This window comes from Acinonyx jubatus, chromosome B3, assembly GCF_027475565.1.
Source record: "Acinonyx jubatus isolate Ajub_Pintada_27869175 chromosome B3, VMU_Ajub_asm_v1.0, whole genome shotgun sequence".
NCBI lineage: Eukaryota > Metazoa > Chordata > Mammalia > Carnivora > Felidae > Acinonyx > Acinonyx jubatus.
In genome coordinates, this window is record NC_069386.1 from 136,436,965 (window position 1) to 136,579,975 (window position 143,011).

Below are 143,011 nucleotides of genomic sequence, written 5' to 3' on the forward strand. Positions count from 1 at the left end.
TATTTATTTATTTATTTATTTATTTATTTATTTATTTAGAGAGGGAGAGAGAGAATCCCAAGCAGACTCCGCACTGTCAGCACAGACCCCAGTGTGGGGTTCGATCTCACAAACTGTGTGAGATCATGACATAAGCCGACACCAAGAATCGGACGCTTAACCGACTGAGCCACCCAGGTGCCACCTCTTTTAACATATAGCCACTAATGTAAATCAAATGATCAAAGATGAGCACCTGAGCTAAATTAAAATCGGTCAGAATAGTGGCAGTCTCAGACCTCAGCCTTTCTTTTCACTGTTAACGCACGAAGCAGACGATGTTCAAAAGGGTTCCGCTGCCCCACTGCTGAGCACACTTACCTTGCTCTCGCTCGGGAAGCCTTATCAGAATGCAGTTAGGTGCCAATGGCATGATTATGCAGCAAACCAATACAATGAATCAATTAGTTAATTAATTTTTAAAAGTTCCAATAAAACTTTCATTACAAAATCAGGTGATGGGCTGGATTTGGCCCACAGGGCAGCAATACAAGTTTAGAATGCAAATTTAACCATTTCCAGGCTTTGCCAGGTTCTTACAGGGAGCGAGTTGTTGGCAATGCACCTGGCTAATGATCTGGGCACCTGTGTGCTCTGACCGCGTTGAGAACATCTGAGAACAGTAACTCACCTAGAAAGTCCATTTCACTGATATGCATTTGAATCATTCATTCACTCAACAAATATCTACTGAACTTATACTAGGAGCTGGAGGAACAGCTGTTTTCATAGTTTAAAAGAAAATCCCAGGGGGGCGAAATGATCCCCATCATTAATATAACTCAAACATGAGATGAGCACCGTGTTGTAGTGGACCCAATTGTTTCCCAGCCGATCGCATTGAGAAAAGAACTGCATCCTTGGGAAATTAAAATCCCAAAGCAGGGTGCCTCGGTGGCTCAGTCTGTTGAGCATCTGAGACTCTTAATTTTGGCTCAGGTCACGACCTCGCTGTTCTGGAGTTCGAGCCCAGGATCCAGCTCCACACCGACAGTGTAGAATCAGCCTGAGATTCTCTCTGTCTCTCTCTGTCCCTCCCCTGCTCTCACTCACTCTCTCTCAAAATAAATAAATACACTTCAAAAAATAAGAAATAAAATCCCAAGGGGTGTCCACGTTTTTATTAATTTGCTAAATTGGCCATCATTTCAGTCAGCTGCTTAGCCTCTTTGGGAGCCCATGACGCCCTTGCTGGGAAAGAGGCAGGGGGCAGGGGGGGTGGCTGGGAGCCTAACGATGTCTCAGGGTCATCAGAGATACGCTCATTCCAATTCTGCTGCTTTTTGTCATCGGTTTTGTTTTTAGTCCATGGTTAGATTTGCTGCTCTTTGCTATCAGATTTGCTATTATTTATTATTAGAGATTTTCTGTTTCCAATTTCGGCTGCTTTTATTAAAAGGAGAAGGAAGGAAAGAAAGAAGAAGGAAGAAAGGGGGGAAATAGGAAAATAACAGCTCTCACAAAAGACCAGCTGGTCGGGCCTTGTAGGGTGGTCTCTGGAAATGCCAGGGATTTGTATCTATTTGTCCTCAAGAGAGGTGGCGAGAAGGTCAATCTTGTCAAGCGGTCCAGGCTGGTCACCAGACACCACGGTGAGGCGTTGGCTCAGCCTCCAGTGCCCTCCACTCAGCCCTTTCGTCCTTGGGTTGACTCAGGAGGCTCCTTGTCTCCCCAGAATTCGTTTGTGCGCTGGACGCGTCAGATGAGTTCCTGAAAGAGCGGGTGATGAACCTTCCTGAGAGCATCGTGGCGGGGACCCACTACAGCCAGGACCGCTTCCTCCGGTCTCTGGGCAGCTACCGCAACATCAATACAGAAGACGAGACCGTCTTCAACTACTTTGATGAAATTGAGATCCACCCGATCCACATCGGTATGACGTGGGCTCCAGACGAACGGGAACGCAGAGAACCACCACCAAGGGTCAGGACCCCTGGGCAACCCCGGTGCCTGTCTCTCATGGGGCCGTGGGAGGACAGGGGAGCATCGCTATGTCCCTGGGCCGGGAAGTCACAGGATAAACAGGGCCATCCTCCTGGGGAGTCTTACGCTCGCGGATTTGGTCAGGAGAGGGAGGTGTTATATGAAAACATAGGGATATATTATGAAATTGAATACCGAATCGGCACTTTTTAAAACTAAAAAACATTTTTGTAATGTTTTTATTTATTTATTTACTTTGAGAGAGAGAGAGAGAGAGAGAGAGCGAGCTTGCGCATGTGTGAGCAGGGAAGTAGAGAGGGAGGGAGAGAATCCCAAGCATGCTCTGTGCTCTCACCGCAGGTGCCTCGGTTAGTTAAGCATCTGACTCTTGGTTTCGGCTCAGGTCAAGATCTCACAGTCCAAGAGTCCGAGCCCTGTGTCGGGCTCTGTGCTCACAGTGGGGAGCCTCCTTGGGATTCTCTCTTTCCCTCTCTCTCTCTGCCCACTCCCCTCCTTCACACGGCACACACTCTGTCTCTCTCTCTCAAAATAAATAAACAAACATTTAAAGGACACTTCAAAGGTATGTGTATTTGCTGCCAGCTGCTCTGGGCCATCCTCTTCCTTGGGGCAGCGTTTTGTCCCCATAGCACCGCAGGCATGCCGTTAACTAGGGCCTGCCATCCACCTCGTCATCATCATCATCATCATCATCATCATCGTTTCTGGCTCCAAATCCCTGCTGTCATAGGTGTTTCCACTGCCCTTGGCTTGCTGAACCCCTGACCTTCCTGTCTGGTTGCCTGGATGTTGACATTTCTTCTGCCCCTGGGTTTGGTGAGAAACCCCTAGCCTGGCGGAAGCTTGGTGGCCAGGCTGACCGCGTGGGTCAGTCTCCCAGGGCCTCTCTTCACCCCCAGGAGCCCGATGGGACAGCACATGGACCCTGCTGTACAGGGCGGTATAGAGCTAAGGAACGATGTCAGCATGAGACAGGAGAGCTGATTATCAGGTCTGGCTCTGCTTCCGTTTACTCACCTGTGAAATAGAAAGCTGATCCGTGGCTCATAGAGTTGTTACACACAGACAGATAAGAGACAGGAAGTGCCCGGTGTGCCCGAAAGTTCACCAAGCGGCCACTAATTTTGTTATTACCACCAGTACGAAGGCAAAAAATAATGTGCTGTGAAGCCATGAAAAGAGAACACAGTTTATAAAGCTGCAAAATCTGTTCTGCACCCGCGGAAGTGATGGGGTTTTGTCCTCACCTGGATGTGTCTGTATATACTGGACACACGTTTTACATGTAAAAGCCCAGGGTTTGAACCTACTGATGTGGAAAAGAGTTTACCCCGTTTGGTTGGAGAACCAGGAAGGAACAGTGGGCACGTTTCAAAAACCTAAACAGTGATTGTCATCTTTTCAGTAAAGCTCGAAAAGTTATTTACAGAAAACTCTGGGGCGGGGGATGGGGGGAGAAATGTTGAGAAAGACAGAAACGAGTGGGAGGAATGGACGAGCGGGTCACTGCGTTCCTGTGTCATTCTGTGCCCACACATTTGGCCTGGTCCCCACCCTGACCCGCAGGAGATGACGTCAAAGCAAAGGGAGGAATGGATCTTAGGGATGGGTGTGGGGGAGGGTGTCAAGGTCAGGAATGCAGACCGGCCTCAGAAGGATCCAGAAGGGGGCCGACACCTGCGTTCTCTCTCTGCACCTCTGGACTCCTCTTCTCCCTTGGAGTCTCTTTCTCTCTGGCTCTTTGGACCAGAATGTCTCCTCCCTCGCCCCCCGGGGTGAGCTGCGGCTGCCCCACAGCCTGGGAGTTTCCGCATTACACTGGGAGCTAGACTTTCCGGCCTAGTTTCACAGCTCTAGAAGGGCAAATCCAAGGTCCTGGTTTGGGCAGGTTCCCCCCCCCCCCCCCGAAGTTCCCCTGGTCCAGGGTCAGGGCAGAAGTACTGCTTTGGGCAGCACTGGTCTCCAAAAGTCAGCCTCTTCAAAAGTGTTTCAGGGGCGCCTGGGTGGCTCCGTGGGTTAAGCATCCGACTGGATTTGGGCTCAGGTCATGATCTCACAGTTTCTGAGTTGGAGCCCCACATCAGGCTTGTGCTGATAGTGTGGAGCCTGCTTGGGATTTTCTCTCTCTCTCCCTCTCTCTCTGCCCCCCCCACCCCAAAATAAGCATTTTTTTTTAAGTGTTTCAGAGCACTTTCAAGTGCATCAAGTTGCACTTACTCTTTTCGAGAAATCTGGGAGAAATACTCTTTTTAAAAATGTTTACTTATTTTTGAGGGGGGGAGGGGCAAAGAGAGGGGGCCAAAGGACTGAAGCAGGGCTTCAGGGCCGCAGGGCTCGAACTCACGGACCCTGAGATCAGAACCCGAGCCGTAAGCGGACACTTAACCGACTGAGCCTCCCAGGCGCCCGGGGGAGAAACACTTCTAAATGTCAGAGCTCAGGCCACTTGTGGAATATATGAGTTTGGTTTTGTTTTGGTTTTGATTTTTGTTTGTTGGGGGGGGCGGGGCTTGCTTCCACCAACTGATACATCGGCCCCGCTCTTCCCCTGCTCCCGTGCCGCACAGGGCGGCGCCTCTAGTCTGGGTCAAGGTCATACTGCGTGAACGGAGAGGGGGGCGCAGCAGTGGTCGTGCCTGGGGCCAGGGTGAGCGGAAGGTCCTCAGCCCTAGGAAGGCCTGCGGGCGCTCAGGCCCAGAATCGTCCGCCGCACACCCCCCTACGCAGGTACCTTCCAGGCAAACCCAAGAGACGGGTATAGAACTGACTATTCGGGGACTTTGTGGAGAAACTCATCTTTTACCAAAAGCTGCTGCGGCTGCCTTTTTTTTTTTTTCCTTTTTTTTCTTTCCGGTCTTGAGATTAACAGTAGTCAGACATTCTGGACTTTGGGCTTCTCCCTATTCGGGTGGGCTAACTGAAATGGTTCGTTTTTCTTATGAATTGAAAACTGTATCCCAGAATCCTCGATTCTCCGAAGCACAACACACAGGGAACGCGGAGAAGCCTGCCCGGCTGCCGGCAAGCGCGCGGCTGCCTTCCGGGGGGACCCCACGGCGTCCCGGTCTCTGCCCGGAGGCTTCCGGGGAACCCTTTCTGGAGAAGCCCGGTCCTCCCCCTCCCCCCCCCCGCCCCAAACTCGGGGCGGTCGGGCCCTCCCCCCCCACCTCCCCCCCGCCCCCCGCCCCCCCCCCCGCCTCCCCCCCCCCCCCCCCAGCGTGGCTCCCGGACACCACGCCGACACTTACCAGTGAGACGGGACATCCCGGCCGCTGCCGGCCCCGGGGCGGAAAAGCCCGGCGCGGTCCTCCAGGTCGGCCGCCATCGCACGCTTGGGGCAACAAGGAATTTTCCCGAATACCGTCTCGGAACGTGTGGCGGGCGGGCCCCGGAACGGAAGTGGGTGCCGACCTTCCTCTCTCCTGGTGTCTCCAGATGTCGGAAAACTCGAGGACCCGCAGAACAGACTTGCCGTCAAGCAGCTCGTCAAAGAGATCGGGGAGCCTCGAAATTACGGCCTGACGGACGAAGAAAAGGCGGCAGAGGAGCGGAAGGCCGCGGACGAGCGGCTGGCCCGGGAGGCTCGGGAGGAAGCGGAACGTGAGCGCCGGGAGGCGGCGGAGACGGCAGAGAAGATGGCACGCTGGGAGGAGTGGGTGAGTGTGGCTGAGTGTGGCTGAGTGCGTGAGCGTGCGAGCGGGTGCGCGAGGGAGAGTGTGCGTGTGTGTGAATGAGTGTGAGTGCGTGTGTGGGGGGTGTGAGGGTGAGTGTGCGCGCGCGAGTGTGTAAGGGCAAGTGTGTGCGTGTGAATGTGTGCGAGGGTGAGGGTGTGCGTGAGTGTGTGAGGGAGTGTGAGAGTGAGTGTGAGTGGTGGTGTGAGCGCGTGTGTGTGAGCAAGTATGTGTGTAAGCGAGTGTGTGACTGAGTGTTAGCGAGTGTGTGTGTGTGAGCGAGTATATGTGCGAGTGAGTGTGTGTGCGTGTGTGCGTCTGGGGGTGGAGGCGGCAAGCCATTTAGGCCAGCTCCATCTCCAGTCCTGCGCACAGAGCATTGTCCTGGAAATACACCCTCTGCTGTTGGTTTTTTTGGTTTTTGTGTGTTTTGTCTTATGACCATTTAAACGGTTTTTTCTAACGTTGATTTATCTCGGAGAGACAGAGAGAGACAGAGGGCGAGTGGGGCGGGGACCGAGAGAGAGAGAGAGAGAGACGGGGGAGGACACAGAAGGCGAAACGGCCTGCGGGGTCTCAGCTGTCAGCACGGAGCGCGGCGCGGGGCTCGAACCCCCGACCCGAGACTCGCTCATGACCTGAGCCGAAGTCGGACGCTAACCCGCCTGAGCCGATTTTTAGAAGGTGCCCGGGGTCTTCCGCTTGGTGTAAATAATACCGGTAATAAAAACCAGCCGTCGCCAGGAGTAGTGATGATACGCAGCCCTGACAACGTGTAACACTGTGCCACGCGCGCGCCAGCCTTGGGATGACATTGGACTCTGCGCCGTTTGGCCACGTGACCCGGGCGGTCGGCCTCCTCCACCCTCCCGACTCCCCAGGTCACCGAGGCCTCCCTGTTCGGCCTCCTGAAACCGCGCTCAGATCCGTCCACCGCTCCTCACTCGCTCACATACCCTCACACCCTCGCCCTCACACACACCCTCACACTCACACACACCCCCACTCACACTCCCTCTCACACTCACATACACCCTCACACGCATTCACGTACACACGCGCACACTTGCCCTCACGCTCACGTGCGCACTCACCGTCACATTCACACACTCACGCACACACACCTTCACACTCACGCACACTCGCACTCCTCACACACTCACCCTCACACACTGACGCACACACTTGCCCTTACACGCTCACGCGCACACACTCTCACACGCACACTCACACCCTCACGCGACCCTCACATTCACACTGACGCACACTTGCCCTTACACACTCACGTGCACACACTCACCGTCATCCACACACGCGCGCTCTCACACTCCCTCACACACACGCGCACACGCTCGCACACTCTGCTCGGACACATCTGCTATGCCCCGATGTGTTTAAACAACGCATCGTCTGACTTCAGCTTGAGGTTCGGGAGTTCGAGCCCCGAAACCGGCTTGCTGCTGCCAGCCTGTCCGCGCAGAGCCTGCTTCGGATCCTCCGCCCCCCTCTCTCTGCCCCTCCCCCAAATAAATAAATATTAAAACAACGAACAACGCATCGTCTGAGTAAATAACTTCCTCGCTTGCTTTGAGTCTTTCCTAAAAGTCGTCTTTCCCGGACACCATAGTTGAAGTGTCAACCCCCCGGGGCGCCTGGGCGGCTCAGTCGTTAAGCGTCCGACCTGGGCTCAGCTCGTGATCTCATGGCTCGTGAGTTTGAGCCCCGCGTGGTCGGGCTCTGTGCCCACGGCTCGGAGCCGGGGACCTGCTTCGGATTCTGTGTCTCCCTCTCCCTCTGCCTCTCCCCGACTTGTGCTGTCTCTCTCTCTCTCTCTTTCAAAAATAAATACACATTAAAAAAAGCAAAATAAAATTTCAACCCTGCCACTCCCCGCAACATGTCATCTCCCCTCTTACACTTTTGTTTTTAAAGACTTTATTTTTCAGTAACCTCTACCCCTATGTGGGGCTCGAACTCACAACCCCGAGATCAAGAGTCTCACGCTCCACTGACTGCCTTCCCTTTAATACTTTTTAGTTTCCTTCTCTGCACGTATTCTAATGGACTATATGTTTTACACGTTTATCTTGTTTATTGTCTTCTCCCTGCGTCGAATTTAAATTACGTGAGGACGAGGATTTTGGTCTATGTTGTTCGCTACTCTATTTCCATAGCAGACGCTCAACAAATATTTGTGGAAGGAAGGGGCCGTGGGAGGAAGGATGTCCTTATGGACACGTGTTTGGATGCCTGGTTACCTCCTTGGCTTGAATGCCTGAATTTTGGTAGGTGAGACTATACCTGGTCCAATTGTTGACACTTATTTCTAAACTACCTTCCAGCAAGGGTAAAGCAGGGCACACGTTGTCTACCAGCCTGCTTTCTCAATTTTGCTCACAAAGTCTCAACCTGATAAACAAAACCCCCGTCTCCCGGCTCTCACGTCCATTTCTGTGATCAGAGCTTTACCAGCTTTTCCGAGGCAGCTGGCATCGGTGTCTCGTAAGTTGCGTGTCTTCTCTGCCCACGTTGGGGCCGTGTGTCCCTTTCTGAGTGTTTTGCAACCACAGCTGGCGAGAAGGCAGTGTGATGGAAGCAGGAACGGCCTCGGGAGACAACGGTGTGTGTCCCGAGCTGTGTGCTGCGAGAGCCCAGATTCCCTCCTTCTCCCGGTACGTGTGTGACTCTGCACCAGCCACTCTGTGCCTCAGTCTCTCCATCTGTAAGACGGGGGTGATGACAGTGCCGGCTTCATACAGCCACGGGGGTGACGAAAGAGTCCGTTTATGTAGAAGAACACGACCAATGCCTGGCAAATTCCATGCATCTCACGATAGCCTACCTTTTTTTTTTTTTTTTAGGTTTATTTGTTTTGAGAGAGATGCGTGTGTATGTGTGAGTGTGCATGCGTGAGCCAGGGAAGGGCAGAGGGGAGGAGACAAGAGACGCCCAAGCAGGCTCCACACAGAGCCTGACTCAGGGCTCGATCCCACGGACTGTGAGATCGTGACCTGAGCCGAAATCAAGAGTTGGATGCTTAACTGACTGAGCCCCCCAGGCTCCCCCCATGGTAGCCTAGCTTTTTATGCTACGTTGCAAATAGTTTGTCTCATCATTTATCTTTTGACAGCATGTATGGTGTTTCTTCTGGACATAAGGAAGTTTTATGTTTGCATGTAGTCAAATCCATCAATCTTTTTCCCGTGTTGGTTTCTGGATTTGCTGTCTTGCTGGGAAAGACTCTTTTTGAACAAATAATATCAGTTACGACTCTTTATCTTGCAAGTGACAGAAAAGCAAACTGAAAATGGCTTAGAAACTAAAAAAAAAAAAAAACAAAAAAAAAACTTATGGAAAAAAAAGAAATAAAAAAACTTAGGGGTTTCCCTAACAGAAAAGTCCAGGGGTAGGGCTGGCTTCAGGCAAGGCTTGATAGAGCTGCTCAGATGATGTCACCAGGGACCTGGGGTCCTTGTCTCTGCTCTGCCTTCCACATTGCTGATGTGTTTATCCTTAATTAAGGTTCATAACCAGCAGGCGGGCTGGACTGATGGGCTTAAGTCCCACTGAAACCACCAGGCTAAGACGGGACATTTCTCAAAGGAAACCTGGAATTTCTATTCCCAAGAGAGGGGGGAACTGTATGGTGAGCGAGGAATAACGGGTGTCCACCAGACGAGCACCTTCTAGACTTTCTATTAGCATTCCTGTGATTCTTTCCTTCGTTCCTTCCTTCCTACCCTCCCACGCTTATCTAGGCATCTAGGAATTACCTTGACTTAAGGATCCAGTTTATTATTTTCTAGATTACTAAGCAGTTGTTGTAACACCATTTACATCTTTTCTCTGCTGTTTGAAATGGCATCTTTATCATAACGTGGTGAACACTTACAGCAATATCTATCTTGTTCTAAAGTACTCCAGGACGAGTTGGGTGGAAATGCTCTCCCCTTTCTGTTTACCCCAACCCCCCAATGTTCTGTTTGTAGAATAAACGACTAGAGGAAGTGAAAAGAGAAGAAAGAGAATTATTAGAGGCCCAGTCGATTCCCCTGAGAAACTATTTAATGACCCACGTGATGCCAACACTTATGCAGGGTCTGAATGAATGTTGTAAGGTCCGACCGGATGATCCTGTTGATTTTCTGGTAAGAGACTTTTTTTATAAGCTTTTTAAAAATGTTTATTATTTTTTTTATTTTTTAAAATGTCAGCACGGAGCCCGGTTTGGGGCTCGAACCCACAAACTGTGAGATCGTGACCTGAGCCAAAGTCGGACACTTAACTGACTAAACCACCCAGGCGCCCTTTTCTTTATCTATTTTTGAGAGAGCGAGAGAGAGCAAGGGAGGGACAGAGAGGGGATGGGGAGAGAATCCCAAGCAGACCCCTCCCTGTCAGCACAGAGCCCGACATGGAGCTCGATCTCACAAACTGTGAGATCATGATCTGAGCTAAAACCAAGAGTCAGACACTTAACTGACTGAGCCACCCAGGAGCCCCTATAGTAAGATTTTATTACTCATTTGAGAGTAAAGATTTAGGTACTTTTATTTTTATTTAATTTTTATTATTATTTTTAATGTTTTATTCATTTTTGAGAGAGAGAGAGAGACAGAGAGAGAGAGACGGAGTGCGAGCGGGGGAAGGGCAGAGAGAGAGGGAGACACAGAATCCGAAGCAGGCTCCAGGCTCTGAGCTGTCAGCACAGAGCCCGATGCGGGGCTCGAACTCATGAACCGTGAATCATGACCCGAGCCGAAGTCAATGCTTAACTGACTGAGCCACCCAGGCGCCCCTTTGTACGTTTATTTTTAAACTGTAATCATTAGTAGCAATGTCTTCTAAATTGTTGACTTGTCTTTTTTTCTTTCTTTCAATTATAGGCAGAGTATCTCTTCAAGAACAATCCTGAAATACAGTGAAACTTTACAGATCGCATATGATATACCTTTATGGAGTTAGAGTTTAACATTGTAATTTGAAAAATTTGCTTTAAAAAAAAAATGCGTTTCCAGTTTTTGGAAAGTTCCTTGTCTTCCCCACAAGCAAATACTTTATTATGTAGAAGCATTATAAAAAGCTGTATGGCAATGAGTGACATCATTAAAGAACTTTATTTGAAAGGTAATGATAAAGTATGCATAGCTCATGGGACAAATACTGATTTTATATTGTATTCATAGTCAAGGTATTCTGCACACTGGGATATACGGTAATTTTTAGCATGAAGAAAATCAGACTATTATTTGAACACATAGGCTAATGACTTTACACAATTTGCTATGGCCCGGATGCCAATGGTGTCAGAAAGAAATGAAAATGGTTTATGCTTTGTTGACTCACACTTTGTCAGATGTGATTTGTTTCCACTGGGTTAATTTTTGAGTTCGGGGTCAGTATCCTAGGCAATGAGTCAGAGAGAGAATGATAAACCTCTTGGTAGAAAAATTCCCGTAACAGAATGAATAATCCTAATATTTGTGGTAATTAAAAGCTGCCGAATATTTTCAACAAACTTTACAATGCAGGTATAGGCAATCAAGCCCTATGGTCTTTTCCAGCTTGAAAAGCCCTGTAATTTCCAGAATGACACGGAATGAGAAAATTAAACTAATCAACTAGGTTTATTTTAATGGAGTATATTTCGTCTCTTTAAATAACGTAATCTGGGGGCGCCTGGGTGGCTCAGTCGGTTGAGCATCTGACTTCAGCTCAGGTCATGATCTCACGGTTCGTGGTTTGAGTCCTTCCTGCATTTGGTTCCATGCTGTCAACACAGAGCCCGCTTCAGATCTTCTGCCCCCCCTTCTCTCTCTGCTCCTCCCCCGTTCATTCTCTTCCTCTCTCCCTCTCTCTCTCTCTCTCACTCGCTCTCTCTGAAAAGAAATAAACTGAAATAGATCTACATATATAATGTAGTCTGAATATAACTGCACTTTTTTTTATTGAGGTAAAATACACACTACATAAAATATACCATCGTGGCCACTTAAAAGTGTACAGTTCGGGGGCGTCTGAGCGGCTCAGTTGGTTAAGCGTCCCGACTCTTGATTTCGGCTCGGGTCGGGATCTCTCGGTCGTGAGATCAAGCCCCGCCTCAGGCTTTGCGCTGAGAGTGCCGCGCCTGCTTGGGATTCTCTCCCTCTGCCTCTCCCCACCCCTCTCAAAGATAAATAAACTTTAAAGCATACAGTTCAGTGGCACTAAGCACATTCACTATGAAAGGGAGGTGTGTGCAAAACGACCTCCAAAGCCCAAAGGGCCAGTAAGACGGAAGAAAAAGGCTGACAAATCGAGTTTGATAAGAAATGGCTTATTAAGGGCACTTGCCAGACTCCAGCTCCAGCAGGTCCAGGGGTTCCCCAAGGATGAACGGGCGTTGGCAAAAAAGTGAAAAAAAAATAAATAAATAAAAACGGACACAGACCATAGCAGTACGTGGAACTGGCCGCCTTATTGTGGCAAACGTGGCATGATGTTTGTTCGCAATTTCCTTGTAGCGTGCGTCATCTGTTTTCTGGCATTACCTGGTTCTAAAAATGTTCCGTGTAATCACCCTTTACAGAATAACATGGTTATTTTTTCACAACGTTCCCTCCTGCCCATTGCGGATTGATTAATTTCTTACATTATTTTCATGATGTATCTACGTTTATCTATCATCTATGAAGCATTTGCTCTGCTGCTTTCATGAAAGGTCATCTATCTCTCAACCCCTCAGGCGGAACAGTTACAGGGACATGACCTCTTAGTTGTTTCCCCGAACCATTTGTGGTTTGAGGAACAAGTGTTTGCCTCGGTCCGAGGTGCCAGGAGGGGGCCCAGAGGGCCTTAGGAACCCACGCCTTATACAGTCTCAGAGAGACAATGCATCTAGGAACTAATGAACCATTCTGTACTTTAGCCGACTAGGTTCAGTCATCATCTGGAATGCCTCCGGGGGGCCAGGTGGGCCTAGGGGTTGGGGTAACTTGTGCCCATAGATACGCTCCTTAGTTACCGGAGTGGGGCTTTCAAATCCATTCGTTCCTTCCTTGGCTGGGAAATGTATGAGGCTATCTCCTTCCTCTGGGTAGAGGAGTCTTTATAGGGGGTGGCAAGGGCTAAATGTAGGGCCGCACGATCTCCTTGCGGAACCTTCTTTCTCTCCCCAATGGTTCTTTTCCCAGGGGGCCTGTCGAGGGCAATCTCCCAACAGACGATTCCCCAGGTACTTTTATTAAGGCCAAATTACATAAAAGCGGGAGTACAAGAAGCTTCGCTGTCGCTGGGCCGCCCGCCTGTATAGCCCTAGGGGCTGGGAGTCCACCCAGTGGGAGAATGGTTAAAAATAAGTGTGTGTAATACTTATTTTGGGGACAGATCAAGAACGGTTACGCCCCGAGGGTGCATTTAAGGGTGTGGTTGAACAAAAGGAGAGAATGTCAGGGGAGGGCTGTGCCCGTGAAAGCTTTGGGTCACCGAGCTGTCATCAGGGCACATTTGCCCCAGATGGGGTTAGTCTGTTCCAGCCGATGTTGGATACTCGTCACCACTACCTGGCCTCAGAACCTTTCCATCGCCCCAAATGGAACTCCTGTACCCCGTACTAGCCCTTCAACCCAGCTCCTGGCGGCCACCAACCTGCTTTCTGTCTCTCTGGATTGGTTTCTTCTGGATAGTTTATGTAAACGGAATCATACAGCGTGTGGCCTTTTGTGTCTTCTCTCACTGGCATGTGTTCAAAGCTCACGTTGTGGCACGGGTTCCTTTTTGTGGCTGAATACTATTCCCGCGTACGGACACGCCATCGGTCTAATCGTTCATTCGCTGATGGACAATTTGGGTTGTCTCCACCTTTCAGGTAATTGTGAATAGTGCTGCTGTGAACATTTGTGTACAAGTTCTTGCCTGAACAACCGTTGTCAGTTTTGGTGGGGGGCTTGCTCCCTTCGTACTTGGGTTGACTGTCTTTTTGCCATTGAATTGTAAGAGTCCTCTCTATATTCTGGATGTAAGACCCTTATCAGATAGAGGATTTGCAAATATTTCCTCTATTCTGTGGCTGGTGTTTTCTTTCTTTAAAAAAATTTTTTTAATGTTTTTATTTATTTTTGAGACAGAGAGAGACAGAGCATGAGCAGGGGAGGGGCAGAGCGAGAGGGAGACACAGAATCTGAAGCAGGCTCCAGGCTCTGAGCTGTCAGCACAGAGCCCAACGCGGGGCTCGAACTCAGACTGTGAGATCATGACCTGAGCTGAAGTCAGATGCTCAACCGACTGAGCCACCCAAGTGCCCCTGTGGCTCTCATCACTCTCTTGATGGTGCCCTTTCATGCCAAAAAAGCTCGCCATTTTGATGACATCCAATTTACCTACATTTTTCTTTTGCTTCACTGCACTATTTTTGACCCTTATACTTCAAGTTGCAAGTCATGAGCCCTCGTGACAGTTACCTTAATCCTAGAGCCTTAATCATAGTCACCTTTTCGTGCCTTCCCACGATGGTTACATTTCGGGACCTTGCTTCTTAGTTCGCTGAGAAAACCCCAGCAATCAAAAGGGCTGTTCTCTTCTCCCTACTGCAAACTGGCTGTTTCGCTTCTGTGCTCCCATCCGAGACCAACTCCTGACTCCCTGGGTGCATCCCTGCTCATGTCATCAGATTCTGTTCCTAGAGTGGTCTCTTCTCTCCCACAGCCTGACTTTCCCCTCCTTTCTGGATCATCACTCTTAGCTTTGAACATAATGTACTAGCTCCCATGCTTCCAAACAAAACAGGACAGGGGTACTGTTTGTGAGTTCGAACCCCGCGTTGGGCTCTGTGCCGACAGCGTGGAGCCTGCTTGGGATTCTCTCTCTCCCTCTCTCTCTCTGCCCCTTCCCCACTCATGTGCATACACACGCATGCTCTCTCTCTCTCTAATAAATAAATAAGCATTAAAAAAACCTACACAGGACAAAAGCTGATTAAAATGCAAAAGCCTTCCTAGACTTTGGTGTCCCCCTCCAGCCAGGGTCCCAAGATCCTGCTCCCCTTTAGGTCAAGGTTACAGTGACCTCCACATTTCTAAATCCCTTGGCCAGATCTGGGTCCTCATCTTACTTGACCTCTGCGAGCATCTTATCATTTCCTCCCTGAAACCCCCTCTTCCTTCCACCCGAGTGTCTAAAGCGGGGCCAGTCCAATTCCTATCGCTCTCCCCCCTCCTCCCCACCACTGCTCCCCGCCCCCTGCCCACCATCTCAGGGACCCTCAATTCCATCCTTCCAAAGCTTGGTGTCACCTGCAACTCTTATCTACAGTCAGTTCACCAGCGCATCCTATGGGCCCGGCTTCTGCCACATGTTCCAAGTCCCCTGCTCCTCACCCCTCCGACGCGACTGTCCTGCCCCAGACGCCTCTATCTCCCACCTGGTGGGCTGCTGTCACCCATGACCGGGCTGCTACTTCCTGTGACTGCTCTCCACATACCGGCAGGGGGATCCTGTTCAAACAGAAGTCCGATCCGCTCCGAGCCCTCCGGGGCCTTGCAATCCCACATTGGGCGGGGGGGAGGCGAAGTCCTGACCTTGCCTAGGAGGCCCGACACAGCCTGACCCCTCGTGCCCTCACTGCCCCCTCACTTCACTCTTCACTGCCAAGTATGGTCTGCTGTGGGGCCGTCGCCTGGAATCCTCGGCCCACACATCTCCCTGTGGCTCACTGTGCTTCGTCCTTGGCTTGGATCCAATATCCTGTCCCCAGAGGGGCCTCCACGGCCCGTCCTGTCCACAGGGCCCCACTCCGTTCTTGTTCTCTGCTTATGTTGACGTTCTGTGTGTTTCTTGTCTCTCTCCCCCACTAAAATGTAAGCTCCACAGACGTGGGGGTTTCGGTTTTTTCCTGGGTCTTCAGAGATGAAGTACATAGCTTCATGGTAGACGTGTAATAAATAGGAGTGAATGAGAGCTATGCAGCTGAAATTTTGTTACAGCTATTGTGATTTTTTTACATATAACCGATTCCAGTCTCCAGTCCTTTGCAGAAGTCCATAATATACATTTCCACGTGGCTGTGATGGGTTACTCAAGTAACTCTGGGGGTCACTACGAGGCTTCACTAATGGCACTGATTTTGGTGAATTCCCCATGGAGTCCAGCCCTCAGCCATGCCCTCAGGATAGGTAGGACCCTGAGACGCTGACTTACCTTAAGTCTCCTAGGAGACAAGAGAGGTCAGGGTACCGACTTACTTACAACGGGACGCCATAGTTGTTTTCTTTTAAAAAAAATTCTTTTTTAACGTTTTCTTATTATTGAGAGACAGAGCATGAGCAGGGGAAGGGCAGAGAGAGGAGGAGACACAGAATCCGAAGCAGGCTCCGGGCTCTGAGCTGTCAGCACAGAGCCCGGCACGGGGCTCGAACTCATGAACTGGGAGATCACGACCTGAGCCAAAGTCGGACGCTTAACTGACTGAGCCACCCAGGCGCCCCACGGCAGGACACCATAGTTGTTGGGTGGGAAGGTGCTCACACCCGTTTCGCCAAGGCATTCTCTTCCTGGAGGCAGATTTTCTGAGTAGCCAGACGGTCACAACTGCTTGGTGAACGCAAAACCAGGACGAGGCATTGGCCTCAGCTAGTGTGGTCTGTCCACCCCCGCCAGACCTGTCACGTGTTCTGGTTCTTCCTGACAAGGTGTACTTGCCTAGACTTTTGGATGGGCGGTGAATTTTTACCTCTGTGATTCTCCTTGACACATTCGCACTTCAGGGATATTAATATATTCATCCTTTCAGGTCTAAGGTTGGGAGGCGCTCTAAGGTGACTTCTCATTTTTCTGTCACTTTATAATTAAAGTCTCTGTCACTTTATAATGAAGGCGATTTTCCCTAAAATCTGAGCAGGCCAGCTCGTCACTGCTAAGCATCCTCTCTCTATAACTGTAATTTGGATAGACATATACACCTGTAGTTTGGATAGACATATTTCCATATTACTTAAAAGAGCTGGTGCCATTTACAATAAAATGCCCAGGTACAATCTAAAAAAGATGTGTAAAACCTCTACACTGAAAATTATAAAACACTGCTGATGGTATTTAAAAGTGAAATAAATGGAGGGATAAACTATGTCAATGGCTTGTAAAGCTCAATATTGTTAATATTTCAACTCTTCCCCCAGTAATGATCTAGAGAGTCAATGCAATCCTAATCAAATTCCCAGTGTTTTTTTTTTTTGTTTTTTTTTTTGTTTGTTTCATGGGAATTGACCATCTGATTCTGAAAAGTATTTGGTAATGCAGGGGACCTAGAATCATCAGAGCAGTCTTTTTTTTTTAAATTTTTTAATGTTTATTTATTTCTGAGACAGAGAGAGACTGAGCATGAGTGAGGGAGGGGCAGAGGGAGAGAGAGAGGGAGAGAGAATCCCAAGCAGGCTCCATACTGTCAGCACAGACCCCAACATGACAGGGGCCAAAATCAAGAGTCGGGTGCTTACCTGCTCAACCCGCCGAGCCACCCAGGTGCCCCCAGAGCAGGCTTAAAGAATGACAAGGAACCTGAAGGACTTCACTCTCCAGATATCAAGGCTTATTATAAAACTACAGTAATTAAGATCAATGGAACAGGAAATATGGTCTTTCCTATAAATGGGGCAGGTCATTTTAGAGGGTCATACGTTTAAAAAAATCAACCAAAAAACCAAAAAAAGCCCCCAAACCCAAAAAAACTCAAACCCTTGACCTCTAACTCACACTATATGCAATATTATTTTAGGATGCCTTGTGGACCTAAACAGGAAAGTCAAAGCAATAAAGCTTCTACAATAGAATAAAACATAAGAGGAGTTCTTCATAACCCAGGGGTGGGTGAAGATTTCTCAAGGTAATATTAAAAGAGTAAAAAGGGGGTGCCTGGGTGGCTCAGTTGGTTAAACATCCGACTTCGGCTCAGGTCAGGATCTCACAGTTTGTGAGTTTGAGCCCCGCATCGGGCTCTGTGCTGACAGCTCGGAGCCTGGAGCCTGTTTCGGATTCTGTCTCATTCTCTTTCTGCCCCCCCCCCCCCCCACTTGTGCTCTGTCTCTCAAAAATAAATAAAACTGTAAAAAAAAAAAAGAGTAAAAAGTCATGCTTCAGAATTAGGAAGATACTTGCAATGGATATACATTGATACCCACTGAAGATATAGAACAGAGGACTTGTACTCAGAATATATTAAAAATTCCTTCCAAGTCAATAAAACTGACAGCCCAGTGTATTTATTTATTGACAATCCAATTTAAAAATAGAAGAGGGGCGCCTGGGTGGCTCAGTTGGTTAAGCCACCACGTCTTGGTTTTGGCTCAGGTCATGATCTCGCTGTTCGTGGGTTCGAGCCCTGCCTCGGGCTCCACACTGGCAGTGCGGAGCCTGCTTGGGATCTCTCTCTCCTTCTCTCTCTCTGCCCCTCCCCTACTCACTTTCTGTCTCTCTCACTCTGATTAAATTAATTTTAATTCAAATTAAAAATAAAATAAAAACAGGCAGGAGACTTGAGAAACCACTTCATAAAGAGGATATGTGAGTGGACAATTAGCATATTAACAAGTGCTCAAAGCCATTACTCATTACTCATCAGAGAAATACAAATGAAAACCGCAGGGGGATTCCACCCCAATGCCGCCAGATGGCTGAAATCAAGTGGACTGTTTCCATCAAGGGTCGAGGGGGGATGTGGAGCCTCTGAAACACTCACATACTGCTGGTGGGAGTACAGACTGATGCTATCCCGGTGAAAACCTTTGCGAGCACTTACTAAAGCGGAGTATGGGGACACACATGACCCAGCAATTCCATTCTTGGGTATATACCCAAGAAGGATGAGTACTTACATCTACAAAAAGGCACATACCAGACATACCAGAATGTTCAAGCAACGTTACTCATAAAAGCCCCAAACTGGAAAAAACAAAAACAAACAAACAAACCCCAAATGTCCGTCAATAGGAGAAAGATCTATGGTGATATTTACAATAGGAGAAAGATATTGTGATAGCAGAGAATACCACACAGCAATGAAAAAGAATGAATGGTCAGTCTGACAAAGTCTCACAGACATAATGTTGCATGAAAGAAGTTATAAACGAGGGGGAAGACTCTGTGATTCCATATGTGGGAAGCTGAAAAGTAAATATAACTGGTCCATGGCGAGAGAGGTTAAAATAGTGGTTATCTGGCAACGGTGGTGGTAATGATAGAGGGTTATTCGCTGGGAGGGAGTCTGCCGGGGCACGGAACATTTTCTGTATCTTGATTTAAGTGATAGTTACATGGGAGCGTACACAGGATAAAAATTCATACAGCTTGGGGCGTCTGGGTGGCTCAGTCGGTTGAGCATCGGAGTCTTGATTTCGGCTCGGGTTCGTGATCTCACGTTTCGCGAGATCGAGCCTTGTGTCAGGCTCCGCGCTGACAGTGCAGAGCCTGCTTGGGATTCTCTCTCTCTCTCTCTCTCTCTCTCTCTCTCTCTGCCCCTCCCCCACTGGTGCTCTCTCTGTCTCTCTCTCAAAATAAATAAACTTAAAAAAAATTCATACGGGTCAATAGGGAGTCTTACAGAGAGGGAAACCATAAAAGGCTTTGTACTGGTACAGATTACCGTATAATCGGACTTTAATAATCTTTTAAAAAGGAACCGGTGCTCTACCTTGAAAAAATACTGAAGTGGGGGCCTGGGTGGCTCAGTCGGTTAAGCGTCTAACTTCAGCTCATGTCATGATCTCACGGTTTGTGAGTTCAAACCCCGTGTTGGGCTCTGTGCTGACAGCTCAGAACCTGGAGCCTGCTTCGGATTCTGTGTCCCCCTCTCTTTCTGCTCCTCCCCCACCCACTCATGCTGTCTCTCAAAAATAAATAAATGTTAAAAAAAAATTTTTTTTTTAAAGTGAAGTATAGCATGTGTCCTTAAAAGCTAAAAACAAAATGAAACAACTCCTTAAAATGCAGACCTGTTCATCGTTATGAAATTCCTTACAGCCCCTTCAGGAAAAAAAATACTATTTGAATTCCCAGTAAGGAATTTAGTCTTTTATATTTAAAAACATTTTTTTTAATGTTTATTTATTTCTGAGAGAGAGAGAGACAGAGAGAGAGAGAGAGGCAGAGTGTGAGTGGGGGAGGGGCAGAGAGAGAAGGAGACACAGAACCTGAAGCAGGCCCCAGGCTCTGAGCGGTCAGCACAGAGCCCGATGCGGGGCTCGAACCCATGAACCATGAGATCATGACCTGAGCTGAAGTTGGACGCTTAACAAACTGAGCCACCCAGGCACCTTTTATATTGAAAAAATATAGTCTTTTATATTGAAAAATATTTTATATTTTATATAAATAAAATAGTCTTTTATATTGAAAAAATAGAAATGAATCAAAATGCCATTCAAATTATTTAGAGTGTTTTTGGGTGTGGCACAATATTAGGTGTTATACAAAATGAGTTTAGTTGAGAGGGAAGGCAGGCTCTGAGATGGCTCCCAATGATCTCTGCCTGTTAGTATTCGTGCTTTTGTGTAATCTCCTCTGACTGTGGGTGCAACCTGTGACTTGCTTCTATCCAACGGAATACATCGAATCATAGGCTCCACAAGACTGCGCATGAGATCACGCTAGCAGAATTTGCCTTCTGGGCTTACGTGCTTTGATAAAGCAAGCCGCTCCATCGGACCGACGCACCTGGCTGAGAACTGAGAGGGCCCTTCGCAAACAGCCAGCAAGACACCGACACCTTCAATCCAACAGCTTCCAAGACCTGAATCTCCCCAACAGACGTGCGTGGGAGTAAATCCCTCCGCAGTCGAGCCTTCAGATGAGACCCCGGGCCCACCGTGAATGTAAGTCTTCTTAGAGATGCCGAATCAGAGGACCCAGCTAAGCCATCTCCAGACTCCTGACCCACAGAAACTGTTCAATAATAAATGTGTGTTTTCCGTAGTTTAAAATGTGTGGCAAACTGTCACACGGCACTAAAGAACTAGTATCACTGAACAGGTATCATTACGTTCTAGGTGTTAGCGAGCAGGGATGATCATTGTTATGGATTGAATGAATGTCCTCAGATTCGTATGTTGAAGCACTAACCCCGTCCATGTGACTGTATTTGGAGATGAGGCCTCTAAGGAAGTAACTAGGACTAGGGTTAAATGGGACCACCCCATAAGGATGGGGCCATGATCCAACAGGACTAATCTCATTTTTTTTTAAGTTTATTTCTATTTATTTATTTTGAGACAGACACGGTGTGAGCCGGGGAGGGGCAGACAGAGAGAATCCCAAGCAGACTCTGTGCTGCCAGCACAGAGCCCCACGTAGGGCTCGAACCCACAAAACCTCAAGATTGTGACCTGAGCCGAAAACCAACAGTCGGGAGCTTAACTGACTGTGCCACCCAGGCACCCACGGGCCCAGTCTCCTTAGAAGAGACACCAGGGCCTTGCTCTCTGTCTCTCCTTCCCCTCCCTCACACCACCTCTCTCTCTCCCCTCCTCCCTGCCTGGTGAGGACCCAGTGAGAAAGCTGCTATCTACAAGGCAGGAAGAGTGTCTTCAAAACCTGGCCACGCTGGCACCTTCATCTTGGACTTCCCAGCCTCCAGCACTGTGAGAAATAAATTTCTATCGTTTAAGCCACCAATTCCGTGGTACTTTGTTACGGCAGCTCATGCTAATTACCCACTGTTTTTGTTTGTTTTAGCCAGATTAATTACATAAGTGAAAATAACTGAATGGAAATATTGGGCAAATCTGAGTTGTCTTTAAAGAATCAGAAATGATTCTTTTTTTTTTTTTAATTTTTTTTTTCAACGTTTTTAATTTATTTTTGGGACAGAGAGAGACAGAGCATGAACGGGCGAGGGGCAGAGAGAGAGGGAGACACAGAATCGGAAACAGGCTCCAGGCTCCGAGCCATCAGCCCAGAGCCCGACGCGGGGCTCGAACTCACGGACCGCGAGATCGTGACCTGGCTGAAGTCGGACGCTTAACCGACTGCACCACCCAGGCGCCCCTCTTTTTTTTTTTTTTTTTTTTAATGTCTATTTGAGAGAAAGAGAGCGAGCAGAGGAGAGGCAGAGAGAGGGAGACAGAGGATCCGAAGCAGGCTCCATGCTGACAGCAGAGAGCCTGATTGTGGGGCTTGAACTCACGAACTGTGAGATCATGACCTGAGCCAAAGACAGATGCTTAACCGACTGAGCCACCCAGGTGCCCCCAGGAAGAATCTGATTCTTAAGTTCCAATATTCACCAGGCACTGTTTTAATGCTTTGGGCTTAGGGCAGTTTGAACAACACAGGGCTGCTATCTTCATGGAGCTTAGATTTTAGTGAGGATGACAGAATACATAATAATAAAGAAATTAGATGGGGCGCCTGGGTGGCTGAGTCAGTTAAGCGTCCGACTTAGGCTCAGGTCATGATCTCAGGGTTCGTGGGTTCGAGCCCCGCATCGCGCTCTGTGCTGAGAGCTCAGAGCCTGGAGCCTGCTTCGGATTCTGTGTCTCCCTCTCTCTCTGCCCCTCCCCACTCGCACTCTGTCTCCCTCTGTCTCAAAAATAAATAAACGTTAAAAAAATAAAAAAAAATAAAGAAATTAGCAAGGAAGTGCCAGTTATGCAAGAAGGATGATAATGCAAGGAAGCAGTTTAGACGAGGTGGTCCGGGAAGGCGTCCAGGAGGCAGTGACACTGGGCTTTGACAGGCTGAGCACAAGCCAGCTGCGGGAAGGGCCAGGGCGGCAGTGCAGAGGGGACAAGCATGGAGGCTCTGAGGCAGCAAGGCGCTGAGCATGTTTAAGGAAAGAATAGAGGCCGGTAGGGTTGAGGCACAGTGAGGAAAGGGGTGGGGCCTGAGATGAGGTTAGAGGGAAAAATTGAGAGCCAGATCACGAAAGGCCTTGTAAGCCACTTTGGCTTGACTTTCCATTTTGTTTTGTTTTTTTAAATTTTATTGGGGGGGGAGGGGGGGAGAGAGAGAGAGAGAGAGAGAGAGAGAGCGAGTGGGGGAGAGGTCGAAAGAGAAGGAGAGAGAATCTCAGGCAGGCTCAGCACTGTCAGCACGGAGCCCACGAACCAGAACATCAGGACTCAATCTGAAATCAAGAGTCAGATGCTTAACCGACTGGGCCATCCAGGCGCCCCTTGACTTTGTAAGTCAAGTTTGGTTTTATTCTAAGAGCAATGGGAAGCCATTAAACTGGGTTTCCTGTGGGGGCGTCATAAAAGCTGAGTTATGCTTTCAAAGCCCAGCTGCCGTCTGGAGAACGACCGGAAGGAAAGCACTGCCACAACCATCCAAGCCAGATGAGACAGTGGCGGACGGGACGGAGCAGGGGGTGATTTCTGATGGATTCGATGGATAGGAGTTGATGATGGGTTGGCGATTTTGCTTCAGTGTGGAAGACCATCGTGCTGCTGACCAAAGGCAGGGGCTCCAGGAGGCACAGGTCTGGAGCCAGTTATAATCAACATGCTACTGTGGTTCTTCCTTTCATGCAAACGGTGGGGGACATGGTCTCTAAAACATAAACTAATAGGGGCACCTGGGTGACCCACTCCTGCTTTCAGCTCAGGTCATGATCTCAGGATTTGTGGGTTCGAGCCCCATTTCGGGCTCTGCGCTGAGAGCGGGGAGCCTACTTGGGACTCTGTCTCCCCCTCTCTCTGCCCCAACCCCGCTCACTTGGGAGGGCACGCTCTCTCTCTCTCTCTCTCAAAATAAACAAACATTTAGAAAACACATAAACTAGGGGGCGTCTGGGTGGCTCAGTCGGTTAAGCGTCCGACTTCGGCTCAGGCCGTGATCTTGCAGTTTGTGAGTTTGAGCCCTGCATCGGACTCTGTGCTGACAGCTCGGAGCCTGGAGCCTGCTTCTTTGGATTCTGTGTCTCCCTCTTTCTGCCCCTTCCCTGCTTGTGCTCTCTCTCTGTCTCTCAAAAATGAATGAATGAATGAATGAATGAATAAATAAATAAATAAATAAAACCACATAAACTAATCAACACCTACAGGAAATTTTAAAAGAAAAGAATTTAAAGAAAATACAGCTCAAGTGTACAATACTCATTAGATGAAAGTGTTTATGTTACTACTTTTACTTTAGTGACTCAGAAATCTGGTTACTCTTGGTTAAAAAAATTTAAAACTTATGCACCATTAGTAGCCAAATGAATCATTGTAGTTTGTTAATGGGATAAAAAACCTCCATATCAACATAGCATCTCCAATTGCCACCTCCTAAATGACACTGAAAAAAAAATCTAGCTAGTTTCAATAGGTCAAGAGGCTCTGCTCTCAAAAACATTTTTGTGCATTTTTTTTAGGTTTCCTTATTTATTATTATGAGACAGAGCGAGAGAGAGAGAGAATGCAGGAGGGGCAGAGAGAGGGAGCGAGAGAGAGAATCCCAAGCAAGCTCTGCACCCGATGCGGGGCTCGAACTTATGAACCATGAGATCATGATCTGGGCTGAAATCAAGAGCCGGCCGCTTAACCCAATGAGCCACCTAGGCACCCCCGCCTCCCATTTCTGTGCATTTCTTAAACTGGAATGTACTGTGGACCTAGGAGAACCAGAAGACGTCTTCCCCCATCTGAGTAGCCAGTAGAAACAGGCACTGTGGTAGGGCGAGGGCCGCAGCCATGGGGTGGCAGCTGGAGGACCCACCGGGCAGGGCTCGGAGGACAAGGCAAAGACGAACAGCAGGGTTACCGCCTCCGCCAGCACACTGGAGACTGGTTCTATCGGACTGTCCCCTCTGCTTGGCTCAAGTTATGTCCTTAAGTGGGTCCTAAACACGGGGGATATGGGAGCACCTAGCTCATCACACACGTGTGAACTTTCGGGTGGATTAGACTGTAGTTACTGGGTGTGTGTAAGGCGCTTCCTAACATGCTGAGCTGAAACAGAACTCCGAGATCCAATTCTTGCTTTCAGAGTTTAAAATCTTTATCTCCAGCCCTGGCTTCTCTCCTCAGCTCCTGAGACGTGTTTTCGATCGCCTGGTAGACATTTCTAAAGGTCCCACCGGCGTTTCAAAAAACTCCTACCAAAGTACTCTCGTGACATTGTGCAGTCTCCCAATCCTCCTCCTGTTTCTCCCTCCGTTCTGTCACCTTCCCTAGAACCTTTGAAATCATGTGTCTTCTTCCCCTCCCTCACCTTTCACATTCAGGATTAACTACATCTCCTGAATCTCTCTGAAATCAGTCCCTTCTTTACCTTTTTTTTTTTTAAAAAAACTTATCTTGAGAGAGAGAGATAGAGTGAGCAGGGGAGGGGCAGAGAGAGGAACACACAAAGAATCCCAAGCATGCTCTGCACTGTCAGCACAGAGCCCGACGCGGGGCTAGAACTCACGAACCAGGAGATCATGACCTGAGCTGAAACCAAGAGTTGGATGCTAACTGACTGAGCCACCCAGGTGCCCCTAACCTTTTTTCTTAAAAGTTTACTTATTTATTTTGAGAGAGAGAGAGAGAGAGAGAGAGAGACACGGGGGGGGGGGGGGGGGCGGAGGGGCAGAGAGAGAGGGAGTCCCAGAATCCGAACCAGGCTCCAGGCTCCGAGTTGTCAGCAACAGAGCCCGATGCGGGGCTCGAACTCACCAAGTGTGAGATCATGACCTGAGCCAAAGTCGGACAGTTAACCGACTGAGCCACCCAGGCGCCCATGGATCTCAAATTTTCAAGCTTTCAAGGACGGGTGTGCTACTGGGCCCTCAACCCAAACCACCTTGATGACAAGAGGGTAAGGGAGTAAGTAAGAATTGAGAATCAAGTTCAAGTCCGTCTCCCAATCAGCCCTGTTCAATAGAAATGAGGGCCACGTATAGAATTTAAAATGTCCTGGTAGCCACATTTTAAAAACAAACAGATGAAATTCATTTTAAACGATTTTTTTTATATATCCAAAGTACTATTTCAGTATGTAATGAATATAGTAAGTATCAGTTAGGTATCTCATTATTTTGTTCCCACTAGGACCCCTGAAATCTGTATTTTGCACTTAGAGAACATCTTAAATGAGCTAGCCTCATTCCAGGGCTCAAAAGTCACAGGTGACAAACGACTATAGTGTCGGAGATTGCAGGTTTAGGTCCTGGGCTTCTCCCATTGAGCCTTTAGTCCTAGATGGTTCTTCCTGCTAGACAGATGTCCTGTGAAAACAGGGAAGTCCTTTGCCAAATTTCCCCAGGTTCCAGGAGTCCACTACTAATCTACTTAAATAATTTAGAACTTCATCCTCCCCGTATTTATTTCCTTCCCGACCCTCCATAAGCCTTCGGTGGGACACTTTTGATAGCATTCTAATTCGAAGAGGGAAGGAGTATCAGATCGGCTTCAGGCACTTCTCTTTCAACCGTTGCTCCGGGGGAGGAGGGAGGGGTACGCTGCCGGGTCCCACCCCCAGGGACAGATCAGGGCCGCACAACACAGTCCTTGCTAAAATCCCAACGGTTACTGCCAGCGATCTTTCCACTTAAGTGCAGCAGCTTTATCAGTAAGTTCCAGGGCACCACTTGTTTGTAACGATGAGCTCCTGCTCCAGAACTCGCCGTCATCACAGTCCTGCCCCGCAAATGGATTCATTCCACAAAGACTTCTTGAGCGCCTGCGTGCACACACTCTAGTGGCCAGGGGAGCCGAAAAGCTCGCCTAGGGGGACCCCGGTCTAGTAGGGGAGGGGAGTGTCCCAACAACCAGCCCGTGCCAAGCACCCCTCCGGCGCCAACACACGCAGCAATCGCCACAAGCCTCGGGGGCAGATCTTACTGTCGCCTGGCAGAACAGTACGAAGAGGCCGAGCAACTTGCGGCCACCCAAGGCACCGACCCGAGCGGCCCCGTCCTGAGCCCCGCGCGCTCGGGCGGCCCACGGCACACCCGTGGGCGCCTCGGTCCCCGCCAAGCGCCGCTCGAGGGGAAGCGCGGCCGCCGCGACCTCGGGCGGCGAGAACGGCGGCACCTCACAATGCGCTGGAAGCGGAGCCTCGCGCTCGGGCCCTTCCTCAGTCGTCGGGGCCGCGTCCGCGTCGTGCCCTCCGGCGTCCTCGCTCGAGGAACGGCCCGCGGCCGGGAGCCTCCCGCACCGCTCCCACCAGACCCCCGACCCTCGCCGCGGAAGCGCGACGGCCCCGGAGCGGAAATTGCCGGCCCGCCGGCCGCCTCACGAACTACAGTTCCCGTGAGGCTGCGCGGGGCCGGGCGGCCTCGGCGCAGGCGCGCGCACGGCGTGCGTGGCGGCGTCAGCAGTTCTAGAACGTTGCTGTGGTAGCGCTCGGGCGCCATGTTAGGACGAAGGGGAAGGAGGAGAAGCGCTTAAAGCGGCGGGAGTGGTGCGGGAGTGGGGTTGGACCCAGGGCTGAGGCAGGCCCCCCCCTCCCTCCCGCCTCAGTGGATCATGCCCAGGGCGGCAGCGGCGGCGGTTGCGGGGGGGAAGTGACTGGGCGGTGCCGGCGCAGGAGACGATGCCGTTGTGAGTGATTTGTATTCTGTTTTCTCTAGCACGCCGGCGGGGCCTTGGGGGCGTCGGGGGGGAGGGGGAGGGGGTGGCGCGAGAGCCGGGCCCTCGGCCCGGGGAGGGGGGCGGGAGGCAGGCGGGAACGGGGCTCTTCCTGTTTCCTCACCCGCTCGCCGCCGCACTTCCCCTAGTGCTCGGTTCCCGCTTCCCCCCACCCCTTCCTGGCTCCGCGGCCGTCGGGCCGGGGGCCTTCCCCTTCCGGAACGGCCGGGGGAACCCGAAGCTTACTGCGCCCGCTTCTCCGCCCCGTCCGAAAAAAGGAAAAGAGAAACAAAACAAAACAAAACAAAAAAGCCAATGCCTGGCGGCGGGGAAGGAAGGCCCTGCTGGTCGCGGGGTCGGCACACGGGGTTCAGGTTCGCTCTCGGCGTCTCCCAGGCTCGTTTCGATGCTCTCTTCCTGGTCTGCCTCCGCCGCGTCCCTCTCTTCCTCCCGTTTCCAGGATGCCCAAATCGTGCGCCAGAGTTAACCCACTTTCAAGTCCCAGCTTGCACGAGCACTAGCTAAAAGCGCAGTTTCGAGCGTCGAGCCTTGCTTGCTCTGTGTTTGGACCTTCCCCCCCTCCCCCCCCCCCGCCCCCAGGCTTTCCCCCACTCGGCGAAGGGGCACTCGCCTGGGTGTGTGTCCTCCGCAGCGCGTTTTGTTAGGTGTTGCTCTGTTTTGTTTTGATAGGGCAGTCGGATTCATTCTGCTTGCCTTCTCCCTCCCGTCTCTAGTGGTGCTTTAAATTTTTCTCATTGTGGACTTAAAGCCAGTCCATCCCCGCCTTTCTGGTCTCTCGAGGGCTGCGTCTTCTCCCTTGCTTCCCTTGTCGGGCGTTTTAAAAAGTTTCTATTTTCTTTCTTTCAAAGAATGAGATGTAATCTGCGAGCTCATTGTTGGGATCGGAAGTCGCTTACAGTTGTTTTGTTTTGTTTTGTTTGTTTTTCCATTCTGCGTATATACAGCAGTGTCGAGGCCTAAATAGTGAGACTGCATTTCTTCCATTTATGAAGGTTCAAGTGTGAGAGTGCTCCTCTGAGACTAGACTGAATTTTCTTCTTTGTGGTCCCCAAATGAAGCATGTAATTGACACTGAAGTTTTACTTAAATGCAAAATAAAGGTCTTCTGATTTCTAGACACCTAATACAGCACCATAGGTTTATTGTATTTTATTTTTTTTTTTAAGTAAAGACCATTTCTTTTTCGCAAACATCACTGATTACAGTTTTACAAGTTTATAGGTCTGTGTACTTGTGTGCGTGTGTGTCTCTCTACAGCCGAGGCCCTAACTTTGACACAGGCTTTAAGGCGTCTATTGCTTTTTATACAGTATTTTTAAAAAGAATTTCATGCTCCTTCTCACCCGCTCCTGTCATTTTTAAAGGACCTGTCAACATTTCTGTAATGAGAATATTTGCTAGTTTTAATTAAATATGCAGACCTAAAATCTTAGAATCTGCAAGATCCCTGTTAATTGATTCATTCATCCTTTTAATGAAATGGTGGAAAGAGGCACTAGGAGCACTGATTTTTGTGGTATTTTCCAGATCGGCAATTAAATGTTTTTCGTGATGCCATGTGACTTCTTTGTGTTAGCTCACGTCTTATTGCTGTGCTTGAAAAGCAACTTTATGATAATCATGGCAGTGTTACAAATTGGTCAGTGATAGGAAGTGTATGCCTTGAAAGGTTTTAATTAGAAATAACATAGTTGTGTCTTTCTCTTTAGAAAATAAAAATACTTTTACACCTACTTTTTCCCAGCATTCTTTGAGGAAGGGAGGTGTACGTTTTCTTTAAAGACCTCAGCAAAAATGTTTTTGGAAGTAAGTTCAAATGTATAAAATGGAAGACAGAGTTAAGGCAGCAGATTCATACATGGATGATTAGCTTTCCAGTGTGTTTTTTGAAATGCTAACAATATGGCCAGCTTTTCATTAGCTGTCCCTTTCATTTTTAACCGTAAGCGTAGTATACATTTAAGTAAACAACAGAAAGACCAGACTGCTTAGTTAAATACGCCTTTTTCCACATTGATTGGCTTTCTTTGTTTTTCATGTTCTGGTGTCACACTGTCTTTCATTTCATTTCTTTGAAGCTGTGAATTGTGATTTCAGACTAGATCTTGTTTGATTTCCACTTGCAGTTTAGGGATGCCTGTCCTGTTAAATTTGGGTGGGTGGGAGTGTGTATAGACCTTACGTGAGTTGTCAGAATGGGTTAAATCAAAGAGTATTGAAGTTCGTTATAAAGCATTGTGAACAAGTGTTCCTGTTTTGTCTAAAAAGCATGTGTAATAGCATGTGTAACTTTGAAAGGCTGGTCCAATTTAAGAGTCATGGTGATGGGGCACCTGGGTGGCTGAGTCGGTTAAGCGTCTGACTTCGGCTCAGGTCATGATCTCATGGTTCCTGGATGTTAGGGCTCTGGTCTGACAGAGCAGAGCTTGCTTGGGATTCTTCTCTCTCTGCCCCTCCGCTGCTTGAGTGCACTTGTTCGCGCTCTCTCTCTCTCTCTCAAAACAAATAAATTAAAAAAAAAAAAGCCATGGTGATGAAGCTTCCAGAAATTTTGGTAATCTTAGGATCCATCAATACAGTGTTTCTCTGGTAGGTATTGTTGACATTTATGGCCAGATAATTCTTTGGAGGGGTCTGTCTTGTGTGTTGTAAGGTGTCTGGTTGCGTATTTATTTATTTTTAAATGTTTTTATTCATTTTTGAGAGAGAGAGAATGTGAGTGGGGGAGGAGCAGGGAGAGGGAGACACAGAATCTCCCAGGCTCTGAGCTGTCAGCACAGAGCCCTACACGGGGCTCAAAATCACGAACTGTGAAATCATGACCTGAGCTGAAGTCGGACGCTCAACCGACTGAACCACCCAGGCGCCCCCCAATTTTTTTTTTTTTACAATAAATTTTTGAGAGACAGAGCCACAAGCGGGGGATGGGCAGAGAGAGAAGGAGTCGAAGAATCTGAAGCAGGCTCCAGGCTCTGAGCTGTCAGCACAGAGCCCTTCGCGGGGCTCAAACTGATGAACCATGAGATCATGACTTGAGCCGAAATAGGACGCTCAACTGACTGAACCACCCAGGCGCCCCTGTTGTAAGGTGTTTAACAGCATCCCTGGCTTCAACCTGCTGGATTTCGGGAGCCCCACCCCCCATCTCTCCAGTAGTGACAACCGAAAATGTCTCTAGATGTTGCATATGTACCCTGGCAAGGTTCTTCCATTGCATTAATAGAATATAATGCCCTTCTGGAAACTATATTTTGATTTCTGCCCTACCCTGTGATGGGCAGATCATTATTTGCATGAGCTCAGTTCTGGCTGTCACACTTACAATAAAAAGATTTTGAGGAGAGTAACCATTGTCAGTGGCCTAGCATTCATAAAACATTTAGAGAATGTTGTTGAAGTTACTGGAGGAGATATTTAACAAGATTTGGGGGAGACCATAGCTTTTCTCCCACCTATTGGGGGCTGTCAAAAAGTTTCATGAAGTTCTAACGGATAGATCGGGGGCCGCCTGGTGGATGGTAGTACCAGTGATTCTCACAGTGGGAGCTGGGGGAAGGGGTGTCTCTGAGATCCTTTCAGGGAGTACATAAGATTCAAATTATTTTCATAATAGTGCTGGAATGTTATGTGTCTTACTCTATTGACATTTGCACTGACGGTGCGAAAGCTCTAGGGGGGAATGTTGTTCGTGCCTTAGGAAAAATCAAGGCAGAGAGAGGCACCGTATTGTACTAGGAGTTCTTACATTTCTTCATCACACACGTACATTTCAAAATTTCTTGATGAAACGCTAAAACATGTTCATTTTAATCTTGACTCAAGTTTATGTCTTATATATGCCGTGGTAACAGAGGAAGTACACATGTATACTAAAAAGTTGCACACGTATGATTGATTTGTGAACTGCACTAGTGTTTTTCCTCACAGAGCTCTTTTATCTGAAAAAACAGATGATGAACCATGGGTTTTGACGTTTAACTTGACCGTGAAGTGATCCTGTCTCTTTAAGGAAAACAGCTGACAGCTTTGGTGGCCAAATGATGAATTTGAACTTTGTGACAAAAGCTAGAATTTTGGAAATCTTGTTTGTGTCATCGTGAGCTTGACAGTTTCCCCCAAATTAAAAAAAATGTTTCTGACTAGATTGGTGGTGATATTAACGATAGTTTTTTTAATTTTGTGTAATAATGTGTCGACGTTTGGAAGATCTGCAGAATTTTGTTGTAATAAAATTGTACATTGGTAAAAAGTTCATTCAAAGGACAGGGTAGACCAATGGATTTTTTTTTGTTAAGATTTTATTTTTAAGTAATCTCTACACCCATCAGAGCGCTCGAACTCACAACCCTGAGATCAAGAGTGGCACACTGCACGGACCGAGCCAGCCAGGCACCCCTAGACTCATGGATTTTAATACATTAGAGTACAGGTGGTTTATTGATAATAGTTTGAGCTTTCATACCGTAATCTTTCATAAGTTACCACTTGTGGGGTTTTGGTGTAGTATCGAAGAATGTCCACAATTATTTAAAAAAGCTGTTAAAATACTCTCCTCCAGTGAGGATGGTGTGATGCCAGGTTTTCTTCATAGGTGTGTTACCAGAACAACCTATCAAAGGGATTAAATGAAGAAGCAGATAGGGGAATCCAGCTATCTTTGATTGGGCCAGAATTAAAGAGTCTTGCAAAAATATAAAATAGTGGGATTGTCTCACTAAATGTTTTGTTTTGGAGAACAGTTTTAAACAATTATGTTAATGTGTAATAGGTTTCTTGCTACTTAAATAAACATTAAAAAACATATCCCAGTTATAATTCCAGTGCAGTAAATATTGGCAGACATAATCCATATAAGCGAAAGTTCTTTGGGGTCCTCAGTAAATCTTAAGACTTATAAAAGAAGTCTGTAACCAGAAAGTTTGAGAACTTACAAATTGCTGCTGTACAGCAACAGCTAATAGCTTCTCGTCTGCTGTTTCCAATGGCGGTGCCATTGTAGCATCTCTGGGTGGCTTTTGGGCAGTCTGGAGGGATGGACACAGTGGTTTAAAGACTTTTTTGTTGTCCTGGGAAACAATGCATAGATAACCTTTAGGGAAGATAACTTAAAAAAAATTTTTTTTTAATGTTTATTTTTGAGAGACCGAGAGAGTGTGAGTGGGGGTGGGGCAGAGAGAGAGGGAGACACACAATCTGAAGCAGGCTCCAGGATCCGAGCTGTCAGCACAGAGCCCGATGCAGGGTTCCGGCCCGTGAACCATGAGATTATGACCTGAGCTGAAGTTGGACACTTAACCGGCTGAGCCACCCAGGCACCCCTAGGGAAGATAACTTCTAACTTGGAGAGATTTTGGTTTTCAGATTTTAGGATTTAGAGATTTTTCTAATGAATTGCTTGCTGCCGAATAAATGTTGACTGTGGTTTTGAAATGTGGTATTTTACCTTAGGCCTGTTTTCAATTCATGGTTTTTGATGGGGAAGTTAGGAGATAAGGTGTGAGAATTGAGTAAATCAGTTCCTCTTCCCTGATCATTCCCACCTCCAGAGGTGAAAGTCTTCTGGCCAGAATGAAGCCATTTGGATTCCTAGCTATTTCCCATTTTGATGGGGTGGCAGGCATGTTTTTTATTCTGTATGTTCATTGTTCTGATTATTCGGTAGCTTTTAAATAATTGCACATTCTCAGTTTATGATTCACAGAACAGCAACGTTACAGGAGGTATTAATTCCCTATAAATAAATTGAGGCTTGAAGTAGTTACTTACCCAGGGTCTTAAGGGTGCTTACATTGTAAATTGGGACTTAATTCAGCTTTGGGTTCCGTGTTCTGTTCTCATTCTGGTACTATACCATCTCCTCAGAAACTGTTTGATCAGCTCAGTTGGGATCTATTCAGATGTCTTAAGTAGAGTTAATTTTCAAGATCATATTTCTTGCGTGTAGAATATTTGAACCTCAAATTTTTTTTACTGCCGACATGTATTTATTGTATTTGTGTATTATACATAAACTGTAATATACTACAGAACCTAAGATCTTAGTATCAATTTTTAGTGTTATTTATTTAAAGCTACATACAGCTTTACCACTCTCCAGGCTCCTATTTTGTGACGACTGCCTTCTGTGGAAAGTGTTACTTATTTTTTTTTGTTTGTTTATTTTTGAGACACACAGAGCATGAGCAGGGGAGGGACAGAGAGAGAGAAGGAGACACAGAATCTGAAGAAGGCTCAAGGCTCTGAGCTGTCAGCCCAGAGCCTGACACAGGGCTCGAACCCATGAACTGTGAGATCTTAACTTGCCCGAATTGGGATGCTTAGCTGACTTTCTAGGTGTTACTTTTTAATCCTTGAATTGTAGGTCTTCAGAATTATATAACATTCTCAATTGTGGAAATTTAAGGATTTGGGAAAGGAAAAAGTGTAGGGATTTTGCTAGGTAGCTTTATTTTCTTCCTCTTCTGTCACAGAATTATCTTTCAAATTTATATTCCATCTATACTTTGTCCAGAAATCAGCTCTGGCATTTTATGATGGCTTTTACAGTTTATGGGTTAAGAATAGTATTCCTGTCATTTTGGTCATCAAAAACATTTTGTATTTCCTGCAGTTAATGTTTTATGCTATGACTAGACACATACACACACACACACACACACACACACACACACACACTTCTATGTATAAGTACCTATGTGTGTTATAATACTGTTATAATACTATATATAATATAGTATGTACTATAAAACTATGATTATATATGTGAACATATATGTATATATATGTTTAAGTTTATTTATTTTGAGAGAGAGAGAATCCCAAGCAGGCCCTGTGCTGTTGGCATAGAGCACAGTGCAGGGCTCCATCCCTCCAACCGGGAGACCATGACCTGAGCTGAGATCAAGAGTCAGAAGTGTAACCAACTGAGCCACACAGGCGCCCCAACAGTATATTTTTGACTATTCTTTTCTAATACATCTTTATACTTTTTCAAATTCTGTTATATTTACATTGTCTTCATTTTCAAGTTGTACTTGGAAAACTGATGCATGAGTACTGTGGTCTGGCTATTTAAAAAAAACATTTTTTTTTTTAATATTTATTTTTGAGAGAGAGAGAGAGAGACAGGAGATGGAATGTGAGCATGGGAGGGGCAGAGAGAGGGGGAGACAGAATCTGAAGCAGGCTCCAGGCTCTGAGCTGTCAGCACAGAGCCCGACGTAGGGCTCAAACTCAAAAACTGTGAGATCGTGACCTGAGCCAAACTTGGATGCTCAACCGACTGAGCCATGCAGGTGCCCCAGGTCTGGCTATTTTTTTTTTTTACTTCTCCTAGTCTGTTGGGAGAGGGGGCAAGAAGGCAGTAAGAAGGCAGTTGGAGGTGCCCTTAGGAAGGAAGAATAACTTGGCTATTATAATTGAGTAACAAGTACCTCCATAATCAGCCTTGCATTTCCAAAGTTTGCCTTTGGGATTCATCATAATTTAGTCCCTTGAGCATGAACTTACTGGACCCTGTACTTACTAAATATTGGCTGATTCACTTGGAATACATATTTTAAGAACATAACAAGTAGTTCTAGATATGTTTGGTACCGCTTAACAAAGAACACATGGCAGATAAATTAGTGATTCTTAGTGTAATTTCTTAGTGATCAAGTACATTGTCTTGTCTGTATGCTTGACTAAGCTACTACTAAAATCAAAACATTCAGTGTTAGGGGCGCCTGGGTGGCTTAGTCGGTTAAGCATCCGATTTTGACTCAGATCATGATCTCATGGTTCATGAGTTGGAGCCCCGCGTCGGGCTCTGGGCTGACAGCTCAGAGCCTGGAGCCTGCTTCGGATTTTGTGTCTCTGCCTCTCCCATGCTCTCTCTTTCTCTCCGTCTCTCTCTCTAAAAAAAAAAAAAAAATTAAATTAAATTAAATTAAAAAAAATTAAAGCATTCCACATTAGACTTCTTGTGAAAGTAATTGTAATATTTCTGCTAAGGATTAATATTGAGTGCACAGTGAGACATTTTAGAAAGATCCCTTATTCCTTTTCTGTCTGGTGTCCTTTTCTTCCTGTGTAATCCGGATGGGCACATTTTGTTATGTTTAAGGCTAAAGCCTCTTTACAGCAAATCACACTGTGGTGAAATGTTACGTTGAGTAAGTTTTCGTGATTTACCGATTGCTTCCAAAAAAGACTATTAAACAAGTTAAGCTTTTGATTTTAGCTCAAATAACTAAAACTAGGAAGAAATGCTAAAGTGTTTTCTTTTGGCTAGTAGCTTTGGATTTGGAGGCAGTTGACTTTGTTGGTACCATACGCCACAACATATTCCACATGCTCAGTATGAGGAAGCAGGGATTCATCAGTAGTATGAGCTTTGTTTAAATTGGGATGCAGTCATTACACATTAACCATTTGGGAAAACACCATTGGTGACTTGTCCTTTCCTTTTCTGTGTTCGTCATCTGCCTAGACTGCCTCCCCCCACCCCATCAAAGTCATTCAGAGTGCACACACCTCCTTAATGATTTTCTTTGGCATAGCTTCGATTCTTTGTTTCTGTAGTATTTATTTTAAGCTTTTACTTTGCACTTGTTTTTTAAGGATCCCAGACCAAATTTGAGATTGTCACCCAGAGCAGAGACAATTTTTATATTCCTGATTTTAGTGTTGTATTTCATAACATATTTAGGAATTCAGTAAATTCAGCCTAATAAATACTATGCTTTCTGGCAAAATTAAGGTAAATGAGAAAAAGAAGCTTTTAGAAAAACTGGATTGATACAAAGTTTTATAAACTTGAACGCTTTAGCAGTTTTCTGGAGCAAGAAAATGGAGCATGATTTTCTTTGTATTTACTATTTCTAATCACAGTATTGCACTGAAAAATCCATTTTTTAAAATGTTATTTATTTTTGAGAGAGAGATGAAGCGCAGTGGGAGAGGGGCAGCGAGAGAGGGAGACACAGATTCCAAAGCAGGCTCCAGGCTCCAGGCTCCGAGCTGTCAGCACAGAGCCGGATGTAGGGTTGTGAACCATTGAACCCCGAGATCATGACTGGAACCAAAGTCCGACTAACTGACTGAGGCACCCACATGCCCTATGAAAAATCCGTTTTTTGAAACTTTGTTTATTTCACTTTAAAATAATGTGCTTTGATTAGCATAAACTGATTTTAAAAATCTAATCAAAATGCTAATTATTGTTTTCAATTAAACATTTGCGTGGTGTTCCTTGCTGCCAGGGAAAAATTTTAGGGGATGATTTTGGCCTTCTTACTATCACTAACTTAATTTTATGGTGAATAGTAGAATTAGATGATTTTGCCTTTTGTAGGACATCATTAAATTTGTTTTTAAAAATAATTTCACAGTGCTGAAACCTTTAGAAAGTGCAAAGTGAAATTCTATCTTAGTTCTTTTTGGTGTGTTTTTATGCGTTTATAGACATAATAAATTTTTCAATATATAAAACTGTGTTTTGTGAAAGGTGTATAAAGACAACTCAGCATAAAGGTTACAATTATAGTTAAATGCCTGGGTTCTTATCCTGGCCCAGTGAATTTAGGTAAGCCGGTGTATTTGTTTGTTTCTTCTTTCCTTTCTTTTATGTTTATGTATCTTGAGAGAGAGAGAGAGAGAGAGAGAGACCGACCGTGAGCAGGGAAGGGGCAGAGAGAGGGAGAGAGAGAATCCCAAGCAAGCTCATTGTCAGTGCTGAGCCCAACTGTCACACGAATTGAATCGTTGAGGTCAGGACCTGAGCCAAAATCAAGAGTCTTGACACTTAACCAACTAAGCCACCTGGGCGCCCCTACTTTCTTCCTCTGTAATATGGAGACAGATACAGTAGAGTTGCTAGGAACAATTGGGAATATTGTAAAGTGCTTGACCCGCTACCTGGAATATATTGAGGTTTCAATAAATCCTATTATCATAATTATATTCCACAGTTTATTTCACCTGATATAGTGTGACCATTTTTGCATGCTACTACGTGTAATAATCACCTTTTTCTTTTTATATGGCATTGTATTACATTGTAAGAATGTAGTGCAATTAATCAGTCTTATATTATGTTAATAGATATTTAGGTGGTTTCCAGTTAGTGCATTGTATACAGTGCTCCACCGAACAGCCTTGGATATCTTTTTGTATTATTCCTATGAGGAAGGTCAAATTCCGGAAGCTGTGGGGTCAAGGAGGTATTTAGATACCAAGCATTCCCCCCCCTCCATAGGGTATAACCCTGGGATAGACACTGTTCATTTCAAGTTTATTGTTGCTGTACAGGAGTTTGGACCCATATTTGGCCTGTCTTATAATCCATTGTACCCCTATCCTAAAGTGGGTGGAAATTTGGATTTTTATGTTCTATTTCATATACTAAAACTGTGTTGTGAGTTAAAGAGAACGTGTCTCACAATTTCAGGGCCTTTTCTTTGAGTCTTGTGTCCTGGTATCCCTAGTATTGCTAAAGGTGAAGTTGCTGGATACAAACTTTTTTTTATTTTTTTATTTATTTTTATTTATTATTATTATTTTTTAATGTTTATTTATTTTTGAGACAGAGAGAGACAGAGCATGAACGGGGGAGGGCCAGAGAGAGAGGGAGACACAGAATCCGAAGCAGGCTCCAGGCTCCGAGCTGTCAGCACAGAGCCCGATGCGGGGCTTGAACTCACGGACCGCGAGATCATGACCTGAGCCAAAGTCGGGCGCTTAACCGACTGAGCCACCCAGGCGCCCCTGGATACAAACTTTTAAAGTTGATACATGCATCTTTTATTTTAATGAACATTGCCATATTGCTTTTTAAGATGATGTTCACTTCCTCTGTGATTGTGAGGAGTGCTCATTTTCTTACAACATTACCAATATTGTAGGTTTGTAATAAGTCTTTCATTTTTACCAGATGTATATCGTTGTTTTTCTGCAGTCTGACAGAAAAATGTTTGTCCTGATTTACTTGCCTGATTTGCAGTGAAACTTTTTAGTTGATTTAAAAAAAAAAAACTCTTTATGCATTATGACTCCGCATAGGTTGCATGTATTTTCCTCACTTAATTGTTTTAACTTTATGATACATTTTTGTTATATAAAAGCTAGAATATTTTTACGTAGGTAAATCTTTTTGTGTATTTTTGAGTTTTGTGTATCTTAAGCATGGCTCTGAAAATAGTGTTCTTAATTTTTTTAACTTTGAAGTATCTCTAATTTTTCAATATTTTGAAATAATGGCATCTGAAATATACATTTTACAATGAGTAACCGAACCCATTTGAATATTCCATACTTTCCTCACTGACTTGAAATGGTTATTCGTATGATTTGTACAAAGATTGATGAGACTTCGGATATATGGGCACAAAACAAGTTAACAAATCATACTATACTATATACTTACACTATTTGAGTTAGCTTTACAATCATGTACCCTAGTGGTTGTTGATATTTCAGTGTGTACTGATTAAGTCAGATGTCTAAACTTTAGAAATAAATATATAGCTGAAATAAGCAACCTATAGTCCTATGCTAGTTTCACAAAAATGTTGATTTTTTTTTCTAAGTACCTAAATATTCTAATTAGAACCCTGTCTTGGATAGCCTAGCATTGGGAAAGGATGGACTTTGGAGTATTGGTTTAAAACTTCCTATGCTTGGAAACCGTTCTTTAGTGTTGTAGGTGTGTTATAGTTTTTAAATTTCTAGTTTGCCATCCAATGTAGAGAAGAGCGGTCCAGCTTACTGGTAATGTAACTAGTGGCAGAAGTGAAACGAGTGATCTGTAACTAGTAGCTGTGAAATCAGCCCTGCTTTTTATTTCTGTTTATCAGATTGCTTCTGAGTTGAGAGCAGACTTTGTAGACAGAGTTTTGGATTCTATTGTCTGAAGTCCTAGAGGTTTTTAAGGAAGCTGTGTTTTAGGAAGATATGCTTGGTAATAGTGTGGATGGTGGACTGGCATGGCAAGGGAGAAAGGGGCAGGACAAGGTGCCAAGAGTCAGAACGAGAATAGTTGGAGTGGAATTGTTACACAGAATGTTAGAACAAAACAAAGTCAAAAGGAAAGGTGGGCGTGTGTCCTGTGTAAGCTTTGCCTTGATGAAAAGATTTTAACTATTGTAAAGGAAATATCCCATGTCCTAAGGGAGAAAAAAATTGTGAACATTCCTACCGCTGTGCTCCCCCACACCCTCAGTGTGCCGCTCTGGTGCTCACCAAAACAAGCGGGGTAGGGGAAGTAATGTTTTGTTGTCTTTTGTGATTTTGAGAGGGGTCAAAATTTGTAAATGTACTGTAAGTACATATACAAGTATGAATTTATACCTTGCTCCGATCCAGAAAGAATTAAGACGGAATGCTTTAGTTACATGTGAAAAACCAGCAAGATGTTTGCATTAAAGATTGGGTGAAAAGCGGGGTGCCTGGGGTCATGATCTCATGGTTCGTGAGTTCGAGCTCCATGTTCGGCTCTGAGAGCTTGGAGCCTCCTTCAGATTCTGTGTCTCCCTCTCTCTGCCCCTCCCCTGCTTGGGCTGTCTCTGTCTCTCAAAAATAAATAAACATTAAAAAAAAAAAAAAGATTGGGTAAAAAGGCAAAGTAAGGATAGAGATCTAAAACAGCAAGAAATTAGGATAGACTTCTTACAAACGGTGATACTTGGCTCATTGTAGAGAACTTGCTGAATGGCCACCAGTTTCATTCAGAATTCAGAGTGTCCTAAAGGTAAAGACAAATCACGTTCCTGAGATGAAAATAAACTGCTCTTTAGGAAAAGCATAAGTGTTCTTGATAGTAACAACCTGAAAGAAATATTAATGAATCACAAATACTGTGGCTCTGTATCTAATGTGGTTTTTTTCCTCTTTGTTTTCATAATTGTAGAATTTTTATTTTTTAAATTTTATTTAGTTTGAGAGCGAGAGCACGCACGCGCTCAGGCATATGCAGGGGAGGGGCAGAGAGAGGAGAGAGAGGATCCCCCAAAGTAGGCTCCACCTGTTGGTGCAGACCTGATGTGGGGCTCCATCCTGTGAACTGTGAGATCATGACCTGAACCCAAATCAAGAGTCGGATGCTTAACTGACTGAGTTGCGCCCCTAGAATTTTATTTTTAAAATAGAATAATGTCTGAAGAAAATTAAGTACTGGCAAAAATGTCTCTAGAAAGTGATAGATAATGGGCAGATGTCTAATGTGTTCGAGAATGGGAGGAAGAGCTTTGTGTTCTGGGGATTGGTAGCTGTCCGGTGAATTGTTCCAGGAGAGTGTGTATTTTTGTTTTGTTAGAAACAGAACAGCAAATAAAGGATCCTTTAAATTGTTTTATCAGTCTACTCGATTTCTAATTTAAAATTGAATGGCAAACTCGACTTTCTCCATTTACAGTACAGTCATGGCTAATGTTTCTGCTTGGGACATTTTGGACATTCAAAGCATATGGCAGCCTGGAACTCCCTAGTCTAGCTACTTAAGCTAAGATTAAGTCATTTTTATTGGAGGCACAGGTGTCTTGTAACTTTCATAACATATATTTCTTCTTTTCCTTTTATTTGGTTGTGATTTATTTTTATTTACGTGTTCTTGAATTAGTATTATGTTCTATATGTATACATGTATAGATATATACGTTTTTTCCTTAATTAGATGGGATAAATAAATGTGATTTTATTTTAGATGATGCGACTATATTTTGAATAGAGTAAATAAAAAGTTATAATTTGCATCTGATATGTTTCCCTATCAAAATGTTAATGTGGAAACTAATACAGAAATCAACATTTTTTTTCAAATTAGGGTGAGCAAACTTGATGTGAATTTAGAAATAGGAGACTATATCCTAATGTTCTGTTGATATTGTTGATGTAGACAGGGCCTTTCCAAGCATTGTTTTTTTGTATGAGAATGAAAAACCTTAATATTGAGAAAGAAAAACATGGGAAAGATAAGTGAGCCTTAACCTCACAGAGAATGGGTACTCATAGTTTGTTGATGATCCCAAACTCAGCTGGTAATGGATTTCACCCCTTCAGACAGGAATGAATGCAAGAAACCTATTACTTGCTCAAAACAAAAAACAATACAATAGAGGCTTATTACCTGAAGTTGTGAAAACATGAATTCAGTTCAGACTTGACGCGAAATCTCTCCTTACTTGAATCAAGTCTAGCTAAAATGAACTTTATACTTATTTTCATTTCTGGCTCTACTCGTCGTAATCTTTTTTTTTTTTTTAATTTCTATTTTTATTTTATTTTTTTAGTTTACATCCAAGTGAGTTAGCATATAGTGCAATAATGATTTCAGGAGTAGATTCCAGTGATTCATCCTCTATGTATAACACCCAGTGCTCATCCCTACAAGTGTCTTCCTTAATGCCCCTTGTGCATTTAGCCCATCCCCCCACCTACAACCCCTCCAGCAACCCTGTTTGTTTTCTATATTTAAGAGTCTCTTATGTTTTGTCCCCTCCCTGTTTTTGTATTATTTTTACTTCCCTTCTAAAATCGTTTATAAAAGTATTTTTGATCCTGGGGTCGTCATGAAGGGTGCTAGTTTGCTTGGAGAAACTCCTAGGAAGCAAGAAAAATATGAGAGTGAATATATATAATCTCTTTGGGATATGTGGTTAAGTGTGCTGTTTTTTCATTTAATATGTAATTTACCGGAAATCAGAGTAGTGTGTGAAGGAGAATTCTCAAATGGTTACACAGTTTTGAGGGCTACCTTTTTGTTGTCAGTTTTGTGGAATCTGATGATAACAATTTGTTTATTGACAAAAACATGCACTAACCAGGACATGATGAATGCATTTATTGGGTTAATTTTGTATATTTTAATCATATGAGATGCTACATAAATTTGGAAAATAGAACATTAATGTAAGGTATTAGTGCTTGGTACTCAGGTGAATCCCCAGCTCTGTGAGTTAACATGGCTTTTGCATAGGTCTGCAGTTTAGGTTACAGGAGTAGGAAGAAGGATCTGACGTGAATTAATTGCTCTAACAGGTATTATATCTGACATACTTACGTAGTAAATGTTACTATAAAACCTGAGTTAAAATTGAGACAGTGCATAACTGGACCAGGAAACATTGACTAGATGATACACAGACCAATGGCTAACTTAGAAACAATCAGGATGGCTGTCCTGGCATCCTTAGGTCTGTGTTGGTATCAGAAGACAAAGTATAGAACACAGCCCAGCGTTCACAGTATAAACCAGATCCCAGTGGACAAGTATTAAACGCATAACGGAGCTTCCTGCATGGGACTCTTGCATTTGGCATGTTGCTGCTTAAGTATAGTACTTCAGTTTTTCTTTTTTGAACTTCAATTTTTTTTTGAATTTCAATTTAAAAAATACATATTTAGAACTTGGAAAGAAAAGGAGAGGTGTGTATGTGTGTAAAACGAACACTTAATTTTTTAGTGAACAGAGTTGGGAAAAATAATTGATCCAGATGTTATGTTCTTTCCTTAGGCCTTTCCTCATTTTGTATGTTATTCGATTTTTTTCCCCCTAAGGTTTATTTATTTATTTTGAAAGTGAGCGAGCTCTTACATGCAAGCCGGGGAGGGGCAGAGAGAGTGGGAGAGAGGGAATCCCAAGCAGGCTCCTTACTGCCAGCGCGGAGCCTGATGGAGGGGTCGGGGGAGGGCCCAAACCCACGAACTGTGAGATCATGACCTGAGCCGAAGTCGGACACTTAGCGGTCTGAAGTCAGCACTTAACTGACTGAGGCACCCAGGCGCCCTGGACTTGTTCGTTTTTAAATAATAATTGTGTTACTTACCTTTAGAGCTGTTGTCCATTGACTTAGAATTATTTTAACAAAAAGAATAAAAAACCACTGGTTTCATTGAAAAATTACTGGAGTCGAATTAATTTCTGAAAGCATTTCAAGCATGCCATGCCTTTTTTTTTTAAAACCAGTTATATTAAGATCCTACTGATTGTAAAAATTGGGAATTCCTCTTAAAATGGAAACAACTTTTAGACTAGCATCCCTGTGGCAGTGTGAACCTCTTATCACAGATGTGTGAGGTTTAGTGTGAATATAGTGCCTCCCACTCCACAAGTTATGTTTGTTATTTGCCCTGTATTTTCTGAATTTTCTTCATTGTGAGTCAGGTACTAAGTTCTGTTTGTGGGGAGTCTCTTGTATTGGTTCAATGGTGCTTTTGTAGCTTGTTAATCGTTGCTTTAGAAATAACTATATAACAGATTTTGGCTCCTTTTCCCGAAGTAAAATTTTTTTCAGAAATTCGCTATATTCCAGATTGTATTTTCTCTACCAGTATGTTTGATCTGGATTTTTCCAGCTTATTTAGATACTTAGGTAGTGGCAAAGTTAAACTCTTTGGAGTGGGAAGAGAAATAAAGTTTTCTTTTTGCTCGCTGGCTTTTGGTTGGTTACTTTCTGTGGTGAGATGTCTTTGAGAGGAAGCTTTTCGCGTGGGCAGGGAACCATCTATGTTTAGCAGTGCGCTTCACGAAAGCAAGCGGTTCTAGTCCAGCGATTTGTTTCAAATTGTAGAACTTCTTTGGCGGTAATTGTGTCCAATTTTGTTCGCAGTCCAGTTACAACGCAGGGATCACCGCAAACGCAGCCGCCGCAGAGGCACTATGGCATCACGTCTCCTATCAGCTTAGCAGCCCCCAAGGAGACTGACTGCCTCCTTACGCAGAAACTCATCGACACTCTGAAGCCCTTTGGGGTGTTCGAAGAGGAAGAGGAACTGCAGCGCAGGTGAACGCACCGCCCGCGTGTGTTTCTTTTCGTGTCTAATTCTTTATTACCGTAATAAACTAGTTTTGAGGCCCCAACCTACTCAGAAAGCCAGAATTCTCCCCTGAAATTTATCTTTTTCAGACAGCAGCAATACTTAGCAAAACCTTTTTTTCTACATAGAATTTTATTCCCTTAATTTTGAATTTTGATGCTTTTGGGTTATTACAGTACAGATTTGTCAGAAGGGGAGTGGCTGACTCAGCTGAAGGAACGTCTTGGCCAGTGTGACGTTGCCTGCCTGCATGTCGTTCCCCACCGTGTGCTTACTTTCTGGAACTTAAAAACTGGTTACAGTCTGGGGAGCCGCCTATTGAGCACCGATTCTCATTTGAGCTAGGAATGAAACAACTTGATACTTGATTGATATTTGCTCTTTTCAACAGGATTTTAATTTTGGGCAAATTAAATAACCTGGTAAAAGAGTGGATACGAGAAATCAGTGAAAGCAAGGTAAGGTGACGTATTCGTATGTGAAATAATTTGCCAGCTGAACACAGCGGTAGTCTTAAGTAACCCCGTTCTTCCTAGAATGGACTTAGTCTTCACTGCAGACTTTGTTTTAGACCATGGGTTTGATATTTTGTTTCTAGTTATTTTGAAAGCTGGGAAAACAACTGAATTCAGTGACTTATAAGTACTGTCTGGTTGCCATATTTAAAACCGAAACTCAGTAATTACTTATGCCTCACAGAAATAATAGCTGTTTCCCTGAAGAGGTGCTTTAAAAATGTATATTAAGTATTTGAGAATCTTGTTACCTTTTAAGCAATCCTACAGCAACGAACAGTTTTTAGGTTTCCGGATAGTATACTCTCAAACTGAGTATGTTTAGTTTTTTATAACATTCTCTGAGTTCCTAAAACTTCATTATGAAAAACCATATATATATATATATATACATATATATATATATATATATATATATATATATATATATATATATATATATGGTTGTTGTATCCATGATGGGGCTTCTGGTAAAGGAAATAAATATATTCTCAGAGTTGTGTGGGGAATTCATTTGACCCATTTTTACAAGTTGCATAGGGGTGCCTGGCTGGCTTAGTCAGTGAAGTGTGTGACTCTTGATCTCAGGGTTGTGAGTCTGAGCCCCACATTGGGGGTAAAGATTATTAAAAAAAAAATTGCATAGATAGTGGTAATTTTCCCAGGGCAGTACAAAATGCATACTTCATGTATAACAACTGAAAAATTGATGGAAAGAGAACCAAGGGTAAAGAAAACCTGAGAGAGATGTTAACATAGAAGAAAGTCTTGGTTTTAGTCAAGTTTATAATATCGTTTTCTTGAAACCACGTGTATATATTTCAAGTAACTGATTAAAACGTCAGCACTGGGAGTATTGTAAATAGGAGATTCCGTGTAGTACATGTTTCTCATTGATAGAATTCCTGATACGAATGAGATTTTTTTTTTTCATCAAAAAACTTTTTTTAAAATATTTACTTTTGAGAGAGGGAGACAGAGCGTGAGCAGGGGAGGGGCAGAGAGAGGGAGAGAGACACAGAATTGGAAGCAGGCTCCAGGCTCCGAGCTGTCAGCACAGAGCCCGATGAGGGGCTCAAACTCACAAACCGTGAATTCGTGACCTGAGCCGAAGGCGGACGCTTAACCGACTGAGCCACCCAGGTGACACCCCACGAAGGAGATTTTTAAAAGGAAGTTCTTTTTGAGCTGAGCAGAAGATGTCCAAACTTAAGTATTTTTTCCTCCTTTATCGAACTTCGTGTTTCCTTAACCTTCTGAGGGAAATAGCTATGTTTTAATGGCATTGTCTTAGATGTTTAAAACCGCAGCCAAGTAGACAAAGCCAGGACTTAGATTTATTTGATGTGAAAAATGCATATTGCTTCATTGATAGTTTTGTTTCATCTACTTCCTCAAGTGCCTCCTCGTAAGTTTCTTTAACCAGTAATTCTTGATAGAGCTCTTCCTGCTGGTTTTTCTGAGGGTAGAAATTTTGTTTGGATTAATGAAATTAACGCTCATTCCTGTTCAAATTTATTGGTGTCCTTTTCTGTATAGCTTAACTGCAAGTATTAAGTTGGTTAGAGAATGGGACTGAGGTTAGGCTTCATAAATTTTGATCTTTTGTGTTTGCCTTTCGTAGAGAGAATTTCTTCCTCAGTTTTAAGACTTGATATAGGATTTCTTGATGTTGACACTGTTGGTATTTTTGGATCAGATAGTTCTTTTTTAAGGTTGCTATCTATCCCTGGCCCCATTTTTACTAGATACACTGCCCCTGTCCTCCCTCCCCCCCATCTCTCCAAATTATGACCCAAAATATTTCCAGATGTTGCCATATGTTCCTTGAGGAGCAGAATCATCCCTGGTTGAGAAACAGTGATTTAATATATAGTTCCAAATCATTTTTAGTCTTTTGGGAGGGGGGGAATTATATAAAATTTTAATTTTACTTCAGTTGTCTTGTTTGCCGTCTATATCCTAAGACGTAAAAAAAAAAAAAAAAAAAAAAAAAGAGACTTGCAACTTAAAATACTTTTCTGTGCCCCGAATTAAGGAATCTTCATTCTTCATTTCTGGGTAACAATTATTATTTTTTAAATTATTATTATTTTTAATGTTTATTTATTTTTGAGAGAGACAGAGACAGAATGAGAGTGGGTTGGGGCAGAGAGAGGGGGAGGCACAGAATCTGAAGCAGGCTCCAGGCTCCGAGCTGTTAGCACAGAGCCCAACGCGGGGCTCGAACTCACAAGCTGTGAGACCATGACCTGAGCTGAAGTCGGATGCTCACCCAACTGAGCCACCCAGGCGCCCCATGGGTAACGATGATTGAAATAGCTATAAACATGTTAATGTCTAAATGTGTACTAATACAGTAGCCACTAGCCACGTGTGGATATTTCAGTTTAAATGAAGTAGAATTAAATATTCAGTTCCTCAGCCAAGCTAGCTGTGTTTTCAGGTGCTTAATAGTGAAGTGAAGCTGATGGCTACTATATTGGACAGTTCTTTAGAGCTTGCTCGTCCAGAAGATTCGTGTTTTACTAGGAAGTCAGTGTTCTCAGGTAGCTTCTTCCTAACTCCCTTTGTAGACCTATTTCAGCAGCATCTTACTGGGTTAATTTAAATAACCAGGCCATCTTTGCATGTGAGGTTTTTAGTTTTCAAAATATAGGAAGACAAAAAAATGTAATATTTTACATACCGATCGTCTGTTTTCTGTAGGTGATGATTAAAAGTGTCCTTAAAAAACAAGGGAGTCCCTGAATCTTTATGATTGATTGTTAGGGTTTTAGAGTATGAAGTAACACTGTTTATGTTATTTGGGGGAGGTGAGGAATGATTTGGGGTTTGGTAGTGAATCAGACTTTACTGAGGAATTAGAAAGTGAAGAGAAACATTGACCTGGCACACGTTAAAATTGTTTTTTGTTTGGGCATGTATTATCCTTACTTCCAGTGGCATTAAATACTCACCGTAGTGAGTACCCTGGGTCAGGAAGATGAGTACCAGGGTCAGGAAGATGATTTTTAAATGCTTTCCTTTCCTTTTTCTGGGTGTTTCTCCTCTAAGAAACTGTCAGTAAGTTTTCTGTTCAGTCATCCCACCAAAACCTTTTGAGAATCTGAACTATTATGTAGCCGTATTGGCCTTAAAGTCACTTTTGATACGGTAAAATTATACTGTGATGTACTATGGGGTATTCAATATGATCATTGAATGTAATCTTCTAAGCAGTCAGAATATGTGTTTTTTTTAATATTCTAACATTCATGATGGGTGCAACATCTTAGTCATGAATAAAAATGAGTAAAAATCTGCTTCTAACACGGCTCCTATGGAATTACACACTCTCAGTCCGCTTTTATAGCAGTTTCCAGAAATGTGGCAAAATTCTAAAGTGGTTTGGGTCACTAAAGAATGCTCATTAAAAGTTGGAAATTGCCTGAATTTCAAAATCGGTTGATATATGAAGGCCTGGTATTTTGTAGAGCTTATAGAGTTTGTTTTGCCTCCATAAATGTGCACTGAATTCTTAGTTGGAGTTGTTTTTTTTTTTTTTTCTTTTTTCATATATAGTGCTGTTTGCAGTAATTTCCTTTGTACTCCCCTGACAAAATACCCATTTTTTTTGTTTCTTTAAACAGAATCTTCCACAATCTGTAATTGAAAATGTTGGAGGAAAAATTTTTACATTTGGATCTTACAGATTAGGAGTACATACAAAAGGTAAATACTGTTTTAATTATCTTGAGACGGAGTACTTGTTTTAGTTCTTAAACATCATAATGACACATTCGTCTCAGTTACCTCTGTATCATACAGCTTAGGTTTGCGTGGGAGATAGAGTACTTCAAGGGGCCTAAAGTTGGTTAAGAAGATAAAGATGCCTTCTAAACCTGCACTGTCCAATACAGTATTAAGTAAATGAAAAAATTCAGTTCTGTACAGCATAGGGAATATAGTCAGTAGTATTGCAGTGACGTTGTATAGTAATATGGTGACTGAGAGTGGTGAGCACAGCATAATGAATATATAATGTTGAATCACTATGTTGTACACCTGAAACTAATACAAGATTGTATGTCAACTGTACTTCAAATTAAAAAAAAAATGCAGTGCCTCCCGTGTTGCAGAGTGCGGATATAGAACATTTTTCTCATTGGAGAGTTCTTTTTTGGACAGTGCTGTTCTCTACATCATTTCCTCTACCTGAAGAAAATGAAGTTGGGAGATCAGAACAAAAATGAATTAAAGCTTTTAAAAAAGACCTGTGGATTTTCTTTTCTGCTTGCCTTTTTTTTTTTTTTTTTCTCTTCCCCATGCTTTTTTTCCCCCCACAGTTGTAAAATACAGTTAAGCAAAAAAACGAGCCAAAACAGTGTGTATCTGCAGCCACTGGTAATCACTGGCAGTATTTTCTCACTTGCACTTGTAGTTTTTTCCTACCCAGTGAAAATGTTGTCATGGCAGAGAACATTTATGGGCTCCTTAATAATAGGCTCTCGTCTTCATGATCTTATTTATTCCTCAGTACTCTTATTCTCAGCTAACAAATAGAAGTCTGAGACTTAAAGAGGCAATAGGCTTGGACAGTTTCTCCCAGTCATGTCTTGGCGGAACCAGGATTCTTCAGCCATTAACCACAGGCTTCTGTGTTAAAAGTGTCTGCCAGTGTAGTGTTCTCTTTGTTCTGGCCTCCTTCCTCCCCATCTCCCGCTGCTCCGTGCCAGTGGTAGTTAGTGCATTTGCTTCTGATGTGTCCTGTACGGGTATGCTTTTTTCTTTAATGTATGTGCTAAATATACAGCCTTCAGAGTAATGCCTTAGCTATTGAGTCTTCTAGGAGAATGACTGTGTTGACCTGATTCCACATTGATCTCTCCCTTTTAGGATCCTGGTTCTTGATTTAAGTCATCTCTTTTGTGTTTCCCCTATGTACTACTCTGTGCTGGCCTACTATCAGGCACTGAATTTGTAACAGATATCTTACATTGGTCTGCCTCTTTGATTCTTGCCAGTGATCCTTTTTGAAGTTTATTCTATAGGTCCCATTTAGGGTCCAGATAGAGGCCTGTAAGTACCAGTCACAGAATGTGTAGAAGAAAACCGTGTGTGTGTGTGTGTGTGTGTGTGTGTGTGTGTGTGTGTGTGTGGTTTGCTAATGAACATGGCTATGACCAGCAACATCAGGATGTTGGGTGTATTCTTGAATAGTTCCCCCTCTTCACCATTAAAGTTCTATCTGAGTCCCCTTAGTTTGACTCCCAGGTCACCTGGGCCGCTATAAATAGGATGCTGTAGGAAAAAAGATATCCCATCAATTAAGATGACGTTTTCCCTATATTGACCAGTACTTTCTTTAAGGGGAAGGGCACATTTTTAGAGGCTCACCGGTATAATGTTAACAGAATCTCAACATCAAGTACTGCCATGATAAGATGTAAAATAATTTTCTTGTAATAGTAATTAGTGGTTGATGGGCTTAATTTTTTTTAGGTGCCGATATTGATGCGTTGTGTGTTGCACCAAGACATGTTGATCGAAGTGACTTTTTCACCTCATTCTATGATAAGTTGAAATTACAGGAAGAAGTAAAAGATTTAAGAGTGCGTAAATGTTTGGGGTGAAAGGGGAGGAGTTATAAACATCAGTGAACTGAGTGAATTTTATGGTGTAGCCATCATTTATTGAGCTCTTGCAGTTTGCCAGACCCTTTCAAGTGCTTAACATGTATGCTTGCATTTTACTCTTTACAACAAGTCTGAAATCATAAATTTAATCCCATGAACAGAGTAGGAAATAAGGCAAACAAAATAAACATTAAGCGATGTAGCCACAATGACATATCTGAGTGGCAGAAATCAAGGATTTGAACCTAGGTTTGTCTGATTCAAGAGCCTAGTGTCTTAAAGCTAGTTGCTGAGAACCTAGTCTTTGTCAGGCATTTTGCTAAATTATGTATAAGCAGTTTCAAATAATCCCATTCACTTACAATTGCTAAAACTAGTATAGGTCTAATCTGTACTTGCAGCGACACTGAGTTTATTTAATTTTCTTACAGGCTGTTGAAGAGGCATTTGTACCAGTTATCAAACTGTGTTTTGATGGGATAGAGGTAAGGCAGTTTTTGCTGTGTGTAATTTTGATTGGGGTAGGCTGAAAGTTTATTTTAATTGCTGAGTTGGTATGATACTAAAATTTTTTTGGGGGGGTGCCTAGGTGGCTCAGTCGGTTAAACGTCCGACTTCAGCTCAGGTCACGATCTCACAGTTCGTGAGTTTGGGCCCTGCATCGGGCTCTGTGCTGACAGCTTAGAGCCTGGAGCCTGCCTCGAATTCTGTGACTCCCTGTCTCTCTGTTCCTTCCCCGCCCATTCTCTGTCACTCTCTCTCCTTCAAAAATAAATAAAAACATAAAAATTAAAATTTTTTAACGGAATTGACTCCCTGTTCTTTGTACAATATCAGTTTTAGTCTTTTAAAAAGAGCCTCATGAAATTGAGAGCTAAAATACAGGCAGCAATAATGCAACATTGACTTTGAAATGCTTCTGTGGAACTATTTACTTGGTAGGTTCTCCACATGCAAATTTTATAGACTTTTAGTCTCATTAAGGCAAGAACACAATCTATTTTTGCAGCTAGAACTTTGCCTTGACCTCATTTAAATGAAATATTTAAGAAGTTTAGAGAAAACTGTGACCTTATATTGTGTATGCAGAGATATTTTCTGGGAGGGGAGGATTTAGGAGTTCAAATTCTTGAGATGACACTCATTTCTGTCTGCTACTTTCCACATTTGTAGAGAAGGCAGTTGGAACAAAGCTGATAAGACAGTGAAGCGCCTTCAGTTACCTGTGTCACTTCTGCCGTATGTAATGGTGCTGGGAAGCCACTGGTAGTCATAGTGCAGATTGTAAAATTCTGAAAACTGGAAGGGTAATGCTTTATTGTTTACAAAAAAAGCGACTTCTGTAATTGCTACATAAGATGCCCAGCTCCATTGTCCTTAAAAAATAGATATAAAATAAGTACACGTTAAATGTTAAATTTAGTAAAGGTCCTTAATAAGTTGACATAAAATGTTAAATTGAGTAAAGGTTTGTCAGGTTTAGATAGATTTGTTGTCAATGTTTAAATAAATATAAAACCGTCTGTAACGTATAGCAGTGCCCTGTTTTCCCCAAAGGAACGTTATCAAAAGATAGGAGGTTGTATTTTGGTGGAAGACCCAACTCAATTGTGTAAACTTTTCAAGATGGAGATGAAAATCAAATAGTTACTCAAAATATTTAATGTACTCGTTTTCTGTCCATACGTTATATAAAAAAAAAAACAGTTTTAGGGAATGTGTTTACATTGCAACATTTTAAAAATCATTTTATCCTAACTTTTTTTTTTAAGTTTATTTTTATTAGAGAGAGAGTGAGAGCGCGTGTGCGCCATGCACCAGTCGGGGAGGGGCAGAGAGGTGAGAGAGACAGTCCCAAGTAGGGTCCACGCTCAGCGCAGAGCCCAACACGGGGCTTAATCCCATGATCGGGAGATCATCTTAATGGACTGAGCCAGCCGGCCACCCCCATTTTATCCTAACTTTAATTGGCAGTCTCCTTGAGTTGCTTTTTGAGGTATCTGTTTTTGTAAGCACACGATGATTATTTCTGTCTATATTGGAGGAGCTATTTGGATGTTGGAATTTGTTTCAATGGAACTTTTTTTTTAATTGTTTTTAATGTTTGTTTATTCTTGAGAGAGAGACAGAGCATGAGCAGGGGAGGGGCAGAGAAAGAGAGAGAGAGGGAGACACAGAATCTGAAGCACGTTCCAGGCTCTGAGCTGTCAGCCTAGAGCCCGAAGCGGGGCTTGAACTCACAAGCCGTGAGATCATAACTTGAGCTGAAGGTTGTATGCCTAACCGACTCAGCCACCCAGGCGCCCCTCACAGGAACTTTTATCCTGTGCCACGAGGAATTATTTATAAAAGTGTACAGCTGTTTTTCTGGTCTATAGGTGCATGTTTGAGTGATTTTTCACAATAAGCTCTTAAAACACTGCTTTTTAAATTGATACTCTAAGAGGCTTATTTTAGACATAGACAGCATCCGAAGTTTTAGAACCATGAAATCATGCCCTCAGGAATAACAACCAAATCCATGCCGTTTCTTCGTGCTCTCACCTTTTCTTGAGGAAAAGGGAAAAAATGTTGTCCGTTTCATTCTCTAAGCCTTCAGAATTAGCTAGTGTTTTTTTTGGGGGGGGGGTTGTTTCTATTTAGTCAAAACTAAGTTGGGGAAACATAGTGTAATGTTACAGATATGTAAGTTCTTAAACATAAGGAGCCCCCCTTTTACTGGCAGCTGTATTTGGGCTAAATGTAGGGATACTGGCCTTGTATTTGGGCACTGTATTGTTTCATATATGATCAATTCACAGTTCATATAGAGGGAGAACTAAACAGTTAATTTTTGCGTTAAAGAACTTTAGTAAATAAAACTTAGTAAGCATGACTAAAATGACAAGTAGGTATTTATTCAAGTTCTCTTTCATAGTGCTATGTTTTAACATCTGATTAAAATACCTGTGGTACAGGGGCGCCTGGGTGGCTCAGTCGGTTAAGCGTCTGACTTCGGCTCAGGTCATGATCTCGCAGTTCGTGAGTTCAAGCCCCGCGTCAGGCTCTGTGCTGATGGCTCAGAGCCTGGAGCCTGTTTCAGATTCTGTGTCTCCCTCTCTCTCTTACCCTCTCCCCATTCATGCTCTGTCTCTCTCTGTCTCAAAAATAAGTAAACATTAAAAAAAAAATAAAAAAAAAAATACCTGTGGTACAGATTCGTGTTGTTTGGCCTTTTGGAGGCATTGTCATGTTTATAGTTGATGAGAAGATCCTGGCTTTAAAGAGTATTAAGTGTTTTGTTTTTTTAAAGAAATGCCTTAAAAATAGTTTGATGTATATGGAACATTGAGTTTTGTTTTTGTTCTAGATTGATATTTTGTTTGCAAGATTAGCACTGCAGACTATTCCGGAAGACTTGGACTTACGAGACGACAGTCTGCTTAAGAATTTAGACATAAGATGCATAAGAAGTCTTAACGGTATGTTAAAACCCACTTCCATTTGTGTAGTAGCTGTTCTTGTCAAATATGAAATCGTTTTTAACTCAGATTTTATAATGGAGCTTTTTATAGCCATGCTATTTACCCATAGCGATAAAATACACGCTAAAATACAGATACACAGATAAAATACACGTTACCTAATAGCTAGACTGCCAGAGGGAATTTATTTTATTCACTGGTATCTTGAACTGTTAACGTGTTTTCTTTCTGGGACATTTAAAGACTGACATCTGTACTCTGTTGCTAGTGGTGTCGGTTTCACTGTATAACCGAATTAGTTGTGATGATGATGATCCTTTGTAACCTTTTCAGATGTTGTGTTTAAAGGGGTTAATTTTGAACACTGTTGTATTTACGTTGCTTGTTGCCTTTTGCTGTCAAAGAATAATTCTTGGAAACTTAGGGGGAGGAAACCCTTCTCAGCATATCTGGACTGGAAGACGTTTTAATTTATCTGATGAAAGTTTGAGATGAGGTAGATTATAGTTCAGACTCTTTGGTTTATGGTAATACTTGTGATAGGAGATACAAGTTTTAGGTTTTTTATTTGCTTTTTAAATCAGTTAATGTTACTGATTCTGTGAAATGTTTTTATTTAAGTTTGACATCAGTCTTAGAAAATTGAAAAGAAATATGGTCATTAAACTTTTGATGATTTAATGTTCTGTTTTTTCACTCCCTGTTAATCAGGTTGCAGGGTAACCGATGAAATTTTACATCTAGTACCAAACATTGACAACTTCAGGTTAACTCTGAGAGCTATCAAACTGTGGGCCAAACGTGAGTTCAGAATTTGTTGGCTAGCTTATTAAAAATGTTTAAACTTTTGTTCAACACTAACTTTTCTTTTTGCTTTTCCCTTATCAACAGGCCACAACATCTATTCCAATATATTAGGTTTCCTCGGTGGTGTTTCCTGGGCTATGCTAGTAGCAAGAACTTGCCAGCTTTATCCAAATGCAATAGCGTCAACTCTTGTACATAAATTTTTCTTGGTATTTTCTAAATGGTATGTGTTTAGATTATATTAAAATAAAATTGATTGTAGACACTGAAGTTTAGTCTTATTTCTATGACATTTCTGCAGCTGGTTTCAGATTGAAATTTTAGTTCATGATGTAGCCATTTAGGTAGACTTGGGGAGATCATATTGTGTAGAAAATGGCAAGCCTAAATTCCGTTCCTTTTCCCTGGCTTTCCCAGGATAGTAAGGCAGGTGCTTTTTGTGCTTCCTTATCCTGCAAATAAACCCTGAATTTTAGCTGTCATGTCTGCTAAAATCCAACGAATGGTATCCGTTTCAGGAACTTTGGATAAAATTTATATATACCACTTCTTTTACTCTTTGGATTCTTCTAAACCTATAGGTCATTAGTTTTGGGAATTGTTTTTTGTTTCAGTTGCCCATTTATCTTTGGCAAAGCATTAAAAATGTAATTGTATGTAAAAAGCTTTTAAGAATATAAATGTGTAAAAAATGGCAATTTGTCATCCCTCGGAGATTAGTCATTGACCCAGGAGACTTTTTTTTTTGCCTTAAAGCTTCCTCATTTCATTATGTTCACATTTGTCAAACATTATTTCTTTTAGAACAGTAAGATAAAAAATTATTGCCAATTCATATTAGTTGCTTTGGCCTAAAAGATTCAGTTTCTTGATTTTTAATCAAATTGGTATCAGAGATTTGTCTTCCCACTCTATACCTACGAACCCCTGTACCTACTCCCTCTGCAAAAACAGTTCTTTTTAATTACTTTTATAAAAATTTGAGTTATTGGAAATATAATTGAGAACTATGCCACACTTTTCAGTACACATGCTGTTATTTACAGATTTGATAGCACTTAATCACATGTAATCAATTTTGAGGAGATTGATACAGGATGTCAGGATTTCTGTAATGTTACACATACATAGCAAACAATATTTCTAAAAAGCTAAGCTTGATACTAAGGGTGGCAAATGTTTTCCAATTTTTAAACACTTCCATAAAGGACTGAGGTAGCTAACTCATAGAATGCGTCTTGAAAACAACGTATTTGCGTCACAAGGTTTCATTACACATATTCATGTTAACAACTTTTAAGTTGTGAGATAGGGAAAAATTTTCCAAATCAATTTCTGTAATTATTCATATTCCTTTGCCTAAATGAGTGAACTTTTTCATCCTCACTTGTCTTTGAACATAGCTAGTATAAAGAGAGGATTTTTATCTTTCAAGAGGGATTTATCCTGTTGAAGGTTGAGGTGAACACATCAAATGTCCTGGGATAGTACTGAAAAAAAAAAGAATAACGCTTTATCAGTTCTTTGAGAGTCAGAGAAGATGTTTTGACTTCAGCCTAAGAAAGCTATCAAATGGTTTAAGTTAATTTCATAGAGGAAAAGTATTTTGAGTGGTGTTAACGTCAACAGAAAGGAGTAAGAGATTTTATATATCAAGAGGGCAAAATGAATGGAGAAGGATCACATTCACAAATGCTGTATGTTTAACATAATACGTTTAGATGGTAATATCCAATAGTCTTATCAAGTGCTACAATCTTTTTAAACAGGGAATGGCCAAATCCAGTGCTATTGAAACAGCCTGAAGAATGCAATCTTAATTTGCCTGTATGGGACCCAAGGGTTAGTGTATTATTTTTTCCCCTACAAATTCGCACTGTGCAATAACAAGTAAAAATCATCTGCATAATCTTCAGGGAGACTTCCCATCCTTTTACGTATGAGTGGACATGTCCGTATTACACTTTTTTTTTTTTTTTAGATAACATCAACTATAATTGTCCTCTGATGTGAGAAGCATAATTATGTACCCTGTAAACTCCATTTAATTGTACATAGTTTATAATATCAAGTTCACTAACATTTTAATTTATTCTATATAGAACTACCTTGTAAGTCAAAGTTGTGTGGGCATTTGTGCTTAAAAAAAAAATAAACGATACTCAAAATCCCTGTATTTTTTTATTTGATCTAAATGGTAAAATGGGGCCGTGGTAGGACTGTCTCATGTTTACGTGTGGCAGATAAGTTGCGAGCAGCATCGCTCCGATTATTATGATGCGATTTTAAAAATTGGTTGGGACATTTCAGACTACAAAAACCTGGTTGGGCGAAAAGAAGAGCTGCTTTTCCGCTTTGTGGGAAATTACGACCTTTATCGCTTACTCAGTTTAAATGTTAACAAGCAATTGTTTAATTGATAGAAGAGACCTAGGTTTCAATAAGACTTTAAGGTCTACAGATGTGATTTTCTACATTAATTTGCTGTCTTATTGCAGTACTGAGAATAATGTCAGTTTTAAATTCTGTTAATTACATCAAGCTACGTATTTTCAAGTTTTCCAAACCCCAAGCATTTAATTTTGGAAGGATGTGAGTTTACCATTTCCTTTGTGGAAATATGTCACGTATCATTAGTATACAGATTAAGTTATTAAGTCATTTCATTTTTTTCTTAAAATGGTACCACCATGGGTAACCTAGTCTCCGCATGTGTTAATAAGTTTATACGTCCTTTAAGTTAACGGTACATTAAAAACTACGTTTCCATCCATCTTGTTTAAAATTTGTTTTGCACAGAACACTGTTAGGATGTTTCCGAAAAGTATAATTATGTGTGCATCCCCATTTCTGTTGTTGAAAAAAGAAAAACTAAACATCATTAGATGCCCAACTAGAACTTTTTTTGCTCGACAGGTACACTATTTAAGGTTGCCAGAATAGTCATGCCCAAATGATTGAAGCAAACCTTTAGTTTAGACCAAATCTCTAAAGATTCTATAAAGAAATTCTGTAAAAACAGTGTCTCCTTACATGGTTTTTCTTTCTCAACTCCAGCTATGAGTGAACTAAAATTTAATCATTGGTTCAGTTTAACAAGGGGTAAAAAGTCCAAGTATCTGTTGCATATGTACTTGAAGAAACTGATTGGCTGTTGTTGTATGTAGGTAAACCCCAGTGATAGGTACCATCTTATGCCTATAATTACACCAGCATACCCACAACAGAACTCCACGTACAATGTGTCCGTTTCAACACGGATGGTCATGGTTGAGGAGTTTAAACAAGGTAAGTGTTTATCCTTATGCTCTCCTTTATACACGAAGGATTTACATACCATTGTAGACCCAGTTATACAGTTGAAATTGAAGAAAGCATTCACTGAAGTGGGTTTTGGTGTTTATTGATTGATTACAGTATATATTTGAGAAGTGACTTGAAAAGCTCCATTCAATTCCTTTGAGGCAAATTATGTTTGATTGTATACTGGAAAGTTAACCAGTTTAAAGCTGTCTCCTTGGCTGTGCCTTTACGGGCTGCTTCAGTGCCATACCATTGCCATGTACAGTTTTAAATGCTACCAGTTTGTCTCCACTGGGTGACGTGAGAGATGCTTTTTACCAGGCACTGTATATACTTGGAAAGAGCTTTGAGCAGGATTGGGGCCAAAGTGCCTATGATTTTGGAAAAACCTCTAAACTTCCATTTGCAGCAGTACTGTTAATTTCATTGCCTAAAAAGGTCTTTGAGGGAAGTAGCTGAAACAGGATTGTTTGAGTTGCTTGATAATAGTCAAGGACACAGAATTAGCTGTACCACTACCGGCTTCAAACTCAGAAGTATAAGATTCTTTTCTGTAGTCTGAAGAGGCTCTTCATGGGAGGATGTCGCTTAGGAACATCAGGAAGCTTGTTTTTAGAAAGGCAAGAATCAGAGCTTTGGGGAAAGTTTTCTTTCTTGGTTAACGACAGTGCTTCAGTTTTTGGAGAGAGTCCTCCTATGAGCATGGCATTTAGAGTAATGGTAATTTACCAGAAACCTGGCTCTCAAAAAATCCTCCAGCTTTTTGAAAAGTGTGTACGTATGTAAGAGTCTCTGTGCTGTAAAGTCGATAGACCAAAATTGCTATTTGTTAAAGTTCTGATTTTAGCATCATAGTGAATGCATGTGGTATGTTTAAGATCTTTACAATTTTAGACTGTTAGACCGAAGCATGCCAACATTTTAATATGTTTTTAATTTAGGTCTTGCTATCACAGATGAAATTTTGCTGAGTAAGGCAGAGTGGTCCAAACTTTTTGAAGCTCCAAACTTCTTTCAAAAGTACAAGTATGTATTTTAAGGCATGTCAGACATGTTACTCTCTTAAGTAATGGTTTAATGGTAGCATATGTGACCTCTCTTCTTGCTAGGCTAATGTAGTTTTAAATTTTCCTTCCTGTCACAAAGGTTGTATTGATTTTAGTAAACCCCTTATTTTTTCTTTGTTGAGGTGAAGTGCAGCCCCTACCGTGTGCTACCTAGTGTAACCCAACTCCCACGTATGTAGCAACATCCATTCTGTAGGCGTCTCAGTCGTCACCTGAACTCTCAATCTGTATGCTTTGGCAAAGGAGTGAGCAGTTGAAATCTGTAGTTACTGTTCTCTCTTAGGAAACTATTTCCAGCCAGCTCTGGAAACTTACCATTGAGATCCTATATGAACCTAGGCAGAGCTAATAAAATGTCAACATAGCGTCAGGAAAGGGTTTCTAGTAAGTAAAGCACATGATTGGCCTACCATTTCCCCCTAATGTTAATAAAGCCCCTTCCGACATTGCTACAAATAATTTTCTTGGGATCTAAGTGGGTGTAATATTTTTTACTAATGGTTTTAATATAATGATAATACCATAGTACAGGTTAAAAGCCTGATTGTGTTGGTTTTGATGAAAATTGTAAGTTATAATAAATCTTACTTTTTAAAACGAAAAATACGGACTTGCACTTTTATTTGCCCTGAGCTGAAAACTTGCCAAAGTCCCACTTAAAAAATTTTTTTTCTTTAATGCTTGAAACTTTCCTGACCATTTGATCTTGTGTTGGATTGTGTTTTGTAATAATCTAAGCAAGGTTGCTTTATGCTATTTCCCCAATTAAAAACAAGAATGATGACCTTCATGATGTCTCTGTGTTTTGTTTCTGTATCTTTTGCATGAAAAAGCAATATGGAGCCAGCTTAATTGTTGTGTTCTGGGAGCACTGCGTTGTCAGTAAAAAACTTAAATAGCGTAACATTGAATGCTCATGTTTATTATTCCCCGTAAGTTTGTGCTTTTCCATTTGGCAGATTTTTTTTGTTTTTTTTTTTTGTTTTTGTTTTTATTTTAACCAATGTTGAGGAAGTACCTTTTGAACATTTAAACTAATAAACGTATATTCTGATACTTTAAAAACTACAACATCAAAGTACTTAATTACTTGTATGGAGAATAAGGAAGAAACTGGTTTTGTAGAAAAGTATCAGCATCTCTTAATCCCTGAGAATCAAAGACGAAATTAGATTTATTCTTCCTATCACTTCCTGGTAGAACTCGAGGTGGGTAGAATGAGGTTTCTGAAATGGCTTCCTTCACTTGAAGAAAGATTAATTGTTGAAATTGAAACCTTGATAGTGTCATCTATTTGAATAAATTTGCATTACTAGAGCTTTGAAGGTTTTTTTTTTTTTAAACCTTGCTTAATCTTTTTCTTTTAAAAGTTTTGAGCTGTCCTTTAACTGACACCAAATGGTCCCTATAAGGTCTTCAATGGACTGATTAAAAGGTTACAGATTATTTACTGAATTCTCTTGAAACAAATCATTTTAGGTGATCAAAAATGACTTCAAGCATGATGAGATATGAGGAAGTAGCAACAAATAGAGGGCATTCTATCAGAAAAATTTAAGTTTTAGCTGTGAGTCCTGGGAAAACAGATTTGAAAGCATGACAATAATGGGCTAGTTTCATCTTCCAAATCCTATTTGTATTTTTAACTTCTCCCAAAATGTTCTTCTTTAGAATAGTCTAGTGCTTATTATCATTAGAACGTGCAGGTAGTCACAGGTTTGAAGTTTTCCCTTTAACGTATCATGTGTGATACCCCCCAAGTGGGCTGTACAACTGAATCGAAATCCTTAGTTGTCTCTTGAGTCAGAGTTGGCTTAGTGTGTCCTGAAACCAGGGCCGTTGGTTATGTATTGGATCTTAGGTTGTAATATCCCTGCCTGTTGTTCTTGGAAGGGTGGGAACCATGGGGGAAATTTCATTTGTCTTACAAAGCAGACAAGTCCATCTTCCAGATGATCTCAGTGTTCTCTGAGAAAAAGGGATAACCTCGCTCTGTTCAATTTTAAATAGCTACAAGAAGATAATTCTCATGTTTTTCCTTTAAGATTATTCAGGTTGACACATAGCAATAAAGGTAATCATCGTTGACATAGGAAATGTGAATACTTCATTCAGGTGTTCCATTTCAGTTGGAAAAAGGAGGAGAGGTAACAGGGAGGGGCCAACATGTTCTCTAGGGCGTAGGATTATAACTTCAAGGTGTATGTGTGAATAGAATAATTAGCCTTAAAATGTTTTAAAAACTTAAAATACTAAACTGTAAACTTTTGTTTCTGAATTAAAGATGGAATTGTGAGGAGTTTTCTCTAAGATGATTATATTTTTCAGTGCACATATCTGAGTTGTAGTTTACCCAAGTACAATATTCTGATGAAATGGCCAGGAAACCTACTTACATACTATATTTTGGTTGGAAATAATTATTAGGTAATAAAAGCAACTAAATTCTAAGCAACTAAATCCTAAGTTCTTAGGAATTTTTAAATAGGTTTTAATTCATTTGGGATACATTTTTATAGTGAAAAAAAGTTTTTTGGGGGGAAACATACTTTAAGTTTGGGTCAAGTTAATGACCATTGCATTAAGGCTTCAAAAGTGTCTCCTGAAAGCATTTGAACATCTTAAGCAAATTATAGTAGCAGTTGGAAATAGGGGATCACATTCTTTAGGACAGCAATAAGAAGATATATGTAGTCTAAATTTTGAAGTACTTCTTGGTTTTTCTATTCTCTGGTACAGATCTTAGGAATTGAATACCAGTTTTGGTTTTTAAAACTTTGTTAACAAACTCGGTTGGGATTTGGTTTCTGTTTCTTAGTTGGATGAGTCTTTGTTTTACAAATGGATTCCTAATGGCAGGTTATCTCTGTTGAATGTAATTACTGTATTTAATATCTTCTACTTTAAATTTGCTTAAATGTGGCTGAGTGAAGGATATAACAAGAGTAGATTACCACGCCCCCCCCCCCCCCGCATTGCAATAAGAACCAGTTTGAACTCTTTAAACTTTGAAATTTTAAACTTTAAATTGCCAACAAAATTATGTTCCAATGGATTGTATGTTTTGCCTCTGTAAATAGAGAACATTTGTTGTACTGAAGACTAAGGCGGTGATTAAGAACATCCATTTTAATAGTGTTGTAAGAGTAGTTTAGAGACTGAGAGTTTTGTCCCCTGTACTAGGTGAATGCAGACATCTTTGCTTTTTTTGTTTTTGTGTACATGCCTGCTTTTATAGTTTGTTGTCTCCTGTTGTAAGTTGTTAGACTTCTGTGAGCTCTTTCTCCATCTTCCCCCCCCTCCCCCCCAAAACTGTTGCCCATTTCCACTCTCCCAGGGACTGGAAATAAGGTGACTGAGCTTGTTAGGATTTTAGTGGACTTAAGAGCATTTAAGGGCTCTGAGTGGGTTTCTGTGTTCGTAAGATGCATGAGCTTTTAGTGCTTTTATGTGACTTTTATTAACTTTTATTTACTTAGGCCATCTGTGTTTGTCCTATTTGGTTTGATCCAAATAATGCAGAACAAAGTAAACTGGTGGTGAAGGAAGTACTGGTCTGTATGGTTTGAACTGCGTATTCACGTACCTGTCTCCGTGTTTCCACATTTACATATGCTGCCTGTGTTCCCTTAAGTTTATAAGTATTTGAAGCCAACTCATTTGAACCTCACAGTTCCCCTGCCAGTAAGAGATGTTATTTTTCAGAGGACGCACACAAGTCTCGCACCTGGGTCACATAGCGATGAAGAATCGTGACTAGTTTTTAAATACTTAATGAGCGTAAATAATAAGCAAACAAATGGAATATTTTAAGGAAGAATGGTTAAAAAATGTTTTTTAACTTCCCAAATTTTCTCTATCCCCCGCCTAAATGTTTTTTCTCTCTCGCTCTCTCTTTTTTTTTTTCCAGATGACTAATTTGAACTGGGGTTAGTAGGTTTTTTTTTCCTGGCCTAGGTCAGGCGTTCCGCTTTTGGCCCGAAAACCTCATTCATCAGATGTGAACGATAAGGGGTTCAGCCTTTTAAAAGAGTAAACTAATTTAAAAATTTTCATCATACCCCAGCTTTCCAAACTAGTAACTATCCTTGGTAATGGTGTGAGTTTGCTTTTTGTGAGGTAGTTTCTGGTGACAAGTTTGGCTTCTAGCACCTCTGAGATGGGTTCTGTAGAAGAGTATATTGGATGAAAGTTTTTTGGTATTATAAAATTATATGGATTATACTCTAGTTGTAAATAGTTTGATTTAAAATGATTAAAAATAGGTGTTTAGTTCTGATGGTATTTTGTGAAATGAAAACTTGCCTTTTCTCTGATGGAATTGGATTCCGCATAAAAATCAGGTTTCTGTGTTGATCTCACGTTAGTGAAGTCTGCTTTTTTTTTTTTTTAATAGAAGTTTACACTCTTCCTTGAATAAAATCCTGAGGCCTACCTTCAGTATTCAGTTTAATTTTTGCTACCTTTTAATTTGAGTTAAAAAGCATGATGTGTTTTGAACTTACTGATAGAATATGTGTATTTAGTGATCCTGTTTTTGTGTCCAAAGCCATGGTGCGTTACTTCAATTAAAACAATTTTGTTTTAATATATTTTAGTGAGCAGCTTATAGATAGAAAGCACTCCATCAGAGTCTTTGGACCAAACCCATCAGTTCATGTTTATTCAATGTCCTTGAATTAAGCTGCTTTGGGGTAATTATTTATAAAAATCACTCTCTTTTTTTTTTTTTTAGAAGAATTAAACTCACCAGTAGTTAGAAACTTGTGAAAATTAGCTTTTATGATTTTATGGACATACTGAGATTGCGATCCCCCCTTGCTAAATTGATGCTGATCTGTAACTGTTGCAAAGCTATTACATTATGGTATTAATATCCAGCACAAAGCAGTTAAATAAAATAAATAGCATGTTGTCTTTATCTCCAAAGGCATTATATTGTACTTCTAGCAAGTGCGCCAACAGAAAAACAGCGCCTAGAATGGTGAGTATAAGATTAGACTTTACAGAAAAAATAAGCAAAAATCAGATAGCTACAGAGCACAGTAGGAGATGGGAGGAGGTTGTGCTCCCATCCAGTTTGGTTTGATTCATAAGCCGAGCTTTACTACTTGAAATGGAAGTAGAGGAATTTGGGGATCCATACACCATTTCCGTTTTTATTTCCCTTATGGAGATCCACGTATCGTTAACTGTATATTTAAGGTGCTTTGTTTTAGTGTCCTGATTTTTATCATTTAAATATTTGCGGGGATGTCTTTTGTAACCTTCTTAGTTTGAAATGTGGCTTGGTTCTCCTTCCTCAGTTTTTGCATCAGCATTTTTGGTTAGAGCATGAGACTGGTTTTATCTGTGGACGTTCAGATGGTTGAACTGCTCTCACGTGTGTTTAAGTGTGAACTTGCTGTTACTGCTTTGCATAAACATACTTGACTTTGTGCATTTTATTTTATTTTTTAAATTAACCAGAATTTTCATTAACACTAAGTGACATTTGTTCAGGGTGGGCTTGGTGGAATCAAAAATCCGAATCCTGGTTGGAAGTTTGGAGAAGAATGAATTTATTACACTGGCTCATGTGAATCCCCAGTCATTTCCAGCACCCAAAGAAAATCCTGACAAGTAAGCAGTCTTGTAACTTAATCTAGTTTCCTCCTCTCCCTTTCAGCTTTTACTCATAGAAGCTTTTTATAGTCGATTTTTAATAACTAGAGTCCCTATTCCGTTGATCAGATAAGGCACAAAACCAATTTGAGATTTATAGTTTAGGTTTTCTGCATCAGAAACCTTGAAGAGAAAAACTATTTCTTGAGAAAAATCAATGCTAAAATAAATTGTTTTTTTCTGATAATAGTCTAATGATGAGGTACCTATTAACTAATTAGAGTTCAAATTATGCAGATCTGCCTTTTAGCATTTCTTTACATTCCCCCCCCCCCCACCTTACTGTGCGGTGCTTGTTAGAATAGCTGCTATACCAAATATGTCTTGCTGTTTATCTTAATTTTTTAAAAAAGAACATGCTTGCATTTGACCTCGCAAAAATCCGATTTGTGGTGGATTCTGGAACATTGAGAAGATCTGTTAATAAAAGGCTCATGTTTTTCTTTTAAGAATCTTTTATAGGTCAGTTTCTGGTTCAGTGGTTGCTGTCTTATTACTCCTACAAAATCTACTTTGCTTTATACTTTGTTGCATTTGGAAATTGAAGGGAGTTTGAGTAGCAAGCTTTAAAAAAATAAAGTAGCATTAAAGAAAGATTGAAAAATAGAAGTAATTGATCATTTGAGATTATGCTGCAGTGGTTTAGCTGTTACTCTGATTTGTTTATACAGGTTATTTCCTGTTGCAGTCCTGTAAATGAGTTGTATATTTGAGCTTTTTATAATTTTTTGTTGCTGTAATCTAAATTACTAAAAGACTGCTATTTTCAGTAGATTATTAAGTCTACTGATAGAGATTCAAAAGTAGCTGAATCACCCATTGTTCCTGTTGTTATGCTGTAGTCACATTTTTGTCCGTGCCACGTTTTTGATTGAGTTGTAACATTTTAAGGAATGTATGTTAAGTTCTAGTTAAATTTTTATATCTAGAATCACCTTTTTTGTTTCAGATTTTTCTAAAATGCATTATTCCTTTTCCCTCTTCAGTTTGAACATAGTTTTTGTACTTTGGTACTTTCGGGTCATTTTTTTGTACTTTGGTACTTTCGGGTCGTTAACGATGGTCGTCAGCACCCTGTTTATATAGGGTCAGGGTTGGGGCGGGAATGACAGGCATGGGGGAGGGCTTGGAGTAGTGATCGGGTTCGGGTTTAGAACTTAGTTTGCTTATACATTTGTATCCTGTTTTCCCACGTACCTCAGATTGTAACCACATTGATAACATTTTCATGAAATAAACTAGTAACGCTTTTCTTACTTTTGCAGGGAAGAATTTCGCACGATGTGGGTGATTGGGTTAGTGTTTAAAAAAACAGAAAACTCTGAAAATCTCAGTGTTGATCTCACCTATGATATTCAGTCTTTCACAGATACAGGTATATCTCTACTTGGATGATCAAAACCCATAACTTGCATATTTGAATTTGTCTTCATGTATACCATAGCGATATTTGCAGTAACTGTTAATTTACTTGGGAATATTGAACAGTGGTTATCAAAATAATCTTAATGTTTTTGGATTAGGTATTAGTTTTGGTCATGTCTAAGATAAAAATGATTTTTTCGTATTGTAGATTTAAAGTTAAGGAGGACCATTTAAAATTTGTTCACAATTACTTATAAAATTGGATGCCACTTGAGTATTGATTGTGTGAAGGACTGAGTCTGTGTCTGACTGCCTCAGTGATCTTGAACTTTAGACATTTTCAAAGCTAGACATCTGGTAACTTGAGGAAATTTTATTCTCTGTGTCAAATAATAGACTCCAGTGTTGATTCATGGGTAGAGAATAGGGTGATTAGAGCTACATTTCACATTAACCTATACCCTGAGATAGAAGGTAGTCCAGTTTAACTAAAGTGCACATGGTGGGTGTAGTTCACAGAACCTAAGGCTGTTCTGTGTATGTGTGTGTGTGTGTGTGTGTGTGTGTGTGTGTGTGTGTGTGTGTGTGTATAGGTGCACAACTTTCCAAGAGGATGGTGAATACACATGGAGAGAGTGATGAGTAGGGACTAACTCTTTTTTTCCTCTTACACATCTCCTTTTCTCCCCATTAAAAAAAAAGTTTAGTGTATGTCATTTTCACCTGTCCCCAATAAGGAGTTTTCCCCTAAGAACCTTTAGCTGTAACATTAAACATTTTGTACCTCCTTAGAGGAGAGACAGAAATCGGTCCAGTTTGTTAAAAAGTCAGTATCGTACACTAAGTGTGAAGAAATGAAAGGAAAAGAGTGTGTCTTTCGGTGTGTAAATGCTCAGGTGCGGTGACTAGGAGGCAGACTCAAGTAGTCAGGTGATTACACGTATGTGTAGAATCCTCAGCAGCGTGACATCTGTGAGTTCCTGCAGGTGCTCTCTGTTGTGACCCAAGAGACCACCAGCGGCAGGATTGCCATTGGTGACACAGCGGCTAAAGTTTCCAGTAAATTGAAAGGTGAACTCTAAAGGAGACACCTGGTAGTTGTCTTCTTGAAAAATTCAGATTAAAAACACTCTGTTTCTTATGTAAAATTGAGCTGATTTCTTGGTTCAAATAATTGGTAAGCAAGGTTTTCATTTCTAGGGATGTAAGTGGGATGTGGCACATTTCTTTATTGTGGGGAACATTGAAGGGTATTTAGTGTCCCTGGCAGTGGTAACCCTTAATTGCTGTGACAACGAAAACATTCCTCCACATTTCTTAGCATGTGCTTTGGAGGGTGATAACTTCACTTGCTGAACACCGCAGAATGTTTTTTTCCAAAGTAAAAATTCTGATGTCGACTTAAACTATTTATAAACTAACAAATCATGTAGAGATACTTGAATTAGAAAATTGGTTTTGTGCATTTCATCTAAGTTTAGCTGTTTATCAAAGATTGTGCTAATGAACCATCAAGATTTTAAAGGACTTGTAGTTATTTTGGGAAGGAAGTGTTTAGTTTTCCTGTATCTTGAAACATTTTAATGGAATACTTGGTGAGATTTTCTCAGAAAACAAGTTTAATATGTTCAGTACTCCAATTCTTAACTTCCAGTCTCTTCTACCTTCTCTTCAGATCTTTTTAATCTCAGGTATTGGCAACTATATCCCTGTATTTGTGCAAGCTAGAAATCTTGGAGTCCTCCAGGGCTCCTGTTTTTCTCATACTTGATACTGATGCATTAAAAAATCCTTTTGCCTCTACTTGTAGTATTCATTGAGATTCCTGCTACTAATTGCTATCTCTGTTGCCGTCACATCAGTCCAGGCCCTTTGTCATTGCTCTGTTGTATTACTGCCGTTACTACAGTTTCCCCGGCCTGACCTCGCCCAGCTATTAATAGAATAATAGCTATTTTCAGTCAGCGTCCAAAATGATACTAAGCCAGATCATGTCTCACCAGCTTAAAACCTATAATGGCTACCCGTCTCATTTGGAATAAAAGTCTCAGGCCTTCCTTTCTGTGGTTTGCAAGCTTTTACCTGATCTGGCCTTCTCACTATGCCTCTGGCCTCGTTTCCTGTTGTAAGTTCAGAATCCTTTATCCACATATCTCAGGGCCAGGAAGGTAATAAAGTTAGTAAGTAAGATTCCTAGTGGGGACTGGACGATGCCTGGTATTTGGTGGTCCGAGACAGGAACATTTCTGCAGGAAACTGTTCGGTATTTGCATTAAGTAAGCGAGGGTAGAGACCAAACAGCCACACGTTGGTAGTTTAGATCAGGGTGTGTTGTTGCCACGTGACTTCTGATGCCCATTTTAGGAAAAACTTGTGTTGGGCGCTTTGGGGATTTTAGAACTGCTGTTAAAGGACTTTAACTTTTCCTTTACTTTTCCTTCCCTCCAGTGGCCTTTTTGTGGTTCCTCAGACATTCCCAAAGTGAGACCTTGACATTGGCTCTTCCTGGAATGAATGCTGGTCCGCCAGTTACTTCTTACTTTCACTTCGGTTTCCAGGCTCGTGTCCTCTCGCTTTCCAGGCCCAGCTTCTCTCCTCGTCTTCCCTACTCAGTTTCCCTTGTAGCACTATCATCATCTGATATGAAATATTTGTTACTTGCTTTCTTTCCTATTTATTGTATTGTCACTATGAGACTGTAGACTCCATAAAGTTCTTTTGGTCTCTTAACTCTTTTCTATGTCCCCCAGGTCCAGAACAGTGTGATACAGTGTAGGTGCTCAGTAAATACTCGTTGTATGACTGAGTGAATTGATTTTTCCATTTTGGGATTCTCTGGAACTTAGGTGGATTAATTTATTTGTAGCATTTTGTTCTTGTTCCTGTGACCTCTATTCAGTTATTTCTATAACAGAACATGTTGCTACTTAAAGTCTTTTTTCTGCAGATTCTTGAAACGCTGTGTTTAGGTGTAGTTAATAAGCTTGACTTTTGCTACATTTGTTACATAATTGGGCTAGAGTTGTAAATTATACTGGTAGCACAAAAGGGTATGGGTTTTAGAAACTCCTTTTGTCCAGGTCTGCTGTTTCTTAGAGTTGCTATTTTAAAGTTCTTTAAAGTTACTATTTTAAGGGCCGCCTGGGTGGCTCAGTCGGTTAAGCATCCGATTTCGGTTCAGGTCATGATCTCGTGGCTCGTGGGTTCCAGCCCCGCATCAGGCTCTGTGCTGACAGCTCAGAGCCTGGGGCCTGCTTCCGATTCTGTCTCCCTCTCTCTGCCCCTCCCCCCACTCATACTCTGTCTGTCTCTCTCTCTGTCTCAAAAATAAACAAACATAGGGGCGCCTGGGTGGCTCAGTCGGTTAAGCATCTGACTTTGGCTCAGGTCATGATCTTGTGGTTCGTGGGTTCGAGCCCCGTGTCGGGCGCTGTGCTGACAGCTCAGAACCTGGAGCCTGTTTTGGATTCTGTGTCTCCCTCTCTCTCTGCCCCTGCTCCCACTCTGTTGTGCGCTTGCTCGCTCTCTCGCTCTCTCAAAAATAAATAAACATTAAAAAAAATTTAAAACTAAACATAAAAATAAAATTATTTTAAGAGTTATTGCACTGGAAGAATTAGTATACTTTGTGCTTTTATTCTTTATATACACCTTGTGGTGATAGAGTTTGCTCAGGCAATGGAATTTGTCAGATCATTTTTTTGCCTGATGGTTTTGAAGTTTTATGTACAGTATTGGTAGAAGAAGATCCCTACTTAGAATAGCTTCTGCTGGGTGAGTTTAACTGCCTTTATTAAAATGTTGCTATTTCTTGTAACAATTTCCTAATTGTGTAGTTTATAGGCAAGCAATAAACAGCAAGATGTTTGAGGTGGACATGAAAATTGCTGCAATGCATGTAAAAAGAAAGCAACTCCATCAACTACTACCTAATCATGTTCTTCAGAAAAAGAAAAAGGTAAATTTAGCAAGTACTTAACAAAAGCGTTACTGACATAATGTTTTTACTGTATTCAGCCTATCAGTTACTCAACGTTTAGACTCAGTAAGTCATACACATGAAGTAGATCACAGCAGGTGAAAAATCTGTTCTAGGGAGCAGCTCCATTATGTGAAACCTTGCTTCCGGTCAAGTTTCTTGCATGTACTTGATTCAGACCTCACACAGACATGGAGATGCTTCTTCACCCTTATTTGATATAAACGTATATTCTCTTTTCAAAATTTTCTACTGTCCATTTACTATCCCACCTATAGCAGCACCTGATTTCTTTTCCTTTAAAAAGTAGACAAATTAGGTAAATTGTGGATCAAGTAAATTCTGTGGCTTGTTATAAAAATGGCTTTATTTTGTTAAGAATTATATATGTGTATTGCTTAAAAATTAAGTTGTGGAGTATGAAAATCACAAGCAGAGCTGACCAGAATTAATGTTTTGTAGTTTATTGTTCTGGGAATGCTGCTTCCTGTTGAATAACTTATAGCTGTGTTTTTCTCGTTTGGACTTCTAGAGAATATATTAGAATTTTAGTGCAGAGGTGACAATTAGATTTTTAACGTTATATGATTTCAAAAATAGACGGCTTATTTCTGTAACGGAATACTTAACACACTGCCGTGAAAATAATTAGACTAGAGCTATATGATATTAATATGTTTAGTTAGATGCAGATGAATATGTACTATGTAATAATTTTATCTAAAGTTTGCCAGTTTAAAAATGTAAAATGACGTATTTTTTAAGAGAGAATAGGAAAGAAAAGTCTGTTAGAGAACGATGGCCACCACTTTTCAGGGTGATGGTTGGTCATCTGGGGCTGGGGCTGGGACAGAGGAGGAAGCTAACACACAAAGGGCTTCAGCATCATAAGGTTTTGTGTCTTAGAGCATAGCGTTTATTATGGTACAAGCATCTGAGCCAAGGACGAGACTTTGTGGGTCAGCTGGCTCGATTTCAGGTTTCACGGCCTCCCAGCTGTGAGACTCGGGCCAATTCTGGACCAGACGTCATGTTCTTGATTCGCTTTTTCTCTAAAATGGAGATAATATTTTTATCTACCTCATTAGGTATTTTGTTTGTAAGGATATTATAGGTACTCTGTGCTTGGCACATAGTGAGTGCTCATACTTGTTTCTGTTGTTATCATCATAACTTTGGGGGCAGAGGTACTTACTTGCCTTTTTATTTTGGTCTAAAATGCAGGTGTAAAAGGCATTTTCATTTTTAAAATGGCTTACCACAGTAAAGCCTTTATACGGCTTGTCATTCTCTTCTCAACCTGATGCTTTTTTATGAGTTAACTAAGTAATATCTAGAAAGTGATAAAATGTACTGCTGTTATTTCAAGCCATTTTATTTGTTTAATTGTTATAAAGCATACATAAAGTTTACCAGTGAACAATTTTATTTTTAAACTAAAGTGTCAAGTCAGACATTTGTCTTCTAATTGTCCCTTGGTGTTATTAATGAGTTTAAACAACTGCACTTAAATATGTATTTACTGCATGTAAAAATATGTATAAACATTTTACGCATTTTCAGAAGTGAGTGTAAATATAAATAGATTGTTGTTCTTTAACACTTCCATTAAAACAGCTATTTATAACTGAGGTAATTAGATTTTCCAGGACCCTTGGTTCAGATTACCTTTTAAATTAAAATTCCTATCTAGGGGTGCCTGGGTGGCTCAGTTCGTTGAGTGTCGGACTCTTGATCTCAGCTTAGGTCTTGCTGTTAGTATCGTAATAAGTTCATGCCCATGTTGGGCTCCGGGTTGGGCATGAAGCCTACTTTAAAAAAAAAAAAACCAAAAACCAAAAACCCTCCTACATTGATACTTGGAGCAACTAAAGTATAGTTTAAGTAAATTTTTTTCTACTTCTTAAAGTTTTATCGACTTACACATAATCATCTGGAATTTGAAAAGAATTATGAATGATCAGAAATTTATTATTTAGTCCAGACATTGTATTTATCAAATAAAGCTTGACTATAATCTTATCACCCAGTAACAGCTACTCTTCAGCATTTCAGTTTTATTTCTATATAGACCTTTCAGTGCACATATGTTCCCTATACATATGTATTTTTAAAAGGTTTTTGGTGATACTTGCCTTTTGTGACCTCCTCTTTGGGTGCTTATTATGCATCCAGATTACATTACATTACAAATACTATGTGGCTGCTTAGTATTTCTTTGTATAGCTATGGTATGCTTATCTCTGTCCTTGATTTGACATCATTTGGATTATTTCTAGCCACTAGTAAAATAGTATTTTCTTGTTTTTAGAAGTATCTAGAAATCTAGATCCATGAAGCTTTTCTTGTAGACTCTTATTAATACCATCCTTTTATAAACTGCTATTTGCAAAGCACTGTACAAGTGTTTTTCTGTATTGAATACTACAACAGTCTACAAGTATGTCTTTTATAGGAGAAACAGAGTGGCTAAAAAACTTGCCCAAGGTTGTAGAGTAAGCAACATGACTTGAACCTAGGTTTCTCTCTTTAGTATGTTCTGTCTTTATCTTTTATTGGAAAGTTTCGATAGAACCTTTATGATTTCTTGGCATTGAAGTCTCTTGCCAAATTTGGTATAGATACAGAGGCAAAGCAGAGCAGCCGTTTTGTGTTCAGACCAACCAGTTGAAACGTCCACGTTCACAGATCATCCTCAGCAGTGGCCTGTTGTCTCATAGGTATTTTGATCACCTGGTCAGGCAGGTAACTGTAGAATTGAGTGTAATTTACTTCCTGTACAAATCTTTGGTGGAGAGTGAAATTGGTAGCATTTTTGTGTAGGAAAGATGCTCATTAGAAGATTTGTTTCACAACGCAACTGACTACGTGAAAAGTGGCATTACTTTCTCTTCCTCTCCCTTCTGCCAAATCTCATCTTCCCCGTTTGATCAGTAACTAGAGAGCACACGCACATATGCACATACACGTAAATGGTGTATGGGTCTTTGTCAACAGTGCAGTCCTTTCCATTAACATGTTTCTGTAGAGGGTGCCTTGGGTGCCTTGGGTGCCACGGTCTGTTAAGCATCCGACTGTTGAGTTTGGCTCAGGTCATGGTCTCGTGGTTTGTGAGCTCAAGCCCTGCATCAGGCTCTGTGCTAATAGCTAATAGATTTTTCTGTCTGTCTCGCTCTGTCCCTGTCCTGCTTGACCGTGTTCTCTCAAAATAAATAAATACTACCTTTTTAAAAAAGAAGGAAAGGAAAAACAATTTAATAAAATGTTCCTGTAGGTAAATGAGCACCAAGGCTAAAAAGTGTCTGGAAAAAAAAAGAAGCTGAAGAAACTCCATTTGCTATTGCAATACTATTGATTGCAGAAAGAGAACCCTAAGGTGCTTAGAAATCAGTTTTCGTCCCACGTAACCGTCCATAGTTTAAGTTTTATTTTGGCTTTCCTATATTAAGTAACCTTTTTGAGTGCTTTGATTTTTGAGAAGCAAGACTAGCATTAGGATTTACATGTGGATATTAGGTTTCACTTTCACAAAATTTATTTTCACAGGAAAATTTATACTAGTGGATGCATCATGTTAAGATTCTAAGTTGGCCGTCAGAGCACCAGAAGTTCTCACTTTGAGAGAAGCTCATTTATTTACAAATGTTTAGAAGTGGCGCTACACTGTACTTAGTTGACAGTTTTTTTGAAATTACACGATTTTATATTCATTTCAGAATAATCAAAAATTGATTTAAACATTGCTCATAAACCCAATAACCAGAGATCCTCGTTGCTAGTATTGTTTATCATCTAGACTGCTTTCCTAATACAGATGTCTGTGTGTCTGTGTATATTCATAGTCCTCTGATTTAAGGTCCATCTGTTGCCACACGAGAGTGCTTTTTAGTGCGCAGCGTATCTTAAGGACAGTGTGTACGTTTAGTTTTGCACCGTTTCTCCTGTTTTCTCCCGTGCAGGAACTGTCTTGTGGTCCGAGGCCTCTTGGAGGCCAGCAAGTGTACATCTCCCAAATGTTTGCCTTGTAAGTCAGCATGACACTTCTGGTTTCTCCGGACCTCATTCCTTTGTACTTTCTAATAGAAATCATTTATCAGAGTAAAAGATGTTGGTGTTTCAGAGATCTGGCTAAAATAAAGATACGTTTGAAATATATTTCAAATATTTAATTTATCTAATATTTAATTTAAAATAAAATTAAAAGTATTTAATTTTACTAATTGCAGCATTCAACGGAAGGTGTCAGATTGACACCTCTCAATGACAGCAGCCTCGACTTGTCTATGGACAGTGACAACAGCATGTCTGTGCCTTCACCTACTAGTGCTATGAAGACCAGTCCATTGAACAGTTCTGGCAGCTCTCAGGGGTAAGGCAGACGAGGGGATGAAGTGGAGTGGCTGTTGACTAAACACATTTGATGGATTCTCTCGTTAAAGTCATCTGTTTATTTTTCCCCATCTTCTGACTTTTTTAAAAACAGCAATTAAACCTATTTTGGGGAGGAAGTAATTATTTTTGTCCTGTTGTGTCGTACTTGTATTCCGTTTTTGGAACAGGTATGTCTTCATTCAGATACGAATGAGTGTTAGCGCCGTAATCCCTCAAGTTTCCGACACAGATAGTTCCTGACTTTCGTGGTTTGACATTTTTTGACTTTATAATGATGCAAAAGCAGGACAAAGCCAGGAAAAACCATGCTTCGCATTTTGAATTTTGACCCTTTCTGGGACTAGCAACACACTATGTACGATAGTCCCCGATGCCTGGCACCAGCAGAGAGCCCCGAGTCACAGGGTCAACGGCCGGTACCCAGACAGCCATTCTGCACCCATGCAACCATTCTGTTTTCCCTTTGGTACAGTATTCAGTAAATTACAAGAGATATTCAGCACTTTATTATAAAGTAGGCTTTGTGTTAGGTGGTTTTGTCCAATTACAGGCTAACGTAAGTGTCCCGAGCATGTTTAAGGTAGGCTAGGCTAAGCTATGACGTTTGGTAGTTGGTTAAGTGTATTAAGTAGATTTTCGACTTAAGATATTTTCAACTTATGATGGCTTAGTGGGATGTAATCCCAACTTAATCCAGAAGGAGCTGTATTGAGATATCTGCTAACCTTCAGTGAACTGTGTGGTGTGCTAAGGAGAACGGACAAGAGAGAGAAAACCACCTTTCTGTCCTGGAGCTGCTTCTATATGTGCAGCAGGAGAACATATCTATGAAAATATTAGGGGTCTCCTGAAGGAGGTGAAGATCTCTGTGGGCTGGTTTTAGTTACAGGAAACTTTTTTTTTATATACAAGTGGGAGAGGGGCAGAGAGAGAGAGAGAGAGAGAAAATCTCAAGCAGGCTGTGCTCTGTGAGCACAGAGCCCAGCACGGGACTTGATCCCACTAACTAACTGTGAGATCGTGACCTGCGCTGAAATCAAGAGTCTGGTGCTCAACCAACTGAGCCACCCATGCACCCCTAAATATTTTTCTTACGAAAGAAAGACATGGCTATGGTGGCAAAAATTAGAACACAAAAAGCCATATTTATTTTTACTTCTGTAAATTCTTACGGTATATCCTTGCAGAGTCTTTTTTTGTTTGTTTTAATGGAAATAACTAGGGTATCTTCGAAGTGAGCTGTTTATGGTAGACTTCTCAGGTGCTGCTAATATTTTTAGTTGTGCCGATCATTTTGTTAATTAATGAGTTGATACTTAAAACTTGAGCAGTTTTGTGAATGCGTGTTATATTTCATATTTCGTATTTTAAGAAGCAGTTTTAAATATCAGATTGCTAGTTAAAATATAACCAATGGCAGAGGTGGAGGAGGTTAGGATGATTCTTTGGACAAATACGCAGTAGGGGAGATGTAGATGTACAGTCAGATAGGGTCACTTTTCTTCTCTTGGCCTTTGAATGCGTGCTGTGTTTTTAGGCTAATTGTGCACAGTCTGAAGACTTCAGGCACGAACATGGATTCTAAATCTTGTAGTTTTTTTAAATTTTTTTTTTTTAATGTTTTTATTTATTTTTGAGACAGAGAGAGGCAGAGCATGAGCAGGGGAGGGGCAGAGAGAGAGGGAGACACAGAATCCGAAGCAGGCTCCAGGCTCTGCGCTGTCAGCACAGAGCCCGACGCAGGGCTTGAACTCACGGACTGTGAGATCATGACCTGAGCCGAAGCCGGACGCTTAACCGACTGAGCCACCCAGGCACCCCTAAATCTTGTAGTTTTAAAAGTACTTCCCCATTTGTAGAGTCTTAATTTCTAGGGATTTTTTTTTTCTTTTTTTTAAGTTTGAGTGTTCTTCCCCCCCCCCCCCGCCACAAAGAAGCAGATGTTTTAATAAGAGGTTTGGGGTTTGTATAGAAGCTTTTGTACTTTGAGTTTGTGCACATGTATGTAAACAGGCATACATACTAAGTAACTTCAGAAATTTTAATATTAGTTTCTTACATAATAGTAATCTTCTGTAAGTAACTTCTGGATTTTAAGTTATAATTGTATATTTGCTTAGCAAACTTGGAGTATTTATTATACACTAGCCATTTTGCTAGCTATTTCTGGGTTTCTCCTGCATCTGTGGTGCTTCTCTGGCCAGCTGTCCCTTTCTGTTTAAGACACTAGATGTGTGTGCCCTCTCCACAGTCCTGTGTCCTTGTCGTCTTCCTCGGTGGGGGGAGGGGGGGACGGGGAACCCCTGTGCTTGTTGATGTCTGGGCTTCCCTGTACCGGTGAACTCTCCAGAGCTTTAGTGAGCTGACTGCTCTGGTTGCACCTGAATGTCATGCAGGCACTGAAACACAAAGTCCTTTTGTGTTGCCGCCTTGTCCTGGCGTCGTCGTTCCACGGTTGGCAGAGAGAGTGACAGTCTTTACAGAGGACTTTGTGCTTTGGTTTTTCTTCGGGGGGTGGGGGGAGGGGGGAAGTAATTAAGATGAGATTATTTAACTACAATAGGATTGATTTGAGACAGAAAAGTTGAAGAGATAGGAAAGTAAAGGATGAAGGGTTTGAGTTTGCTGAGATGACAGGAGGCAGTGGGATCCAGAACCTAGAAGAGGAGGGATGGCTTTGAAAGCCTTTGTTGTTTATCTGGGTCACTGGGTGGTCTTTTAGGGTGTTACGAACCCTTAGATTTTGTAGGCAGAAACTACAAAGTTTCTACCTTTGTAGAAAGGTAGAAATAAGAAATTTCTTATTTCTTATTTATAGCGTTTGACAGAGTTTTCTTATACCCCACATCAGTTAAGTCTGTTTCCCCAAATCAGATACGATCAGGTTTGTTGTTGTTGTTGTTGTTGTTGTTGTTTTTTAAAACTACCCTGTCTAGGGGCACCTGGGTGGCTTAGTTGGTTAAGGGTCCGACTTCGGCTCAGGTCATGATCCCACGGTTTGTTAAGTGTGAGCCCGTGTCAGGTTCTGTACTGGCAGCTTGGGGCCTGGAGCCTGCTTTGGATTGTGTCTCCTCTCTCTGCCCCTCCCCCACTCTCGCTCTCGCGTGCTCTCTGTCTCTCTCAAAAATAAACATTAAAAAAAGAACTGTCCTATCTAATATGCTAGTCACTAGCCACAAGTAGAGATTTAAATTTATTAAAATCATATAAAATTATTCCTTGTTTTGCCAGCCATGTTTCAAGTGCAGAGTAGCTACATGTGAACAGTGATTACCGTAATGGACAGCACAGCTCTAAGAGTTCTGTGGGACAGCACTGCTCTAGAATGTCTGTGTGCTTTTGGTTGTTGGCTACATTTTATCAAAGTCGGTTACTGATGTATATGTAGAAGTAAAACTAAAGAATCATTTCTTTTAGAAAATAACTTCGCATATTAAATTTTGTTACGGAATTTTATTTTATATTTCACTGTTTTGTTTTTCTTTCTTTCTTTCTTTTCTTTCTTTTCTTTCTTTTCCTTCTTTTCTTTCTTTTAGCAGAAACAGTCCTGCTCCAGCTGTAACAGCAGCATCTGTGACCAACATACAGGCTACTGAAGTTTCTGTGCCACAAGTAAATTCCAGTGAAAGCTCAGGGGGTAAGGTGATGGGGTTGACAGGCTTGAGAATATTTACACTGTATTTGGTTTTATCCTTCGTTTTGCAAGATGGCTTTATTTGTTGATTAAGTTGCCTGAATTCAGTTGTTTGACACTGTCGTATCATAGTGAAATAAAATTCAGAGACCTAAATAAAGCTTTACTTGTACCTTGCTGTTAATATGATTTATTGTAATTTTTGTGTGTTCATGTACTTGACCTTCTTAGGTACATCGAGTGAAAGCATTCCTCAAACTGCCACACAGCCAGCCATTTCACCACCACCAAAGCCTACGGTCTCCAGAGTTGTTTCTTCAACACGTCTGGTAAACCCACCACCTAGACCTTCAGGAAATGCAGCAACAAAAATACCTAATCCTATAGTAGGAGTCAAGAGGACATCCTCACCTCATAAAGAAGAGAGCCCCAAGAAAACCAAAACAGAAGAGGTATCTATATATTAGTTAGCCATGGGAATACCAGCCTGCGTATTTTAAAATCCAGTGGAAGAAAATCTTTGTGAGCCAAAATTGAGAAGCAGCAAGGAAGAATGCTTTAGAAAATCTTTACATAGCACTTTAGGGCCATAGTCTCTCTTCACCCTTCCTACTCCTCCCCGTGACAACCTCTTCCATAAAGCTGTGCCTCTCATTTACAAGTAGCTTGTCTCGTCCATAATACAGTGTAGCATGGGCTTCCACGTCAGTCATCCTCATTTATTATTCTCTTGTAACTCTGTCTTTTGTGTGCGCTAATCCTTCGATAGCGCCTTTGGACACAGTTCTGTGATTGAAATGGGTTTTGGAGCTTCTTACACTGTACTCGGGATTATAGGGTTACTAAATTTGAGAGGTTTTCAGGGAATTCTTAGTGAATGAGTAACCAAAAGTTGCCAAGTCCGATTAACTTTGAGACCTTGGATGACTGTTTCCTCTAACCTTCAGGAAATTTTCTAGCAGTACTCTCATTTTTTTGTAAGTGGCCAGTTTACCTTGTCAGGGTCTCCGTTTAGGAAAACCATTGAAGTGCACATTGTTTTGGTGTGGGTCTGAAAATATGAAATAGAAGTAAGTAGCCTCGTTACACAATTTTGTTGCTCCCTGGAGTCACTCTCTTGTTGTTTTGCTATTAGCGAGACAAGTCATCAATGCCCCCAGAGGTGACACTCCAGAAACTCCCAATTTCATTGTGACTTTTGGCTGATAACTTGTTACTTAGGAGTTTACTCATTTCACCAAAGTTTCTTTAGAAGGAGGAGTGGGGTGGGGGGGGGGGGGGAAATCTGGATTTTCTCATGGGAATGTTTTAATCTGTACTAGTGAAAAATGATTGTCTCTAATTTGTAAGTGTTTTGTTCCCCAGCTTACTCTGAAACCTTTTGTTTTAGGTTTTTGTTTTTCTTTTTCTTTTTGAAATAGTCATTATTAAGTAAATATGAATAATGTGATGAATTTTGTCACCCTAATGATGCTAAATGAAGAGTGAATATATTATATCCTATCTTACAACACGCATTCCGAAAACCCATCTGCATACTTACTTCTTAAGGCAGTGATTTTCGGTGTTGGTTGTACATCAGAATTTTTCAGCGTTTTTCCCCCCTCCTGGTATAGATTTTATGGAGGCCTCCAGATACCCTGAATCAGAGATTCCGGGGGTTAGGCCCTGGAATCTTTTCAGGAAAGCCCGAGTGCTCCAGGACTGTCATGCAGCAACCTGAAAATGTGCCAGTTCTGGTCGCTCCACATTCTGTCTGTTGGTGGTTGTTTGCAGTTGGCAGAGCATTTCAGAATTCATGTTTCTTTTTATCTTAGTAAAGTATATTAAGCATAACTCTAGATGCCTGCTCATTCTGTGCCCTTACTGTTAATGGTTTAATTCTTTTAATGGCTCCCTGAGAGCTCTGACTCCCTGTGTCTTGGCACAGTGTTTGTACTTCGGTTTGCACTTACCTTGGTAGAAAACACTCATGTTTCCTGTCTAGTTAGAGAGGCAGTAGGAATATAGAATTATCGCACTTGGTATGGAAAATTCTGAATACATACCCAAGAGAATCATTTCATGTACCCATTATGTGGCTTCAGGTATAAGGGACTCTGCCAGTTCCTATACCCTTAATTCTTCATCCTTTTCCATTTCCCTTTGTACTTGGGTTATTTAGATTCAAAATCCAGACATCCTGTCATTTCAGTAGTATTTTTAAAATCCTCTAAAAGGTAAGGATTACAAAAAACAGCTTAAAATAAACCTAACCCGCTTAGAAAAATGAAATTCATTAATACCGTATATCTAGTCAGTGCTCACATGCCCCTGATTGCCTCATCATTGATTTTTTTTTTTTTTTCTTTAAAAGTCTTTATTTGTTCCAGTCTGGAACTAAGTAAGATCTCTGTGTAGCTGTTGAATGATGTCCCTTAAGTATTCTTTAAAATACAGATTTCCCTCCCTTTTTTCCTTGCAGTTTTTGGTTTTTGTTTTTGTTTTGTTTTCTTAGGTTTTCTCACAGTCTAGGTTTTGCTTATGGAAACTCCATGGAGTTGACTAACAAAAACAATTTTACAATATAAAAGAGATCTTAGGTTATCTCCTAGACTGATCTCATTTCCTGGAAGAGGAACTTGAGTTTCAGTGGCTTTTCCGATTATAAAGCTAATTAAAGTCAGAGTTGGGATTAGAACCCAGGGCTAAGTCTCACGGTGCTAAAGCAGAGGATTGTTATGAATATACTAATTTTGAAGCTCTCCTAAACCGGGTGTTTTATTCTCTGTTAGTGAGTACTTGATATTAGAAATTTTAGCAAACCAGAAAGAAATCACAGGTCTTAATAGTATACTAACATGCATTGAGACGGGAGGGTTTCAGGAATTGTCAGGGAGTTTACGTCTGCTTAATTTGCATCATATGCAGAGGCTTTACAAATACATATAAATGGTAAGAATGGAATGTAAGATAAAAATAGAAAAATGTTTGACCCAGATTATATGGTTCAGTGATGCTATATATGTATTTTTAAACTTCTGGAAAATTTCAAACATGAACAAAATTACAATGAACAGTCCTGTTTATATCGCTTAGCTTCAGCAGTTGAGCACCTCATGGCCAGCCCTCTTCATCCACACATCTGATTCCTTTCCCATTGTTATGAGGCAAATCCCAGGCATATCATTTCAGCCAGAAATATTTCTGTGTATAGTAAAGGTCAAGACTTCTAAAAACACAACTACAGTATATTATTACCACATGTGTGCGTGTATTTGTATGTGTACACACACACACACACACACACACCAGTATAGTTGCCAATATTAGCAATAATTCTGAAGTGTTAACATATCCAGTCAGTGTTGAAATTTGCCCAGTTGTGACACATTACTGTTCTTTAAGTTTGTAATGTTTGCAGGATGCAGATAAGGTCCTTATTGGAATTGGTTTATATTGTTGTTAAATCTCTCCCACTCATAGAAGCTCTGTGGTTTCTATGTCTTGTTTTAAAGCCACATTTAAAATTAAAAGTTCGGCCAGTAAATACAGCAGAGAAGTTAGTGTTAAAAAATAGTTTTTCTTAAGAAAGTGACATTAATTGCAAGTGATTGCAGGAACGGGAAAGTACAGTAACTTTTGACTCCTTTCCCTCCTTTACCAAAAACGAGTTGGTTTTGAATAGAATTATAATAAATTAAAAAATTAAGACCAGAAGAGAGCACTCTTCTTCAGGATGTTAATAAGTTTTACTAAGCCAGGGGGATTGTGTGGTTAATTAAGTTTGGGAAAGCTAAAGAGGTATTCCTTCTTGAACTTCTCAGAATCTTTTATGTGCCAATATATGCGTGAATCTCCTAAAAAGGGGGCGGAGGTGGTGTGATAGTGTTCAAGATTGTAAATTATTTGATCAAAGAACTCTTTTTTTTCTCTTCCTTACAAAAAATATTTTCTGAAAATCGTGGTTTTGGGGAATGTACTTAGGTGGTATTGATCAACAGTCACAGTTTTCTTTGTATTCTTTTTAAGTTTGGAAGATACTGAAGCCAAATTAAATATGTTACATTAAAATTTTTTTTCAAGTGAGCGAGTAATCTATTTTAAGGCCATAATGGATCTTACAGGTTAAATTATTTTATAATTTATTTTATAATTTATAATTTATTTGAATTTTAAAAAATTAAATTTTTTTTATCAATTAAAGCATTGATTGGCAAGTAATCTAAATTTTTCATTTTAGAGAATAAAGCTTTTTTTTTCAAAAACAGGATGAAACAAGCGAAGATGCTAACTGTCTTGCTTTGAGTGGACATGATAAAACAGAAACAAAGGTATATTAATTTAGCCTTGGAATACATACACGATTAAGAGTACAGAAGATGTGCTAAAAATGTCTCTAGAATATTGTACTGTCTTTTGTTCTGTAGGCTTTAGGTTGTTTGCAGTATTGTTTTTAGAGAAGTGTTTGTCCCTTTTGAATGTTAATTTATAGTGCTGAAATTGAATTTCTCAAATGTGTGAGCTCCTTACTGAAGGCACAGTAATCTGGGTGGACCCTGAGTGGAACAGCAGGACGAGTGAGACATGTTCGGTACCTTTAAAAGAACTTATAATCAAGCAGAGAAGATACGAGGTAGATGCAACTGATCACATTACCAGAGAAGATCAAAGTAATGCAGGCTGCGGGCGTGGGGAGGGCAGGAGGGCAGGAACGGTGGGCAAGAGGCTTCGTAGAAGGACCACGTATGAAGTGTTTGAGGCGGTTCTTGAAGGGTATATGGACTGGGGGCATGACGAGAAGTGAGAAGGTCATTTCACGATTGGGGGGTGTGCGTTTAGAGAATGTCTTTGGCAGAACGTTTTAGCCTGAGCCTTCTGGGGTGCGTGGGGCTTGAGGCGAGGTAGATGAGGTGAGAGAGAGTGGTTTAGCCAAGCCACATTAGACTTCGAACGTCTTTTTTTTTTGAAATTGGAATGTACTGAAGGCTTTTAACTTTTTCCTTGTATTGTAGAAAATTTGGAAATACTTTCCCCAAATTATTCCCATAATTGATATTTTAGCGTGTGTTCTCTTGATGTCTTTATAGAATTTATTTGGGCATACGTGCCAGTGCCTTCTACCTTCCAACCTTTACTCTGTAAACCAGGAAAAACTGTTCCTGTGATTACATAATTCACAAAATATTAACGGCTGTTTAGAATGCTGTCTCAAAGCCATTACTATATTTTATTCAACCAGTTCCCTATTTTTAGCGATTGTTTCTGTTAAAAAAAAATTGCTCTTTTCTATTGTCATATTGACTGTAGCTAAATACCTGGCATGCATTTATGTTTATTAGAATAAATTAACGAAAGGAATTACTGAGGCAGATCATACACTTCCTTTCAAGACTTACAACATTTTGCCAGTTTGTCCTTCGGAAAGCCTGCACTTCTTCCATTTCTGTTACCTGCACCCTGTTTACCCCTTGCTGTTTCGTAAGAGAAAATTGCCATTTCATTGTTTTTTTGTCTATGTTGTTTTGTAGGAATTCAAATATTTGTGTTTATTTTCATCTCTGTGTGTATATATGTATTATTTTGCTTTGTGCACACCTTTAAAAAAGTTCAGAGGAATGACATGGCTCGCCCTGTCTTTTCTGATAATAGAGTAGATCAGTGCATTGATTATTGAGGAGGGGAGGAGAAACCAAAAAAAAAAAAAAGAGAGAGAGAGAGAGAGAGAAATGTTCTAGGGACTTTTTTTACTTTTAATTAAAGGTGTGGGAGCAGTTTTTGTCCCTTTGGGTAATTTTGTTTAATAATAGTAACTGGGTTTTTTTCACATAGCCAAGAGCTTGGGTTTGTATTATGTTAATTACTGTCTGGGCAACATTTCGTAATGTGCCTGTGTGCATCGTTAGTGATTATTTTCTTCAGATGCCCAAGTTGGAGGTAGTTGGAAAGTCATGAGAGATTCTGACCATGCCTATAGAATTTAAGTAGGCAAGTAGAAATTTATGTGTATCTGACATGATGAAAGAGCCTACGGCGAGGCTTACTAGATGAGTTTGTAATGTAGTCCCATCTTTCTCTTGACCCTCTTGTCTTCCAATTTGTCTTCTTTATTAGCCACCAAACCCAGCTGTGTTCTTTTATTCTTTTTTAAGTCTCTTTCCTCCCCCGTCCTCTTTGTCTCACAGGAACAACTTGATACAGAGACAAGTACAACTCAATCAGAAACTATTCAGACAGCGGCTTCTCTGTTGGCCTCTCAGGTACTAAGTGCAAAAAGCAAGGAGAGTTTTATAAATGTTGTTAAGATTAGTGGGGTATAATGAACTAAAATGAGCATATGCCAAAGACCCTTAAGATTATCTTTGTGACAGTAACTACCTGTATCGTAGTATAAAGCTAGAGCACTGGATTTAATGGGACCGTCTTTGCACTGTCCAGATGCCGACCCCTCCCTCTGTATTATTTGATACTGCAAATCATTTAAATCCTCAGTAGTCACAGGATGCAGTATTCTTACAGAGGTTTTCTTTATAGGTCAGAGTGAATTTTAAATTACGGTAGAACCGAAAACCATTCTTTGTGGATCTTTTTGTGAGGTTGATAAGTTTTTTTTTTTAATTTTTTTTATTTTTAAAATGTGTTTCTGTCTCACATTTTACTTCTGATTTTCAATTATTAATTTAATGTAACCCATAATTCTTTAAAATTATTTTTTCATTTGTCCTAGAAATTCTCTCCGTGGCAGTCCCTTGCATACAGTAGGCACCTGGAATCTTTTTTTAAATAGTGATTTGGGAACCTTCATTTTGTTTGTGAAACAGTTGTTCAGATTGATTCTACTTCAACGTCTAGGTCACACTCTGACACGAAGTAAATATTTTCTTTACGTGCACATTGAGCTGGTGACCCTCGGGAGGTCGGTGTTGCTCACAGCAAAGCTGCTGAGCTGAGGCAGTGGTATTTCGCTGCTTTGTGAGGTTCGGGGTTATTTTAACGTGATAATGTTAAAATGTGTTTTTGCTGACCATTAGCCCTCATAGCCTCTAGAGAGAGGACCGTCGTGTTCACTTTCTGGAATGTCTTTTATTTCCATAACTTTGATCTAATAAAAAGTCGGGGTGGAGGAGGTAACTAAAACAGCATTAGGAAACGTGCTTGGTACTGATCCGTGGACAAAGCTGTTCAGCAGTCGTGAACTCCTGGGATGCGATTTGCATGTCTTTTGGCCTCTGCCGCACTACTCTGGAGAACGGTTCTCATAGTTGTGCCTTACCAATAAGTTCATCCCTATCGTGATCAGTACTCGTGGGTGTTTGCCTTTTTGGGTATATTTAGGAGGGAGTAAAACTTAACATTCTAATGTAAACATTCCTAGAGCCATTGAGAGAGAAAACACCCAGTTATAAAAAGAGTGATTGTGTAGATGACAAGGAAGTACATCCCTTTATTTGGTAATAGAAGCGGTGTCTGTCTTTCTGGGGAGAGGATTATAATATTGTAGCTGTGTGTAACAAAGAGTCCTTACTGCTTTGAGATAAACTTGAAATACAAAATGTTAGGATCTCTGGGATCTGCTTCCAAGTAAGCTGGGGGTGAAGGTGAGAGAGGGGTGGTTGGCTCTGGTTGGGCCGCCGGCGAAGGTAACGGCCAAGTGGGGATTCATCAGCTAACGTGCTCTGCTTGTGTGGGTGCCTGGAATTTCCCATAATAAAACACTTAAACATTTATCTCTGTTTTTGAATGTTAACAGAGGCTTGTGATTTAATCCTTTTTTGACATGAAACTTTGCTAAAATTTAGAGTAATTAAATTCTGGCTCAGCTGTATCGATTTTTACAATTTTTACGGTCAGAAAATGATAAATTGACTGGTAACTGCTGCTCCTGTGTAGAAGGTGAATTTTAAGTGTTCTCCCACATGGGGGTGCTCCAATACCAGTTAATGCTACAGCTCTCAGTGCTGTTGCGAGTAAATATAGTTCAACGTGAATTTAATAACGATATGACAGGTCATTCTTAGAGCAGCGTGTTTATAAATCTGTGTTTTAAATTACTTAGGAGTTTTCTGTGTATTGCTAAAATATGCCTCCTTTATTATTTGAAAATTTCTACAAGTGTGGAACAAATCATTTCACAGTAATAGTCGTGTTTATTTGCACCTCATTTTTGTTTTTCTTAAAATTTTTAATACGTCTATGGTAAGGTCCCATCCATTTCTTAGAAAGTAAAGCAGTGGAAAGTAAATCTCGTTTTTAAGTTACAGTGCTTTGAACAATGTTGTGTTCTTTGCTTTCGTTCTCAGAAAACATCCAGTACAGACCTTTCTGATATCCCTGCTCTCCCTGCAAATCCTATTCCTGTTATCAAGAATTCAATAAAACTGAGATTGAATCGGTAAAAACAACCTCAGGGGTCCATAAACAATATCTGCCAACTCAACCTGTTGTCTTCAAATGCTAAAAAAGGAGAATGGAGGGTACAAGACTAGACATGACTGAAAATGGATTTAGGTTTTTTTTGTGACCTCCCTTACTGGGCTAATCGGCACTTGATCGGAAGTCCAGGTTAGTATGTGAAGCCAGGAGTACAATTATTATTGTGTTAGCAACAGTTACATTAACGATTTCAAAAAATTACTGCCTTTAAAAAAAAGAAAAAAAAACACCTCAAGCTATATTTGTATCCATAATTGACATCTGGATTGGGTTTATGTTTGATGCATTGTTTGGAAAATTTGCAATACAAACTGGCATAAGAATTCCTTGTTCGATGATGCACTTTTATGTAATTTTTTTATTAGAAAGGAGAACTAATTTTAGATTTTCGGCCTGATGGATTTTCATTTTTTTCCTGAAAACTTTCCTTTACCATTAGTCTGCAAACTGGATACTGTCGTGCAGCGGTATCCTGTTCTACTTGAGGGAAAGGGTAAGAGTACGTCTCGTTCAGTCCCTGTGCGGGAGCTCGAACCCTTACAAATGAAATGTCAATCCTAGGGTATATATTTGACATGGAGAGAATAATTAGGAAATAGTTGGTTTTGATGGGGTCATGATTAAGAAATGATATATTGGTTTTATTTATAGAATTGTTCAGAGTGCATACAAATCAGCGATCAGCCAGCGACTGTGTTTCTTTGAGCTTGTTAAAGCTCCACGTTTCTTTTGCCTTCAACCTGTTTGTCTTTGAAACAAAGCTTTTTGCTCCCCGCCCCTTTTCTTTTCCCTTTCTGCTTGTACGCAGTAAGGTAGAACTTGATTTCATAAAAAACAAAATGCCAGTGTTTTCTTAAGCCATGATGTGAAACCAATGATCCTGTGGCCACATGGCACAGAACACTAAATTTTGGTCCCGTGGCTGAGACTTGAGGGTGACTAGAAGTCATGCCTGTGGACTGTGACGACCTGTCTCGGAAGGCCATTTGATCTCTGAGTATGCGGAATTTTGTACACTCCACGGAACTCTTCTCTGTAGTGAAGTTGATTTTCAATTTTAGACATGTGGGCAAAAAGGCATTTTCTCCAAGAATTTTAAACTAATTTTTATTTTTAAATGGTTGACCGAAATTTGTCAGTAAATTTTACATGTAGAAACATTTTAAAAATCATTTCTAGCAAGCACTTGGCATCTAGTCAGCCCTCTACTCCTTTTTCATTTTGTCTCATCCGATCAGTAGATTAGGAACTCCTTTCTTTAAAGAAAATAAATCCTCATAATTAAGCAGCAGAATATCCGTCTTCACGAAGTATGAGGGATGCCAGATGTTGATAAACTTAGTTACACTTTTCTTAATCTGGACAAAGCAAACCTAACAGATTTTTCTGATGAGCATGTTTTATGAATCTTCCATTGTGCTCCATTCTATCACATGTGCATTTTTCATGTTAAACTGCAGTTACTTAAACTCTTCCCCTATCCTTCTAAATTAATTTTCCAAAGTTGGAGTGTAGTCTTTCCCCTTAGGCTATGCATTAATGGAGGCTTTCTTTTCACCGTACCTTATAACGTCTAGTAGACCGTGTTTCCGCTTCCCACATCTTCGCTCCGCACAGTCACCTTGCCCTTCCTCCCGCCACCTAAGGAAAAAAAAAAAAAAAAAAAAAGACGGTCATGCTAACAGGTGAAGTGTACAAGGTGTCTGTGTGTTTTGTGTAGCTTCAGAGTTAGACTGAAATTGCCAGGCACAGATTTAGTCTTGTCATTTTGTTTACACATCGGGGGAAAACAATTCAGTTTATTAAACGTTTCATGTAACTGCACCCAAGTTTTGCCAAGCTGGAAACTTGGACCTTTTCTGTGTAGTGACTTTTTAATTCTAGTTTTCATAACCTGGAGGTCAGACTGTTGCTTTCGCATGATGTATGTAGTGTCTCATGACTGGAGTTTGCTTTGTTTTATAGTATCTGTACTCCTTGTATTTTTCAAGAGCTATTTTGTAAACAGATGATGTATTTCTCCATTGAAAACACAATAAAAAAAAAAACAGCACAATCCCACAGTTGGCTGGTTTCTTCGGACTGACTTGATTTCTTTTGTTTTTTCAGCGATACATTGGTTATACTTACAACTTTATGGGACGGCTGTCAGCGAAGATTGGCAAAGGAGTTTACTTAGGTTACCTTGACAAAGGATTTGCTTCTTGTTAACGTATGCTTAGCAGTGGCAGTCTAGTAATGATCGGTACCTTATATAATCAGTATTTTTCCTATACATGATCATTATAAGGAGGAAAATGTGAATATAGTTACTATTAATTCACTCTCAGCTGCCCCACTGGCTACAGTATTTGTGTACGTAGACACTATACCTCTTCTGCATATTTGTCTCAGTCGTGTGGACCGTGTACTGCTGATGCGTTTCTTTTCCAAAGCTGTTGGTGTTCCATGCGATCGGTCCTCTGTCTCTCGCGTCAGCAGGTGGCGCTGTTGTTTTTCAGTGACTTGAGGATTCTAGACCACAACCAGCTGAGATCTCCTGTTTCTCATTTTACTAAACCCAAACCAGATACTGCTTCTCTTAACCCCCCCAAATGCTCAACGTTGCATACTGAAGTCGTGGGGTAAGAGGGAACTGCTTCGTATGTTTGTAGTGGCCCGCTCTTGAGTATGGCTGTCTTAAGTGCTTCTAGGGGAGGGGCGGACCTCCCGAGGTAAAAGCCGTTGTTCTCCCGGACACGCATTTGTGTGTATTTCGTTCCTGAAATTCCAAATCCTTATACCTTTATTATATACATCTATACATCTTATGTGTGTGTATAACAATTTACGACTGCAACACGGGATAACTTCTTATTAAACTTCCGGGGCTGTTCAGTAAAAGGGAAAATACTGTAAAAATTATCCTTGACTCCGTTGTTCACACCTACAGAATTGAACTTGCTGGACTTCTTCTACCTAGACAGACACTTAAACATGGGACTGAATATCACACTTTCTGACTTTGGTCACCTACGTGGTCTTTGGGCTTTTCATGCATCTTGCTGAATTAGCAAAATACGTGAAAGTTGTGTGTTTTGTGGCTCTGGGTATATTCTGGAATAAAGTTTGTATTTTTCTAATTAACACCTCTGTGTTTTTCTCCACACAGAAAAATGTTTTAGAGCTCTCTGCGTAGTATTAGTTCTGGCTGCAGTCAAGGTGGCAATAAGTGATCAGCAGCTCCAAGTAGCAATTGGTGTATGAAAGGGTAAATCGTTAATATACACAAGCTTGTAGACCGAGCCCTGGGAGTACTAACTGCCTGTGCACTTAAATGCATTTGCCCAAAAAGAGAAACGGTTTCTCTAAAAAGGCATTGAATAACCTTGTGGATAGACTTTTGCCTATTTTAATTCTAATAAAAGAACAGCACAAGGAAAATTAGTTGCTTTTAGCCTGAATTGCATGTTTTGTTTTAAATTCTCCACCTTACTCCTTTCCTGGTAGTTTTTCTTCAAACCAGAATCACAAATGGATGCTGTCTTCGCTTAGACCTGAACTTGGTACCTGAGGTGTTAAGTGTGCTCTGTAATAAACGTGACTTTCAGTCATACCGTGACAAGTGGCCTGTTTAATTCTGCGCAGTGTGTGTTTTGTATTGGTCTGATCCATTTATTCATCCTTTCTCTGTACGTACCAGTTGAAACATTCTTGTGACGTTTTATGTGGCTTTATTGGCATCAGTATTTCTGAGCCGTGTATTTTACAAGTGGTTGTATATACTTCATCCTAGAAGTGATTTCGTGTACTTGGGAGTCTTCAGCCTCTGTTCCTCGTCCTCAGAGACACACTTTTGTCTCTGGGGCCTGTGGACATCACTGCGGCTGATCGGCGACCAAGCGTATATGATTTTATCGAAAGGGATGGAGTTTGAAGCACACTACCTGCCCCCCCCCCCCCCCATCTCCTAGTTCACAGGCCTTTCCTTGAAAATGTAGAATTAAGGCTCTGCTCAGGTTCACATTTCAGAAAGATCACATGCGGGTGAAAGGTGGTAATTTCGGCTCCTGTGCTTTTTTTCCACAGTGAACCTTCTTTAAAGGCTTCCCATTCTCAGAAAACGAAAAATCCTATCGACAGGGCAGAGTGTTGTTGAGGGCTTAGAGTTTAACCAGCTGTTTAAAATGTGAACTTTTAAATGAGGCACTGCATTCCCTTTCGTTCTGTTCTGGGTATATATATGCTGCACTCATAGGATGGGAAATGGGTCATCTTTCGAAATGAAAAATAGAAATCTGTTGTGTGCTTGAATAGAAGCTTTACATTTTTTGCTATATTTCTAAGGTACAGGATAATCCCTTAATCAAAAATTGTTTTCTCCTTGCCACCCCACTTAGAGTTTCTGTTTACCTGTGTTATTTTTTAGTCGGGACAATGGATTTATACGGCACCTTCCACACTCCCGCTTTCTGAGGTGCCAGAATTGACCAGGGAAAGCCTCCGAATGTGTGGGTTTTGTTTTACATTGTGAAATAAACAGCCAGGGGCTAGAAGCCCCTGAGCTGATTGACCCTGGGCTTGAACTTGCCACTGACGCTTGGACTTGGCAGAGTTCTTTTTCCCAGCTGAGCACAGACCCCACAGCCATAAGGCCTACCTGAGACCTACCACAGCAAAAACACATTATTTGGAACAGTATAGATTCAGTTACATAGTATCCTAGCCCTTCGGTACATTTCATACCCATTGTTTTATCTGTACTTGAATATTTTTCAAACTGCTGCATCAATGGTTTGAAATAGATTAACGAGAAAGCCATTAAGTTTAAGGTTTAAGTCTCAGGCTGAGTATAATGTAATTAACAGTTAAAGTGACAACGCATCACCTCGTGTAAGTCTCCTGCATCTCAGTATTTGGAAGTATTCAGACCGTATACTGTGTTCTCACCTAAAGTGGATGTTTTTAATTTCATGTCAGTCACGTGATTATGACCTGATTTTTTTTTTTTTTAAATCTCTTTCTCAGAAATACTTTGTAAGCCCTTTAGAAGCATTTCTTTTAATTAATTTGTATGATGCTATTTTCTGATTCAACAGATTTCAATCTGAAAATACGTATTTTGAATAATTCAAGAATTTTAGTTTTATGGGTTTCTTACAGCTCATTGCAGTTAGTTCAGTCTTGTGTGTTTTCTAATAATGTCAGAGTCCCTAAGATCGTTAAAACATTTTTTTTTAAACAATTTTTCCTTTAAGAAGACTTACGTCAATGCAAAATAACAGTTATTTCTGGGGAGTAAAATGATCTCGTGCCACGGCTGTTCCCCTCTGCATCCCCATATATACATGCATATGTGGGTGTCTGGGTTCTTTTCAAATTTCAGGCATAAGAAAGTAGGTGTATGTATTTTACTGTAATAATGCAAAATGCCCCAACTTTGTGCCTGTTCCTTGTGGATGCTGTCTCTCTCTTGGCACGACACCCTCCTTACAAACTTTCACACTGTGTGGTGCCTGGTGCTATGTGATTTCCAGAAATCTGGCATGAGAATTGGTCCTTGTTTGCGTTTTCTGACTGCAGTGGAGCTGTTAATAAAGAGATTGATGATAAAGTTGTTGAAAAGAGACAGTTGGGCAGAACTGCTCCCCATGAGTGACAGAGGGCATGATCCGCCTTCACAGCCAAGAAAGCTGCCCCCAGCAGAGAACCGACCGTGCCTGCACACTGTGCCAACACTATTAGAAGAGCTTTGCTCTCCTATTAGGCCACTACATCTTTTTAGTTTAGACTTGCCTCCCATTCCCACTTTTATCCTAAAGTTCGTGGAATGAGTGCTCAGGACGTAGTCTTTGCAAATAGGACACGCATACTTCCCGATGTAAAGTAATTACCTTTGCAGATGCTTAAGAACACTTAATCATCCGTCCGACTTTGGCTTTGTAAAATTAAGCTTTATTTAGAAACGAGGACTACAATTTTTGCAGAAAGCCTGTTTTCTTCCAGACAGCAGCCTCCTCAAAAGCTTTAGTTTGACAGTCTCAAGAACGAGCTTTGGCCGGAGTAAGTATTGATTAGCGTATGGGTTGTTAAATACCTTAGTCAGTGACGATTATGATTGTGTGTGTGTTTCACCTATCACTGTTAGGAAGCTTAGGTTGCTGGCATTCAAGTAAGCTGTTGCGTTTTGTGTGGTCTCCTTGATCGTCCACTAGAATTTTTGACACTCTTAATATTGATCTTAAAGATACAGACTTTGCCTAACATTTTTTAGCCGTCCTAGGTGATGTGAGCATTATTTTACTGGTCCGATGTCTTTTAAGGAAACTACTGTATCATTGTGGCTTTTGTCTTATAACGTGACCCAGATGTGGACACTTGAGTTTCTTGACGATGAAAGTTCTTGCATGATTTTGCATGTGTGTTTTTTGCCATCTGCCAAGACTGTTGGGTGGATGGACACACACACGCACACAGACACACACATTTCGCAAGCTTTTTTTTTTTTTTTTTTTTAACTTTAGAAATCTGTTCCTGAGATCTCAAAGTTAGAAGGTACCCATTGAAACATCTAGTTCATTGTATCCATGACCACCTCAACCATTCCCATTGATGGGGTTGGGGGGGGGTGGGGGGGGTCCAACAAATCTCATGGTTTCCTTGATTACAATAGTTTCACTGTTCTTTTAGAAATAAATTCTGTGTCCTTTAACATGAGCTTTAAAACAGATTTCTGAATTTTTACTCCTTGTTTTTCTTATCAGCAGTAAAATTACATGCTGGCAGGTGTTTTATGGCTAGAGTGCATTAAGACTGAAGCCAGACCAGACCACAGGACATTAGCACATCACTCGATTCCTGTACTTTGAGTATTGGTGATCTAACCTCTAACATGCATTCTCCAAGAGCTGGACAACCGGAGGGGAATTAGATCAAACTCCTACCTTTGAGTGTATACTTTGAGAACACGTCCTCCAAGTGAAGCAGTACTTTGGGGAGTAATGGGGCAACTTGTCGTTAGATCAGGTTCTTTTAAGTAGGCATTTTTTGAGGTTAATGGTAAGCATGAGCCGTTGCTAAGTTGGGAATCCGTTGATAACAGGGATAATGAAGAGCATGGATATACACCAGTAATTTACAATTAGATAAATTAGCTTAAGTAATTTGTCAAAGATCATGCAATTTCTCTCCGCATCTGTCTGACTCTAAAGGGTTTTTTTCCTGCCATTCTACATTGTTTGTTCTCAACTTACCTTAGATTTAGGAGGAAATAAAATGGAACATTTGCAGGATTGTCGTGTAGTGAGCCTTCCTGGTTGTCACAGAGTTGTATAGCATGTTTCAGAGCCTGTTTTCTGCTGGTTGGTTGTCCTCTTCCCAAGAAGGTTTATTGGACACACTCCCCCGGTTGGTTTCCCACGGTTGATTCTAATCACAGACCTGTAAATTGTAATCCCTACAAAACGGGCTTGGGTACTGTGGTGGGTGGAAGAGAGGTGAGCTGCCACGACTCCTGGTGTTTTCCATCCGCTCCCTCTCACCCTTGCGGTACTTTCAATGAAGAGTTTTGGGATTGGCGATTGTCAAACAACGTTGGAAAGCGTGAAAGTTCTCCCTTTCCAGAAGGGTTTGAAATGGCTTAGATTTGAAATGGGCTGAGGATGAACTTAAGTGTCGACACACAACGTTACATTAGTTTCAGATGTGCAGCATAGGGATTCAACATCTCTAGTTGTGCTGTGCTCACGGGAAGCGCCACCGCCACCTGTCACCACACCGCACCGTTCCATGGCACTGGCTGCACACCCTGTGTTGTAGTTTTTATCCCCACGACTGACTTAATGACAGACCTCCCATCTCTCCCTCCCCTTCACCCGTTTTGCCCATTCTCCCTCCCCGCTGGCAGCCATCAGTTTGTTGTCTGTATTTACAGGTCTACTTCTGTTTTTTGTGTACTCTGTTTTTTTAGATTCCACATGTAAGTGAAATTGTATAGTGTTTATCTTTCTCTGACTTTGTCACAGCATAGTACCCTGCAGGGGTAGGGTATTTGAAACATTTGAAACATTTAGCAACATCCATGCTGTTGCAAACGTAAAAAAATCTCATCCTTTTACTGTTGCTGTGTAATATTCCTCACACACGTGTATGCACATCTTAAGAATGAAGTTTGTAACAAGAGTCACGCAGACGGTGCCTGGCTGACTTAGTCAGTAGGGTGTGCAACTCTTGATCTCAGGGTTTTAGACTTGAGCCCCACGTTGGGTGTAGAGATTAAAATCTTAAAAAAAAAAAATAATGTAGTTGGGATAAAGGGGAAATGTTGTAACGTGAGGCCAGAAACCTAGAGAAAATAATGCCGACCTCCCCTTATTTACTCGACCAAATGTTTTCAAAATCTGCATCACCACTTCCAAATCTAGTTGATGGCTTCATGGGATTTACATTCCAGTGGAAGTTGTTTGTTGTTGTTTTTTTCCATTACCTTTTTACTAGTAATGGCTAATTGCTAAACTGTAAGAGATTATGAAAACTTTTAAATTCAGAATCACTTGGGAATTCTCATTTGTAGCTTTTGGTCACCACTCAAGATTATAACATCCAAAACCATGGAGTTTCCATGAATGAAGGATTTGAAGTAAAAGCATTTTTAAGGGGCTCTGACTCGTGTGGTGTTTTACTTGAAACATGCCATATTGGTTACCAGGAGGAAAAGACGGGAAGGAGAATCCCATCTGAGTGTCTGAGGTGTGAACAGACACGCGCCAACTGGAAGGTTGGGGCTCTCTGGAGAGTAAGAGATGAGTGCTAGGCTTTTTGTTCAGTGAAAGACTTGAGCTGCCACTTTAGGGGGCGGTGGCATCGTGGTAGGGGTGCCTTGTCCCTCGTGTAAGAGTTCCATGGGTTCCTGGGGCATCTGTGTCAGGCTTGGCACATGCTAGAATCAGTAGTGAGCAAAATTGCCCATTAAGCCTTCCATCTTGACTGCCATTTTATCACATTAGCCAATTTGAAACATTTAGCAAACACCTTTTCTGTGCGGTAGTGGAAAGAGTGCCTGTTTTTATGTCACTGCTGCTTTCAGACCTAGGCTTTAGCACGTCGACATTCACTCTGGAAAGCTCATCAGCCTGAAAAGTTTTGACTAACAATTTCTAACGATTTTGCATTCTTAGTTGGCTTAGCCAAAATGGTGGATGGCAATTTGAGCGTTGGTCCAAGCTAGGATTTAGGAAATCCAACATTGGAAGGCGGCTGAATGTTTGAGATTCCATTCAAGTGTAAAGTTTGTGTCAGATCAACTTGATGGTGAATTTTGTTTGTAAATAATTACTTCAGCTGAATACTGTCACCAATTTCTTGAAATTATGTATGTAGTTGGTATGAGTGGCCACCAGCTGAAGGTCCCTCAATAAGATGAGGGAAACCCCCCAAAACTCCGTTAGGTCATTTTTTCTGATTTCTAAGTTGAATATTGCCAAACCTCGCCCTTGGCCTTTTAGTTCAGTTATGCTCCATTTTGCACCAGGTTTTGTGCCTTAGGCTTCTGAGGCCGCCGTCAGTGTGTGTGATGTTTAATTAGCACTAAGAAGTGAAGCTGGTCAGTGATGAGAGGAAAAAGCCCAGGTCTCCGGAAGGACAGATCCCCTCTCTTCGCCCACCAGGGCCTGGGGACCGTGGGCAGGTTGTTTAACGCTGAGTTTCTGAGCAAAACATAACACGTTTTTTTATTTCTGTGGGTTTTATTTTTTAATCATTGGTTCAGATGTTATTTTTTTCATGTTTAAAATTTTGTTATATACATAAAATATTTGAGTCTCAACAATCAAATTTATATTAAAATACATGCTCAGAATCGCTACTCCAATTCTGCCTTATCTATTTCCTGCTTCTAATCGGGAACTATTTGCATTCTTTACAGTTATTTATTTGTTTATTTATTTTCTAATTTTTTAATTTTTATTAAAATTTTTTTATGTTTGTTTATTTTCGAAAGAGAGGTAGAGTGCAGGTGGGGGAGGGGCAGAGAGAGAGGGAGACACAGAATCTGAAGCAGGCTCCAGGCTCTGAGCTGTCAGCACAGAGCCTGACGCAGGGCTTGAACTCACAAGCCGTGAGATCATGACCTAAGCTGAAGTCAGATGCTTAACCGACCAAGCCACTAATTAATTTTCCTTTAATTCCAGTATAGCTAACATGTAGTGTTAATTTAGGTTCAGATTTACAATATAGTGATTCAGCAATTCCATTTATTACTCAGTGCTCATCAGGATAAGTGTGCTTTTATTAACCCCATCCCATTTTCCCCCACCACCCACCCCACCTCCCCTCTGGTGACCCATCAGTGTGTTCTCTAGAGTTAAGAATCTGGTTTTTGGTTTGTCTCTTTTTTTCCTTTGTTTTGTTTCTTTTTTCTTCTTCTTTTTTTTTTAATATAATTTATTGTCCAGTTGGCTAACATACAGTGTATACAGCATGCTCTTGGTTTCGGGGGTAGATTCCCATGATTTATCGCTTACATACAACACCCAGTGCTCATCCCAACAAGTGCCCTCCTCAAGGCCCCATTTTCCCCTCTCCCCTATCGTGCCCCACCTCCCCATCAACCCTCAGTTTGTTCTCTGTATTTAAGAGTGTTTTATGGTTTGCCTCCCTCCCTCTCTGTAACTTTTTTCCCCCTTCCCCTCCCCCATGGGCTTCTGTTAAGTTTCCCAGGATCCACATATGAGTGGAAACATATGGTATCTGTCTTTCTCTGCCTGACTTATTGCACTCAGCATAATACCCTCCAGTTCCATCCACGTTGTTGCAAATGGCAGGATTTCATTCTTTCTCATTGCCACATAGTATTCCATTGTGTATATAAATCACATCTTCTTTATCCATTTGTCAGTTGATGGACATTTAGGCTCTTTCCATAATTTGGCTATTGTTGAATAATAACGCTGCTATAGACATTGGGGTACATGTGCCCCTATGAAAAAACACTCCTGTACCTCGTTTTATTTCTGAAATTCCACGTATGCGTGAGATCATATGGTATCTTTCTCTGCCTGACTTATTTCACTCAGCATAATACTCTCTAGCTCCATCCATGTTGTTGCAAATGACAAGATTTCATTCTTTTTTTTTTATGGCTGAGTAATATTCCATTGTATATTTATACCACATGTTCTTTATCCATTCATCTGTCGATGGACACTTGGGCTGCTTCCATAATTTGGCTGTTGCAAATAACGCTGCAATAAACATAGGAGTGCATGTATCTTTTTGAATTAGTGTTTTCGTATTCTGTGGGTAAATACCCAGTAGAGGAATTACTGGATCATATGGTAATCCTGTTTTTAACTTTTTGAGGAACCTTCCATACCGTTTGCCACAGTGAATGCACCAGTCTGCATTCACACCAAGAGTGCGCGAGGCTTCCTTTTTCTCCACGTCCTTCTCGTGCTGTTCATTTTCGCCATTCTGACAGGTGTGATTTGCATCTCATGGTGGTTTTGATCTGCATTTCCCTGATGATGAGTGATGTTGAGCATCTTTTCATGTGTCTGTTGGCCATCTGGATGTCTCCGGAGAAATGTCTGTTCATGTCTAACGCCCAGTTTTAATTGGATTTTTTATTTTTGGGGGGTGGGTGTTGAGCTGTATAAATTTTTTATATGTTCTATATACTCTTTATCAAATGTCATTCACAAATATCTTTTCCCATCCTGTAGGTTCTGTTTTTGTTTTTTGGGTTTTTTTGGTGTTTTCCTTTACGGTGCAGAAGCTTTTCATTTTGATGTCCCAATAGTTTATTTTTGCTTTTGTTTCCCTCACCTCAGGAGACACATCTAGAAAAGTGTTGCGATGACCGATGTCAGAGAAATTACTGCCTGTGCTCTCTTCTAGGATTTTTATGATTTCAGGTCTCACACTTAGGTCCTCAATTCACTTTGAGTTTATTTGTGTGTGTGGTGTAAGAAAATGGTCTGGTTTCATTCTGCATGTTGCTGGCCAGTTGCCCCGACACCGTTTGTTGGAGAGACTGTGTTTTTTTCCATTGCATATTCTTTCCTCCTTTGCCAAGGATTAATTGATCGTATAATTGTGGGTTTATTTCTGGGCTCTCTCTTCTGTTCCTCTGATATGTGTGCGTGTTTTTGTGCCAGTACCACACTGTTCTGATCACTACAGCTTTGTAGTATATCTGGAAATCCAGGATTGTGATACCTCCAGTTTGGTTGTTCTTTTGCAAGATTGCTTTGGCCATTCGGGGTATTTCGTGGTTCCAGACGAATTTTGGGATTGTTTGTTTATTTCTTTGTTTCGTGTTGGAATCTTAAATAGGTTAGCAAGTAAGTAACGTGTAAAGAGAATCATAGATTTTTTCCTTGTTTAAGTGCTGGTTAAATATAATTTGGATTTGTTAAGAGGGTGGACACGTAGGCCTCTTGCAGATTGTACAGGAGTATCCGTCTGCAGACCCCTTCTCCTGATTCCCAAAGCTGTCTTCCAGATAGAAACTTTGGGCAGGACCAGAGTAAGGGAAAAAAATCTGGACCCAGGCAAAGTCCTTGTTATTTTTCAAATGACTGTGGGGTGGGGCAGACTGATCTCTCCTTCAGAAAAGTTCCTCTGCCTTAGCGCCAACACAAACGCAGCGAACAGCTTCTGGCGGGGGTGGGCAGTGAGGGGGCTCAGACACTGAGGTGAGGGGGAAAATTCCTCACGGAGCTGGTGCCCACAGGGTAAATGGAGTCCCCATTCACAGAGGAGAAAAACCGGTTAGCTTGTGAAACACCTTGCCCGAGGTCACGCAGGAAACTGGAACTTGAACCTGCTTTACTCCAAAACGTAGTCTTGAAATGTCGCCTTGCGTTTTCCCCCTCTACAGTGTTACTTTTTTTAGTATTTCTGTTTGGAAATCAGCACTGGGAAGGACAGAGTTATTCGCTCTTTTTTGCACAGGCTTCTAGTTTCAGAATAGCTGAGTGGCCTTTGTGCTGTTTGGATGCCCGGAGAGCTGGCTGGGCTTCATTGAGGCTGCAGGAAAAGCATGTGTGTTCCGTCATGTTGGGAAGGCTCGGCTGTGGCCAGTTTGGGTGAACAGACCCATTCACACTCCATCAGTTTGCCTAAAATTTGGATTTTTAAAATATGTTAATTTTTCATATCGGTTAGGATATTTACTTTCGTATCAATAGTTTTCTTTTTTAAATTATTTTTATTGATATTTTTTAACATTTATTCATTTTTTGAGAGACCAAGAGACAGCACGAGGAGGGGCAGAGAGAGAGGGAGACACAGAATCCGAAGCAGGCTCCGGGCTCTGAGCCGTCAGCACAGAGCCCCATGCGGGGCTCGAACCCATGAACTGTGAGATCATGACCCAAGCTGAAGTCGGATGCTTAACCGACTGAGCCACCCAGGCGCCCCTAAATATTTTTCTTTTTAAACCAATTACGACAAGAATACCTAGAAGGAAAGGTTAAAATTTTTAAACTCATCAGTAGAGCAAGTAGAAATATCAACACTGATACCTTCCTGATAGATTGCTCAGGGGGTGCTATAACTACTTTATCTTATCTGAAGATATTTGTTTGAAAACATCTCACTGAAAACACAAAATTAAGGCAGAAGTACCCTTAGAAGAATGAGATAAAAACGATAATTTAAAAAAAAATTTTTTTTTCAACGTTTTTTATTTATTTTTGGGACAGAGAGAGACAGAGCATGAACGGGGGAGGGGCAGAGAGAGAGGGAGACACAGAATCGGAAACAGGCTCCAGGCTCCGAGCCATCGGCCCAGAGCCTGACGCGGGGCTCGAACTCACGGACCGCGAGATCGTGACCTGGCTGAAGTCGGACGCTTAACCGACTGCGCCATCCAGGCGCCCCGATAATTTTTTTTTAAATAAAGGAGGTAAAAATAAAAATCAGTATCTAAAAATGAATGTTTTGTGCCGAGTACATTGTATATAAAATGCCACACATTGTTTTCAGAGTGGATGGTGTGTGAACATGTCACTTAGCAAATTCATTATTAGGCGAACTGGATTTTAGGCAGATTTGATGCCTGATCTGGAATTTGTTAATGTCCGTTTTTTTCCTGATCATGATAGGAATATATATGCATTGTAACACTAGAAAGGTAAAAGAAAGTATAAAGAAGAAAATAAAAATCATCCATAATCCTATGGATTTTCCATAATCCATAATCAGAGTTAGTGGTTTAAATCTCTTATGTTCATATATATATATGTATGTGTGTATATATATATATACGTGTATATATGGATTTTCCATAATCCATAATCAGAGTTAGTGGTTTAAATCTCTTATGTTCATATATATATATGTATGTGTGTATATATATATACGTGTATATATATATACGTGTGTATATATATATATATACACACATATATATATACATATATATATATATATATATATATATATACACACACACACACACACACACACATTTTTTTTTAACATAGCCCAGCTCCCACTAGGTAAGCACTTCTGTGTTCTAAGCGTCTTCCCTCCACACTGTCCCGGCTGTTGCACAGGCTGAGTGAAGAACCCAGGACCGTCTCCCGAACGCATCCCCAGGAACCACCCTCTGGAGTGTGGCTTGAAGCCCTGGAGAAATGGGTGGTGTCTAGACCCAGGAGGGGGGCAGGGAGGAGGGCAGGCTGTGCAGGGGTGAAGGACTCCGGAATTCTTCGGGATGGGACTGGATCTTGGCAGCTCCCCCTGGAGACAGGCATCATCCTGAGATGAATACCCCTATCAGATAGTTGGAAAAACCAAATAAACACATTCAGAAAGTCTTCTGGACTTAGGCTCTGCCCTCTTGGCCCCCTCCCTGCTTTATCTTTGCCACCTGGTAATGTACTTCTGCTTCCTGGGAACTGGTCCCCCTGGTGTAGGGTGTTGTTACAGGGAGGGAATCAGGCCAGCAGGGGCTCCGCTGGGACTCAGTGTCCACAGTGCTAGACCCTTTGGGGCCCTGGGTGACATCACACTTGGCTGCCGTGACAAGTCGTGGTAGCTGAGGAGCCACTGAGCCGGTCCTAGATCAAACCTGTCGGGTTCCAAAGCCAAGGTCCTTTCTCTGTTGAGACCCCAGCTCATGTGTTCGGCAGTTCCTCCGCATTTGACCTTCCGTCAGCCCCACGAAGGCAGACGAAGACCCCTGTCCGTTCAGGGAGCTGGAGCGCGGGGCTCAGTGTGGAGCCACGGCACGTGCAGTGACGGCTCCCCCTACCCCCTTTCTGGGCCCTTTGGCTCTGGCCCCCGGGACTATCCTAGTAGCACCTCACCCCCGGCTGCTGTGGGCCCCGGGTCCCTGAAACACAAGTTCATCTGGCTTGCAGAGCGAGAAGGAGCAGTTCGGCACTGAAGCCAGCGGAGGCCGTGAGTAATGTGCCCTTTCCTTTCCGGCACGTGTGTGGGGGCCACGATGTGCCCTTTTAGGGTGGGGGCCTGTGTCTCTGCAGAGTCCTCCCCCAGAAAACCTTCTAGTCCTTGACATCCATCACTGGGGGTGGGGGGGGGGTGGGGCTCAGCTTTGCTAGGCTGAATGTGGATGAGTCTTTATTTAATGAAGGCTAGAAACAGCTCTATGTTCATAGAGATTACAGCAGGCACCCCTCACCCTCGCCGCCTCCACCCAGCCACCGGCCCACAGGGCTTGCGGCCCAGGCTCCGCTGCCCGCTGCCCTCCTCCAGCCCCCCTCGCCCACCCACTCCGTATTCCAAGAGATCAAGGCTGGATTCTTCTCAGTGCCTCTGAGTCGGGGGTGGGGGGAGGGGGGCGGGGAGCTCAGGAGAGACGTTTGCCCTCACTACTGATGGGAGATGCTGCAGTCTGACCAAAGGCCACCCCCGTCCCCAGGCATTTGGCAACTTGTGACCTGAATGGAAGACCCTGGAAAAACAACCTAACAGGCGTCTGGGGACAAGCCCGTCCTCTTGACGCTGCTTGTCTGTCTGCTGGTTCTAATTACAGCCTTCACTGGAGGCTGAAGCGGAGGGTACAGCAGCGAACAATGAACATCTCAGCCTGGAGAGGAGCTTTTGAGGGGGTGTAGCCGTGGGGGGCTGGGGCAGGGCCCGCGGGAAGGGGAGAAGTGAGGACAAAGTGCTGGGCACCTTTGCCGCAAAGAGGTGATGGGAGTGTGGCCAAAGGCAAGAACCTGCACCTGCTGGCCCCTGATTGCCCAAGTATGTGCCTCCCCTGTCCCCCCCCCCCCCCAACAAGCCGGCCACGACCTGGGCTCTTTTACCCCTTGGATGTGAGGCAGACTCGGGGGGAGGGGGGTGGGCACCGACCATGTGCATCAGGCTGGCTACTTGCCCTCCTGAGCACTTCTGAGCCCCGGATGCCTGGTGAGGGTTCTGGGTGGGTCAGAGGAGGGAGACCGAGAGCACCCCCTTGTGTGGCTTCCTTAGGCTCAGAGACTCTTGTCCACCTGCTCACTGCCCATCCCCCTTTGTGCCTGGCACCTGCCACTCACCGTGCAGACTGTAGCTGAGAGAGAGAGCATCTTCTCCTCGGGCTGGCATAGACCCCCCCCCCCCGACCCACCCCCAGCCCCAGCCCCAAAGCACTGCAGTAAGTCTCCCTTAGCACCTGCTCTATTGCCCTGTCGCCCCACCTGGAAACCGAGCTCTTCAAAGCCGAGGCCATGTCCTGACACCTGTCTGTGGCCGCAGCCCCTGACGAGTGGTAGTGCTTGTCAGTGTAAGTTCTGGGAGTGAGGGACTGATCGAGTCCCGGCCTGAGGAGCTCCCGATGTTCTTGGGGGCGGGGCGGGGGGGGGGGTTTCCAGCTAACACTTAGGAAGACTTGATGTGTCTGGGTGCTACCGAGTGCCTTACATGGAGGAGCTCGCTGAATCTTGTAAGCAGAGAATATCGTTCCCATTTGATCGACAATGAAACTGAGGCACAGGGCGCCTAAATACGTGTCCGAGGTCCCACACCTTCTAGATGATGGAGCCCATCGCTATGGAGTGGTTAGGGCAATGCAGCTTTCATTCAGTTCTCAAAACACCCCCGTGGGGGTGGTGTCGTTGCCTGGAACCTAAGCGTTCGGGGAAATTCAACGTCTCGTTCAAAGGGCACCAGCAAGGAAGCATTCGGGTCAGAATTCAAACCCTCTGACCAGTCCTGAGCAGACAGACTCCGAAGAGAGGACCCTGAAGGCCAAGGGGGCCCCTCCAGGCAGGAGCCGTTTCCGCCCATGGTCTGTCCCACCTGACTGGGAAGAGACCCCGAAGTGACAGCTTTTACTGTCATTTAGTGAATAAACCATGCCAGGGAGCCCAGCTAATGGGGATGTGGTTGGTAACTAGAAGGTCCTCATAGATCACAGGGGTCACCGTCAAAACCCTTTCCTTGGACCAGGACTAACTGCCGGTTACCCGAAGTCTTCTAGTTCAGCCCCTCACTGGCCATGGCAGGTTTTTTGGAACGAAGGGACGGGCTAGACAGGTTTGCAAGTATGGCCAAGGCCAGCGCGACCGACATAGGACTTGCCGCTGTGATTTATGTGATGGTAAACAACCGGTCTTGGCCTGTGATTCATTTTTAGGCAAAAAAGATGAATGTGATATCACTGCCCTAATGCTCATTTCTTCACCTAGATGCTAAGCGCGTTCAAGAGAGAGCCCTGCCAAGATTCACGTTCAGCCTTAGCGGTTTGTCCTTCCCGGGAGCACAGGCTGACTTGAGAGTAATTCCTGGGATCGTCCCAAGTGGAGTTGGCGGAAGAGGGTGTAGGGCAGACTCGGGAGGGAGGGAGGGCAGAGCATCTTTGCTACCGCTAGAGGCCTGGGCACCCGGGCCTCTGGCTGGCAGACACTTTCTCCCTCTGGAGCCGCCCGGAATCTCTGAACAGAGCCATGAGCAGAAAAGCCTTCTGGGCTCTGGGAAGGAAAGTTGCACGGCCCATGCGCCAAGGGGCCCTGTCGAGTACCGGGGGCTCTCAGGAGGCATTCACGGCTGACCCCCGCCCTGACAACACCTGTTTCCGCAGCTCACCCCGGGTTACCCTAGATGCCCGTACCTGCAGCTAACTTCAGTCCACCAGGTCCTGGACTCAGGCAGAACCCGCGAAATAGACTCTGTTAGCTGCATGTTACAGACTAACTAGGAAACCGGTTGAGAAAAGAGGTTTCTAGCTCGTCATTGCGTGTACCCAGCACAGATAGCTGCTTTGCCAGTCGATTAGCCAATTGTGTGGGGGGGGAGGAGGGGAGAGCAGCTTTTTGGCCTCAGTTGCCTCTTTAAGAGCGTCGTCTCTGCTCTGCATCCATCCATGTGGGCCGGTGAGCTTTCTGCACATCTCTTTCTTCCGGAAACCCTGACGAAGGGGATTTGGGGCGAGGAGCCAGAGCAGGGCTCAGAGGGAAGTGGGAGGAAGGTGGAGGTTGGCGTGGAGCTATGGGGTGACTGCTAAGTCCTCCCTGGGCCCTGAGATGATGCAGACCAGACGGACTCTCCTCGGGCATGCCGCGAACCCGGCACGAGCCCGTGTTCATGTCACTTCTCCTAAGAACACTCAGAGCATTCCAGACTTTAAGTTCTTCCAGTTTGCTTTGTGTTGTTCTGAACAGGAGCCGGCCTTTTTATTCCCAAACAGTGCGTACGCGTCTTGAGGGCAAGGACCACGTTCTAGACTTCATTTTTGTTTTTCCCCTCCTCAACCCAGGATGTAGCAGAAAAAGCCTGGCTTTGCCATGATTGACCTTCTAGGGACCTCCTGGATCTTTCTGTACCCGTACGAACAAAAGTTAGGGTAAACGCAAATGTACTTGCATATACACTAAATAAACAAATAAATAAAACTGGCTGTGTGCCTCTCGGAAAAGTATGTGTCTTCTCTGGGCCTCAGTTTTTCCATCGATAAAATGAGGTCATTTGACTGGCGTTCTTGGGGGAGATCCTGGTTCCAAGCTCCGTTGGGCTCCGAGTCTCCTCCTGGATCACGAATGTTTTTCCTCTGAAAACTGTGATTTGATGAAGATTTGGTCTCTCCTCCCGAAGCAATGGCCTCTTCTTTCCCACCTGGCTCCTGCCTGCCAGCCTGACCCCCTGGCATTCCCCCTGCTCTCTTTGTTTGCTGGGCCCTGGAACTGGAGAAGGAGCCTGCCCCTCCTGGCTTCTCAGAGGGAGTCCTGATGAATACAGATATCGCCTCTTTTGCATATTAGCACCGGTGCCAGTCTGAACCCAGCTGTGTGCAGCGTAAGGTGAAATATAGATTCTCCAACCCGGCCACGGCTTCTCCACGCGGCTAATCGAAAAGCTTTCTGAGGGGGCCCACGATGCATATGCATAAGCTCTCCTTTGGCTGCAGGGTGGGCGGAGGGTGATTTCACTCTCTTTTCCACTGGCACTCTCTGTGCCTCTTCGGGTTTCCTTTAAGAGCAGCAGGCCGTCTGGGCTGAACACTGACTTGAAGTGAACTGGCCGGGCCCTGGACAGGCCTCTCGGGATCTCTGGGACTTGTGTCTGGAACGGGATCCGCCCTCCCGCCCACCCACTCGGCCTGGCGGCAGGAGCCCTGGTTTGTCAGCAGTACCCCCGAGGGAACAGGCCTGGATCTTCTGTAGGACACAGCTCAACTCCTTTCCTGGTGCTGGACGCCCTTCCCCAGCTGCCTTCTGGACTTACCTGCCGGCTCCAGACAGAACAGCTCTTCCTGTGTCTCTGCGCCTCTGCACTGGCTTTTCCTCTGCCTTCTCCCTGGCCTGGGGGAGGGTGGGGGCGGAGGGTCCGTGTCCCTGTAGCCCAGGGTCTGCCTCTGCCACACATCTGCACTTGGAGCTCATGTCTGTCCCCGCTGGCCCCTGAGGCGTCCCTGGCCCCTTCACACAGTGAAGAAGGCCCAGGGCCAATGCTCTTGGAACTCCCTTGTTCAAGAATTCAGTTTTTATTTTTTAATTAAAAATCCTTTTCTTTCTTAACGTTTATTTTTTGGAGAGTGGGAGAGAGGGAAAGTGCCCATGTGGGGGAGGGGCGGAGAGAGAGGGAGACGGAATCCGAAGCAGGCTCCGGGCTCCGAGCCCAGAGCCCGACGCGGGGCTCCAACCCACGAACCGCGAGATCATGTCCTGAGCCGAAGTCGGACGCTCAACCGACTGAGCCACCCAAGCGCCCCACGAATTCGGTTTTAATACCTTGCTGGATCTTGCCACACGTGTATATCTTGCAGAGGCCGAGATGAGGAAGAAAAGCCAACCTGAGGGGATCATCTCGGCACCTTTAACGGGAAACAAATCCACGGCGAGGATTTTGGCTGGTGCAGGATGTTATCGCTTTTGCTGTAGACACCAGCGAAGCTCCTTTCCGGGAAACCCGTCAGATCCCTGTGTGGACACGGCCGGGAAGTCGGGCCGCTGGTCACCCGGAGGAGGCGGTGGGCACCGCGGGTCGTGCGCTGCCCTCCATCCGCGCCCCTGCCAGGTCTCCTGGGTGGCCACTCGCCCTCCACTCCTCGGTTCGGATAGCTAGAAGAGCGGAGGGGCTAATGGAGTTTATATAGCTTCCCCTGTATATATTTAGAGATAAGAAGTTCATTTAGGGATTAGGGGCTGCTTCTTGTCTATGCATCATTAAGCATACCACATCTGCTACTGAGCTAGCAATCAGCAGAATATTGAGAAAAGTTATAAAGAAATCTTTGCGACGCTTCATTTTCATTCCCAGCTCGCGGGGTCCTGGCTCAGACTCTTGCGAAGGCGCGGACGGGCGGCAGTGGAGCGGGGCGCTGGATTCAGAGAAGCAGAAGCGATTCACCTTTGGCCCGCCGCCCTCACGCAGCGTGTGCGTGTGCATGTGCGTGCGCATGTGCGCGCGGAGGGGCGGGGGGCAGCGGATGATGGCAGAGGGGTGACACCCCTGACAAGGCTCCGTGTGCATTTTCCCGCGGTGGCCACGTCGGAAGTCGAGGGGCCCACGGGAGTCCCGAGCACTGCTCTGTGGTCAGAGGCTGGAGACCAGACTTCGATACCATTTGTCTGGGTGACCTTGACCAAGCCGTGTCCCCCCTGCGATCCCTCAGTCTCCTTATCTGTGAAATGGGTGTTTGCCGGCCCAGCAAGTACCTCTGGCCTTGGCTTGCCCAGATGGGTGGCGGAGGGCGGCCTGCTGGGGCGCTGGTCGTGGGGGAGACCAGAAGCGCCATCCTGGGTTCTGGAGGCTCAGAGCTGAGAAGTGGGGGGCAGCAGGTGGGTGTCCAGCCTCCCTGGCTCCTTCACCAGGCCTGGAGAACTGAGTCACCTCGCCCCCTCCCTGGGGACCCCTGGCCAGCCTGGGCGGTTTGCAGGCCCCCCGGGGGTGGTGATGTGGTGGCCAGCGTGACATGCGGCGCGTCAAACTGCAGGTGTCACTGTTAGCCCTGCAATGGGGGCTGGCTCTCCAGCCCCAGGGAGGCCACAAAGGAACCTGCTCCTCCTGGCCGGCGGGCTCCGCCACCAGCGGCTCGGCCAGGGGCCCAGAAGTGCGTTGTCCCCTCCTACCGCCGCCCCCGGGAAGTGACGGGCCCCCAGAGAGTCCTGGGGGGGGGGGAGCAGTCCCCCGCGGGGCTCGTGGGCTGGGCCTTGCTCGGCCTCCTCGACCTCCGGGGAAAGAGGGGCGGCAACGGGCGGGGAGCCGCACGCAGCCGCGTCCACGCGGTCAGCCGGACGGTCGGGGACTGCGTCCACGCCGCCGGCTGCGCGCCCGGAGGCCTCGCGGACCCGGGGTCCAGGGTGAGCGGGGACCCTGAGCAGAAGTCACCGAGCGAGTTTCCCTTTATAGAGCAGCCAGCAAGGGAGGAGAGTATAGAGGGGTGGCCCCGCCGAGGGGGTGGGGGGGCTGTAGCTCAGATGGTGACCCCTCCCCCCGCACGTGCCGCCAACTTCGTGCTTCCGGATGTGAAAGGCCCCTTAGAGGTCTGTTTTTCAGAAATGACCAGGTGGGTGCTGTTTTTCTGGAGAATTCATGCCAGAAACCATATCCTGGCCTGTCCTGGCCTGTCTGGTCCCTGCAGGTGCCCAGCGAAGCCCCCCCCCCCCAACGTCTTTGGGGTCTGCTGAGCCCCCCCTCCCCCCCCCCCCCCCCCGCATACCCTCTCCCATTTATTTTTGCTCCCCTTCTTTTTCATTCTGCATTTCATCCTGGACACAAAAATGACTGCTGGAACCCGGTTTTGGGGGGGGGGGGTCTCTACCTGGGAGCTGGAGGTCCCCCATGTCCAGAAGTTGGAGGGGCGAGGCTTCGGGGGCTCTGGGCTCCCTTAATTTCTGTTTAAAGAAAACATAGAAAAAAGGGCGCGTGTGTGTGTGTGTGTGTGTGTGTGTGTGTTGGTGGGGAGTGAGGGCACAGAATATTTCCAGGCCTTAAAAAACGAAGAAAAATAAATTTTTGAATAAGAATGGTCCACGTACTGTGACCGCAGGGCAAATGCAAATGTCTGTTTTCAAACACAGACTCGTGAATTCTTATTACGAGTTCGTGACTGCGCCTCCAAGCAGGACATTACATATTCATAAGTGTGAGGCACCTCACTCCCCTCTTCAGGTGTGGCCTTCCCAGCACCCATGTCCCTTTAATCATGGGCGGGGTTGGGGGGGAAAAAGAAGGAGAAAACAAGGAAGACCGTGACCGGCCGCATTTGGTCTGTTTCCTTCAGTTCCTAAAGCGTTAAGGGAATAGGAGATAAAAAGAAGCGTGCGGAAAAAGAAGCAGCCACAGCGATCCTCCACAAAGATCTTTTTAGTGTCAACTTAAATGTACACAAATAGCAGATGATGATCTCTTTTATTGGGCTAACATTTATCCAGTAATATCCACACACTTTTAAAACCATTGAGGCCTCCTCTCAGGTGTTCATTTGAATAGAAATAGCTGAATGAGTGTTTTTATAATTGATCCCCTGAGAACTGAACGTCTAGAGCTGCATAACTAACATTTTCCCATGGCTGGGGTTTTTTTTTTTTTCCCCCAAATTGCCACTCTGCAAAATTAGGATTTTGTACAGTTTCGATAAGAGCATTAACCTCCCGTGTGCCGAGCTCCCCGCGTGTGAGAGGGTCCCAGGGAGTCGGCCTGTGCAGGGGGGCGTCAGCTCCCACGCCAGCTCGCTGCTGGGGGTTCTGTTGCTTCTTGGTTTCAGCGAGAAAACTTCCAGGATCGGGTGGGAGGTGGTCTGGGCCCGGGAATGCCGACTTCCTGCTTCCACCTGCGCGTTCAGCAGGATAAGCTCTGCGCTCCCGGGCCACTCCCGAATGGCCGCGTTGGCCCCGTGTGGCCCCGGTGGGTGCCTGGAGCCCCCCGCACTTTGCGGAGAACAGAAGACTTTTCTCTCCTTCTGGTGCTTGCTTGGACTACTGCCAGGGGCTTCCGTGTTCCACTTAGTTTGGGGGTTATAGTCCAAATGTATGCTCATTGTAGAAAACTTGAAAACTATGTAGGGATATAAAGTTTGGGAAAAAAAGCATCATCCTCGATTCTACCACCGAGGGCTAGACATTGTTGGATTTCCTGCCAGCCCTTTCCTACGTGTGTGTGTTATATATACATATGTGAAATTGGGATCACACTGTACATACAGTTTTGTGTCCTTTTTTTCCCTTTGGGTGGTTCGTACAAAGCATCTCCTGTGCATTTATGTATGTATGTATTCATTTTTTTTAATGTTTGTTTTTGTGAGAGAGAGAGAGAGAGACAGAGCGCAAGCAGGGGAGGGGCAGAGAGAGAAAGGGAGACGCAGAATCTGAAGCAGGCTCCAGGCTCCGAGCTGTCAGCACAGAGCCGGACGCGGGGCTCGAACCCACAAACCACAAGATCATGACCTGAGCTGAAGTCGGACGCCCAGCCAACTGAGCACCCCCGACGCCCCTCTCCTGTGTCTTTAACACATTTGTCAGCATCAGCATCAGTGTTGTAGTTGAATGAATTTAATTGCCCCTGTTGGTAGGTGAGAGCTTTTTTTTTTTTTTTTTTTTGAGCGCGTATAAAAGAAACATCCCTGGCCCTTCTGGGGGAGGCTTTATTTAAAGCAGAGCAAGAAAGTTACGTAGGAAAAAAAATTTTCCTTTTGTGGCCCAGAGGTGATGGAAAATGCAGATTCTTCACCTGAGCGGTGAAAGGTGTCTCCAAGAAGACGAGCCCCCGGTGATCAGAGCACGCGGCAGTGGCCAGGACGCTGTCCTGGGGTGGCCAGGGTCCTGGGGTCACCCCCTCCCTCCTGGGCCGTGCTGCTCTCAGCCTCGCACGTCCCTTCCGGCTCTGAGTCAAGTGGCGTCAGCTCTGTATTCGGTGGGCTGCTTTACCCTGCAGGGAACAAACCCCCCAGCTCAGCTAGCTTCAAGTGCAGGGACACCGACCCTGTCACATGACAGATTCCCCGAGGTGGCGGCTCCAGGTTGGGGGATTCAGCCACTTGTGCCACATCGCCGAAGACCCACGACTCTCCGCGGCCACCCTCAGTGTGGCAGCTCCCGCCCCAGTCCAGGCAGGCCATCCGCACGTGATGAAGTCCACTGCTGGAAAAGGGACTTCAAAGGGGATTCTTTTTGCTTGTTTGCAGCAAGGACAACCTTTTCCAGAAGGCCAGACCTCATTCCATATCCAGCCTCCCTCGCCTCCCATTGGCTACAACCACATGCCCAGGCCTAAGCCAGCCATTGGCAGGAAGGGGATTCATCCTTCCCGAGGCTGAGGCTAACAGACACTGGGAAGGGGTGCGGGGGGTGGGGGGACTGTGGGTGTCTTGGGATGTGCATTTTGCCCTTCTGGGCTTAGAATCCCGGGCCCCTGAGCCCCGCCTTCCCCAGGCCCCTCCAGGCTTCCGGCATTGACCTCTTCAAGCTGCAGATTCACTCAGAACCCAAGGCAGCCTCACCAAGTGACTAGAGTGTTAACTGTCCCAGCCTCAGCGTTTGGGGGAGGGACACTTGGGATCCTGCTGTCCACGGTGAGACTTGGGGCGGCCTCAGTGGCAGTGTCCCCGAATCTCAGTGTGCCCCAGGAGCCTCCGTGGTGGCCCTGCTTGGGTGGGCCCTAAGAGACAGCCTCACTGTCGTGGATCCCCTCCCCTGCCCTCCCTCCCCTGCCCTCTCTGTCTGCCACCCCACTGTGTTGTTCTGCCTTCTCAGTTCCACCCTCCCACTTCTAGAAACAGAAGGTTAATTGTCCTATGGAGAATACCTCCTCTACAGGCAGCCCATCTGGATTGAGAAAGGGCCAACCCCACTCCAACCCAGTGTCTCGATGGGTTCAGGGTGCTGGATAGCCAGCCATAGCATTACACCCCCAGCTCAGTCTGATTGGTTAGTATGGGGATGGGCACATGATCCAAAATTGTTTCAGTAAGAGTTGCTCTCAGGATGTCTGATGAGATTTATGGGAAAGAAGTGTGCTTCCTTCTTGTGAGGTCTCCAGGATGTGAGATCAGAGCTCTGGTCATCCCCAACTCACTACCACGGCGGGGAGTCTACTTGACAATGAACCCAACATAGAAGGAAGCAGAGTTAGGAGGTGGCGAGAGACTAGGTCCTGATGGCATCCGTTGAACCCCTAGATCCAGCCATACCTGAAGCAGTACTACCCCTGAAATGATCATTTACGGAAGCCAGTAATTTTTCTTTTCACGTGAACCAGATTGAGTTGGGTTTTTGTTACAACTGAAAAGAGTCTTGATTAAAACACCTACCCAACAGGCTATTCTTCCAAAACCAGGATCCCGTGGCCATGTTTTGGTAACCAGCCCAGATCCTGGGACAGACCGGACCCCAGTGATCCTGACTGGGCCATTTCCTTTGGGTGCTAAAGACTGAAGCTAAATCCTGGTGATCCCTCCCGGGCCCACTTCCTCCAGGTTCCAGAGCGTCTCTGAAGGAAGGCTGCCTGCTGAAAGGCCTGATGTCCGCTTTTGAGGAGAAGTCAGGCAGGAACAGGAAAGGCATTTCCTTCCATCTCCACAGTGACTCTGCCCAGGCTTTGACAACTCCGGGGATGGTTTCCTGATAATTCAGCTGAAAATTCCCGTGGCTCAGTTTCTGCCTCGCTGGGTTGTCCCCTCAGGCTCCTCTAAGGACTCAGCTCCTTCCTGAGGCCCGTGATCGGAGCGCATCTCTGGCCACGTCACTGTTCAGCCAAGCTTGGCACATTTCCTGTGTTCACTGTTCTTCATAAATCATGTCTCCGGCCTGCTAATCACCACATACACATTTCAAGGGATGCTTTGCAATTTTTATCAGCTCTCGTGTCGAGAGGCTTCCCTCCTAAGGGGCAAGGGACGTCCTCTCCAAAAGGCGGCACGTTCCTGTGTCCGAGTGCTTGTGAGGCCAGAAGGGAAAGGAAATGGGGAGAAGGAGACCTGGGATATTTGGGGGGACCCGGAAAAGTAGGGTCTGTGACCCTGCCCGGATGGGGCGTCTGCCTCTCAGGGCCAGCCGGCTGTCACCATGTAGGAATCAGGCTCAGCATTTGTAGAGATTATGATTTCTCAGGGGGAAGGTGGAAATCTTTGTGATTTTTTTGTAAATGTTTCTTTATTCTGAGAGAGAGTGCGACAGGGTGAGTGGGGGGAGGGGCAGAGAGAGAGAATCCCAAGCAGGTTCCGTGCTGTCAGCGCAGAGCCCGACGTAGGGCTCGATCCCACGGCCCTGGGGTCATGACCTGAGCCAACATCAAGTCAGATGCTTTACTGACTGAGCTACCCAGGGGCCCCGGAGATCTATGCTGTTATGTGAAGTTTCCCATTTTTTTAAACCGCTGGCAACAAAGTGAAATAATTTCAATGCTGTGAAGGCAGTCTCTGAGACCACCAGTTTGTGACTCCTGTCTCAGCGGACAAAGTGACAGGGTGTCCGAGAGCAGGGTGGCCCGGTGGACAGACACAGGCTGGGGATGGGAGGCCTGAGTTCTGGTCCTACCCCACGTACTGTGTAAGCTTGGGCACTTTATTTAGTCTCTAAGAACTTCTGGCTGTTTTTCTAACCTGTGCCACCACGGTCCTATACGATGGGTTCCATTTTTTCTCATTTTGCCGAAGAGAAAACCCAGCTCAGGCTGGTGAAACATCCCATCCAAGGGCGCAGCTGGAAAGGGGCGGAGGCTGTGCTCTGGGGGGGTGCTGGGCCCATTGGGTCACATAGCCAGCTCAGGGCTCCAGCCCTGGCACATCCCCGGGGCACCCAGGAACCTGCCATCCGGGTGAGGAAGAGCCCGGAATGTCTTCAGCCGGCTCAGGCTGGTTGTGGAGTCTGGAACCCTCCAGGATCATACGCAGCTTCCATTGCTGAGGACGTGACATTTTCCGCCCTCTCTCCCCTCCCCTCCGGGCTGTCCTATCCCTCCACGTCCTCGGCACACTTTATTCTGTGGCCCCATTTTCTTGTCACGTGCTTGGTTCTGGGTGACGTTTCAAAGACCGTTGGTACTGGGTTAGGATGTCATTATCTCGGTCGGGAAAACTCTAGGAGGAGCGCTGTGTGTGAGCGTGTCATCCCGGGAGCTCACCTCCGGCTTGTGCCTGGGGCCGTGGTGGCCCGGTCCTCACTGCCTTCTGGTCCTCAATGGCCCCTCCTCCACCCAGGACGACAGTTTCTGAGAGGAGGGAGATTCCGAACACCGAGGCCAAGCTTGCTTGTATTTACTGGCTCAGTGAGACTACATAGCAAAGCAGCAGGTCAAATGCACCTGGTCTACAGGGACGCCCCAGTGGCTCAGTCGGTAGAGCGTGCGGCTCTTGATCTCAGGCTCGTGAGTTCAACCCCCCCCCCCCCCCCATTGGGCTTGGAGCCTACTTAAAATAAACTTTAAAAATTAAAAAAACAAAACGCGCCCGGTCTGCATTTCTGACCTCAAGGTCTAAGGTGGCGCCGTTCCCGGCCCAACCCTCCGGCCCTTGTCTGTGTTGGGCACGTGGCTTCAGAAGCAGAGCCGGTATGTTTCCAGAACCTATTTAGTCCCTGTTTGCCTTCGTTCTCTCTTCCCCGTCTCCTCTCCGGGAGCTGTTCTCCCTGGAATATTAATGTCAGGAGTGCGCTAGGGAGATAGCGTGTCTTTGGGCGGCCCCCACCACGTGCCTCGGACCGGGCACCTGAAACAGTTTATAACGTACGCTTAACAGCATGGCGAGACTAGCCTTTCCTACGAGTCCCTAAGGCTACTCAGTGTGGTGGGCACCAAGCGCTCCCCGCTTGCCAGCCGCCGTCCCCCTCACTTGGAGCGGGGCCCCTTCCGCGCTCACGACCTCCTCTGAGGTGGACCTCACCGCCGTCCCCGTCTTCCGGATGAGGAAACTGAGGCACGTGCAGGTAGACTGACTCCCCCAAGGTCACACAACTAGTCAGCCGCAGAGACCGGGCTCCCCCGCAGGCCTGCGGTCTGTGAAGCACTTTCCCCAGCGCCACAGAAGCCTCTGGAGGGCCAGCCCCTTCTCCCTCTTTGGGGGCGGTGGGGGGGCGGGGAGACTTCGGGACCTTGAGCTCGGCCCACGCACTGGTCTGTGCAGATGCAGCACACGAGGCTCTTCCTCGGGCTCCGGGGACGCTGGCCCAGATGGGTTCTGAGCCCGGGTTCCCCGGCCCGGGTTCTGCTGTGTTCCCTCTGCTACGAACCGGGAGCGGTCACCGCCCGTGCTGAGGTGACCGTAAGCCTGGTGCGCAGGCTGCACCTGCCAGTGCTTCTCAGAACACCAGGCTTGGCTCTGTCCAGGCACTGATCCCGGTGGCCCCTCTTCAGGCCCCAGAAGGCCTCCCTGCCCTTCCAGGCCCAGCCAGCGTCCTCCCAGCACCCGATGGGGCCTCCTGGCTTCTCTTGATCTGTGCAGCCCAGGAAGCACACGCTTGGATGACAGGATGCCTCTCTGTGGCTCTCGGGCCGCCTCGCACACGGAGGGCGGAACAGCAAGAGTGGAAAGGCAGGGGGAGCCGTGGGGGAATGCACCGAGTCCCAGAGCGAGAGGCGAGAAGACGTTAACCAGCCCTCCTCCTGCTCCAAACCCTCCTCGGACCCCACAGCGTCCCGCCCATAGGTGCCCAGAGGCACCTATTGGGATGCCGTGGACAGCTGTCCAAGGTCAGGACCCGGACAGAGGCCGGGCTGCGGAGGAGTGACCTCTCCTCCCAGCTTGCCCGCTAGCCATGAGGACCGGACCCACATTCCTGTCTACTGGCCCCTGGTCTTTATCTCAGTCCTCAGGACAGCTTACCCAACCCATCTGGCTTCGTGGCCTTTTCCCTGGTGTGTGGGGACTCTCCTGTCCACAGAGAACCTGGGAGAACAGCCCTCTTGGTGAGCGAGGGGCCGCACCTCCGTGGGAATCCCCTCCCGAATTTATTCCCTCATTCCTGTCTCAACAGGGCGGTCCTTTGCCGAGAGGGGTGTCAGAGTTTCAGCTCTTGGGAGATGAGGCACTGAGTTCGGGATGGAAAGAGCTGATCTGCCTTAGAAAATTGGAGGAAGAGACTGTGCTCCTGTGAGGCCAGGAGGGAGGCCCTGGCCTCCCCCCTCCCGCATAGCCTGCAAGGGGGTGCCCCACATCTCAGCAATCAAGAGAAATAGTATTTAAAATTTTTTAAATGTTTATTTTATTTTTGAGAGAGATAGAGAGAGCAAGCAGGGGAGGGGCAGAGACAGAGGGGGACACAGGCTCCAGGCTCTGAGCTGTCAGCACAGGGCCCGACGCGGGGCTCAAACCCATGGACTACGACGAGATCATGACCTGAGCCAAAGTCGGATGCTCAACTGAGCCACCCAGGTGCCCCAAGAGAAGTGGTATTTTTAATGCCATATTTTAAAACTCAGAATTGCGGAAAAACCCACGATGAACCAAATATCAAAATTTCAAAGACAAGATCAACCGTGCCGAGCCATATTGGCGCCTGAGGCAAAAGGAAAAAATCAGCAAGAATGATCTTGTCCCTGTTTAAAATGTTGGGTTTTGTTCATCGTGCATTCCACAACCCCCCCCCCCCGATACTTTTTGCATTAAAATATTGATCTTGATTTGGGGCGTCCTCTTAAATTCTGTGTCCGAGGCGAGTACCGTGTTCGCCTCACCCTGATCCCAGCCCTGGGAGGACGGTGGTCCCCGAGCACGCGAGGCCCCCACAGGACTTTAGTAGAATCCCTCGCTTAGACAAAGTCTTCACGCGATGAGTGTTTTCTTGTGGAAATTAAGTGAAAGCTGCTTTCGACATCTGGATAGATGCCCATAGAGCGAAGGTGGCCTGTGCGAGGTGCCCCAGACACTGGGCTGAAGTTTTATCTTCCTCCCTGTTGGCCATTGCGCATCTCTGGCCGTGGCCACCCCAGCTAACAGGGCACCTATAGTTCCAGAAGCTCTTTGGGGCAAGCGGACTCCGGCTCCTTTACAGCAGAGGGCACTTAAGTCCGGTCACAGATCCCAAACTAAAACTCATTTAAAAAAAAAAAATTTTTTTTTGTTAAATATTTAGTTAGTTTTATTTTTTTTTAATTTGCATCCGAGTGCGTTAGCATCTAGTGCAACAATGATTTCAGGAGTAGATTCCTTAGTGCCCCTTACCCGTTTAGCCCATCCCCTCTCCCCACAACCCCTCCAGGAACCCTCAGTTTGTTCTCCATATTTATGAGTCTCTTCTGTTGTGTCTCCCTCCCTGTTTTTATATTATTTTTGTTTCCCTTCCCTTATGTTCATCTGTTTTGTCTCTTAAAGTCCTCATATGAGTGAGGTCATATGATTTTTGTCTTTCTCTAATTTCACTTAGCATCATACCCTCCAGTTCCATCCACGTAGTTGCAAATGACAAGTTTTTTCTTTTTGATTGCCGAGTAATTCTCCATTATATATATATGCCACATCTTTATCCATTCATCCATCAAGGGACATTGGGCTCTTTCCATACTTTGGCTATTGTCGATAGGGCTGCTATAAACATGGGGGTGCGTGTGTCCCTTTGAAACAGCACCCCTGTATCCCGTGGATAAATGCCTAGTAGTGCAATTGCTGGGTCGTAGGGTAGTTCTATTTTTAGCTTTTTGAGAGCCCTCCATACTGTTTTCCAGAGTGGCTGCACCAGCTTGCATTCCCCCCTCCCAGTTTTTTTAAATGTTTATTTTTGACACACACACACAGAGTGAACGGGGGAGGGGCAGAGAGAGAGGGAGACACAGAATCCCAAGCAGGCTCCAGGCTCCGAGCTGTCAGCACAGAGCCCGATGCGGGGCTCGAACCCACAAGGCGTGAGATCGTGACCTGAGCCAAAGTCGGACGCTCAACCGACTGAGCCACCCAGGCGTCCCCTAAAACTCATTTCTGTAGTGGAGGGCCATCCTTCTGGTTTGTCTCTGCTTTTTCCAGGGGCTGACGGATACCTGCCAGGGATCCTGCCTCTCCTCCTTCCCTGCGTCTGGGGGCAGGCGTTGCTAACAGACCTCAGCTGCCAAGCCTAGAGCCTCATCTAATACAGGACTTCGGGATGTCACGGCCAACTTACGGGAGTTGGCAAAAAAAGACGCGATTTGTCCCCCAGCTATGTCATTCTTTCTCTCTCCTCTCCTTGGTGGTGATGGGTTTGTGCCTGAGAGCCTCCTGGAGGGAGAACTGGAGGCTGACGAACTCACGGGGAAATGTGCATTAAGGCCGGCAAGGTCACAAGTGAGCTGAATCTGTGGATACACAATTGATCCTCAGACAACATGGTTTTGAACAGCGTGGTCCGCTTATATGTAGGTTTTTTTTCTCCCAATAAATACAGCACAGCATAGTGGATGTATTTTCCTTATGATTTTCTTTTTACAGCTTTTATTTATTTATTTTGAGACACACAGAGGCAGTGCGAGTTGGGGTGGGGGGGGCAGACAGGAAGAGAGGGAGAGAGAATCCCAAGCGGGCTCTGTGCTGACGCAGGGCTTGAACTCATGAAACCGTGAGATCATGACCTGAGCCGAAATCGAGAGACGGACGCTTAACTGCCTGAGCCACATGGATGCCCCCTCCTTACGATTTTCTTAATGACGTCCTTTTTCTTGAGTTTATTGTAAGAATACTGGATAAATACGTATAACATACAGAATGTGTGTTAATCCACTGTTTAGGTGGTCAGTAAGGCTTCCGGTCAACAGTAGTTAAGTTTTTGGGGGAAGTGGTTAAGTTACTGGTTAAATGTTTGGGGAAGCAAAGTTATACTCAGATTTTGACAACGAGGGGGGTTGGTGCCCCTAACCTCTGTGTCATTCAAGGGGCAACTATAAATACATTTCTATGGTAAAACAAAAACAAAAACAAAACCAGAATAGCCCAGCAGGCTAACTAATGAGACTACCAAAGTCATTGGACAGGTCGTAATTAGTCACGAAATGTACCGTACTGTTAATTTCTAGGTACAACTCACTTGAGAAATGTTTCAGGGTCATTGAGGCCAGTGGTTTCAACAGATCGCAGGCATTCGCTCCGCCTCCCCCCAGCTCCCGTGCACGTTCAAGCTCATGCTTCGTAGGAGAAGCATAGCCCTGGAAGCCCGCAGGCCTGACCTTGAGTCCCACCTCCGCTCTGGGACCACGTACGCCTTTGAGGCCCCAACTTCCCACCTGCAGGATGGGAGCATGGCTTTGGGAAAATCAGACAAAATCATGACTTCAGCGGCGCCTTAGGTGGCTCAGTCACATAAGCGTCTGGCTCTTGGTTTCAGCTCTGGTCATGATCTCACGGTGCGTGGGATCGAGCCCCACGTGGGGCTCTGTGCTGACAGCGTGGAGCCTGCTTGGGATTCTCAATCTCTTTCTCTGCTCCTCTCCCACTGGCACACGCTTTCTCTCTCTCTTTCAAAAATATCAATAAGTAAACCCGAAAAAGAAAAGAAAAGAAATCATGATTTCAAGTGTTTAACACGGTGCACTCATTAGGTGCTTCATGGATGCTGACCCCTCTCTTCCTGTCGCCCTCCCTGCCCCTCTCCGTGTGGTCCTGCATCCAAAGCTGATGCCTTTCTGGTTTTCACACCTGGCCTCTGCCACTCGCACCTTAGACTCCCTCTTCATTTCAGTGTCCGGATCCCAAACCTCAGTGTGGATGAAAAGATGTTGAGAATTTATGCCCAGGTAGAATCAGGGGTTTTTTTTTTTGGCGGGGGGAGGGGGGAGGGGGGTTGGTCCGGAGCTTATAACATTTGGGGTCTCCCCCCACAAAACTATGCATTCTGAATCGGACGCAGGACCACTGGAAGGGGCCTGGGCACATGAGGGGGCTGGAGGCTGAGGCTGTGCTAGCTTTGCAGCCAATCCCCGTTGATCCGCAATCAGAATCTCACAGACAGTGAGGGTGGGGGGAGCTCAGGGACCACTGCGTGCTGGTGCCTGTGGGCCTAGACCGGATCCAGAGTGGGGCCTGGGGAGGGGGGAAGGAGGGGGAGAAGGGAGAGGTGGGTTGCCCAGACCAGCCCCGCCCCCGACCGTGCCGGGTTTGTCAGCTCAGGACAGCCCCGCTCCGCCCTGGAAATGTGGCCGAAGTCCCTTCAGGAGTTCCCCTGAATGTCCTCTGCCCTCAGAGGCTGTCTGGACGCATCGGCAGAGCCAAACGCATGAAGCTTGGGATCCAGGCTGGGCCCTGCCTGCCGGGCCTTCCTGAGCGTGCCCAGCTCAGAGATGCGGCTCCCGCACGGGGCCCTGGGCCTCCGCCCGGCTCCCCTCCCTCTCCTTGCCACCCCCCACCCCCTGTCCCCACCCCTCCTCTCTCTCCTCCTCCTGCAGCCTCCTCCCTGCCCCGTCTCTCCGGCGTCCCTCCTCCCCTCCCTCCTCTCCCTTCTCACCCCTGCTTCCTCCTCCTCTGGAGGTGTCGGCTCAAGTCTACTGGACCCCCCCCCCCCATCCCGGGGCCCAGCCGGGACGTGGGTGATGACGCAGCCGTTCAGTTGCCTGGAAAGGGCCGACAGCAGACACAGCCCTGGTCGGGCAGAGCAAGTCCCCAGCCAGCTGGTGAGGGGATGGGCCCGAGCCAGGTAATTATTGCCTGGTGCAGAGGTCGAGAGCCGCAGAGCGGCTGATGTACTAATGAAACACAAATGGGACATCTGTGTTCAGGAGTTCAGCAAACCATGGAAAGCCCAACTTTGCCAGGAGTTTATGTACTACTGGAGGCAGACTCGCTCCTTCCGGCTAAGGGAGCAGTAAACACTCCAGAAGCCATTTCCCTGCTTCTCCGCACGTTCTCTCTCTGGGGGGGTCACAGCCCTTGTCACCCCGGGGAAACGGCTGGACCGGAGGTGTGTGGGCGCGGAGGGGACGGGAGGTGGTGAGACGGGGTCCCTCCCCCGGGGCTCCCCTCTGGGCTCGCTGATGAGCCAGGCCAGGCCCTTCCTCCCGCAGCCCGTGGTGTGGGGGCCCACTGAGGCCGGGGAGTGCTGAGTCCCCCGTGATTTGCACAACGTTAGGGAGGGCGGGGGGGGGGGTGCTGAGAAGCCTGGGGTCTCTCTGACCTGCGATTTGCTCCCTGGGCAGCCCCTGGCTGGTCACATGACCTCCTGGGCCTCAGTTTCCTCGCCTGCAAAGTGAGGGTATGGCTAAGCACCGCCCCCTCCCCGCCCCCGCCATGTTTATTAAGATCCTTTTGGAAGCGAGCCACGCACACTGACCCTGACTGTCTTGTCTGAGAAAAGAGCATTTACCACAGGAAGGGGGTGTTTTGTGAATGGGAGGATGCGCTGGCTCAGGAAGAAGGGGAACCAGGGCAGCCATGAGGACCCAGCAGTGGGAGGGGGCTTGCCCTTACGTGACTTGCTCCAGTGCCCCCCCCCACCACTGGCGGGGTACCACTGTGCCTCAGTTTCCATATCCTGGGCTGGCTACCCAGACGAGTCTCTCCTGGGAGTGGGTGGGCACCACACGATGTGGCCTCTCAGAGTCAGCCCCTGCACGGGGGGCCACTTCCAGAAGGGGACAACCACAGAGCGCCGGTGGCCACGATGCGGCCGTCATAACGCTGTAACGTGCAGGTATGAAGGGGACACACCTGTGCTCTTATGGCCGGAACCTAGGACGGTCTGGGGCCTGACTCTTGGCCTCACTTCAAGCTTCTCACTCACCTCCAGGACCCCTACTTGAGCAGGTCCTGCTGGGGACACACCTTGACCGCAGTCCACATTTGCCCTCGGGATCCTATTGCTTCTGTTACCATGTATATGGTATGTAGTTGGTGCTTACTGGGTGCCAAGCCCTGGACCCCCCCAGATTGTTCTCTGGGCAGCGGCTGCCGAGCTGGGGCCTCAGCTGACTGTTGCTGGAGCTCCGGGCAGTGGCGTGGGGACTGCCCTGGTTAATGGAGGCCGGGCAGGGCTGGGGGTGGGTCCTGGGCTAAGGCCTGGGCCGTGCGGCCAGAGAGCCAAACTATGCCGAGCTGGTCCCACGAGTGGGGCTTGTGCAAGAGCCAGTCTTAAGGGGACAGGGAGTGGACACCAGTCAGAGGCATGGGGCTGAGAGGGAGTCACTGGGGGATGGGCCACAGAAGAGGCACACCAGGAGGAGGGGAGGGAGGGTCCCCGAAGGCCTCTCTCTCCCAGGTGACTCCTTTCCCAGGCAGTGGAATCCCTGCGCCGGAGGAGAAGGACTCTGGAGACCAACTTCCACATTTTCCAGCACAACAACTCTGCTATACAAAGAGCTTGACGGGGGCCCTGTGGGGGGCAGGGGGGTAAAGGCCACTTCCCTCCGAGTAGACGTGCGCCCTGGCTCTCGGGTGTGAAGCATCCTTTCCAATCCAGGTTTTACCGATTGTTCTTCCTCATTTTGTCAACATCAGGAGGAAATGCCAAGAATGCTTTGCAAGTGGATGAAGACATTCACGCTCCAAGGTCTTGTGTGAGCAGGTGCGACGGACGCCCTTGTGGCTTGCCCAGAACCCGTGCCTCCCGTCCCTGCCGGCGGATTCCCACCTTCACCGGCCACGGCTTTGTGGGTTGCCATTGGTCTAAGGTTCCCAGTCCCCTCGCCTCGGAGGCCGGTCAGCGGACATCCCAGGCCGGAAGCGGGGGCTTTTGTTCGGGAAGCAACGAGAGGTGGTTTGAACCGCTTCGAGTCAGTGTTTCTGTTATTTGCAGCCCAGAACCTCCCAGCTGATCCTGCACGTGGAAAGTGGCTCTCTGCCTTCGGGGAACACAGGCTCTGTCTTCACGAAACCCTTCACGGCACGACAGGTTGCGTGGAGGCCATCGCGTTAGGTCCTCACGGCAGCCCTGAGGCGGGTGGGGTGTGGCATCCGATGAAGCCGCGTGTTTCGGGAGGGGATCCATCCCCAAGGCCACGGGTAGAGCTCAGACTCAGGAGGGAGGGCTTGGAGGACAGCAGAGGACAGACTGCCCCCGTAAGAGTCTTTATTGTTCCCATTGTCACCTGAGAAGCCCGAGGCACAGGGACGTGAGGGCATCTGAGCCGGGATTCCATCCTCCCACAGATTCTCAACATCGTGCCACACTAAAACCGTGACCTCTCCACGCGGAAAGCGAGCCAATAAAGGGCACGGAATGGAGCTGTGGCCGGTCAGGGCCAGGAGGACAGAAGCCGATTTGTAAGTTCAGCCGCCCCTGCCAGGCTGGCCCAAGGAGCGTCCGGGGTCCTGGACGGCGAGTGGCTCACGGCGGGACCCGGTCGCGCCTGCGGCACCCCCGGGGCTAGCACGGTGCGCGTCACACGGGAGATGCCAGGCCGCTGTGGTTGAATGAGCGACTAAATGTCTGGGTCGCTGGCCACATTATCCAGTCGCTTGGAATGAGAAAATCAGTCATGGAACCACGGGGGCCTTAGACAAGACCAGGAGCTGCCGCCCCTCTCAGGGCCTCGGTGACGGGGAGCCCTGGTGGACGGGACCCTCCTCTGGGCACCTGGCAGTGGGGTTGCTGTCAGTGCCCAGCCCCTCGGGCAGACGAACCAAGGGGATGTCAGGAGGAGGAACATTTACCGGACCTCCTTCTCGTCCCAAGATGCCAGGCTGCAGGGGTCTTGGGATTCCAGCTGGAGCCCAGAGACGTTCTGACGGTCTTGCCCTGGGGTGGAGGCAGGGGGACCAGCTGGGAACAGTGGTCCGCGGACTTTCCCTGCCCCCCGGGAGCCCCCCGGCAGCCCTCTGAGCGGGCAGCAACAACGTGGAAGCCTCTATGGGCCGCGACTTTGTACTGCCAGCGATGAACTTTGCTCAAAAGTGCTCTGTAGGCAGAAAAGAGGAGAAGCAGAAAGGCTTTCATGCACTATTTCAGGATTGCTGGCCCTGAACATTTATCACTTACTGATGCATATAATTTGCCTGATGACTCAGTTTCATATATTTTAGTTTCCAAAGATAAACAGTTTTTGCATATTTCCTGCAAATGGGAGTTATATTTAATAATCTCAGGGTAGGAGGGTTGGATGCTGGGACAGGCAGTTCGAGGAAGGCAGGGGACTTGAGACAACCTGGGAACAGCAGTCTGGGCTCCCGGCTCATGCTTCCAATTTTGACAGGACATTGCTTCAGCCCCGAAGACCTACAGGATGGGCAGAAGGCTGGCCCAAAGATGGGCCGGTTTTAGAGGTGGTTGAATGGAGTGAATACAGCCTTCAGGGCCTGTTTCTGAGGTCCGGGGGTATTCGATCAGGGGGCAAGCCTGAGCTGGAGATGGAGTGGGGAGCCCTGACCCAAGGCAAAGGGGCTTACCTCCTGCCCACAGAGTCCAGACTGGCCCTGGCTGGTCTCCTCGTCGCCCCTGGTCACGGCAGGTCAGCCCGGGAGGAATGACGTGTCCCCTTTACTACAGCCAGAACCCTAAGTTGGAGCCTAACGAGATGAGCGGAAGGCCCAGGAGCCAATGGCACCGACAGCCTGGGCCGATGGCACCGGCTCGAGCTGTTACTGGCTTGGGAGCGACGTGGACAGAGTTTGATCATTTTGAACGTTGACGGTACTATGCGCCTTACAGGTTTCCCCGAAGGTCGGGATGACATACGTCACCTAAAAGTGCCTAGCACGACGCCCGGCACCGAGCAAACGCTCCATAAATTCTCCCCCAAATGTGTGCTTCGCTGTGTGTTAGACGCTCAGGGCGATTGGAAATGCGTGCTGTGGGTTTCTATCCTTGAGGAGTTCACGTCTAGTTAGAGACGCAAAGCACACCCTCCGGGAAGTTCAGCTGTTGTAGTCGAAGAGAGGGTCTGATTAGACCATGCTGTTCATCAGGACTCTTGGTGGTGAGTGACAGAAAGCCCGCTCGAAAGGCCTGAGCGCATTCTCATAACCAGACAGACCGAGGGTGGCTTCCTTCAGCAGCGGCCGCAGGGCCCCGAGGGAGGTGGGGAGCTGGCCTCGCCCTTGTCTCTGGGAGGGCTCCGTCCTCACGCAGGCTGTCCTCACGCGCTTCCAAGACGGTTGCCCGAGGGCGCCAGGCTCACATCCGCCTTCTCAGAAGCGCCCCCACGGGAATAGGTGCTTCTGTTTCCCGTGAGCCTAAAAGAGAGGCTTAGAGATGAATCTCGCGGACTCAGTTGGCCTGGCTCGGATCACGTGCCTGTCCTTGAACCTACCCCCGTGGCGAAGGTTACCGGGTGAAAGGGGGGGAAGGTGGCCTCACGGCCATCGGCCCCTGCTGGTCCTCTCCCGTCAGAGGATTCCACGTCTCCTTCTAAGCCACCTGACTGGCAGTGCTTCGCATCCCCCTGAGCTCGGGCCCGGCGTGGGACTTGCCGGGTGACTGCCACGTGAGCAGGTGTGAAGGATGCCACGTGAGGAGGCGCGTTAAGAGCTTCGACATCGCAGGTTTCCGCCAGCTCTCTTCCTCTCCTCCCTCTGCCTCCGGAAGGAGCTGTCACATACAGAGGCTGGACCTGAAAACGAAGAAGACGCAGCCGTCGGAAGCCAGGGAGATACGCCGCGTAGAGCCCCTGAGGCCTGCGTGAAACGAACGGGAGAAATAAATACTTGTTGGTGTGAGTCCCCGAGCTCTGGTGCTCGCTGGTTACTGCAGCGCCGTCCGGTGAGAGCTGACGGATCCAAAGACGGAGTGGGTGCCCGGAGGACAGAAACCACAGGCGGGTCCCCAAGAGGCAAGAAGGTGAGAGAATCCCAGAGCTCGGTGAATCTGCAGAGAAAGTCGCCGTGACCGGGGTAGGGCTCGAAGCAGCGGGTGGCCCGTTGGCATTAGGGTGAATTTACAGAACCTCGGGAGACGGCTGGGTGCCTGGTTCTCACGGCCATTACCGCCCAGGTCAGATTGAGTCTTGTCCTAGATTCCATATTCTCAGAGGGTCCCCTTTATTTATTTATTTATTAAGTTTGTTCTTGTTTATGGCACAAGCTGGGGAGGGGCAGAGAGAGAGAGAGGGAGAGAGAGAATCTTAAGCAGGTTCCCCTGTTGTCTGTGGGGAGCCCGACACAGGGCTCGATCTCACGAACCATGAGATCCCGGCCGGAGCTGAAATCAAGAGTCGGGTGGTTAACTGACTGAGCCACTCAGGCACCGCTCAGAAGGTTCCCTTTAAAACACACTCCTGACTGGGGCGCCTGGGTGGCTCAGGAGGTTAAGCGTCCGACTTCGGCTCAGGTCAAAATCTTTCGGTTCGTGGGTTCGGGCCCTGAGTCGGGCTCTGCGTTGACAGCTCAGAGCCTGGAGCCTGCTTCAGATCCTGTGTCTCCCTCTCTCTCTGCCCCATCCCCACTCATGCTCTGTCTCTCTCTGTCTTAAAAATAAATAAAACATTAAACAATTTTTTTAATTAAAAAAAAAGAAAATAGCAGAGACAAAGGTCCTGAGACAGGACTGTGCCTGGCTTGTCTGAGAAGACATCAGTGCACAGAACATGAGAATGAGTGGAGGGAGGGGGAGCTGGTAGGGGTCGCACTCCTCGGGCCTCGCAGCCATGCGCATCAGTCACTGGCGCTGCGTAACAAAACAGCCCGAAACTTGGTGACTTGAAACGACGACACTCATTGATTTTGCTCATGGATGTGCCACTTGGCCGGGGCTGGTCTCGGCTCCACGAGGACGGGGTCTGGAGAGCTCACCTCCAAGATGACCCACGAGGTTGGCTTCAGCCGTGCCTTTCCGCGTGAGCCCTTCCACACGAGCCTTTCTCGGACTGCTCAGCTTCCCCCAGGGCGGTGGCTGCGTTCCAACAGTGAGCATCCCAAGAAAACCAAGCAGGAACCAGGCCACCCGGTACATGATCAAGCCTCAGGAGTGTCTTTCCTTCCAAGTCCATCCAAACCGACAGAAGTTCTACCTCTCGGGAGACAAGAGCCAGGCTCACCCTGGAAGCCATGGTCGGGGGCGGGAGGTGGGGGGAGGCTTATGGTCATTTTGGGAAAATACAAGCCCCCCCCCGCCACGCCGGGAAGCAGTCTGGGTTTTGCTGTACATGTGACAGCACACTGTGGGATGGCCACGTGACTGAATTTACATTTTTAGAAGGTCAGGTGGGCTGCTGGGGGAGGGCGGGTGGAGGGGCTGAGTGGAAGCAGTTAGGAGGCGATGGCCATAGTTCAGCGGAGAGATGCTGGAGGCCGTACCCCGGAGCAAGCAGTGGACACAGGGAACCCCAGGAAATGTACACAGTTCCTTTTACTGGCACATGTACTGACCTGACTCTGACGGGTCAAGGTGGGCCATGCGTGATGTGTTTGGGGGTCTAGATTTTGTCCTGGGGCATTAAGCCAGGAAGTAATATGATCAGGGGTGTGTTTTAAAGTTGTTTTTTTAATTTTTTTTAATGTTTATTTATTTTTGACAGAGAGAGACAGAGCATGAGCAGGGGAGGGGCAGAGACAGAGGGAGACACAGAATCCGAAGCAGGCTCCAGGCTCTGAGATGTCAGCACAGAGCCGGACGCGGGGCCCGAACTCACGAACTGTGAGATCATGACCTGAGCCAAAGTTGGACCCTCAACCGACTGAGCCACCCAGGCACCCCTTTTTTAAAAAATTTTTAAACAGTGTTTTATTTGTTATTTTTGAGAGAGAGAGAAGAGAGACAGAGCGTGAGCAGGGGAGGGGCAAAGAGAGGAGACACAGAATCTGAAGCAGGCTCCTTCCAGGCTCTGAGCTTTCAGCACAGAGCCCGACACAGGGCTCAAACTCACAAACTGAAATCATGACCTGAGCTGAAGTCAGACGCTTAAGTGACTGAGCCACCCAGGCGCCCCGTCCCTGCTATTTTCTCTGCATGGTACCTTCTTCCTCCCATGCCAGCCGACTGGCTCTGTCTCGTCCTTCACAAACCTTGAGTGTCACCTCAGAGAAAGCTTCCCTGGCCACCCTGGCTGAAGAAACTCGTGACCCCACTTAGATCCCCTGTCAAGTGTTTGTTTTATTTTTTCCAAACCACTTCTCACTATCTGAAATGATCTTGCTTATGTGTTTCCATATTGTCTGTCTCTCCCCCCTAGACTATAAGCTGTAGGAAGGCAGGGCAAGTCTTTTTTTTTTTTTTTTTTTTTTTTAATTGGGACAGAATCAATACACAATTATTATATATTAGTTTCGGGTGGACATTAGTGATTCGATATTTGGATGTATTGTGAAATGGTCACCCCAGTAAGTGGTTAACACCCATCACCACACACAGTTACGTTCTTTCCTTTCTGACGAGATACACTCCCTCCGCAGCTTTCAAATACACAAAAAAGTTCTATTAACTGTAGTCACCGTGCTGTACGTCACAACCCCACGGCTTTTCGATTTTGTAATTGGAAGTTTGCACCTTTTGACCCCCTTCACCTATTTCGCCCACCTCCAACTCCCGCCTCTGGCAACCGCTGATCTATTGTCTGTGTCTATAAATTCTGGGGTTTTTTGGTTTGGGTTTTATTTTTTAGATTCCATATATACGTGAGATCATACAGCAGTCTTTGTCTTCCTCTGTCTGACGTCTTTCCCTGAGCATAGTGCCCTCAAAGTCCGCCCAGGCGGTTGCAAACAGCAAGATCTCCCTTTTTTAGTGGCTGAGTAATATTCCATCGTATGTTCATACCACGTGTTCTTATCCGCTCCTCTGCTGACGGACCCTTGGGTTGTCGAAGTCATTCTTGGTCACCGTGTGTGATGGTTAATTCTTTGTCAACCCGCCTGGGGCTTAGGGTGTCCAGATTAAACGTTATTTCTGTGTGTGTCCGTGAGAGCATTTCTGGATGGTGTTAGCAACTGAACTGATGGGCTGTGAGTACAGCAGGTGGCCTCCCCTGTGCGGGGTTGGGGGGACAGTGGGGGGGGGGCGGGGCGCTGACACAATCGGTTGGGGGCTGGGGCAGAGGAGGGGGGAGTTCACTCTCTCTGCCTGACTGCGGAGCTGGGACACCGGTCTCCTGCCCTTGGCCGGAACTTAACACCGCTGGCCTTCTGGTTCTCGGAACAATGAACTGGCTCCCCTAGGTCTCCAGCCTGCAGACGGCAGGTCGGGGAACTTCTCGGCCTCCTTACTCACATGAGCCAATTCCTTAAAACACATCCTCTCTGTCGCTGTCTCTTTCTTTGTCCCTGTCCTTCCCTCTCTATCTCTCCCTTCCTCTCTATCTCTCCCTTCCCTGGCCCTATATCGATCTATTGGTTCTGTTTCTCCGGAGAACGCACACTAACACACTGTGTCTCCTTGGCATTTGAAGGGGTGCCGGAAACACAGTAGGGTGGTGCCACCCTGTGCAGGCTCTGAGGCCCGGGCTGCCCCCTCTCCATAAGGCTCCAGACCTTCCTCCCTTCTGCCAGGGTGCATCCATAAAGACTCCGCTCAGGCACACCCTCCACCGGGGACACTCAGCCCTCCTGGCGGGCCAGCTACTGTCCCAGCACCTTCCAGATGCTACACTGCCCGTCTTCCACAGGCGGTAGGCTCCCTGGATGTGGAGCATCTCGACCCGGGTGGGACCAGACTGGACCTACGGAATAGCACTCAGGCAAGGGCAGTGGAGAACCTGGGGATATAGCCAGCTCTACGGGGTCAGGACCCTGCACTGGCTTAGATGGACCCAATTCCTGCCCTCGGGCTCCTGTGTTTATTTCCCTCGTGTCCTCCCTTTGTAGTTAGGGCTCTGGAGAAGGTTTTTGGCAGATTCGGGCGTGATCCGGGAAGCAAGGGAAGGAGTTAAGTCTCCCAGAGTCCATTGCGGTGGGCCATGGGAGGCAGGCCAACGGCCCCCAAGGGCAAGGTCAGAGAGTCACGGGTCAGCGTGAGGGTCACTCGGTCACCCAGACTTTGTCTTTTCAGGGGTAAGGGTGGGGGCTTCTGGGGTGTGCTGTGATTAGGGACAGTCATCCCCAGGCTGCCGGGGGCCCGTGGGCAGCCGGGAAGGTGGTGCAGCCTGGACCGCACATCTGCGGCCACTCTTCCACCTGCAGAGATCAGGGAAGCCTTCTGGGCTGACGTGACTCCTACCGGTGCGCGTGCCTTGCTCCATGACTTCGCCATGCACCTCCGCCATGCTGCCAAGCACACTTTGGCCAACAGCGGGCACTTCGGTAAACGCTCCTTCACTTTTATGACCGCCTTCTCGTGGCATCCTGCTGGTGGGCATCATTAGTCCCGTTTTCCAGATGAGGAAACCGAGGTTAAGAAAAATCTGCTAATGGGGTCGGAGCCAGGACTGCAGCCGGGCCCGGCCCACCCTGTGTTCCCGTAGCTGCCCTTCCGGCCTCCGGTCTGCAGGCTGGGGCCCTTCTCATCCGTGCAGCAGTGGGGGTGCTGGTGGGGTGGCGGCTGGCTTCTTCCTCCAGTGCTGACAGCGCATCCCTGCGGTTCGGTTGCTCATTTGCAGGATGGAAATAGCTACTGTGCTCGTGTCTATTTGACACGTGAGGACATTAAGACCCAGAGAGGCTTTGAAAAAGGATTTGTCAGGGTCACTGGGTGACCGCGGCTCCTGATTCCAAACCCCAGGGTATGAAAAGCCCAAACCCGCGCGGCAGGACAGCCAAAGCCTGGCGGCCTGGCTCCAGGTTGCTGTCCCGCCCCGCCCCCCGGTGGGTCGCACCTCCCCGGCCCGGTTGCTTTTTTTCTGTGGCAGCTCTTTCCACCTCGGAACGTGAGCACATCCTTTTCCCCTCTGCCCGGAGAATTCCCTTCTCGTTGCCCCGTCCTGCCCTCTGGCTGCTCCTGGGGGTCCGTTTTGCCAGTTTCACGGACTGTTCCTTGCTCCGAGCATCCTTCCCTGGCTCCCTCGGACCAGATCTGGCCTTGGCCTGTAAAGCCCTCATCACGAGAGCCGTTACTCGTGTCACACCCGCCCTGCCCCGTACAGGTCGTCTCCGTGAGAGCAGGGTCCGGCAGGCTGGTGGCCACCTCTGTCCTGTCCTGGCCCGGGTGGCTCTGAGAGGTGATCAGCACGCCTGTGAGGGTGGATGGGTGGCTGTTTCCATTCTTTTAGCGAGGCCCTGAAACCAGCCATGGTGGGGTCAGATCCCAGGACGGTCCCCCAGAAGCCTCCTCTGCACTGAGGGGAGAGCCTTCCTTCTTGTGCATCTTGCTCATTTCTGCTTCAGAAGCCACAGTGGATAAAATGGAATGATGTCCCTAGGGCCATTCAAGGGCCAGTATGACAAGTTTGTGCCCCCTGCCCTGGGATGGGTGTGTGTGTGTGTGTGTGCAGAGGGGCTGTAAGGGGGCCCTGGAGCTCAGAGGGACCCGTACAGGCAGGGGGTCAGTTCTCACTGGGAAGGTGACTGTTGTTCTTTTGTGAGCCTGACATCAGCCTTCTCACTCACGGGTGCCCCATGGTGGGGAGGGCACCACAGGTAAATGTCAGCCAGAGGGGCCGGGGCAGCTGGAGCTCTGTGAGGGGGAAGCCCCGACCCGGTCTCGGCCCCTCTCAGAGATGCTGGGACCGGCCAAGGACAGAGTGGGGCGTGGTCCAGAACAGAGTGGGGCATGGTCAAGGACAGAGTGGGGTGTGGTCAAGGACAGAGTGGGGCGTGGTCAAGGACAGAGCGAGGTGTGGCCCAGGACAAAGCAGGGTGTGGTTCAGGACAGAGTGGGGCGTGGTCCAGGACAGAGTGGGCGTGGTCCAGGACAGAGTGGGGCGTGGCCAAGAACAAAGCAGGACGTGGTGCAGGACAGAATGGGCCGTGGTCAAGGACCGAAGGGGTGTGGTCCCCAAAGGAGTGGGACGTGGCCAAGAAAAGCTGACAAAAGCTGCCTTCCAGAAGGAAAAAAGGCAGTGGGGCAGGGGGGTGGCTGGGCACAAAAAGGCGTTGGCTATGCCCTTACCACGTGTCAGGCAGCTTGAACACAAGATGCCTTTCTCATGAGAAACAAGGAGGCTCTAAGAAGCCACTTCTCTTCTTTGTGGCCATAGAGCTGGCGAGAGGGTGCCAGAAGCCAGGGACAATAAAAAGAGGGACACACCCATGGGGAATCCAGTAGGTCCCATTTCACACGTGGAGGACCCCCTTTTTCCACCTGTTTCCACCCTTCCCTTCCTCTGGAGACCCTGGACCCAGAGAGCAGCTCAGCTGCCTTGTCAACTGGCGAGTGACTTCTTTCCTCCAGGGACCTCCTGGACCCTTTCTTCTTGGGGCGTTACTGCTAACAGGGCCCTGTGGGAGGGGGCTGTGTGGTAGGACACGTGGGGATGCTAGCCCCCACCAGCCAACTTGGCCCACATTCAGATTCCTGCGGAGAGTGGGGTGCGTGTGTATTCTCCTCAGGGATGGGGCTCTGGTTCTCCGTCTAAGGCCGGAAGTGTGGGGGAGAGGAAGAGCCTGAGGTCCAAGTGTCTCCATGGCAGCGAGACCATTGAGGAAGGGAGATGGCTCTGGAGCTCCCATCATTCATTAGCCTCTCAGGGAGGGGGAGAGAGGGCTGGCTGGCGAGGCCCTTGCTCACCCCATTTTCACCGAGTGGCTTTAACCCACCAAGAACCGTGTTGAGCTCTGGAAATCCAAAAGGAAATAAGATCCATTGCTGCGGTCACAGAGCCCCTCGTCCGATCCAGGAGACACATCACTAGTGGGACAAGGGGGTGCTCAGGGGCCATGGCAAAGCACCCCAACCCTCTCTGGTCATCCAGCAAGGCTTCTCAGAGGAGAAACTCTGGGGGTCAGAGAGACCCCTCAGGAGCAAAGTCCAGAGGTGGGAGAGATCGTGGCTGCTCAGGAGTATTGGACCATCCAGTCCGAAGGGTGTGTCGGCAGGAGACCGGGGTGGGGGTGGGGGGATGGCCCTTGATCACGGGGTGGCAGGAGCCATCTGGGCCATCTGGGTTTGGACAAGGTGTGATCTTCAGCCCGAGACTGGTGCCTGCCTCCCTGTGTGCGTCTGCAAACCCGAAAGATAGGTCAGGCTGCAGTGGGTTTCTGCTCCTTGAGAAAAGCTCTCAGCAGGACAGACCCTCGGGATCCACCGGCCACTCTGATTCCAGCCCATGTTAAAGAACCATGGGGACGTTTGCAGTCTGCTCGAAAGATTTACACTTGCTTCTGGGATCCTCTTCCGTCTTGCGGACCCCCAAGGTGGGTGGTGTCTCCTTCTCCCCTCAGAGGACGCTTGCAGAAATTGAGCAGAGAGTCCCAAATGGGGGCAGTGTGGCCTCCTCGCTTCTGGCTTTGGCTGTCCCAGGGTCGCTGTGGGACTCGGGGGGAGGCGCCAGGGAAGGGGGTTCCAGGCCCACATGCCCAGCCGGGTAGGCACTCGGAGACAGGGGGAGCAATGTGACAGGGCAGAAGAGGAGCCATGTCTCTGCCTCCCCCCCCCCCCCCCGGGCAGGTGAAAGTCCAGGCGTGTGTTTCCACACTGATGTCTGCTGGCCCCTCCATCCGTGGCCTCCATGGGTCATCTGTAGGGTCCCCGAGGAAGTGGGAAGTGGCGGACGGGAGGTTGGGAGCCTGGCAGGTGGGATGTGGCTGGCCCGGGGTTGGGAGTCTTCCCACATTGCAGCTGGGCCTCTCGGGTGCATTGCCTCCACTCTCTGAGCCCCGGGTTTCCCTACTGACTGGTGGAGGTCGGTGGGGGAGGGAAGAGAAGGTGACAGGCCTCCCGGTGGCTATGAGAAGCACGAGGGCGCCTCCTACAGGCACTACCATTGTCTTGCCCGGGGAACCGTTATTCATGGCAGCCAAGGTCATCGCCACCTTTCACCTCCGCAGTGGTTTTCAAGATACTTGCTTGCCTAACGGAACCATCAGAGGTACTGAAGCCCTGTCCTCTAATTTTGTGAGCGTCCGGCAACCCCTGCTCAACGTGGGTGCGTTAGGATACCTGGGGCTTACTTAGGACGAGGTGGTCCAGCCCTCCGCTTGCGGCCGGTGAGACCTTAACGTTAGGCGTGTCCCTGCCGGCGAGGGCCGGGCACGGACAGGTGTTTGGTTAAGGCCTGCTGAGTGAAGGCAGGAACAGACGTCTCCGTGCGCGGTGAGACCTTACCTGGAGGGACCTCTAACTGTTCTTCCCACCTGGCAGGTGCCTCCCGAGCACGCATCGCACTTGGTCCTCTGCAGACACGGAGAAAAGTGGCCCGTCTGATGGAAATCTGGGCTCTTGCTCCCCTCTCAGCGCCTGTCCGATGCGCCGGCCCTCACCAGCCTCCTGTGGGCCCAGCCCGGGGTCGGGGGTGGGGGCGGCAAGCTTCAGGGAACCCCGTTCCCTGCTGTGCATGCATCCGGGTGCTGCGGGGAAAGCGGGGCTCCCCAGTGCATCCCAGGCCCCCTCCCCCAGCGAGCTCCCAGCGTGCTGCCTACTGCGTGGTCACGGGATTTTGACCGTGTCGTCTTTCCATATTTTTTTCTCCTGACTATAAAATTCACACGTATCCATTGTGGGAAATTTGGAAAACCTACAAAATGACCAAGGGGAAAAAGAGCGTGTTGCCGGCCGGCTTGTCGGGTTGGTTCCGTGGCTTTATCCCGGGGCTTCTCCTCTGTCTCTTTTTGATAGAGGTTGCCTCGGCTTCGTCCTCTGGGCCGTCTGCCGAGTGTACAATTTCCTCGGCCACGTTTTTAAACTTCTTGGGTCCCTTTCTTGTTCCCGGCTTGTTCTTTCTATTGCATTAGCGACCGATTTTCTTCGGCAGAGGCAGTCGTGTCTACGACGTCTGTCTCTGTTTCTGTAAATAGTTTTTTCTTTTCCCACCTTTCTGTTCAACGGCTTTTCTCCAGGCCTGGCGATCAAGTGCGGTGATCTTCAGCTGTCGGGCCGACTTGCTTCCAGAGCAAGAGCGGGGCACTGGAAGCAGGGTGGAGGCTCTGGGTGCAGGGGTGGGGCCTGCGGGCAGGGGCTTCTCCCTGGAGGATGGCTGGGTGGCCACCGGGTCATTCCCCTGGGTGAGTTCCCAGATCTCAGCATCTGTTGGACAGTCTCCTCGAAGAGGACTCTCCAAACCTACTGGGAGGGAGGCTGTGTGTGGTGGGGGCTGGGGTCTCAGCCCAGCTGCCAAGACTCTACCACGTGAGGAGAGGGGGCCACAGATCCCGCCATACTGTCCTGGCAAATTTTCTCTTAACCCCCCATTTGCAGTCAGGTCTTCACTGTGCCTGGTGTCATTGAATACATGGCCTGGTTCATTGTCACCACAAGGCGAACTTTATTCCAGTCTTTCTCTGGGGGTGGGAGAGGCAGTTCCATAGGAGCACATGGTGGTGGGGGTGGGGGATGGTGGGGGGGGAGCCCAACTCGCTTGCCTGCGACCGCAAGTCCCACATCCTGGGGAGCCCCTCAGTTCCAGGAGACCGGGACAGCTGGTCCTCCCACCCGGTGGTCGCGCTGTCCTCACGCCAATCCTCCGCCAGTCCTCCTGTCTTTAGTCCTCTCTTATCCTCTAGCCTGCAGACGTCCTTGGTCCTTCTGGCTCCCCAGCCGGGCTGGGCTTCTGTCGGGGGGAGCTGGCTTGCTTCTCGCTGCCCACCCTCCTCCAATTAAATTTTAGCTCTCTGGTGTGCTAAGTCATTTCCCACGGACCTATCAACTGCCCATCTTCCAAAATTTTGTTGACATCCCTCATCCACTGTGTTGTCACCGCCGTGTTCTTTGTTCTTGTGGGTGCGTAGCTATTTTGTCCTGTTACCATCCTTTGGGTGAGGGCCCTGAACCCGGCGAGCGTGTGTGCCCCAGCTGTCCTGCTCAGCTGTACGCCCCTCCGTGCTTTCCTCCATTGGACTCCCCGCTCCGAGGCTGACGCCCACGCCACCTCCCACCTCCACCCCGAGTTCTGTATTTATAATTCGAAGTCTCTTTTAAAATCATAATCGTGCAATTGTTGAATTTTGGTTCTATATTTAAATGGGTCCAGTCCCTGCCACGGGTCTTTCTCCATACCTCTTCCTTTCGTGGTTCTTTGAACTGGTTGATTTCACTGACAAGTTACTTTTTTTTTTTTTTTGAGGGCTTGGGTACCATATTCCTGGAATTTAATCGTGTTTGGACATACCTCTGGTTTCCACTAAACTCAAATAGCATCTTTTCAGGTTGTAACTCTCTTGGTGATTCTAGCACCTCAGAGCTGGTGGTCCGGTGCTTCCTGACATTGAACATGGCTGCAGGCCAATCTTTGGCCAACTAGGTAGGTATTTTTCTCCTTGAGGGTGATTTGCTTTTTCCATCTTGGTCTTCAAAGAGCTCATTTTTATCCTTGACATCCCAGAATTCAGCCATGCAATGTTTCCATGTTCATGGCTCTGAGTTAAGCTTTTCTGGAACACCATATTTAGAGTTTTTGTGATCTGTTGCAAAAGTTGTCCATTCATGAGAAATTTTCTTGTATTATTTCTTTAAATGCATCTTCAGTTCCGTTTGTTGGATTGCTTACTCTAGGGATACACATTTCTTTTCTTAAATTTTTTTTTAATGTTTATTATTTACTTTTGAGAGAGAGAGAGAAAGAGACATAGCATGAGCAGGAGAGGGGCAGAGAGAGAGGGAGATACAGAATCCGAAGCCCCTCCAGGTTCTGAGCTGTCAGCACAGAGCCCGACGTGGGGCTCGAACTCACAAACTGCAAGATCATGACCTGAGCTGAAGTCAGACGCTCAACCCACTGAGCCACAACTTATTTATAATTACTTCAATCTCTTTATTTCATCTGCATTCCCCGATTTTTCTCAAGCTTTTCCATTATGGCACAAGTTTGTGTGTGTGTGTGTGTGTGTGTGTGTGTGTGTGCGTTTTCCCTTTTATTTTTTTACTTTAGAGAGAGTGTGAGTGGAGGTGGGGAGCAGAGGGAGAGCAATAGAGAAAATCCTAAGCTGGCTCCACACTTGACGTTGACCCAATGCAGGGCTCGATCCCGCAACCCTGGGATCACGACCTGAGCCGAAATCAAGAATCAGATGCTCAAACCACTGAGTCACCCAGGCACCCGGGCACCGGTTTTGGTTTTAAGCATGTCTTCTGTTCCTCATCTAAAAGTTAGTTGTTACTCTTGTAGAAATGTTTTGACTTCAGTCTTTCCCCTTAGATCTGAGCAGTGTCCCTTTTCATCTATTCTCGTTGTTTGATGATCTTGCCTCTCGGCTTTTGTTTGGCTGAGTTACTAAACGTACTAGTTGTTCAGTAATGAGGGATTTCCTTCTCTTCTGGGACTTAGGCTTTGCTGTAGGTCGGGATTTTTGTCTCTCTCTCTCTGTCTCTGTCTCCCCTCCCCCCCCCCCCCCGGCCGACTACTACATGGGTGACAAGTTAATATCGTCAGGTTGCCTCTACCAGGACATCTCTGCCCAGGCGTCGTGTGCTGTGTTGGAACGGACTTGGGAAGTTGCTCGTGGGTATGTGGGTGACTCCCTGGGCTGCTTTCCCATCGAACTTGAGATGGGTTTGTGTTCCCTCCCAAGCTGCAGTCTGAAGACATATGGAGTTCTGGCCACTTTTCTCCAACTGTGGGATGGTTGGGGGTGGTGAGGACCGTTCAGCTGGGAGGCTGGGAGGTCTTTGTCAGGATGCAGGGTCTCCACTCCCTCATCTGAGATTTTTTTATAGGTCCTCTGCTAGGATTTGCTTCCTTGGTTGCGGGACAGACACCTTCCCACAATGGTTCCCCTGTTGGGAGTGGCCCTGAGGACTTCCCTTCTGTTGAGCTGTGGGGGCCTTCCGATACTGTTCCCTGTGGGCCATTAGGGATCAGGGCCAAGGAAAGGAGACACCTGTGGGGTGAGGGCCTAAAGAGAGATGGGGACGGGGACAAGACGAGGGGCCTGGGGCCGGACGTTTGCATCCTTGGGCCAGAGGTGATGTCCAGTTGGCAGGAATAAATATTTTCAATATCCCCCTCTTTGGGCCCCCCGTCTGAGAGTGGTCCATGGGTGGTCAGTGGCCTGGCATGTTCTCGGTCTAAGAAGAGAATTTCCTTGAGGGATATCATTTGGATGCAGGGGAGCTGTTGAGGAGCAGAGGGCTGACCCCAGCCAGTGGCTGAGGGGTGATGTGCTGGGTAGACAGTGCTCTGAGACCTGTCCTCCACAGGCCCTTTCCTGGAGCTCTTAGACCTCAAGGCCACGACACCCATCACCCCGTGAGAACTAGTCGCTCCTCTGAAATCCTGAGACCTCTGCAGACCCAAGGGGACTACGGGCCACCAGTGGGTTGGAGGAAAAGACTGTCCACCCCCTCTGCATTGGACAGAGGGGAACGGTCACCCCAGGTATACCCCATTCGGACCCCAGTTGCCCAGAGCGGCCAGGGATGTGGCGAACGCCCCCCTCCTCTGAGAGCAGACTCTGGACTTCTATGCTTCTACTGGGAACTGATTCCAAACCCTCAAAGTGAATGGGACCCCCCCGTCGTCAGTGTCCCCTTCTCCTGTTTTTATCTCCTCCATAGCACCCATTGCTCTGGGCTCTAAACACCTGTCTACATGTCTACACCTCATCTGTGTGTGTGAGCTTCTCCAGTGCAGGTGCCATATCTCATTCTCCTGGTGCCTGGCACATAGTAGGTGCTCACTAAATGCCTGTCGAATGGACGAAAGATTCATGAAAAGGGATCTCTTCTTTGCCGGTGCCTTTTCCCAGCTCCCCCCACGCCACAGACCACATACACAGGGGCGCACCTTTAGCGAGCGGGCGATTTTAAGGCTAACAGGATTCCTTCATAATTACATAGTTAAGTAAAATTTATGTTTGGCGGAATTAGCCGGGCTCCCCGAGGGCAGCATAAACCAGAGAGACGCTCCGTTTCAAAGTCCTGTCTCCCCGTTTAAAATAGTTTGTCATTCTTTTGTGGCAATGGTTAAGAGCTCCTGGAGGCACACGGATGCTTATTTACTGATCCACAGATGACGGATGGTATATCCCTGCTTTGTTTGGAAGGGAAAACTTGAACAGCTTGTCTGCACCTCTCCACTCGGACATTAAATCAACATGGCTCTATTAGTGGCCTTGGGATGCCAGCTGAGCTGTCTCTGAGCCTGTCACCGTGATGTCTTCATCTGTAACCAGAGCAGACGTGAGCTCCTGGCAGCTTCAGGAGGTGACAACAAATCCAATTAGCTCCTCTCCACGGCGCCACAGTACCACCGCGAAACGGCCTGACAGCAAAGGGTGGCTGCCTTACCCCGCACAGTGGGACGTGGCATTCGCAGGAAGGAGAGAGAGAGAGAGAGAGAGAGAGAGAGAAGGGGGGAGAGAAGGAGAGGGAGAGAGAGAGGGTGGGAGAGAGAGAAAGAGAGAGAGAAGGGGGGAGAGAAGGAGAGGGAGAGAGAGAGGGAGGGAGAGAGGGAGGGAGAGAGAGAGGGAGGGAGAGGGGAGGGGAAACAAAGGGACCCAGCTTAATGGTTGCAGTGACTTTCTGCGTGAGTGGCGGGAGCTGATGCCGGACGGCCTGAACCGGGCCAGCCCCTCCGGTTCCTGGACGGCTGACGAGGCCACCAGAAGCCCAGCTGATAGAGAGGCGGCCCCTACTTTGAAACCTTGCTTGACTTTGACGCTGGTTTTCTCGGGGGACCGTTCAGTCTCACATTCCCCTTCCTCCCCTCCCTCCTTCCCCGCGTCTCTCCTGGTTCCTGAGCTCCGTGCACAGTCCAGGAAAAAACCCAGAACGTTTGGTGCTGGTGGGAGGTGAACATTTGGTATTTCTCTTGGTCAAGGTGGGTGCCCAAAGACAGCCTGTCTCTGCCTCGGAAGTGACGGGCGGCGGGGCGGGGTGTGCGGTGAGGGTGGCAGAGCAAGGGGAGAAGGTTCCGGAAGGAGGCTTTGGAGGATGAGCTCACACTTCCAGCGCCCAGCGGCCGCGGGGGACGGAGAAGCTGGGTGGCGAATCCTGGCTGTTTGTTCGGTGTGGAGATACTGGGGGTGTGTGTCGGGGGCGGGGGGGGGGGGTTGCGGAGGGAAAAGGAAGCAGAAAGAAGAAAAAGCAACCTTCGTGAGAAGCGCAAACTGAAGCCGGCTCGCCAGTCTGAGAGTTCACTCAAGTTTCCGCGTTCCTGAGAGGATCGCGACATTAACAGTTTCTTGGGTCATTTGTTTCCTAGGAATGGGGTCCCCTGCCGGCTCTGGGTCTTTTCCAGCATCTACCAGGCCCGGGGGCGGGGGGAGTGGGGGGCCCTTTCCGGAGTGAGTCGGGCTTCCTCCGCTCTGAGAATGGCCAGGAAAGGAAGGCAGGCATGGTCACTGGGACAGTCGCACAAGGGGACCCCTGAGGCCCCGGGCCCAGAACGTGAGGGTCTGGAGGAGAGAGGCCAAGAAAAGCGGGAGGGAGAGGGAGATGAACGGGGGCCTCCGAATACTGTCACGGATGTAGACGTAGACCGCTGGCCTCTGTGGTAGGGGTCGGGGGAGGGGGGGTGGTGGTGGTGATGGGGTCAAGGGGCCCAGCCTGAAGTCGCCGACGAGCCGGGGCGCTTCACACGCCGTGCTCACCCTCGCCCGGCTTCCACTTGGCCCACCAGCCAAGAAGAGCAGGGTCTCCCCACGCTGCCGGGAGGGTGACAGTGAGAACAGCCAACTGTACCCGGGGACATTCTTTTCCTGTTAATGCCTCTCATCTTTCTGGTTCTTTTGGGACCTAAGGGGTGGGAGGAAACAGGTCCCTGCCCACCGATGCCAGGACTCAGGAATGCCTCTGGAGTTTCGACCGCGTGAAATGGGCCACAGTCCCTTCCAAGAAAGGGCTCAGCGCACGGACCCCTTCCCTGGAGAGGCAGGGAGCAGGGATTTGCCACCGCCCTCTGCTGGAGCCGGCGGGACCGGAGTCGGTGGCCAGTGGCTGACAGCTGGCCGGTGGGGCTGCTGCTTTCGGCCACAACCTGGTCTTCTACCTGTGGGGGGCCAGCAGCCGCGGGGCCCTCGAGTGAAGGGAGGGAGGCGGGGAGGGGGTGGGGAAGAGGCTGGCGGGAGGCTTTGTGGTCCCTCTCTCCGAAGCAGGTTGTCGCGAATGTACGTGATCACGGTCCAACTCATTCCAGATTAATTGGGCAGGGTATGGAGGCATCTGGCTGTTGCACGGATCGACCGAAGATTCCGCGTGTGCTGGAGCACCGGACCGCTCTTGGAACCGGCCCAGCGCTGCCAGGCACAATTATTTTCAGCAATGTCTTTCTGCCACCGAAACTTAGGACTGTGGACTTTGGCATGCAAGCTAAGTGCCGATTTGCGAGCTCACAAATTGACATGATCCTTGATGCAAGATGTTGTACCGGGGCCCGCACGGCAGGGAGAGGGACCCCCGCCCGCTGGCACGCGGTGGCTGGGCCAGTTGGAAGCGAGCTCTTTGTGTGTGTGTGTGTGCGTGCGTGCACGTGTGTGGTGGGGGGTTGAATGAGGCTGGGGGGCCAGCTCACAAAGGGTCCTGCAGGCCAGCAGGAGGGTCTGACTTTCAGCGGTGACAGGGAGGAGGGCTGCGCTCATCTCAGCCCTCAGAGCTGCCCCAAAGTCACGCACGGCCACCTGAGACAGGGTCGAGGGGTCCTGCGTGCGCTCGCTTCGCCGCTGGCTGCCGTGCTTTGTCACTTGCATGGCAATTCTGACCCTCCTTGCTGCCGCTTTTGAGCTCGTTGCAAAAAAGAACCGTGTTTGGCCCCGTCGGTTCCTGACACCCAGCACGGTGCAGACACACGTGAGACCCCCCCCTGCTTGTCGGTGGTGGGGCCGGCTGCCCCTGGGTGGGAGGAATACGACCGGGGCGTCAGCCACAGGTTAGGGGACCCGGACAAGGAAACCTCCTGGGATAAAACCTCAGCGGTCCAGGTAGAGACGGGGAGTCTTGAGCTTAAGTAGAAGAGACGGGAGGAGGTAACGTGTGAGGAAGACGATTAAGAGGTTAACAGGATTTGGCCACTCTGGCAATGTGAGGCTCGAGAAGGAAGGCGTCCAGGAAGACTCCAGATTTCCGTTCTGGGGGTGGGGGGGTGGGGCACACAGGCGGGGGGAGGGGCAGGCGTCTGGGAGAGAGAGCAGGTCCGCAGTCGTGGGCACGGTAAGGCGGTGGCAGGGACGGCTGTGGACATCCAGCTGGAGAATTTCCATTGGATCCATGGGCCTGGACCTCCAGGGGCTGCCTGGGTGGGAGACCCATGGGTCATGACCTGTGGCCATGGATGAGCACGGACGGGAACATCGGGGGAGAGGCTCAGAGTTGAGGACAGAGGCGACGGGCTTAAGCCAGCGTTGAAGGCTGTAGAGGGGAGCCTGCAGGCAGTCCGAGGAGGCATCGTGGGGCGGGCAGGGGTGCAGGTGCCTCAGTGGCCGCTCAGGAGCCTATGAGCGGCGGGTTCAGGGGCCGTGGATGGGAGAGGCCCAAACGGCCGCCTTTGGGTTTGGCTATGAGGTGGTCCCTGGAGGACTGGGTGTGAGCCGTGTGGGTGGGGGCCAGGTGGGGCACAGCCAGATGGCAGTGGACAGGTGAATGCAGGACATCGCTTCCTGACCAGTGTCCTGTCCCTGAGAGCCACTGATCACAGTTGTGTCCGGAGGCATGATGGAAGCAGAGGGGGCCCCAGAGCCTGCCTGGGGGAGGTGAGGAGGGTCCCCTTCCTGGGACCCCTCTTTTCTCCAGGGCCAACAGAAGAGCTGGGTCTGAATCCTGGCTTGTCCACCTGCTGGCTGGAGACCTGGGTGCCTTGTAACCTCTCCGAGCCTCAACTTCCCACAGGCTGGGAATGAAACAGGGATTTAGGGAGATAAGGCACATAAACCCAACAGTCAGAGCCCCACTGATGTGGCTTTTGGGTTCTATCATTCCTCACACTTTCCAGTTGAGAACCGGAGGCCACAGTCACGCAGCCAGGAAGTGGCAGGATTTGATTCTAGGCAGCCCGACTCCAGAGCCCGGCACTGAATGAACCCTGTGAAAGAACTCCTCCGGGGTCTTGGCCATGCTGTTGTAAATAGATGAATACTGAATCAGTAATATTCACAATGTCCACACTGTTGAGCGTGTGGGAGGGAAGACAACCACTGCTGTGCCGGGAGGGCTGGAGGGTTGCATGAGCCACGGGGTTCCGGCAGGAATCTTTCTCCCCATGGGCTCTGGCATGCCCTTTGGTCCTGCAGATAAAGTCACACGGTCTGCTCTGCCCGAGGGGCCTTGTGTCTATGACCGTAGCCTTCAGGGTCCTGCCCGTTCCTCGAGACGTATGAGGGTGTGACCGAAGCCACGCCATTCTCTGGAGATTTCACACTGAGTGGCCAGTGTCGCCTCACCTCTCCATTCCCCCACGCTTCTCTTCTCCCTCTTCTTTCGAGAACCAGCACTTAATTACTGCCCTCCTCCATTCCTTCCCTCTGGGTGGCGGTGCTGGGTGAACAGCCTGGTGGAGAGGAAGAGGCTCTTTGCCCTCGCGTTGTGTGTGCTAAGAGCCGGAGGAGGCGAGGGCGTGCAGGGGCCGGACGGTGTGGAGGAGGGTCTTAGCTCAGCCTGGGGTAACATGAAGGGTCCCAGGAGGCTCCCCAGAGAAGGTGACATTTGGACTGGGTCACCTATTCCCAAGGTGGGGGCACAGTCCAG

The 143,011-nt window shown here is 45.9% G+C and overlaps 2 protein-coding genes across 8 annotated transcripts in view; both read left to right on the top strand.

The window, feature by feature from the left end:
* AK7 (adenylate kinase 7) overlaps window positions 1-11,280 on the top strand; it is a 69,929-nt gene extending 58,649 nt beyond the window's left edge. The window contains exons 16-19 of the mRNA XM_053225110.1: window positions 1,715-1,912; window positions 5,419-5,639; window positions 9,644-9,802; window positions 10,541-11,280. Coding sequence (XP_053081085.1) covers window positions 1,715-1,912; window positions 5,419-5,639; window positions 9,644-9,802; window positions 10,541-10,579 — 617 coding nt within the window. The 3' untranslated portion in view covers window positions 10,580-11,280. The remainder of the gene's footprint in view (window positions 1-1,714; window positions 1,913-5,418; window positions 5,640-9,643; window positions 9,803-10,540) is intronic.
* Window positions 11,281-26,893: 15,613 nt separating this feature from the next.
* PAPOLA (poly(A) polymerase alpha) lies at window positions 26,894-88,245 on the top strand. 7 transcript variants are annotated; one of them, XM_027066572.2, is made up of 22 exons: window positions 26,894-27,127; window positions 43,762-43,935; window positions 44,361-44,427; window positions 48,117-48,198; window positions 49,969-50,078; window positions 50,534-50,587; window positions 53,452-53,563; window positions 54,278-54,367; window positions 54,458-54,596; window positions 56,143-56,215; window positions 57,541-57,661; window positions 58,618-58,702; window positions 63,674-63,727; window positions 64,246-64,365; window positions 65,673-65,782; window positions 69,609-69,730; window positions 73,978-74,120; window positions 77,680-77,780; window positions 78,009-78,229; window positions 82,028-82,090; window positions 83,942-84,016; window positions 86,057-88,245. In XM_027066572.2, the coding sequence occupies exons 1-22, from the start codon at window positions 27,120-27,122 to the stop codon at window positions 86,150-86,152; spliced, it is 2,220 nt and encodes a 739-aa protein (XP_026922373.1). In that variant the 5' UTR covers window positions 26,894-27,119; the 3' UTR covers window positions 86,153-88,245. The 7 variants fall into 7 exon arrangements, with proteins under 7 accessions (XP_026922373.1, XP_053080890.1, XP_053080889.1 ...); XM_053224914.1 differs by having other exon boundaries at window positions 26,914-27,127; window positions 77,683-77,780; XM_027066569.2 differs by lacking the exon at window positions 26,894-27,127 and adding an exon at window positions 27,261-27,528.
* The last annotated feature ends 54,766 nt before the right edge of the window (window positions 88,246-143,011 follow it).

What these genes read in the sequence shown, in the direction of transcription:
- PAPOLA (XM_027066569.2), top strand. Translation starts at nt 27,470, where the DNA reads ATGCCTGGCGGCGGGGAAGGAAGGCCCTGCTGGTCGCGGGGTCGGCAC. An exon ending in TATCAAACTGTGGGCCAAAC is followed by an intron (nt 54,368 to 54,457) that starts GTGAGTTCAGAA and finishes CCTTATCAACAG; the next exon opens with GCCACAACATCTATTCCAAT. An exon ending in ATGATAAAACAGAAACAAAG is followed by an intron (nt 82,091 to 83,941) that starts GTATATTAATTT and finishes TTTGTCTCACAG; the next exon opens with GAACAACTTGATACAGAGAC.